The 137,667-nt window shown below is 42.1% G+C and overlaps 4 protein-coding genes and 1 long non-coding RNA gene across 6 annotated transcripts; 3 read left to right on the plus strand and 2 right to left on the minus strand.

Annotated features, from left to right (window-relative positions):
- Positions 1 to 30,908: 30,908 nt before the first annotated feature.
- Positions 30,909 to 49,838, minus strand: LOC145350582 (glycine N-acyltransferase-like protein 3). 2 transcript variants are annotated; one of them, XM_080199784.1, is made up of 5 exons: positions 49,379 to 49,838; positions 46,140 to 46,247; positions 40,745 to 40,865; positions 40,078 to 40,210; positions 30,909 to 31,580 (listed from the first exon to the last, which is right to left on the minus strand). In XM_080199784.1, exons 1-5 carry the CDS (start codon positions 49,595 to 49,597, stop codon positions 31,169 to 31,171), a joined length of 993 nt encoding a protein of 330 aa, XP_080055910.1. In that variant the 5' UTR covers positions 49,598 to 49,838; the 3' UTR covers positions 30,909 to 31,168. The 2 variants fall into 2 exon arrangements, with proteins under 2 accessions (XP_080055910.1, XP_080055911.1); XM_080199785.1 differs by lacking the exon at positions 46,140 to 46,247.
- Positions 49,839 to 58,435: 8,597 nt separating this feature from the next.
- On the plus strand, positions 58,436 to 60,381 carry LOC145350583 (uncharacterized). Its single transcript, XR_013888227.1, has 3 exons — positions 58,436 to 58,471; positions 58,594 to 58,671; positions 60,332 to 60,381. It is a non-coding gene; the product is annotated as an uncharacterized LOC145350583 (long non-coding RNA).
- Positions 60,382 to 60,409: 28 nt separating this feature from the next.
- On the plus strand, positions 60,410 to 71,593 carry LOC145350584 (protein transport protein Sec23A-like). Its single transcript, XM_080199786.1, has 5 exons — positions 60,410 to 60,493; positions 63,971 to 64,057; positions 68,281 to 68,436; positions 69,377 to 69,442; positions 71,499 to 71,593. The coding sequence occupies exons 1-5, from the start codon at positions 60,416 to 60,418 to the stop codon at positions 71,586 to 71,588; spliced, it is 477 nt and encodes a 158-aa protein (XP_080055912.1). The 5' UTR covers positions 60,410 to 60,415; the 3' UTR covers positions 71,589 to 71,593.
- A 17,169-nt stretch (positions 71,594 to 88,762) lies between these two features.
- On the minus strand, positions 88,763 to 106,003 carry LOC145350710 (protein transport protein Sec23A-like). Its single transcript, XM_080199916.1, has 8 exons — positions 105,957 to 106,003; positions 101,832 to 101,985; positions 101,632 to 101,709; positions 99,811 to 99,972; positions 96,206 to 96,292; positions 91,939 to 92,094; positions 90,936 to 91,001; positions 88,763 to 88,879 (listed from the first exon to the last, which is right to left on the minus strand). Exons 1-8 carry the CDS (start codon positions 106,001 to 106,003, stop codon positions 88,790 to 88,792), a joined length of 840 nt encoding a protein of 279 aa, XP_080056042.1. The 3' UTR covers positions 88,763 to 88,789.
- LOC145350910 (glycine N-acyltransferase-like protein 3) lies at positions 105,934 to 129,482 on the plus strand. Its single transcript, XM_080200359.1, has 5 exons — positions 105,934 to 106,393; positions 109,500 to 109,607; positions 116,864 to 116,984; positions 117,517 to 117,649; positions 127,232 to 129,482. Exons 1-5 carry the CDS (start codon positions 106,175 to 106,177, stop codon positions 127,641 to 127,643), a joined length of 993 nt encoding a protein of 330 aa, XP_080056485.1. The 5' UTR covers positions 105,934 to 106,174; the 3' UTR covers positions 127,644 to 129,482.
- Positions 129,483 to 137,667: the final 8,185 nt, after the last annotated feature.

The raw sequence follows: 137,667 nt of genomic DNA on the forward strand, positions 1-137,667 counted from the left end.
GGAGGTTGGTGCATGACCTAAGGGCAGTCAATGACGTAGTGGAAGACAGGCCAGTGGAAGTACCAAACCCTTACACCCTGTTGACTAATATACCACCTGAGAGCAAATGGTTTACTGTGATAGACCTATGTTCAGCATTTTTTAGTGTGCCGTTAGCCCAAGCAAGCCAGTATCTATTTGCATTTACGTTTGAAGGAAAACAACACACATATAATAGGATGCCCCAAAGATTTAAGCATTCACCGCATGTATTCAATCAGGTGTTGAGAGCAGATTTAGAGGGGATACAGTTGGAAGGCGCATTGATACAATATGTGGATGATTTATTATTATGTACAGAAACAAGAGAACAATGCAGGAAGGATAGTCTAAAACTATTAGAAAGACTAGCGGAAAGGGGGCACAAAGTATCCAGGGAAAAGCTGCAGCTGTGTCAAAGAAAGGTAGAATACCTCGGAAGGGAAATATCAGCAGGACAAAAGAGGATAGCCTCACAGCAGATAGAAGCGGTATTGAAAGTTCCAAAACCACAGACGGTGGGGCAAATGATGACATTCTTGGGAATGACAGGATTCAGTTCAGAATGGGTAGAGAGCTACGCAGAAAAGACACAGGCGTTGCGGAAGATAATGAAGGAGGCGGGATGTGAAGAACTAAAAGCAAAACTGATATGGGATAGGGAGGCCTCAGAAGCATTTGAAAACATAAAGAAAGAAATGGCGCAGGCACCTGCGTTGGCTTTGCCCATATATAATAAACCCTTTGACCTTTTGTAAGTAACCGGGAAGCAGGGTTTGCTACAGCAGTACTAATGCAGGAAAGTTGTAAAGGCAGGAGAAGGCAGGCCATAGCTTACTATAGCACCAAGCTAGATGATGTAGCTATGGGATACCCCCCTTGTTATCAAGGCCTGGCAGCGGCCCGGTGGGCATACAAAAAGGCAGCCACGATCACAATAGGGTATCTGATAAACATACATGTACACCACAAAATAGCTGAACTAATTGAACAAGGGAAATTTGTACTCACGCCTACCAGAATTCATTGTTTCCGAATGTTGACCACCTTCCCCGATATTACGATAACGAAATGTAATAAGGTTAACCCAGCCGATTACGTGCCACTGCCCCATGAGGGAGAAAAGCATGAGTGTATAAGGGAAACAAGAACATTTATGAAACTAAGAAAAGACCTGAAGGCAGATAGATTAGACACAGAAGGAAAAAGACGCTATATGTTGGTGTTATTGAGCCATCAGGAGCCGTATTATTTGCGATGAATGTACAGCACCGTCCTCCCAACATTACACACACACCTCCTTTTTCTGCTAATATCATGTCTAATGCCATTTGATTTTTCCCACACCATTCTATTAGTGGCGTCTAGTTGCTCAGCCAATCCCCGGATAGCATCTCTGGTATAATTAATGACCCTCTGTTGGTTATAGTGTATATAATTTATCCAATCCACGTTCTTATTAAGAGTTATCCACCAAAGCAGAGACTCAAATCCAGCTGCAATCTGATTCCTAGCTTTGAATTCATCAGGGACTCCTCTGGGTACTCCTATGGGATCCAGGTATAAAGAACAACACACAGCACGGGAAACAGGCCCTTCGGCCCAACGAGCCCGCACCGCCGTCCTACTATCTCAGTGACCTATTCATGATTTTAGTCTACGCCTAACGTGCGAGGATCAGGGAGGTCCAATTTAGGGACAATTTTAGTACCCAATCAATCAGCCTAAAAGCACATCTTTGGGGGATGTGGGAGGAAACCGGAGCACCCGGAGGAAACCCACGCAACCACGGGGAGAACGTGCAAACTCCCACAGACACAGGCCCAAATCCATGTGTCCGCACAGCAACAGAGATAGTCTCTGAGCTGTCATGTTGCCCTCGAGATGGTCCAGTTTAAGCACACTAACGACATGAAGCAATAGGCAACTCCCGAAGCAACATCCAAGAGCAGCCCACTACAACCTGCCGCCTGCATGCCCCTTGCTGGACTTAAATGCCTGTGGAGACAAAAAAAATTCATTATTAAACAGGCAAAGACTAACATTCCTGAGGCAAAACGTATTCCCAAGCCTACAATGTTCAGTAAGGCCTACTATATCCCCCTATATGTAGCCCGCTCATATGGCTGTCTAAGTGACTCTTAAACAACCCTAGCGTGCCTGCTTCCACCACCTTACTCGGCAGTGCATTCCACACCCCCACTACCCTTTGCGTGAAAAACTGCCCTCTAATATTTGTCTTATACCTAGCCCCCCTCACCCTAAGCCCGTGACCCCTCGTTCTATCCATTTCTTGTAGCGGAAAAAGCTTACCACCATTTACTCTATCTATCCCCTTCATAATCTTATAAACCTCTATTAGATCCCCCCTCAGCCGACGTCTCTCAAGGGAAAACAGCCCAAGTTCATCCAATCTTTCCTCGTAAGACAGCCCTTCCATACCAGGCAACATCCTGGTAAATCTCCTCTGCACTCTCTCCAGGATCTCTACATCCTTCCGGTAGTACGGCGACCAGAACTGGACGCAGTACTCCAAGTGAGGCCTAACCAACGTTCTATACAACTGCAACATCAGACTCCTACTCTTATATTCTATACCTCTTCCTATGAAGGCTAACATACCATACGCTTTCCTCATCACATTCTGCACCTGTACCGACACCTTCAGGGACTTGTGCACTTGCACCCCCAGGTCTCTCTGCGTATCTATACTCCGGATAGTTCTACCTTTTATCGTATAACTCCCCTCCACATTATTCCGGCCAAAGTGCATCACCTCGCATTTCTCCGGATTAAATTCCATTTGCCATCTATCTGCCCAATCTACCAGCCTGTCTATGTCCTGTTGCATTGCCAGGCACTGCTCCTCAGTACCCGCCAATCCAACCATCTTGGTGTCATCAGCAAATTTGCTGATCACACCACCTACCCCCTCTTCCAAGTCATTAATATATACCACAAATAGAAGAGGTCCAAGTACCGAGCCCTGCGGCACACCACTGGTGACAGGCCTCCAATTGGAAAAGGAGCCTTCCACTACTACTCGCTGTCTCCTCCTCCCAAGCCAGTTCTCCACCCATCTACATACCTGGCCTTGTATCCCATGAGCCTTCACCTTTTCTATCAGCCTACCATGAGGGACCTTGTCAAACGCCTTACTGAAATCCATATAGACGACATCAACGGCTTGTCCTTCGTCAACCGTTTTTGTCACCTCTTCAAAAAATTCCACTAGATTCGTAAGGCATGACCTCCCTGTAACGAAGCCATGCTGCGTATCCCTGATCAGATTGCAGCGCTCCAGATGTTCATACATCCTATCCTTGAGGATATATTTTCTCATCAAAAGAGGTTCCCATTACAGACCTCTTGTTTTTTCTAATTGTCTTGGATCTTTCAATTGCCAGGGTAAATGGTATAGCCAATTGGACAATTGCACATGTACCCTTCCACCAAGGGGGCAGAGTTGGTCTCAGTACCCTTCCCCCACAATACCACCATAAATCTGCCCTAGGGACATTTAGTGATGAATAGTTCCCTCCCGTCCCATCTTCCGTGATGCTTCTGGTCTCTGGGCATGATTCTAACTCCCCCACGTTATGAGTTAACCCCGCCCCTTGTCGGTTCACACATGAAGTGTGATTCACAACGGCAGCGAGAAACTGAGGAGGAGTTTTCAAGTTCTTTATTTCCACGGAAGGGAACTTTAGGGATAAAGATGTGCAGTTGGGGTTGCCCCATGCTTCTTTTTCTTGATATAGGGCCAACATACATTCCATACCCCCTCCGTCGTGTCTCCATTCTAGGGGAAAGGGTACTATTTGAGCTATCGGCCTTCCGGATGCACAGGCATAGCAATTGCTTTTATTTAAACTTTTTACAGTGTATTTAACCCATTCTACCCAGGCATTAGTATCCTCATATCCAGTCTCTATTCCCAGGGTTTGTTTCAGATCTTTTACCTCTACTATTTTTACCACCCCCGGGTCGAGGTGAGAAGCCCCTTCCTCTTGGGTGGGTTGTTCCAGATTTTTATCCACATTGATTCGATAACAACACCTCAGTCTACTATTTTTCCCTTCACTCTTTACTCTGATTCCGAATACTGCCTGATGTAATTGTTGGTGAAGGATCCCCCTCCCCCCGCTCCTTCTAATATCCCAGTCTCATTTATCAATTAACTTTTTAATGGTTCGGTCCACTTGATTCCCTTTATCGTTTTATACATATAGGGTTACATTTCTTGTCCAGGCGTCCTGGTCCTGGTTTCATACGTTTCTGATGTAGGGATATTATGGGAGGGAGTTCACCCTTAGGATATTTTCCTTTCACATAATATTGTAGGGATTCGATCGAGTACTGTCGTTGACTTTCCATGTCCCGCAAGGCACCAGGAAACATAGGTCAGTCTCTATTACTTGTGTTGTAGGGAGATCCGGGATCGTAATTGTAAATATAGGGGTACTGCTAGCCTCCATTATTTCATCAGGGGTATCTCCATATAAGCTCGTAAAGGCTCCCTGGATTATGAGGAGAGTTAGAAATACTGACCAATCTCTTCGACCCATTTTAACTTGTCAGTGGAGAACACAGTTACACAGTTATAAACAATTCTCTTTCCCGCGCTCGCGTCGCTACTAATCAGTTAATTACTTAAAGTCTCTTAAACTTCAGCTTCAAAAGTTCTTTAGTAGGCTCAACAGCCCACGTTGTAGGATTGTCCGGGGGTTTTACCGGTACCTTGATTCTCGTGTGGTGTGTCCACTCCTTCTCAGCAGTCCTGATCGCTGTCTCAGTTGTTAGGAGTGCTTGATGTGGTCCTTCCCATTCCGGTTGCAGCTTGGTTTCTTTCCATGACTTTACCAGGACCCAATCTCCTGGTTGGATCGCATGCACTGTGAAGTTGAGGGGTGGAGTTTGTGATAACAGTCCTTGTTTCCTAAGGGAGGATATAGAGGAGGACAGGCCCAGTATATATTTCTTTACAAACTGATCATTCATTTCAGGAATCGGTAATTCCCCAGCTATCCCCATATAAGGTAATCCAAACATCATTTCGTTGGGCGATAAACCCGAATCTTTTCGGGGCGCCGTACGAATGCGCAAGAGCGCTATTGGTAAGCACTTGGTCCAGGGGAGTTTCGTTTCCAATATCAATTTAGACAAGTGTTTCTTAAGGGTTTGGTTTATACGTTCCACACGCCCGGAGGACAGTGGATGCCAGGGTGTGTGAAAATCCCATGATATTCCTAATTCTTTCATTATCCCCTGAGTACCTTTGACGTGAAATGGCTTCCTTGATCAGAATCTACATTCTCTACTAAACCATATCGAGGCACTATCTGCTCAAGTGTAACTTTAGAGACTCCTCCTGAGGTTGCTGACGCCATGGGATATGCCTCCACCCATCCAGTTAAATGGTCAACTAGCCCTAAGACGTATTTTAACCTCCCTATTTTAGGCAGTTCGGTAAAATCTACCTGGATACTCTGGAACGGTCTGAGGCCTGGTTCTCTTCCTCCCAACGGGAGTTTTCGCAATGCTTTTCTATTGATCTTTTTGCATATTATGCACCCCCCCACATACCTGTTTTGCTATAGTATAGATGCCTTTGCAGCCATACTTCCTCAATATTATATCGCACATGGCTTGAGCTCCCCAGTGACTTCCCTGGTGCAGATGAGCCATAATTTCCCTCATTATCTGTTTACCATTTCTCTCCTGTCTGGTAGGAACCATTTTCCTTCCTCAGTTTCCCTAGCTCCCATCTCAGTCAGCTCCTCTTTTTCCTTTTCTGTAAAGATTGGATTCACTCCACGGGGCGTGAGGGGAATAAGGGCCTGCATCCTGATTGGTTGTGGGTTTAGGGCTGCCTCTTTTGCTATTTCATCGGCTAGCCTGTCCACGGGCATTTCCTTGATCCCTTGGGATATTAAATGTCCCAAATATAACACCTGTGTCTTTCCTATTTGGACCTTTTCCAGATTTGCCTTTAACCCTTGACCTTCCAAGTGCTTCAAGATCGAGTATAATGCTGTCTAAAGTGAAGTTCCACTTGAGTTTTAGAGGCTATCAAAATATTGTCTACATACTGTAAGATTGTGCTCCCTTTTGAGAGTTCCAACTGTTCTGGAAGTTACTCATTGCTTGGTGAAATATGGCCAGGCTACTATGGAATCTAGTCCATGTATATTGCTTATCGCCTACTGTGAAGAAAAACTTATCCTGTGACTTAAAGTTCAAGGGGATGGACAAGAACTCGTTAGCTATATCTAATACTGTAAATACTTTGTGGGACAATGATAATACCAAAATTTGGCATTTGAACTCCAGGGCTGGAGTTTTCCCAGTGACACTAGGATCTGATGTCTTTCCCTGGTGTGAAGGATTTAAATTGGTCAATGGATTATTCACTGTTCCTCCCCTCGTTACCAGAGCAAAGTTGCAGACCTTCTCCTCAGTATCAATGTCGCCCCCAGATGCTGTGAGTTTCATTGTCATACTGCCGGGGTAGGGAGGTCATGTCCCCCTGCAGTAGTCCTCTAACACTTGGTTTTGTTTCTCCAGTTCCCATACTCTGAATTCTAATTCCTTAATCTTTTTATCCTCACTCCACTTCTTAGTGGAAGTGACTACTTGTTCAATTAGTCCAGTTAACTGATGTATTAACAATACTGCTATCTTCTTTGTTCTTTCTTTCTTTCTTCGTTCGTAGTAAGAACTTACCTTGTAGAACTGTTTAAATCATTTAAAAGCATTTTTGCGGGCTTTTTGTATCTACCGCTTTAAGAATTCTAAGGGAGTGGATAGCAGGGAGTTGTGGGGGAGCAGGCTTTAAAACAGCGCCAGGTTTAAAAGGAGGCCTGGTGTAGACAGCGGGCAGCGGAGTGAGAGGGAAGCAGAGTGAGCTACTAGGGCTTAGGAGCAAAAGGGCTGGGGAGAAAAAGGGCCAGGTAAGTTCGTGTTGAAATTTTCAATATTACTACAGTAAATAATGGAGGGGCACGTGATGTGTTGTTTCTGTATGATGTGGGAGCTGGTGGACCCCAGGGTGCTTCCCAGTGACCATGTCTGCAGTAAGTGCAGGTTGCTGGAGGAGCTCCAGCTCAAGGTAGATGAGCTGGCCTCTGAGCTACAGACGCTGAGGCTCATCAGGGGGAGGGAGGGAGCCATTGTCAATGGGGTGCAAGTGACATCCCCCCCCCCTAGACTGGCTAACTCTAAGGGTCAGGAACAAGAGGGGGCTGCTGAGCGGAGGAAGGAGGGTGGGGAGCGGAGGAAGGAGGGTGGGGAGCGGATGCCTCAGCCTCTCAATCTGCATAACAGGTTTGAGGTTCTTGCTTCCAGTCTGGACGAGAACGAGAGAGGTGAGGTTGGTGAGCAAACTGCACACAGTACAGTGATGCAGATGCAGGACATAGGCAAAGAGAAGGTGAAAAGGAACGTAGTAGTAATTGGAGATAGTGGGGTGAAGGGTATTGACACTGTCCTTTGTCACAATGACAAAGTGCACAGAAGGGTGTGTTGTCTGCCTGGTGCTCGGGTCCGGGATGTCGCAGCTGGGCTGCAGAGGAACCTGGAGTGGGAGGATGAGAATCCGATCGTTGTGGTACATGTGGGTGCCAATGACGTAGACAAAATGCGAACTGAGGATCTGGGGAGGGAGTATGAAAAGCTGGGAATGGAATTAAAAAGTAGAACCGACAAGGTGGTTATCTCTGGGCTACTGCCTGAACCGAGTGCAGACAGGTGTAAGGTTGATAAGATTAAGGAAGTGAATGGGTGGCTCAGGGATTGGTGTGGGAGGAATGGGTTTGAATTTATGGGGCATTGGCATCAGTATTGGGGTAGGTGGGACCTGTTCAGGTGGGATGGGGTTGGTCTGAACTGTGTTGGGACCAGAGTGCTGGCGAATCGTGTAAATAGGACTGTAGACAGGGCTTTAAACTAATTAGGTGGGGGGAGGGTGCGAGGGTAGGTGACATTTCGGGGTCTAAAGTTAAGGAGAGGGTACAGGTAAGGGAAGAGGCCGAGGATGTCCCAATAATAAAGGGAGTAGGGGGCGTGAGTATGGTTGGTGGCGTTCTGGCAAATAGGGTCCAGGTGAAGGCTGGGATGAAGGCGCTTTATCTGAATGCACGAAGCATTCGGAATAAAGTGGATGAGCTGGTGGTGCAGATCAGCACAAATGGATATGATCCGGTGGCCATTACAGAGACGTGACTGCAAGGTGACAGGGACTGGGAGCTGAATGTCCAGGGGTATCAAGTGTTTAGGAAGGATAGGCGGGAGGAAAAAGGAGGGGGGTGGCGTAGCTCTGCTGATTAAGGATAGCATCAGTGTGGTAGCAAGGGATGATATTGGAGCCAAGGAGCAGAACGTGGAATCGTTGTGGGTGGAGATTAGGAACAGCAAAGGGAGGAAGACGTTGAAGGGCTATAGGCCCCCGAATAATGATCTGGAGGTGGGGCGGGCTGTTAACGCGCAAATAAATGCGGCGTGCAGGAATGGAACGGCGATAATTATGGGGGATTTCAATCTACATATTGATTGGTCGACCCATGTTGGACGCGGTGGGCTCGAGGAGGAGTTCTTGGAATGCTGCCGGGATAGTTTCCTTGAACAGTGTGTGTTGGAGCCAACGAGGGAGCGAGCTATCTTGGATCTGGTGTTATGTAATGAGGCGGGTAGAATTAGGGAACTTGTGGTGAAGGATCCTCTTGGAGAGAGTGATCATTGTATGGTGGAGTTTCTGGTGCAGATGGAGGAGGAGAAAGTGGGTTCCCGGACACGCGTCCTTTGTTTGAACAGAGGGGAGTACGGTAGGATGAGAGAAGAATTGGCGAATGTTGACTGGGGGAGCGCGTTGGAAGGTAGGTCTGCTGAGGAGCAGTGGAGGATCTTTAAGGAGGTCTTTCTTGGTGCTCAGCAGAAATTTATTCCGATGGTTAAAAAGGACCGTAGGAGGAGAGGTGATAAGCCGTGGATAACGAAGGAGGTGAAGGGAAGTGTTAAATTAAAAGCGGAGGCGTTTAGAGTAGCTAAGAGTAGTGGGCGAGAAAAGGATTGGGAGAGGTTTAAATGTCAACAAAGATTGACAAAGAAGTTGATAAAGAAGGGTAGGAGAAACTATGAAGCTGGGCTAGCGCTTAATATAAAAAAGAATGGCAAGAGTTTTTATAAATGTATAAAAAGGAAGAGGCTGGCTAGGGTGAACGTTGGACCCTTAGAGGATGAGAGGGGGGACTTAGTGGTAGGGGATGGGGAAATGGCTGAGGTCTTGAATAACTTTTTTGTTTCGGTCTTCACGGAGGATGACGTGAATAATTTGCCGGGTGTTAGCGACGGGAAGGTGGTAGGACCGGAGGGTCTCAATGACATTATTGTTACTAGAGAGGCGGTGCTCGACAGACTGGAGGGACTGATTGTGGACAAGTCCCCAGGACCGGATGGAATGCATCCGAGGGTTCTGAAAGAAATGGTGGAGGTGATAGTGGATGCCTTGGTGGTTATTTTCCAAACGTCGCCGGATTCCGGGGAAGTGCCGGAAGATTGGAAAACAGCTAATGTTACGCCGTTGTTTAAGAAGGGTGGCAGGCAAAAGGCAGGGAATTATAGGCCGGTTAGTTTAACGTCTGTTGAAGGTAAAATGTTAGAATCCGTCATCAAGGAGGAAATAGCGAGGCATCTTGAGGGGAATTGCTTGATAGAGCAGACGCAGCACGATTTCGTTAAGGGGAAGTCATGTCTGACAAATTTACTGGAGTTCTATGAGGATGTGTCTAGGGCGGTGGATAGAGGAGAGCCGGTGGATGTGGTCTTTCTTGATTTTCAGAAGGCGTTTGACAAGGTACCTCACAAGAGGTTATTGCAGAAGGTAAGGGGGCATGGAGTTGGGGGTAGTGTGTTAGCGTGGATAGAGGATTGGTTGTCAAATAGGAGGCAGAGAGTGGGGGTTAATGGGTGCTATTCGGATTGGCGGTTGGTGACTAGTGGAGTACCCCAGGGGTCGGTGCTGGGGCCTCAGCTATTTACCATTTATATAGATGATCTGGAGGAGGGAACTGAGTGTATGGTGTCGAAATTTGCTGGTGACACCAAGATTGGTGGAACGGCAAATTGTGCGGAGGGTGTGGAGAGTCTGCAGAAGGATCTAGATAGGCTGGGCGAATGGGCCAGGAACTGGCAAATAGAATTTAATGTTGGCAAGTGCGAGGTGGTCCACTTTGGTAGGAATAATGGTAGGAAGGACTATTACTTACGTGGCGAAAAACTGCAGCAGGCGATGATGCAGAGGGACCTCGGGGTCCTTGTGCATGAGTCGCAAAAACCCAGCCTGCAGGTGCAGCAGGTGGTCAGGAAGGCGAATGGGATGCTGGCCTTCATAGCGAGGGGGATTGAATATAAAAGTAGGGAGGTCTTGCTGCAGCTGTATAGGGCATTGGTAAGGCCGCAGCTGGAGTACTGTGTGCAGTTTTGGTCGCCGCACTTACGCAAGGATATTTTGGCCTTGGAGGGAATGCAGAGGAGGTTTACTAGGCTGATGCCGGAGTTGAGGGGGTTGAGCTATGAGGAGAGGCTGAATAAACTAGGCTTGTACTCGTTCGACTTAAGAATGAGGGGAGATCTCATTGAGACATGTAAGATGATGAATGGGATGGATAGGATAGAGGTGGAGAGACTCTTCCCGCTCAGAAAGGGCAGTAGGACTAGGGGGCACAGCCTCAAGATAAAGGGGGGGGCGGTTTCGAACGGAGTTGAGGAGGAACTTCTTCACTCAAAGGGTGGTGAATCTCTGGAATTCTCTGCCCGTTGAAGTGGTGGAGGCTGCCTCGCTAAATATTTTTAAGATGCGGGTTGATGGGTTTTTGATAAGCGAGGGGATTAAGGGTTATGGGGAGAGGGCGAGAATGTGGAACTGAGCAGCGACAGATCAGCCACGATCTTATTGAATGGCGGGGCAGGCTCAAAGGGCTAGATGGCCTACTCCTGCTCCTATTTCTTATGTTCTTATGTTTCTCTTTTCTAACTCTCTAATCTGTGATTCTGATGTTTTGATTCTCTCCTTGTCGTCAGCCCATTTTTTTTACCCAAGACTGAGATGTACAAAAAAACAAAGAACAAAGAACAACACAGCACGGGAAACAGGCCCTTCGGCCCAACGAGCCCGCGCCGCCGTCCCATTGTCTCAGTGACCTATTCATGATTTTAGTCTACGCCTAATGTGCGAGGATCAGGGAGGTCCAATATAGGGACAATTTGTTACCCAATCAATCAGCCTAAAAGCGCATCTTTGGGGATGTGGGAGGAAACCGGAGCACCCGGAGGAAACCCACGCAACCACGGGGAGAACGCGCAAACTCCCACAGACACAGGCCCAAATCCATGTGTCCGCACAGCAACAGAGATAGTCTCTGAGCTGTCATGTTGCCCTCGAGATGGTCCAGTTTAAGCACACTAACGACATGAAGCAATAGGCAACTCCCGAAGCAACGTCCAAGAGCAGCCCACTACAACCTGCCGCATGCATGCCCCTTGCTGGTCAACAAGGTGGACTTAAATGCCTGTAGAGACAAAAAATTCATTATTAAACAGGCAAAGACTGTAACATCCCTGAGGCAAAAACGGAATCCCAAGCCTACAATGTTTAGTAAGGCCTGCTATATCCCCCTATATGTAGACCGCTCATGTGGCTGTCTAAGTGACTCTTAAACAACCCTAGCGTGCCTGCTTCCACCACCTTACTCGGCAGTGCATTCCACACCCCCACTACCCTTTGCGTGAAAAACTGCCCTCTAATATTTGTCTTATACCTAGCCCCCCTCACCCTAAGCCCGTGACCCCTCGTTCTATCCATTTCTAATAGCAGAAAAAGCTTACCACCATTTACTCTATCTATCCCCTTCATAATCTTATAAACCTCTATTAGATCCCCCCTCAGCCGACATCTCTCAAGGGAAAACAGCCCAAGTTCGTTCAATCTTTCCTCGTAAGACAGCCCTTCCATACCAGGCAGCATCCTGGTAAATCTCCTCTGCACTCTCTCCAGGATCTCTACATCCTTCCGGTAGTACGGCGACCAGAACTGGACGCAGTACTCCAAGTGAGGCCTAACCAACGTTCTATACAACTGCAACATCAGACTCCTACTCTTATATTCTATACCTCTTCCTATGAAGGCTAACATACCATACGCTTTCCTCATCACATTCTGCACCTGCACCGACGCCTTCAGGGACTTGTGCACTTGCACCCCCAGGTCTCTCTGCGTATCTATACTCCGGATAGTTCTACCTTTTATCGTATAACTCCCCTCCACATTATTCCGGCCAAAGTGCATCACCTCGCATTTCTCCGGATTAAATTCCATTTGCCATCTATCTGCCCAATCTACCAGCCTGTCTATGTCCTGTTGCATTGCCAGGCACTGCTCCTCAGTACCCGCCAATCCAACCATCTTAGTGTCATTGTAAGGGATGGTAGTGTAATTTTTGAGTCAAGCCACCTGGGGCGGAAACCATGACAGAACCGTTATTGTAACCTAAGGGGTTAAACGCTAAGACCAGCAGATGATGAAACACATAGAAAAAGAAGAAAAAAAAACATGAGACTGGCAGGCGCCCGGGGTCTTCAGAAAAGAGATAGGAAAACAAACTAATTTACACCATATAAAATAAATGTGTTAGCAATTTACAGGACAATGAAAAAGAGTTAGCTGAATTGATGAGAGGTAAAACGATTTAAGCCTTAAAGGGGGTGATTGGATTAGAGTTAATGGGATGTCAACAAGGGAGGAGCTCACTCGGTAAAGGGATTAGGAAGTGGTAACCAATGAAGAAAGGAGGGCTGTCCTATTGTTATCTAGAAAAATGTATATAAACTATGATTGTGTAAAGCAAGGTGTGTGTACCCACGGGACGGCACCCTTTCTTGCAAGATCGAATAAACCGACAGTTAGCTGAACTCATCCGTGTCTTTGATTCAAGGGGGGGATCATAAAAGTGAGTATCGGACCGTTTCTCACATCATCAGCAAATTTGCTGATCACACCACCTACCCCCTCTTCCAAGTCATTAATATATACTACAAATAGAAGAGGTCCTAGTACCGAGCCCTGCGGCACACCACTGGTGACAGAACTCCAGTTGGAAAAGGAGCCTTCCACTACTACCCGCTGTCTCCTCCTCCCAAGCCAGTTCTCCACCCATCTACATACCTGGCCTTGTATCCCATGAGCCTTCACCTTTTCTATCAGCCTACCATGAGGGACCTTGTCAAACGCCTTACTGAAATCCATATAGACGACATCAACGGCTTGTCCTTCGTCAACCGTTTTTGTCACCTCTTCAAAAAATTCAAAAAATTGTGTTCAATTAATCCGGTTTAAACCTGTTTAATTAATTCAAACTCAGAGAATTCCAATTTTCTTAGTTCTGTCCTTTTTTTCCAATCATTTCCATTGTTGATCTAGCGGGTGAAATGGATCCCACACCTAGGTTGCTCTTATCAGAGTCCGGTGATACCTGTCAGGGGTGATCAGTGCCTTCCGTACCACCACTTACACTCGTGAGCTTACACCCTTAAGCTCACACTATTAAGCCGGCTTTTCCTTCTACTCCGGCGATCACTCAGACAGATTCTTTCTCACTCACATCTGAACATCACACCCCAGGCATCCTTCTCTAGCCTTTACACCCACTTCAAACTCCTGACCTTCGCATAGCGGGGCTACCCCTCTTAACAACTGGTCTAAGGCTGGGTGTAAAGACAGATGCCTCCTTGTCTGTACATGTTCAGTTCAGACCTCTCACACACTCTCACACTCTTTCACCACAGATGTGCACCTACTGTACTTTGATTCACTCCCTTAAATTCGGTAATCTATTCCGGAACTCCGGTTGTGGCCATTCAACCAGACCCGTAAACAGATCCCGGGTTTCAGCATCAATTGTTGTAGGTAATGATACCTCTGAGACTAATTGTGAGTCAAAGTACAGCAGTTTATTTAACAAAAGCCTGATTCATAAAATCCAAAATAAGATTTATTTTTATCACCTTTAAATATCCCCACTAAATTAAGACCCTTGTACATTCTTACAATTCTGGTACAATAAAACAAAACATTCCACAAGAGCGCACAACTGGATGTTATCACTTGGAGCACAGATGCACGAAGAAATACTGAAAGCATTCTAATGTGCAATCTACATGATTAATTATTTCTACAGCTCTGCCTTTATAACCAACACAGGCAAGTACAAAATCAAATCTACTGTGTGCCTAAATGGTTAACTCTCCTTACAACTTTAAGATGCAATGTAATGCCACCTTTCCCACTCGGCAGAACTCAAATCTCTGTCCAATCCCTACGTAATTTATTAAACTTGAAGCAATTCACTTTGATTGGCTATACCTATTACATCACATGAGGCTCTCGATTACACAGTTACGCCCTCTCTCTCTCTCTCTCTCTCTGTACCAGACAGAGTCAGCCTGCTTGTCTCTTTTTAACCCTTTGCTGATGGGTGCTCACTAGCCTCTAATAAATTTGACCATGTTTGATTCGGGTGCCTCATGTCATGACAAATCCCTTTCTCCCTCAAACAGTCATATAGTCATGCACAATTCCAAATACATAACTGCTATTAGCGTTCTCCCCGCACCTCAGTAAAAGCCTATGTCAGGATTACCAGTTCCGCCACTTGTGCTGACATACTTCCCTCTACTCTTCCTGCTCGGACCGATTGTAGGTCCACCCCATTCATGGTGATCCATCTATATACTTCGTGACCCATCCACAAACTCCAGTGCCTCTCGGGGCACCTCTCTTATTCTACCTTCCTCTGCTCCCTCATCTTGTACTAGGCGTTGTTGGACCTCCCCCGCAGCCACTAAATTAACATCATTGTCCGGTGGATTCTGGTTATCCGCCAAAGTGGGGTAAGGTGGGGGTAAGTGGTTCAGAACATCTCATGATGGCAGAGGGGCAGTGGGAGGATCCTTTTCTTTTTCCTTGTTTATTATATCCATGGGATATAATCGATATTCTCCTCCTCCTACCCAGCAACTTGTATAGTCAATTTCTTTCTGGGACGCCAGCTGCTTCTGTCTCACATATATGTTAAGGGTTGGGCAGACCCAATCCTCATCCGAGCCATACTTTGGCCAGAAGACGGACAGACTTCGGATTGGTTCCTTTACCCAAACAAAACAACAATATTTAATCATAGTTTTCCTATCTTTATTCCTAGTACTAGTGTTATAATCCCAATCTTTCAACATCCGTCCCAAAGGACTTTCTGGAGGGGTGTTCCCTGGGGCCCCACCCTTCTTCCGCGGATTCCTGGCACCTTTCCCGGGGGACTTCGTCCTACTACCCCCACTTCCCATGGTTTACCTACTATGACCCGGTCGCCAAGGCAATACTTAAAAATCAATTTTCTTACCTTGGTCCGTGCACAGAGTTGCCCGACCACGACGGTGCCCATCGTCTCACCCTTACTCGTTCGGAACGACCTTCCTAGGATTCTCAACAGTCCGCTGGCGGAGGTGCCCACCAACGAGTACTTGGGACCGTTCAATGAGGAACGGGATGCGTCTTCCCAGTCGTCGCCAGCGACCGTCCCACCAGGGATGTTAGGATCCCGGACGAGCCCCCAGTTGTGTGAAACGCAGCTCACAGTCAAACAATTTAGTGGAGTCAAGTTCCGAAGGAGCAAGATATTTTATTTAACGTTCTTGCAAGACCGGGTGTCCAAAAGATAGACACACCTTACATCGAGTTTAAGCAGGCTTTTTATACTATTTCTACGAGCATGTTAATCAATTACACAATACATTGTTCTCCCCTAATTGGTGGTCCCTATCCCATTTATGTGTTGTCATTCCCCTATTGGCTCACGGTGCCCCTAGCCACAGGTTGTGCTGTATGTTGGCTCATGTCCCAAGCCTCTCTGCTTCCCTTCTAACCATATTTTCCTGTTATTGCAAGAGTGCATATTGTAGGGTTGTTTCAATATCCTTACTTGATTAGTTCTCATGAGATTCATCCGTCTTATCAATGTTCCCTGGAGAACTGTTAACAAGTCCAGTTCAGACCGACTGTATCCAGTCTTCTGCTAACTTAATCGCTGATGCCCCTACTATCTCAGTGACCTTCATCCCCCTGTAGTTAGAAAATATACTCAGTTGCAGAAACAACACATCTTGCTTACCATTTGTTTCACAATCTGGACATTTTACATTCCTACAAGATGTGATGTACATGTCTTACTTCACACTGCATGTCTGGTGTTATCCCTACGCAATAGGCAGTTTCTTCACTGTCCTTGACTATAGTTCTGTCTAGCCTCAGCAACTTTCATACCCTGTATTAGTGATTAAAACCACAGTTGTTCCCATAATGTGGGTTGGCAATATGCCGAATCGTAGTTTACTGTCCTGCTTAGTTTGTTCTCATGAGATAACATTCATTCCCCTTCATCCTTGCCCCATCCTGTGTTGTTTAAACTATGTCTGTTTGCTGTTGTATAGTTACAAGATCCTAGTTCTCGTTCTTCAGTCATAATTTTATGTTTACCACATTTTATATTCATCTCTAGCAGAGAGTACAGAGGAGATTTTTGGAGGGTAGGTCTCGTGAGGAAAGGTTGAGGGAGCTGGGGCTTTTCTCTTTAGAGCAGAGGAGGATGAGAGGTGACTTAATAGAAGTTTATAAAATGATGAGGAGGATAGAGTGGACGTTCCATAAGAACATAAGAACATAAGAAATAGGAGCAGGAGTAGGCCATCTAGCCCTTCGAGCCTGCCCCGCCATTCAGTAAGATCATGGCTGATCTGTCGTGGCTCAGTTCCACATTCCCGCCCTCTCCCCATAACCCTTAATCCTATTTCCTTGGGTGGATGTAGCTGTTACTTGGGGGCATAAGTGTAAGGTTCAAGTATAGAAGGGATGTCCAAGGTAGATTCTTTACTCTGAGTGATTTGGGTGTGGAATGCATTGCCTGCTGTGATAGTGGAGTTGGACACTTCAGGAACTTTCAAGCAGTTACTGGATAGGCACATGGAACACACCAGAATGATAGGGAGTGGGATAGCTTGATCTTGGGTTCGGACATAGCTCAGCACAACATCAAGGGCTGAAGGGCCTATACTGTGATGTACTGTTCTATGTTCTAGATTGGAGAAGCTGGGGCTATTGTCCTTAGAAGAGATGATTCAGAGGAGATTTAATAGAGTCAGAAGTGCTCAAAATTATGTGGTGGGTGGTAGACAGAGTGGATAGGTAAAAACTTCTCATTGGTTGAGGTCAAAAATCAGAGGGTACCAATTTAAGATAGTTGGCAAAAGAACCAATAGCGATATGAAGAGAAAAAAACTTTTTTATGCAGTGAGTAGGTAGAGTTGGCGGGGGGGCGGGGGGGGGGGTGGCGGCGGCGCAGCGGGCAGTAGGCTTAGTTGGTTAGGGTATGCTTCAGAGCAACAATTACAGCACAGGTTCGATTTTAGGTTCTAACTGATGAAAATTTGAGATCTGCCCCTGAGAGTGAAAGGCAATGGCACATAACCACTGAGGAAAAACTGCCAAGAAAATTTCACAGGATGTAGCAGCAGCAGACAATAAGGACCTGCCTTCAGACAGAGCTTACGTGCCATCAGTTAGGATTGAGAATACACTCCTGATAGTGTGATGGCAGTGGATACAATTGAGGTTTTCAAAGGGGGATGGGATAAGCACCTGAATGGAGAAAAGAAAATCAACCCCACAGGAAAAGGCAGGGAGTGGAATTAGCTGATTTGCTCTTGCTGAGAGTTGGCATAGACACAATGGATGTGTTTACCGTTCTGGTGATTTTTATGAATCAGCTTTGCACTGTAAAAAACCATTGAAAATGTTAAGCCTTGTTGGATGAGGTGTAATTGAGGTTTTACTGGCATTTGTCGTGGTTCCCCAGGACGACAACTGATTTTAGCCGATTGGAACAGAGAGTCTGAGTCGTAATCCTCCAAGCAGTAGACTTTATTTTCCAGCACGAGACAATAAAGCCGGGATGTCCGGAACAATCCAATGAACCATCTGCTTACAGTCTTTTTATGCACATTACAGCTCCATATCTCAAGATTCTTATCTTACTTTTAAGATTCGACCTTGTTTAGCCACCATTGTTTCTGGGTCGACCCTTTATCTACCTTGCTTGAGATTGGTCACTCATTGTTACATCTCTTTGCTTCTTGAAACCATGGTAGTTATGACCTTTGCCCTTATCTAGACAATTCTGCTTATATAATAATCGTGGTTTAGCTAACTCAGGCCGAATAGTGAAGAAAAACATGCTTACTTTATTCTCTCCGTTTTGCTACAGTCACATATTAAGTTGGACAACTGGACAGTGTCCATTGTCCTCCCGAGTGGCTACTGTTTACATTCATTAATGAGTAATTACTATACTAACTTGGTTGGGTCACATGCATTGATTATATTGGTTACACTTCATCTAGTCATGCTGGTCTGACTACTATACTAATTACATTAAGTAACATACATTAAGCTGATTAATCATACTGGTCTCATCCCATCTCCCATTTTGAATCTACTTCATCACACACATTCTAATACAAGTTTCGGATCAAATTCTCTTACATGTCCCCCCTTTGAGACTACCTTCTAGTCTCATTTTAGTTCCCCAAAATGCTAACTCAGGTAGTCACTTTGTTTTAATCCTTTTCACATACACACATTTCTATCATATTTACAAGTAATGTGGGGGAGCCAATTATTTTGGTCAGGGATCAATGTCCCTATTCTAACTTTATCATGGCCTGTCTATCAAAGTCCTGATTTTTAGGTTGCTCCCCCAGATTACCTGCTACTAACAGTTATCAGCCAAAAACCTTCCCACTCTTGTCTAGGGAAGGGAAAAAGACTGATCACTGTGTACAGACTAAGTTTCCTGGCCTCAATAGGCATCCGCAAGGTGTTACTGTTGTCATAAGGCGATCTTCCACTTAACATTGCTATTTTACAGAATGACAAGTCTCAGTTTCGATCAGGGTCATTGTGAATTCATTCAGCGGGGGCAGTTCAATGTTTCCCCATTCCTTTGTTTCTTCTCCTGAAAGTGGGTTGCTTGTTACTTGTGTCACCATCTGTCGCACTGCCAGTCTAGCAAGGAGGGATCTCAGGACAGGTAAAAAACAGCAAAATATTAATCCCATGATGATTATTGTCATGATCACTATAACTCCAGCTTTAGCGAACCAAGCCCCCCATCTTCCCAACATGCTGTCTAGCCAGCTCCATACTTCGTGTCCAAACCCAGCATTTTCTTGCACTTCCTTCCTAAGGTTTTGTAGTTTGGTCATAGCCTGGGTAAATGACCCCTCTGAATCAGTATTATTGGGGATGAACGTACAGCACTGATCCCCAAACATAACACACACGCCTCCTTTTTCTGCCGATAGCCAGTCTAGTGCCTGTCGGTTTTGCCAGGCCATTCTACTGGTCACATCCAGTTGTTCACCTAGTGCGGCAAGGGTATCATTCATATAATTAATAAACCTTTGCTGATTATAGAAATATAATTAATCCATTCGGTGTTCTTGTTGGGGGTAACCCAAATTAGAATGGATTCAAACCTAGCAGCTATCTCGTTTCTGGCTTTAAACTCACTGGGAATGTCTCGGGGCTGCCCAATCGCGTCTAATTTTTATCCTGTCCTTCCTTGTTATGGGTCAAGAGAGTCCTGGATGGAGATGGTTTCCAAATCCCAGGTGGGGAAAGAGACCCCTGACCTTTCCTCTCCCCACTTTGTGCCTTGACTAACGAGCTCAGGCTGGACATCTGTATCAGCATAGAATCGTTTTCACCATTTTCCCCTCTCTCCTTCCTAGCTTGATTCTGCTCTTGTCTCCTAGGGCCCTCCCCTTGTGGTTCTTCCTCTTCCTCACTGCTATCCCTTTCCTGGTGGTCGGTATTTTCAGTCTCCTCACACTCCCTTATTTCGGGTGCTGTTCTAGTGCAGTGATTTAAATGATACCACAATGTGCTGCCTTCTACTTGCAAAGCTGTGGGAGAAACTTTGGTGACTTCAAACGGTCCTTCTCTTCTTGGTTCGTTCCAACGCCTCCGAAACTTTCTGATGTATACTCGAACTCCAGGTTTGATCTGGCATTCCGCTGCGGGACTCTCCTCCTCCTTGGTTTTTTCCTGTTCAAATATAGTTCTATGTATAACAGTTAATTGTTGTATATACTCTCGTGTCCTGATCTAAGCACTCCAGCGTGGGGCCCCCGATCCCCTAATCTTTGGCACCGGCATTACTCTTCTTGTCAGCATTTCATGTGGGCTTAAATGCGTAATTCTGTTTTCCTGACTCCTGTATTGCATCAGAGCCAATGGCAAAGCATCTATCCAGTTTTTCACTGTTTCACTGCAAATTTTGCTTATCTTAGCCTTAAGGGTCCCGTTTGCTCTCTCCACCATTCCTTGGGACTGACGATGATATACACATCCAAACTTCTGCTTTATTCGGAGTGCCGAGAGTGTTTCTCTCAGTGTCCTTCCGATAAAAGCAGATCCATTATCTGAACTTAATTGCATAGGTATGCCAAATCTTGGGATAATTTCTTTTGACAGGAAGTTAATCACCGTTCCAGATCCTTGATCTTTGGATGGCGTTGCTTCTATCCATCTGCTGAATCTGTCAATAATCACTAACATGTATCTTTTCCCTCTTACCACCTTTCCCATGTCCACATAGTCCATGCATAAATGTTTAAATGGTCCTTCGGGAATGGGTATGTGCCCTATTGGGGCAGTAATGCCCTTTCTGATATTATTCTGAGCACACACCTCGCGCTGACTTAGTATGTAGTCAATTGAGTTTTGCAAGTATGGTGACCAAAATCCTGCTTTTTTGATTTTCCTGGCCACCTCTCCTCTTGCACAGTGGTCAACTCCATGTGCTTCACTGATTAGTACGGTTAGTAGTGGTGTGGGTGCTATAATCAACCCCTCCCCATTCCTCCATAGTTTGTCATGTTGTCCCTGTACTGCTCCCCTATCTTTCCACATTGTCATTTCAGCTATGGGGGCTTCCTCCTGTAACTGTGCCACATCTTCTAGTGTAATTTGGGGTTCGATATTCCCCACACCTGGCCCTGGGTGCGGTCTTGCTATTTCTACTGGGGCTATCGTAGTCTCAATGCATCCTGACGCTTCTTTAGCTGCCTTATCGGCTTTGGCGTTTCCCTGTGTGATGCTATCCGTTCCCTTTTTATGCGCCCGACACTTAATTATCGCTAATTCCCTCGGAGTCATCATGGCCCGTATTAATGTCCTTATTTGACCTTCGTGTTGTATTGGTCCTCCTTCGCTTTTTTGAATCCCCTCTGCCTCCATATTGCTCCAAACAGGTGGCGCACTCCATGTGCGTAAGCTGAATCAGTATAGATCTCTACCGCTTCTCCTTCTGCCAGTTCACATGCTCTGGTCAATGCTTTAAGTTCTGCTAGCTGGGCCAAGCAAGGTTGCTCACACCTTTCTGCCTCTACTACTTCAAATGTTTCCCCTCTTTTCTCAACTATAGCATAGCTCACGTGATTCCCAACATGGTCCCTGTAACATGAGCCATCAACATATAGCGTTCTTTTTCCTTCTGTGTCTAATCTATCTGCCTTCAGGTCTTTTCTTAGTTTCATAAATGTTCTTGTTTCCCTTATACACTCATGCTCTTCTCCCTCATGGGGCAGTGGCACGTAATCGGCTGGGTTAACCTTATTACATTTCGTTATCGTAATATCGGGGAAGGTGGTCAACATTCGGAAACAATGAATTCTGGCAGGCGTGAGTACAAATTTCCCTTGTTCAATTAGTTCAGCTATTTTGTGGTGTACATGTATGTTTATCAGATACCCCATTGTGATCGTGGCTGCCTTTTCGTATGCCCACCGGGCCGCTGCCAGGCCTTGATAACAAGGGGGGTATCCCATAGCTACATCATCTAGCTTGGTGCTATAGTAAGCTATGGCCTGCCTTCTCCTGCCTTTACAACTTTTCTGCATTAGTACTACTGTAGCAAACCCTGCTTCCCGGTTACTTACAAAAGGTCAAAGGGTTTATTATATATGGGCAAAGCCAACGCAGGTGCCTGCGCCATTTCTTTCTTTATGTTTTCAAATGCTTCTGAGGCCTCCCTATCCCATATCAGTTTTGCTTTTAGTTCTTCACATCCCGCCTCCTTCATTATCTTCCGCAACGCCTGTGTCTTTTCTGCGTAGCTCTCTACCCATTCTGAACTGAATCCTGTCATTCCCAAGAATGTCATCATTTGCCCCACCGTCTGTGGTTTTGGAACTTTCAATACCGCTTCTATCTGCTGTGAGGCTATCCTCTTTTGTCCTGCTGATATTTCCCTTCCGAGGTATTCTACCTTTCTTTGACACAGCTGCAGCTTTTCCCTGGATACTTTGTGCCCCCTTTCCGCTAGTCTTTCTAATAGTTTTAGACTATCCTTCCTGCATTGTTCTCTTGTTTCTGTACATAATAATAAATCATCCACATATTGTATCAATGCGCCTTCCAACTGTATCCCCTCTAAATCTGCTCTCAACACCTGATTGAATACATGCGGTGAATGCTTAAATCTTTGGGGCATCCTATTATATGTGTGTTGTTTTCCTTCAAACGTAAATGCAAATAGATACTGGCTTGCTTGGGCTAACGGCACACTAAAAAATGCTGAACATAGGTCTATCACAGTAAACCATTTGCTCTCAGGTGGTATATTAGTCAACAGGGTGTAAGGGTTTGGTACTTCCACTGGCCTGTCTTCCACTACGTCATTGACTGCCCTAAGGTCATGCACCAACCTCCATTTTTCCCCATCAGCCTTCTTAACTGGCAGTGAGGGCGTGTTACAGCTGCTTTGGGTTTCTTTTAGTACCCCTACTTCCATTAATCCTTTGATTGTCTCTTTGATCCCTTCTATTGCTTCTGACTTAATGGGATGCTGCGGTCTGTAAGGTCCTCGGCATCCTGGTTTTAACCTGACTTCCACTGACTTCCAGCTTTTCTGACCCTTCCCACATCAGTATCCTGTTTAGACCACAGTTCCTGTGGGAGGGAGTTTAAATCTCTTTCTAAACTCTCTCTCCACTCCTGTTCCCGTTTCTCATCCTTTACCTCTATTTTAACTTGTTTTGGCTTCCCGATAATCTTAGCGTTCGAGAGTATTTTCACCATTTGTCCATTGGCGGACATCCAAATATCTAATTATCTGTTTGAACAAATTCCAATTCCTGTGCTCTCAGCACCATTGGTCCTAGGTCTTTTGATCTGTATCCCGGATTCACTTTTAATGTAACATGTGGCTCTGCCCCAGATACAGAGAACCATTTGTTAACCCTTTCATCCCTAACGACCGTGAGGGCCGCTCCCTCTGGTCCAATTAAAATACTTCCTGACTTTATTTCCTGTTCTTGTCCTGCCTCCTTTCCCCACTTCTCCTATATTTCGGGTTTCTGTTCTTCATCAAATATCATTGTACTGTGTAATTCTGTTTCCGGCCATTCGGCTTGTGGAATTTGTGCTTCCACAAACATTCCCCAAATTCCCCACACTCGCTCTTTGACTTGGTCTCCTATGTCCCCCAACCAATATACTTTGGCCCATTCCTCCCCTTGTATTCTAAGGGGATACATTCCTGTTAGGTTAATTCCCTGATTTGTACATTCTAACTTTAGCCCTAATCCCAAGACTGCATCTCTCCCTGGTAGGTTTAATGGTCTTCTACTTTCCTACTTTCTTCCTCAACATTCTGTCTCTTCTCTTCCTCCTGTTTTAACCACTCCTCCTTTGTCATTTGTTTTATATCGCACTCTCCCTCGAAATTCACTGTGCCCGTTATGACCGGATATAGCCCCGTAGACCTCTGCTCCTCTGGGTATGGGGGTGGGGCTACATTTGGGTCTTCTAATTCTTTCTTGTCCTGAAATTGGACTGGCATTTGCATCCTATCTTCCCCCCATGTCCTTCTTCTTTCTCTCCCTTCTTCTTCAAACAGCGTTAATATTTCTAGCTCTTTTTCTCGCTTCTCCTCTCTTTTTCTCGATTTATCTTTAATTTTATAATTTTTTAGTATCCCCTTCTGATCTTCGCATCTCTCTATGCCCCATGTGCCCCCTTCTGGCCACTGCGTGTTTGACTTACTCGTCCTCTTATTCCATATTTTGGAAATGTGTGTTATGTCCCCTCTGAGGGCTGGAAATTTATCCCCCAAGATCTCCACCAGTGTTCTTGCCATTATCCGTACCCTTGAGTTACTATCGTGAATTCTGTCATTTAGTTCGTCGGAATTTGGCACTATAGTTATTATCACACAATGTACCAATTTTCCTTGGTCAGTCCCCTGTTTACTTCTCCCTTGCGCTTCCCTTGTTAATGTTTGTACTTCTAACCGAGGTCCTGATATCCACTTTCCCGTTATACCCTTTCCCAGTACTATCTTTCTTTTCCTTGCTAAAGGGTAGTATGCTCTTACTTGTTTGTCTATGTGTATTAGAGCCCTACACGGGCCGGGTTTCTTTATTAATTCTTCTAGCGTGTCTGTCTTTATTTTATTTCTTCTGTTTGTTCTTCCTTCCCAATTTACGTATGGCCATTCGTTTCTTACCTCATCCAAATTAACTATATGCGGAAATCCTCTCAATCTAGTGTCTTTTTTCGTTTTTATACCACTCCCTAACTCCTCCTCCAACTTCCTTTGCGAATCTTCCTTTTAAAATAGTTGTGTTTGCTTTGCTACTCAGGGATTGTGTCAGTGCAGTCTCTCCAAGTTGTTTGTGGTTATTTTGAATATGTCTCGAATCCCTCATTGATCATCACTCCCACCTTACTATCTCACGCTACTCTACTCAGATCGATCTTTTACTGTCTCTTATTACCCTTTAACTACCTCCCTCTCTTCTTCTGCTGATTTGTGCTTCCGTGGTTGTAACTACCGTATTAGGTAGGAGAATAATCTCTCTCATAGACCTCTCCCCCTCTCGGTTGACGTCCTTTACCCGAGGTCCTGGGTAGGTTCGGACTGGCAGGCCTTCCTACGCTTACTCTCCTTGGGCAAGTTGTAACCTGGAATCCAGCTCCAAACCGCTCGACTAACCTAGTTGCATCAATTAGCGTTCGGTTTTTTTTGCGTCTCACTTCTTACCCATTCACAGACAATACAGTATTCGCAGCGCGCTTTGCATGCAAAACTCTACCCTTCAGATCGGACTCAGTCTCTCAAAGTGTTTTACACAATTTAATTTTACCTATGCAGGATGTCTTTTGGGTTGGGGAGATCCAGGACCAGCAGGGAGCTGGGTGTGCCGGGCCTCAAGATCCCTTTCCCGACAACAAGGATTAATATGCAATATAAGTCTGCTTACCTTGCTGTCAGAATGCCGGCTTTGGGATCTCCAGCCCCGGTCGGACCACCGTCCCCGCCGCTCCTTCCAGATGCTATTTTCCGGGTGATCTTGCACCAACCCTGCTCGCAGCGCCAATTTTGACGTGGTTCCCCAGGACGACAACTGATTTTAGCCGATTGGAACAGAGAGTCTGAGTCGTAATCCTCCAAGCAGTAGACTTTATTTTCCAGCACAAGACAATAAAGCCGGGATGTCCGGAACAATCCAATGAACCATCTGCTTGCAGTCTTTTTATGCACATTACAGCTCCATATCTCAAGATTCTTATCTTACTTTTAAGATTCGACCTTGTTTAGCCACCATTGTTTCTGGGTCGACCCTTTATCTACCTTGCTTGAGATTGGTCGCTCATTGTTACATCTCTTTGCTTCTTGAAACCATGGTAGTTATGACCTTTGCCCTTATCTAGACAATTCTGCTTATATAATAATCGTGGCTTAGCTAACTCAGGCCAAATAGTGAAGAAAAACATGCTTACTTTATTCTCTCCTTTTTGCTACAGTCACATATTAAGTTGGACAACTGGACAGTGTCCATTGTCCTCCCGAGTGGCTACTGTTTACATTCATTAATGAGTAATTACTAGACTAACTTGGTTGGGTCACATGCATTGATTATATTGGTTACACTTCATCTAGTCATGCTGGTCTGACTACTATACTAATTACATTAAGTAACATACATTAAGCTGATTAATCATACTGGTCTCATCCCACCTCCCATTTTGAATCTACTTCATCACACACATTCTAATACAAGTTTCGGATCAAATTCTCTTACACACACTAAACCATAATTCCTGCTTAACAACTTCTCTGGAAAAACAAATTTTATATGTTGAATGTTATTCCCCTCAACATTTTGATATTTAACAACTTTGATATTTTTTAAGTTCAAAATATTTCTCTTTCTACCTTAATCCCATGTGTTTGCCCCAATGTTAATGCTCGTTTCTGTAAAAGGATTAAAAAGTGAATTGTAATCCATGCTTTTTACTTCCTGCTTTGCAGTCTGAGAATTTTTCAATCTGATTTCCTCAGTCTGCTTCATAACTGCACAGTTCTTGCACAACACAGATTCACCTCAGGCCTGGGATGGGGTGCCTCCTTCAATGGCCTTTTTCCACATTGGGTAGTTCCATCCAAAGAAGGACCCTCCAGCCCCTCCATCAAGACCTCCACCTGTCTCTTCCCACCCCTTCACAAGGCCACATGTATTTAACCTGGTCCTGGACTCTGGGGCTTTAAATCTGGGGACTGCTTGTAGTCCCGTACTAGCTAATGCCCTTCTCAGACTACAGAGATGCCAGCCAATAAAATTGCCAACAACTTGAGGAGTTCCTCCTGAATGAAGAGTGGAAGCATTCAATGGCTCCAGGGCAACCAGTATTGGTGGGGTTGGATTCCCTATTGATCCTGTCCATAGTTATCTCTAGCACTTTTCATTCTTTGACTTTGGTCTCTCCATTTCTGGGGATGCACTGACAATCAATATCTTCTAAAAGCCTAGTGATTCCCTCAGCTATCTCAATTACCTTTTCTCCCACTGTGGTTACTACAAGGATTCTGTTCCATTCTCTCATGTCCTCCTGCTCTATCACATCTCTTCCAACAGTGATTCCAATATTACCTTCTTAGAGTAAGAGTTTTACAGCACAGAAAGCGGCCCTTTGGCCCACTTTGTTTGTACTGTCCATCAAACACATCTATTCTAATCCTGTTTTCCAGCACTTAGTCCATAGCCAGGCAAGACTGTTCCCTTCCTGTTGGCGAACACTTCAGTGGTCACGGGCATTCAGCCTCTGACCTTCGGGTAAGCATTCTCCAAGGTGGCCTTCACGACACATGACAGCGCAGAGTTGCTGAACAGAGACTGATAGCCAAGTTCCGCACACATGAGGACGGTCTCAACAGGGATCTTGGGTTCATGTCGCACTATCTGTGACCCTCGTGACTTGCCTGGGTTGGCAAAACCTCACTTACTGTACTGTCTGGGGACAATACGCATCTCTTTAACCTGTGTCGGCCACTTTAGGACTTGAACAGCAGGTTAGGTGAAAAGATTTGCATTCTAATCAGTAATCTGTAAACTGTCTGTGCTTTATGTGCTCTGCCTGAAGCCAGAACTCTCCATTCACCTGACGGAGGGACAAACCCCAAAAGCTTGTGAGTTTATTATCAAATAAATCGGTTGGACTTAAACCTGGTGTTGTCAGACTTTTTACTGTGTCCTGCCACTAAGCCAATTTTGGATTCAATTTACCAAATTGCCCTGGATCCCATGATCAAGATTTTGTCGTATTTCGATTGACATAGCCCTTGACCACGTCTGAACCATTTCCTGTACTTTTACTTTCATACCCCTATCAGTTCTTCAAAGCTAGGATTGTATTCCCCTCCTTCTCATCTGCTACCCCTCCCCCACCACCTCCACATTCAACTTATCATTTTCCACAAAGATCATTCCTCTTTTTTTTTCCCCCTTATTCCTCTCCATATTCCTGCCTCTATACTTAGTTAAAACCTATTTTATCTCTCACTTTTTCCAGTTCTGATGGAAGAACTTCAATCTGAAAGGTTAGCGTAGTGGAGATTTTCTTTTAAAATGGTGCCTGATTTCTAAAAAAAACTTAGATTCTATTTGAAAACGCGCAAAATCTAAAGTCTCTGTTCAAAAGACATGACCAAACTTTACTTAAACACAAAAACCATACAAGACAGACGCTACATTAACCTATGGCCGTGGGAGGCCTTCAGAGGGTTGGAGCCCAGGTTTAGCGCTCTGCGACCAGTCCAAAGCTCTGAGGCACTCAGCCAAATTACAGAAAAATTATACTCTTATCTAAGATACATCTCCTCATTTAGTTTCAATTTCATTTAATGTTAACATGCCAATCCAATACAAGACAGGTTATCTCAGTCAATTGCAATATGCCACTTGATATAATATTTCATTTGTCCACTTAATTCCATACATCTTCCCACTGGGCTAAGCCCACTTGCTGGTTGCTATGTAGTTAGGGATGCTTCTATAGCTAAACCTTTCCAATAGGCACATTGCCAAGATAGAGGGATATGCATATCTCTGGACCCTTAGAAAGACAGTTTCACATGCCTAGACATTGGATGCCTTTGTAATATTATAATATGTTTTAATTTGTCCTGGGACTTGAAACTTCGAATGATCATTCTGCTGACTAATGGACTCCAGCTCTGAACTACTGACCTTACCATAATATTTTTACAACATTTGCAATTTTTTGACTAAGACAAACAATACATTTATATTAAAAATACATTTAATACTTCAATACAAATTTTAAAATCATATTCATTTCATCTTAATAGTTATTGCATTTATATATGAGCAAACCGTTAACATGAATTGATTAGATACAATCATTTAATTCCTTCTAGCTATTCTAAATCTAAAAGACTAAATCTGCTTGTGAATCTAACTAGCTGATCTAAAATTCCCTTCCACAGTTAGACTGAATTTTACAGACTCCCTCCTGACTCCCAGGAGTAGAATGACAGGTGAAGAGACCTGTAAAATTAGCCTGCTAGCATAGTGGGGAGGCCTTGTGCAGCCCATCCATGAACTAGTTGAGACCCTTCAAGGGCCTCCTCCCACCAGTACTGAAATTTTACCTGTGGTGGGTGGAGGCCAATTTAACTGTCTAGCTTGCCACATTTCACTGAGTGTGTTCGTGATTGGGCGAGGGAGCATACCTCCTTTTTGGGTCCCCTTGTGGCCACTGGAGCTCTCCCTCTTCCAAAGTTTGTCTCTTCCAACTGCCCAATTAATTGTTGGAAGCTCTGAGACAGGATTTCCTCTCCATTGGGGGCAGAATTCTCACTTTAAGCCAATTAATTTTAAAATGTTAATATTCATGGAGGAGGTGCCGGATGATTGGAGGGTGGCTCATTTTGTTCTGTTGTTTAAAAAAGGTTCCAAAAGAAATCCGGGAAATTACAGGCCAATAAGTTTGATGTCGGCGGTTGGCAAGTTATTGGAGGGTGTGATAAGGGATAGGGTGTACAAATATTTGGATAGACAGGGACTTATTAGGGAGAGTCAACATGGCTTTGTGTGTGGTAGGTCATGTTTGACCAATCTATTAAGAGTTTTTCGAGGAGGTCACCAGGAAAGTAAATGAAGGGAAGGCGGTGGATGTTGTCTACCTGGATTTCATCAAGGCCTTTGACAAGGTCCCTCATGGGAGGTTAGTTAGGAAGGTTCAGTGGCTAGGTATAAATGGGGAGGTTGTAAATTGGATTAGATACTGGCTCAATGGAAGAAGTCTTGGAGGATCGCGTCTCTGAGTGGTGGCCTGTGACTAGTGGAGTGCCGCAGGGATCGGTGTTGGGTCCGTTGTTGTTTGTCATCTATATCAATGATGTGGTAAATTGGATCAGCAAATTTGCTGATGATACAAAGATTGGAGGTGTAGTGGACAGTGAGGAAGGTTTTCAAAGCTTGCAGAGGGACTTGGACCAACTAGAAAAATGGCAAATGGAATTTAACGCAGTCAAGTAGAATGTACAGGGTAAATGGTAGAACTCTGAAGAGTGCAGTTGAACAGAGGGATCTGGGAATACAGATACAGAATTCCCTAAAAGTGACGTCACAGCTGGATAGGGTTGTAAAGAGTGCTTTTGGTACGTTGGCCTTTATAAATCAGAGTATTGAGTATAAAAGTTGGAGTTATGGTAAGGTTATATAAGGCATTGGTGAGGCCGAATTTAGAGTATTGTGTACAGTTTTGGTCACCTCGTTACAGGAAGGATGTAAATGAAGTTGAAAGAGTGCAGCGAAGGTTCGTGAGGATGTTGCCGGGACTTGAGAAGCTGAGTTAGAGAGATTGAATAGGTTAGGACTTTATTCCCTGGAGCGTAGAAGAATGAGGGGAGATTTGATAAAGGTGTATAAGATTTTGATGGGTATAGATAGTGAATGCAAGCAGGCTTTTTCCACTGAGGCTAGGGGAGAAAAAAAACCAGAGGGCATGGGTTAAAGGTGAAAGGAGAAAAGTTTAAAGGGAATATAAGGGGGGGGTGGTGTGGAATGAGCTGCTGGATAAAGTGGTAAATGCGGGGTCACTTTTAACATTTAAGAAAAACTTGGACAGGTTCATGGATGAGAGGGGTGTGGAGGGATATGGTCCAAGTGCAGGTCAGTGGGTCTAGGCAAAAAATGGTTCAGCACAGACAAGAATGGCCAAAAGGCCTGTTTGAGCTGTAATTTTTTATGGTTCTAATGGCCCATTAAATGGCTGTGGGATGAGTGGCCAAATATGGTCAAGCTCACTCTGGACCTTGAAGTAGGAGCAAGGATCCCATCCCTATCTTAAAATCAGCCTATTTCCTTTGTTTCTCTCTCCATAGATGCTACATGTCAAATTGGTTTTTTTCCAGAATTTTGGTGAAATGCCTGAAAACCGGGTACCCGCCACTTGTCAGAAAACATTCAAGCACTGATCAGTCCTTTGAACTGTTGAATATGATAACCAGGTACTTATTAACAGCACAAAATTAGCATCAGAATTTGCAGAAGATTCCATCTTGCTCAATACATTTGGTTTACAAAACTGTATCTCGCACAACGGAAAAGCTTATTGGTTAGTAAATGACACAAAATTGAAGCAAAAATAAGTCCACCAGTTAACCTGATCCAAAGTTTAGTTTTCAAAAGGTCTGCAACATACCCATGAAAAGCGAATGTCAGGGGCTTCTTTAAAACCAAGCTGCTCAAATAATTGGTACGACTTTGTATTGTCCTCTTCAACGAAGCAATAAGTAGGATATCCGATGTTCTGCAGAGCTTTCACCATTTTGGTTACTAGTAGTTTGGCAAAGCCCTTCCTGCGATACTCTGGTTCAGTGTACAGTAATCCCATTGCACCATATTGGTAAGTAAGTAGCCAGGAAACAGGAGTATTAGTTTCATCCAGGATACAGTAGCTGGGGAATTTTGCTATGATATTTTTCACAAATTTAAGTCCACTATCATCCTTTCCAAACTTCCAATTTCTGTTTACTATCTGTGCATGAGAAATGTCTAGATGACTTATTCTTGAGGCAACATCAGCCCTTTAAAAACAAAAAATGAATGGGAATAAGTTTGTATTTCTCGTGATTAACAGACATTAACAAAAATTAACATGCTTAAATTTTAGCAAGCAGTATTATCTACGAGTACTTTCAGATTAGACATGATTCAGGGCAAATCCACAAAGGCTCAAAAACGCAACCCGTGGACACCCATTCATGTATCCAAGCAAAACCTGTACATCTTTGCATCAGTTATCCCTAACAGCCTAATTGTGATTGTTAATTTAGGATGAATTTGTGGTAAAAAATTTTTTTTGGTCAGTATTTGGTTCTTTTTGGTCAGTAGAAAGAAATCAGCATTCAATCAACCTTCATAGTTTCGAATCCAGGTGCTAACAAATGGAAACTTTTGGAAGTGAAAACATACATCTAAAACAAATGTTTCTGTATCTGCCATTGTTACTTTTAACCTCATGTTCTCCTTTAATAAATTTTGGGTATTAAATTACTCTTTCTTGGTTATCTATTTTGAAGTATCCCACTCTGGCCCATGTGAATGTTAGCAGATGTAGCATAAACAGATAGCATTGCTGATTCGAGGTGAGAGCAAGCTGAGGAAAACTACCTATTGCTTTTTCTTCGAGTGGGAATCTGCCTCCAGAATCTACACATCAAAGCTCCCAACGTTGTATAATTGATCACTACTGATTGACCTGCATTTATTTTCAATTGTCTTTACCAAGAACTATGCACTTGAAGGAAAAAAACAAGGTATTGGGAATCATAATGGCTCCTCAGTGCTGTTGATCCTTTTTCCTCTGTCCAATTTCACAAGGTTCAAATAGAAATGTTAATTCTTATGTAATTTTAACAATTAAAATGAAGCAAATGAAAAGTAAACAACAGATTCCCTGTGAACATTTAGAAACATTAACTCAATTAATTGATTTTCACTGATCAAACAGTAGAACTAACTAGCATAGGACAAATAAGATTGGAGAAATGAATGTGCGGCTCAAAGATTGGTGTGGGAGAACTGGGTTCTGGTTTAGGGCATTGGCACCAGTGCTGGGGAAAGTGGGATCTGCACAATTGGGATGGTCTCCACCTGAACCTTGCTGGGGCTGATGTTCCAGTGAGCCAAATAGCTGGCAAGTAGAAAGGTTTTAAACTGAATTAGTAGGGGCAAGTGATCAAATTTAGGAAGTTGTAAGACAAAGCAACAAAGGTACTAATGTGAGAAATGATAGACTGTGATAGAAATGGACAGAGAATACAAATCTCAGAGTAAATAATCAGATCAGGCTCGATGCTACAAAAATCAAACATTTCATGTGTGTATGCATCCTGGGAATACCCTGCTTCAGGTTTCTTTGCTAATTAATGGGAATAAATTCACATCATCACTGACTATACAAAGCAGAAATCATGTTGCGTATAAGAGAAGACTAAAAGATTAAAAAAAACCCCAGATGGGGAATGCCAGCCCTATTGTAATGTTTCCAAGCTGATAAAAGAATGTATGTTAAAAGTTAATTGATTAAAAGCAAGTGATTAAAATTTTCAAGCAGACAGTGAGCTGGCAGTAGGCCTAAATGTGAATATGTCACACTGGTGCAATCATAGAGTTTTACAGCACATAGAGGCCCTTTCGTCCATCATGTCTGCGCCAACCATCAAGCACCTATCTCTTCTAAACCCATTTTCCAGCACATGATCTGTAGTCTTGTACACTGTGGCATTTTTAAGTGCTGATCCAAATGCTGCTTAATGTTGAAAGAGTTCCCATCTCCTCCACCTTTTCAGCAGTGATTTTTCAGATTCCCAGCATCCTCATAAGTGAAAAAGGTTTTCCTCAAATCCCCTCAAAATCTCCTGCTGCTTACCTTAAATCTACGGCCTCTGGTTATTGATCCTACTACTAAGGGGAAACGCTGTTTCCTATCTAATCTATGTCGTTCGCCAGAGAGCAATTAGTTAGAGATCGTGCTCCTATAGCATGTAATGGTAATCTTGCTGTGCTTTTTAATATTGTTGTTCAGCATATGTCACGTTTCACTGGTACATAGTAAAATATAACCACTGTCACCAAAAAGGATTATCACTTTCAATGGGGTAAGGAGATAACTAATTAGTTGAGTCCCTGAGCCATATTTTTCTAATAGGTATCACAGCTGGAAACAAGTTGTGATATGTCAGGTACTGATAAGAGGACAATTCGATCGCGTTGTATGAGCTATTGACCATTGTAGCACAGCACGAGGGCCACTGATCAAGGGGAAGTGATTACAATTTTTGCATAATCCAAAAGCAAGTTTGCATATTAAATAGGTTTGCATGCCTTCGTGGGTGGTTCCTTGGGATCGAGGATGACTTCCAAACCAGCTCAATCAATTCTGAAATGGCTACTAAGTCCAATATGCCCTCTGCAGACTGCTACATTCGGAGCAGGTGGTGCTTGGAGGGTCAGGTTGGGTTAATGGGAGTTGTCTGTTCTCTGCAATGCCTTGACTTTGTGCATTCCATTGAAGTCTCTCACTGTGTTTGATGCCTTCCTGACTGATCTTTCTCCATTTTGGTCAGTCATAAGCCAGGGACTCCCATGAGGTGATAGTGATGTTTGACCTCTTCAGTTCTGCTTTGAGGATATTGCCATAACATTTCCATTGTTCTGCATTTTCATTATACTCCTGTAACTCTTCTGGCATGAAAAAGTTCTGAATAGAGCAGTTGCTTTGAGTCCAGTGTCAGGCATACAAATGACATGTTCTGGTTGCATATAAAGTAAAGGGAACAATGCAAGAAGAGGAGACAGTGGAGTCATAAAACCTGGACCAAGGGGTGATCAAAGGATACAATAGGAAAAGAATATAAACTGGGAGAAAGATAGAACTCATGGTAAGAGAATTAATGGATGAAAATCAGAAAGAGACAAGAATAAAGTGTCTGCACAAAGGAGTGGGTAATATCATAACTACCTTAGATTGTAATAGGAATAGTAATGTCACTTGTTAACTCCAATTACCACAAGTATTATATAGTCATCTCAATATCTTACAAGACATTACTTATCTCTTAGTAATGTAGTAGTAGAATCATAGAATCTTACAGCCCTAAAAGGCCCAGTTGATCCATCGTGCTAGTGCTAGCCTTTGGCAGCCTTCTGGCTAATAGGGGAATAGTTTATGCTTTGGTGGTCAACTCTGTACTAAATATCATGCCATTCTGGCGTGGCAATCCTTGCCATTTTTGTTTCAGATGAAGACAGAACGCTGAGAAGGTACATAATTCAATAACCTTTTTTGTTACTGGGCCCTCTTCTCAGCCAGCTGAACTTTGTTTCTCCTGACTGCTTTCAATCCTCTTTCTGGAGGTTACAGCTGTCAGTGACAGTCTCCCAGTTATCAATGTCAATGTCCACCAACTTCATAGCTTGCTTGGACATTCAGACCTTCGCCTTTGTAGCGAATGTCCAAAAAAATCACAAACCAGTGGCCAGTTCATCCCACAGAAGGTCTTGGGTATACAATGTCACCCATTCAATGAATGTGACTGAGCAATGAGTTTGTTGATGGAATTGGCATGCTCCAAGACCTCTGAGTTGCTGATCTTGTCCCAGTGGAAGATGCTGAGGGTACACCTGAGACAGCAAAGGTAGAAATGGTTCAGCCTATGTTATTCAGGTCTCACTATTGCAGAAGAACACACTGAGGATACAGGCTTGGTAGACTTGCAGACTGGTATTCTCAATCAAATTGCTGTTCCACGCACTCTTAACCAGCCTTGGACATAGCAGCTGCAACTTTTGAAATGCATATGTTAATTTCTTCATCATGTAACAGTGGGAGCTTAGATTTGCAAAGCTATCAACAACCTCCAGCAATATATTGTCTATGTTGATGGATGGTGATATGACAACATCCTAAACCATAATATTTATCTTCCTGATGTTGGTGGTCAAAGTAAACCTTATGGACATGAGAGAATTAATCCATTTGCTGATGAAGGTGGTCCTCAGTTTGAAATGTTGCACACCATCATTGATGTAGAGCAATTCTATGGGGACTGGTGCAATTTTGTCTTGGCTCTCAGGTGAGCAAAGCTGAATGTCTACAAGTTCTGGAATGTAAGCAGTCTGTAGATGAATTGAAGGTAGTAAAAAGTCTGACAACACCAGGTTTAAGTCCAACCTATTTATTTGATAATATACTCGCAAGCTTTCAGGTTAGCCCCTTCGTCAGGTGCTAACCCGAAAGCTTGCGAGTATATTATCAAATAAATAGGTTGGACTAAAACCTGGTGTTGTCAGACTTTTTACTGTGTTTACGCCAGTCCAACGCCGGCATACCCACATGATGAATTGAAGGCACATGGCAGCAGAAAAAGAAAAAGAATATGACAAAACAATGTCAACACCAGAACCCAGTCTCATGCGATCTCACTGCAGATCTCAAAAGGGTTTTGGTGTTATCCTGGCATTCACTCAGCTCGTTGTCATGGGAAGAGGAAATCACAACAAGGAGATTCAGTGGTCAGTCACACCATTTTTCTTGCAGCTGCAGGACTGAAAAGATTATATCAATGATAGACCTTCAAGTTCTAAAACTACTCTGGGGTTCAGAACATATCTATTCAGTCAAGATCTCCAGTGTGGCAAGAACAACACAGGCAAATACTTTTCCCATGATGTTCAGCAAGAGCTGTCTAATTTACTTCCACAACCCACAACAAAAGTGTTCAATTTATTTCCACAGCCCTGAACAAGAGCTGTCCAATTTGGTGCCACAACCCAGCTTTTCCCCCTAACCATCAAATGAGATCATTTAAAATACATGCCCTTTTGCGGTGAAGCACTGCAATTTCTAATGGCTTTGGGATATGTATCCACAACCAGCACAGACTGGAACTTTAATCCAGCCTTAGACGGTTTGATCACTCTATCACAATGATATAATTTCTAGAAAAAGTCCCAGTCTCGTTTGGCATGAGCTTTATTATTTTTAAGGTTACAAATTGGTATCGATTTTCCAAAGAGCTTTCTGATCACACAATACTGGTTAGCAATATTTTATTTGCACCATTTCATTGTGAGGATCAACTTAATTTAAATAATATGGTTATGTTTCCAGTCCATTTTGGACCTGGTTTTGACAGTTCACCAAGGAGAGAACCACCTGAGTGCGTGGGTGAAAAAAAAAATCACTCCAATATTTTCTCTATTGAAGAACATAAAAGAAATGTTGGTTGAAAGTAGGGCCTTTGCAAATACAATAGTATCATCAAAGGAGATCCATTAAAATTACAACTGGCATTGTTTTGATGGACGTTATTCTCATGGCCATTTCCTGGCCCATTCACCCAGCCTATCTAGATCCTTCTGTAGACTCTCCACACCCTCCGCACAATTTGCCTTTCCTCCAATCTTGGTGTCATCAGCAAATTTCGACACCCTACACTCGTTTCCCTCCTCCAGATCATCTATATAAATGGTAAATAGCTGAGGCCCCAGCACCGACCCCTGAGGCACTCCACTAGTCACCATCTGCCAATCCGAATAGCACCCATTGACCCCCACTCTCTGCCTCCTATTTGACAACCAATCCTCTATCCACGCTAACACCCTACCCCCAACTCCCTGTCCCCTGACCTTCTGCAATAACCTCCTGTGAGGTACCTTGTCAAACGCCTTCTGAAAATCCAGAAAGACCACATCCACCGGCTCTCCTCTATCCACCGCCCTAGACACATCCTCATAGAACTCCAGTAAATTTGTCAGACACGACTTCCCTTTAATGAAACCGTGCTGCGTCTGCTCTATCAAGCAATTCCTCTCAAGATCCTCTCATCATAGTTGGGATTGAAAATTCACTGTATATGCAAACAGTCTGTTATTATCTAGTTAGGGACCAGTAATTTTGTTTCAACTCGATTAAGTTGGAATTCCAGTTACCAAAGCCACATGATTCCATGGTTTTAAACAAAAAAAAGCTTACAAATCAGAAAATCTGCAATATCTAGGTTATACACTAATACTCAAAATATACATGAGGTTGTGTATGTGGTGTCTTTCTTTAAGTAGAGCATCAGTGAGTCACCTGACTTGGGGGCCAATTGGAACTGAGACTGATTACACCAGAGAGTGGCCGGAATTTTATCACCCTGCCTGCAATCGGAATAACAGGGGGCAAGGGGCGGACAATGGAAAGCTCCATTGATTTCTGGCGGGATTTTAGGGACGAGTGAGGCCATAAAATTCCGCCCAGAGAGTCCTCTCTCAGGTATTTTATTTCTGGAACCATGTTGTAAGCAAGTAGAACTAGGGGTCTTCATGCTGCATAAGCCTCCTGCACCAAGTTTTGTTTGTCAATAAATATCATTTGTTCCTAACAAAGTCTGAAATCTTGTGACAATACCATACCAGCGAAACATAACATACTGGCGACGAGATGGAATCAATTGAATAGCACAGCCTACCTGTGAGTATCCAGTTTAATTAAAGTTATAAAAGAGGAGTGGGCAAATAGACTCAGCAAAAGTTGTTGTACTGGTGCCAGACCCTGAGAGGCAGTCGAAGGACTGAATCCGGTGTGGACAGAGAAGTAAAGAGATTTGGAAAGATATAAGAAAAATTAAAATGAAGAGATTGGTTTCAGAAGCAAGGAAAGTGAAACTGAATCAAAAGAAAAAGAGGACAGGAATGTTTGAAATAGAAAGGAAGACGTGTTTTAGATTTTAAGATAACCTAGAAATAGAAGGCAAAGATATTGGTTGCAACTAACAGGTTCAGAAGTAAAAAGGGAGACAAATGCCCTAAGAAGCTGCAGTACCTTTCCCAATAGCATGGGAAAATGAAGAGGTCGAGACTCAGAAGAGCCTGTATGGGGTTCCTGGTAGTGGTCCCTGCACTGGGGAACGCAGGCAGTGAAGTTTGGAAGTTTTTGGATGAAGACCCATATTTGTTTGAAAATAAAGGAGCTGACAAAGTTTAAAATAAAACCCACTGGAGCCACTGGTGAAATTGACGAAAAGATTGATGTTAAAACAAGGAGAGAAATATGGATTCTCAAGACAGACAGAAGAAAAAGAGTGGGAAAAATGCAGAAATTGATAAATATTCCACCAGCTTAAACAAGTTTTAAAACTTCTAAAATAAAAGGTTCATAAGTAGGTTTCCGCCAAAATACAGGGAAAGCACAGACAGACAGAAATGGCAACTATGACAGCTGAAAACATTGACAGTCTTAAAACAGTAATGAATTCAAAGTTGTGCAAAATTTAATGCAACAACCTTAAGAGGGAACAAAGGACAAGAGACGTAAAACAATCAGAGAAGATCCCAGTTAAAAGGCAACTCTAAAAACAAGAGGCCAACTTTTTTTAAAAAAAACGGGGGTCTGTAAGCAACACGAGATCTCAAAAGATGAAAAATAAGATCTCAAAGAAGAGGAAACAATGAAGGTTAGAGGAGGTAATACTCCTTCAAGCAAGAGGAAATGCCAGACTGAGTAGGCAGTAAAAGTCACAACATCGGAGGTAATTATGAAATAACAGACAAACTGGTTGAACACTCCAAAGTGCACATTAAGTAACAGTTGTGACTAAGACAGATCCCACAGATTTCTTAGTAATCCACTCTGATGTCAGTGATCACCATGAGTTCAGAAAATCACGTTAAAATTCTCTCCTTCATGAGGGATTTTAATTTTTTCCTTTCACAGATCTGATTTAACCACTCTAACTTGGATTGCCTGAAAGACTGCTCAACTCCTGATGATTCAATCTCTTCTGAGACTGTATTCCATGGGATTCACAAAGCTGCGATCCTACCTCTCACTCCAATACAATTCCAGCTCGTTTGCAGACTGCTAGTTTCACTAAGTTGGCACTAGCCCAAGTTGCTCCAAACTTCAGTCTCCTGGCTGCAGTGAGAAATAAATGGCTACTAGGGCTTCTTTTGAATTCTAGTTGACTGACAAAGAACCAGAGTGTTTGCACCAGCTTCTCACATCTCCAATACTTTTCTGAGCCCTCACTGCATGGGCTTCCCTGTGAGCTACAAACTACATGAGGTCTAAATTGCAACTTACTTTTCTCCCCCAGTAAACTGAAACCAAATAACTTTATTAAGATCCAGTCATCTTCATGATAACAAAGCTTTTCAGAGTTCATTGTAAGCTTTAAACTAATTTGATTCCCAAAAACAAAACATCTCTCTGCACTGCACTTACTTGCAAGCAATGTAGATATCACCTCAGCTACATTAGACCACCTGCTGTTTTATAATTTTACCTTTCTAGCTGTCAATCTCTTAAGTCAACGTGGCCCCAATCTAGTGTAATAGACTCCAAGCTGTTTAGTTGCTCTTATTCCATTTTCTACAGTTAATCTCCCTAGAACTGAAATTTACCTCTAAACTATTAACATGAACCATGTACTAGCTTTTCATTACGTCCCATAATACTTGCAAAAAGAAAGAGACTATTTGAGTGAATAGTACTGTTTGTAAATTGACGTACTACAGAAAGATAGTGCTTACTTTTCTGATGTGATGTCAAGCAGGTCCCCTGGATCTTCGAGTATCATTGCACGTGTACTGGTTAAAAAGTTTACTGTGAATTTTTTGCAAGCTGCAACATCCTTCACCAGTTCAAGAAAACTTGTATCAATCCCTTAAGAAAAACAAATTAGGAGTTTGAGTAATTGCTCTTCAGGTATACAAGAAGTACAGTTCAATCTTGGTGATCAAAGGCATTATAATCATGACAGTCACTGATCCCATCTCTTCTAGAGATCTTCCATCCACTGCCTCAAACCTCATAGTCCAACCTCAAAGGGCCCATTTCTAACTCCTTCTGAAGATCCAAAGACAGGACTGCCCTGTTGGACCTATGTAAGTTAGAATTGCTGAGTCACAGAGCTACGCAGCTGCTTTTGCCTTGGGGCAATATAAAGATTTTACAAAACAGCTATTATCCAATCACTGCTTCAAACTTTCAAATAATGAACCCAATGTGGCAATATTTAAGGTGTCATTATTATGTTTACATATAAAATATAAGTTTAAGTATAAAATTATAAAGGTGTTGGGGAAGGTTAAAGAGAACAGTTTATAGATTGGCAATTATTACAATGGCTATGATTTTTGGATGAAATGTTACACAAAATCAGTTACAGGTACTTTGCTCACTGTGTCGACATCGTACCTCCAAACGTGAAACAGTTTGTCCAGTTGACAACATTGTCATCCATGAGAAGATTGTATAAACTGCTCTGATCTTTGGAAAACACAGTAAATGTACATTCATCTGAAGTGTACATTTCTTCCTACAGAGTAGGGAACAAAAGTAAGACAAAATTATTAATTAAGTTAAAGAAGCTAAATGTGTCCTCATGAATAAAAAGACAACTTGTAAATTTTAGTTTGAATGAACAGTCCTTCAGTCAGCTTTTTGGAAAATATGGCAGTTTAAGAGACAACATAGGCCTGAATTTTTTTAATGGCGGCTTCTTGTTTCCGCCGTTCAAAGAGTGGATGGAACACATCCTCACCAACTCCAATGAGTGTTGATTGGCTGCAGGCAAGACTTCCATCCCTCATGTGGGAAGAAATCCCATTTCAGAGAGTTGCCGGTCAATTTCCAGTGCCTGCAGCGAGAGCTCTGCAGTGGAAAGCAGAGGAGGTTCAAAAAGACATGGACACACAGTCTGCAATAGGAGGCCTAGGTAGGTCCAAGGGATCCCAGGGAGCACGGGCGGGGGCCTGGACTTCGAAATTTTGGTGGGGGGAAGGAAGGCTGGGAGGGAAAACATTAACCAAGTTGAGTTGGGAGGGGAGGAGGAGATAGAGAGGGTAAAGAAGCATGGACGAGCACCTGAAGCCGAATACCTGGTCACGGTGAACGACCCAGACATCAACATCAGCCTTCAACAGACAAGGCATGATTGGGCGGGTCCCTCAGACTGCAGTTGGCCATGCTGCAGAAGAGGATCTTCGCGCGGTGACTTGCCCCTCCGAAGAAGACGCAGCGTTGGTCCGGTTCGCAGAGGTGGCGGATTCCTCGGGCTAGGTGCTCCACGGTCCACCTCTGTGTCTCCCCCCGCCTCTCCCCCATACCCCCGCCCAGCCCCCGGCGGCATCCCCCGTGTGTGCTCCTCCTGCAAGGAGCGACATGGTTGGGGCTGCAGCAGGTGTGGTTGGGTAGGGGGAAAGCGGCCTGGGGGGAGGGGGGCCACTGGACCTTAAGACTCGGGTGTTGCCCATAAAAACATAGAAATTAGAGGCAGAAGTCAATTTTCAGCCCTTTCAGCCTGCTCCACATTTCATTTTGATCATATCTGATCATCAAATTCAATATCCTTATTTCCCCCATATTCCTTGAACCCTTTAGCCCCAAGAGCTAATTTCTTCTTGAAATCCTGCAACATTTTGACCTCAACTACTTTCTGTGGTAGTGAATTTCACAGATTCATCACTCTCTGGGTGAAGAAATTTCTCCTCACCTTGGTCCTAGAACTCCTTGTCCTTAAACTATAATCATTAATTCTGGACCCCACCCCCCCAAATCAGGAACATTCTTTCTGAATCTACCCTGTCCAATCCTGTTAGAATTTTTAAAGTTTCTATAAGATCCCCTCTCACTCTTCTAAACTCCAATGAATATAATTCTACCCAACTTAATCTTTCCTCAAATAACAGACCTGCCATCCCAGTAATCAGCATGATAAATTTTTGCTGTACTCCCTCTATAGCAAGGACATCCTTCCCCAGATAAGCTTACCAGAACTGCACACAGTACTCCAGATGTGGCTTCATCAACATCCTATACAACTGGAGTAAAACATCCCTGTAACACTCAAATCTTCTTGCTATAAAGGCCAACTGCCTGCTGTACTGCGCACTTACTTTCATTGACTAATGCACGAAGAGTTGAATATCCACCTCTCTTAATTTATATGCATTCAAATAATAATCTGCCTTCCTATTATTACTATCAAAGTAGATAATCTCACATTGCATACGCCTGCTCATTCAGCCTTTTAAAATCAGCTGAAGCATCTCTCCATCTTCCTCACAGCTCATCCTCCCACCCAACTTCATATCATCTGCAAATTTTGAGATAATGCATTTAGTTGCCTTTTTCAAATCATTAATCTACGTGAACAGTTGGGGTCCTAGCACAGATCTCTGCAGTAACCCGCTAGTCACTGCTTGCCAATCAGAAAAAGGCCCATTTATGCCAACTCTTTTCTTCCTATCTGCTAAACAACTTTCGATACATCTCAAGATACTACCTGCAATCCCATGTGTTTTAATATTAAGCGAGGCCTTGTCAAAAGCCGTCTGAAGGTCTAAATAAACCTCTTCACCAATTCTTAGGTAACTCTACTAGTTATATCCTCAAGAATTCCAATAGATTTGTCAGGCATGGGCCTTAGCCCCTCCATTATATTTCAGGCTTCCCCCATAGATATTCAATCTTCCCACCCGCCTAAAAATTAAGGCAAATTCTAGCCATAGTAACTATGTGGTTTTATCCAAGGGCACAGCAGGTTGGGCTGCAAATTCTTCCAGGACTGAGTAGGTTGCTAATACTCACTTTCAAAACATGAATAAGAAAGATGGATACTTAAGGAAAGTACAGTTGCCTGTGGAACCACAGCACAAAAGAGAAGTGCACCTTAAATGGAAGAGCTCACAAAAGGATCTAAGTGCTGAACTGGAAAAGCCTGAAGAATAGAGTTAATGAAAAACAAATTGCAGAACACACAGCAAAGTAGACAAAGGAGAAAGAATAACTAGGTTGCATTAGGTCATAATGGCATTATGAATCAGTAACAGATTTCTTGGCAGCTCAACAAATGGATTATGTGTTGACCTATAAAGTGGAAAAGAGATCGCTTTGTGTGTTTTCCCATTTGACATTTGGGAAGATGCATAGCACAAGCATGGAAAAATGCCTCCAATTGCTTGCACACCTCTTATTTGCTCTGTCCAGCTTACTTATGCAGTCTTTCCTGAGGGCACCCATAACATGAAAGTACAGATACAGAGGGAGAAAAATAATAAATTATTTGTTATAAAAATATTTTCAATATGAAAATAATCAAATTTTGCTCTTGGGCCCGTTAAATTAAACTTTGTGAAACGGGGACTGGGTGCCTAAAATGGGAAGAATGTAATTTAATTCTAAGAAACCCACAAGTTTTTGTGGGATCCAGCCTGCATCATACACAAATATATTCTATTACCTGCACTTGTATTTTATATTCATTCATTTATGAGAAGTGGGCATCAATGGAAAGGCCAGCATTTATTTCCATCTCAAACTGCCCTGGAGAATGTAGTGGTGAGCATCCTTCTTTAACTGCTGCAGTGCATAGAGCTATGCAACCCCTGCAGAAGGAGATCATTTGGCCCATCGAGCCTGTATGACTCCAAAAGAGCATCTGTCTCAGGCAAGCACTCTCACCCTAGCCCTGTAACTCTGTGCATTTTACCATAGCTAATCCACCTAACTTGCACATCTTTGCGCTAAGGGGCAATTTACTGTGGCCCATCCAACTAACCTGCACAACTCTGGACTCTGGGAGGAAATCCGAGCACCTGGAGAAAACCCATGCAGGCACAGGAAGCATGAGCAAACCCCACATAGACAAACACCCAGGCCGGATTTGAACCCAGATCCCTGGCGCTGTGAGACAGTAGTGCTAATCATGCTATTCATAGTCTATCAGCTGTATCCAAAATTATGTCTAATTATTTCTGAATTATCTCAATTATATAATGATAAGACACAGAAAGTGACCATTCAACCCATTGTGCCTATGCCAACTCTTTTGGTAGCGCTATCCAATTAATCCCATTTCCCTCCTTTTTTAACTGTATTGTTTCACAGGATGCGGGCATCATTGGCAAGGTCTGCATTTGTTACCTGTCCCTAATTGCCCTTGAACTGAGTGACTTACTGGTTCATTTCAGAGGGTAGTTAAGAACCAAGCTGTGGATCTGGAGCCACATAAAGGCCAGATAAGTCCAGCACATTTCCTTCCCTAAAGGACATAAGTGAATCAGTTGGGTTTTACAACAATCAGTGGTAGTTGCATGGTCACTCTTGCTGTGATTAGCTTTAAATTTCAGTTTTTATTAATGAAATTTAAATTCCACCAGCTGCCATGGTGGAACTTGATCCCATGTCCCTACAGTATTAGCTTGGGTCTCGAGAGCTAGTTAGCACATTACCACTGTGCTACCATCTCTTCTTACCCCTTCACTGTAGCCCTGAAAATGTTTTCCTTTCAAGCACTTCCACAATTCTCTTGAAATCTCCTCCCAACACCTTTTCAGGCACTGTTTTCCAAATCATCATAACTCATTGTTTTAAACAATGGTTCCTCATATGATGTTTGGTTCTCTTACCAATCACCTTAAAACCTTATCCTCTTTCTACTACTAGATCTTTCTACTACTAGATGCTGTTTTTTTTTATTTATCCTGATCAAAACTGTTCTGATTTTGAACACCTCTATCAAAACTCTCCTTAAACCTTTTTGCTCAGAGTTTTCAGATTTCTCTTTTCCTTTCCAGTTTGGGATTTTTCATTTCTCTTTTCTTTCCCTCAAGCTGGAGCTCTCTCTCTAACAGCACTGTTGATGTACTCACACCAAATGGATTGCAATGATTCAAGAAAGCAATTCAGCAGCACTTGCTCGAGGGCTACTCGGGATGAGCAATAAATGCTGCTCTTGTCAGGGTCACTCACATCCCACAAATGAATAAAAAAAGGTCAGTAGATAAGGTATATGATTAAGTAAATAGAGGGAAACAATTTCTTTTGGTGATGAAACCCGAATAAGAGGGCATGACTTTAAAGTTAGACAAAGGCAGTTTAGATGTGATGTCAGAAAGTACTTCTTTACGTGCAGGGCAATGGAAATCAGGAACCTTTTCCCTCAAAAAGCTCTTGAGGCTAAGGAAATACCAAACAGGTTTTTGTTAGACAAAAAGATAATAAAATAGTGCGAAGTTAGGAAGGGAGAATTAAGATTCATATCAGCCATGAACTAACAGAATTGTAGAACACATTGAATGGGCTGAACAGCCTACTCCAGTAAGGAAAGAGTTATTTGAGAAAGAGTAATACTAAAGGGTGTATATGCCTCTTGTAGAGGATACAGAAGTGCAAACTGTCATCTTTTAGCATTGTAACACATGTGGAGAAAGAAATTAAATTTCAATTCAAAGAAGTGGCTTCTTTGTCGTAAGAAAGAAGGATGACATCTGGGCAGCAGCCACTGTTTATTTCACTGAGTTGAAGTCAGTGGGTCGGATGGCCGGTTCATGAGGTGGAGTGATACCAAAAGCGTAGATTCAATTCCTGTTATCACTGAATGCCCTGCCTTCTCAACCTTGCTCCTCGCGTGAGATGTGGAAATTCTCAGGTTAAAATCACCACCAGTCAGGTTTCTCTCTCAAGAAGGAGGAGAACAGCCTATGGTCCTCTGGGACTTTGGTGACTTTCATCTTTTCTTCATATTCTTTAATCTTGTTTTTTTATACTGACAATAAAGTACACAACTTCTTAAAGTACATTTGTATACCTTTATACATGGCCGACATATTACAGTGCTGAAATTAGGCCAAATATCGACAACAACTTCCTGATCAGATATCTTGCCTCTGTTGATGTTTAGAATAGTTCCATAAACCTGGAACAATAAAACAGAACACCTTTTACAACAATAAATCTAGAAAAATTGTGTCACTCTGCATGATAAAGTAACTCAATTAGGACAGTTCCCAATGTGGAGGAATCAAACTAAATTTCTCTATTAGCAAAAGGGAGCAGAAAGTATGATCCTGATCAATTATAAATGACAGAAAAACAGATAAGTCACCTGTTAAATCTGCATAATCTGAACAAGAATGATATAAATATCTATTTCAATTAGTTTTACAATTTCAATGCTCAGCTAAACTAATAAGTAACCTTACTGGGTAAGCTGAGACTTTGATGATGCAATTGATTGATGAGGCATCTAAGAAGTCAAAAATCCCCTACCTGCTTTCCTGTTGTGCTGAGGATGAATGATGAATGAACCTCCCTGTATTTCTTAATGCTTTGGTTTACCTGGAGACGAAAACTACTGTATATACCGCAAACCTTTCTCTGCAGATGATATGTGTGGAGTCAGGAAACACAATCCTGCAAGGTAGCTTTACTTCCTGTCTCCAGAGATAAAGTGACACTGGCAGCATTGATAATCGGATGCTGCTGGCAGCGTTTGCTATATGAGCTGGGTTCTGAGCATACTTCGGTAGCCTAACAGTACAATTTTGCATTCTATTCATGCTGACCGGAAAGGCACGACAATGAACTCTGTGGCAAAATGCCGTGCTTGAAAATAATCTTGAGGTAATGCAAAGGACAGATCAAGGCCTGGATTTTCACAATGATAAAGAGCAAAAATGAAGCCTGAATCCAGATATCCCTCCCTAACGCAGCACTTTTCATTTTCACAGGGACTGAGATTTGTGCATACACATTTTGCAGAGGCAACTGCCCATAGAAATTAACAGCTGCCTCCTCATGTGATTTCATAGTGGTAGCACAGTGGTTAGCACTGTTGCTTCACAGCTCCAGGGACCTGGGTTCGATTCCCGGCTCGGGTCACTGTTTGTGTGGAGTTTGCATGTTCTCCTCGTGTCTGTGTGGGTTTCCTCTGGGTGTTCTGGTTTCCTCCCACTGTCCAAAGATCTGCGGGTTAGTTGATTGGCCATGCTAAAATTGCCCCTTAGTGTCCTAAGATCCTTAGGTTAGAGGGATTAGTGGGTAATAATATGTAGGGATATGGGGGTAGGGCCTAGGTGGGATTGTGGTCGGTGCAGACTCGGTGGGCCGAAGGGCCTCTTTCTGCATTATAGGGTTCTATGATTCTATGATGATTTCAGCGCAAGAAGCATCTGAAACATGTTGTGCATGGATTAGACCTGGTAGGAGCAAGTTTGAACTTTGTGCATCCCTTTAGATAACCAGGATACCCTTTTGGATTTGTCCCTGGGTGCCTTTGTAGAAGATCAGGGGCCTTTTAAGTTTGCTAAATGTAGGAATGAATATGAATATATGTATATATAAGCACAGAAACTCATTGGAACTGTCAGAAGTTTCAAGGTGGATGTCAAAGGGAACTATTAGCTGTCAAGGAATTTAAAACTCCTGTCCTTTAACTCTGAGAGAACCATCCGGAGTGTTGAAAAATAATTGTTGGCTATTTAATTCTATCAGCCTGAGGGACATCATTGCTGGATTAGTGCTGCATGATTAACTTCACAACAGTTTATAATCACAGTAGACTGCCTGTCATTTGATTGACAGCAGCAAGTGATCATGTATTCTTTGAAGTCATAGAGTCATAGAGGTTTACAGCATGGAAACAGGCCTTTTGGCGCAACTTGTCCATGCTGCCCTTTTTTTTGAACCCCTAAGCTAATCCCAACTGCCTGCATTCGGCCCATATCCCTCTATATCCATCTTACCTATGTAACTATCTAAACGCTTTTTAAAAGACAACATGGTACTCGCCTCTACTACTATCTCTGGCAGCTTGTTCCAGATACCCACCATCCTCTGTGTGAAAAAATTGCCCCTCTGGACACTTTTGTATCTCTCCCCTCTCACCTTAAACCTATGCTTTTCAGCTTTAGACTCCCCTACCTTTGGGATAAAATATTGACTATCTAGCTGATCCCTCATTATTTTATAGACCTCTATAAGATTACCCCTCAGCCTCCTACACTCCAGAGAAAAAAAGTGGGACTATAAATTCCAATGCTTGTTTTTATAAGGGATTATGCAATTTGACGAAATGTTTGTTGTTATAAGGGATAATGTAATTTCAGGAATTTAAATTTAGCAAATGGTTTTTGAGAGGTTTTTAAAAATAAAGTCTACAGTGCATATCTAGAACTTTATTTTGTTTAATCTCAGTGTTGACTCAAAGGTCTGCCCATGATGTCTACTGGGCAAGTTGGCCTGGTAAGTCTATGGGCAAAACATGGTGAGCATGGGTTGGCATGAATTGGCACTAACTTGGCATTGGAGTTATAAAGGGCCATAGATGGGTAGGAGACATAGATCATCACGGAGGGTGAAGGGCCATGGTAGGATGCAGGAGTCATGATCAGCCTTGTGGCTCCTCTTTGCACTACCTCCAGAACTTGAATATTTCCTTTGTTTGTCGGCAGCCCAAACTGAACATAACATTGCAGATGTGAGGTGATCAGAGCATTACACTGTTCAATCATACATCTTCCAGTTTTATTTGTTTTTGCCATACAATGCAGCATTTATCATTGCTGCTCTGAACTGATCAGCTGACGTACAAGAAAAAATTGATTTTGAAAGGTGCTGCCAATCAGGTGCTTCTTTACCCAAGTTCCATCTTCAATAGAAGAATGTAGCAAGTATTCAAAAGGTAGCCTTGCAGTACCATCTGTTTCATGTTCTCTTCAAAATATAATTCCCCATGAGGACTATTAGATTTTATTCAGCTTTAGCCTCCATTCTCCTAGCATTTACTGAGTAAATGAGTAATTAACTTTCTCCTTTCTATATCTGGAAGGTGTTAAATTTCACCAGCCACTGTTCTGCATTCTTACGCATGTTTGTAGCTATTGTAATTTTTACTGCTTCCTTTAATTCTATCTACTTTAGTATCTTAAATCCACTCTTTTGTGCAAATGACAATATACCAAATACTGTACATTTACATTTTACTGATAATAGATAAAAGCACAAAGAATCTCCTGCCGTGCTTACCAGTATAAGATACAACCTTACCTTTATTGCAGCTGGCAGATAATTCTGCAAAACTTTTTCTAAAGTCAGTAGCTTCTCTTCATCCTGTATTATAAACATGGTTATAGGAGGCAGAACCAAAATTACTTTCAAACAAAGTGGCAAGGCCCTTGTTGAGATGTGCTGCACAGCACAGAGTATATTGCCTGATGCAGATGTCAGTCCTGTTTGAAGAAGGCATAGAGGAATACAAGTTAACATCACTTAAAGGACATGAATTTCACTAAGTATTTGAGAATTTCCTTTCTGGTAAGGAGGAAGAAGAAACATTTCTTGTGTCACACCAAGGTTGCATAACAGTGACATTGTGCAACTCAAGATTACTTAAATTATCGTATAGTGCTAAAGGTTATGTAAATACATTCAACGTAAATGGCCCAAAGAACAACAAATAAGATTGTGTTTGGAGAAATGGGCAGGTAGACTTTGGGTTGGATAAGAAACTGGTTACATTCTTGTAGACAAAATGTTTAATGTCCCTTTACTGTACATAGCCTATTTCCGGGTCTGCACAGTTCCTTTAAAATTGCCTCAAGTTCATGCATGAATGCATCTTAAAGGGACCATCCCTTGTGCAAAGTCTACTAGCCCCTTATATGACAATTCCTTATTGTTGTGCAGCTATGTACCTTTAGTGCAACATTAGTGGGAACTGGTCATAAGTGGAGTCCCCCAAAGATGAGCATAGGCACTTTTCTCTTCAAAATGCACTATGGTTACCACTTCCTTTGCCTTTTGTTCCATGACATCTTTGTCATTTAGTCTCGCCCTGCCTTCAAATCTATTTCTGACCTCTTTTTGCCTCATTTGTTCCTCTTCCTTTTTCAACAGAGTAAAACCCATCACATTTTCCCTCTTTTCAGTTCTGAACAAGAGTCATATCAGACTTGAAACATTAACTCTGATTCTCTCCACAGTTGCTGCCAGACCTGCTGAGTTTTTCCAGCACTTTCCCCACTTAATCATTTTTACTCCGATTGCTCTTTGTTCTTTTCCATAGCCAGCCTAAACCTTATGATATAATGATATGTAAAAAGTTGTAGATCTATGGGTAAGGGCTGGGGAATGGGACTAACTAAGTTGTTGCGCAGAGCTGCCATGAAGACGACAAGCTAAATGATGTCCTTCTATGTTGTAACCGTTCAATGATTATAATGACCTCGAGCCTGGTATACGTGGCACAGTTTCAAAAGGTGCAGATGATATGAAACTTGGAAGCATCAAGAACTGCAAGGAGGAAAATATAGATTTTCAAAAGGACACAGACAAGTTGGTGGAATGGACAGACAAATGGGAGACAAAATTCAATTTGAAGAAATGTGAAGTGATTCATTTTGGTAGGAAGCACATGGAGAGATAATATAAAGATGGGCAAAACTGTAACAGGGATGCAAAACTGTAACAGGGATGGCTGAGGTCTGGAATGCACTGTCTGCAAGTGTAATGGAGGAAGGTTCAATCTGTTATCGGACAATAAATTTTCTGAAATTGGGTACACAATATGGAAGCAGACTAAAGCTGCACTCAGAACCTCCCCACTAAAGATCACAAGGGAACAGATCCAGACAAGCAGGCAAAAGACATGTTTTTAAAATGCAAACGAGGGCTAGCACACAAAGGGAACCGGGCAGGATGGCACCTACAGAAACTAAATTAAAAGCACACCCCCATCTAATCAGATCAGCACCTCTAATCTAATCAAGCAAACCTCTATGGAGACACCTAAAGACTAACACAACTAAGGAAGCCTCTCTGGCCTTATAGACTTCCTAAAATCAGCCAAACACCCATTGTTCAAACCCTGGAGATTCTAGACCATTGATAAACCCATCAGACAGAAATGATTAACATACACTTAAAAACATCGTTACGATACTTGAAAACATGGTAACAGAATGGTCAGAGTCAAATACTGTAAACAAAACATTAACATTTGAATCATACAATGTGTCAAAGTTTGAACATAACTGTAGCCCATCGCAGCGGGCCTTCAGAGTGCTTTCGGGACATTTCTGTTGTATGTCCTGACTGCACCTCCATCGATGTTAAAATAAAGCTGTACCACTGTTGAACCTTCGCGACACATAACAACGCAGAGTCGCCGGGCAGAGCTTGATAGCCAAGTTCCGCACACATGAGGATGGTCTCAACTGGGATCTTGGGTTCATGTTGCACTATCTGAATCCCCCACAACTTGCCAGGGTTTGCAAAATCTCACTAACTGTCCTGGCTAGAGACAATACACATCTCTTTAACCTGTGCTTAACCCTCTCTCCACTCACATTGCCTGTACCTTTAAGACTTGATTACCTGTAAAGACTCACATTCCAACCATTATTTTGTAAATTGAGTTTGCGTCTTTATATGCCCTGTTTGTGAACAGAACTCCCACTTACCTGATGAAGGAGCAGTGCGCTGAAAACTAATGGCTTTTGCTACTAAATAAAGGTAGTACAGTGGTTAGCACTGCTGCTTCACAGCTCCAGTGACCTGGGTTTGATTCCTGGCTTGGGTCATAAGAACATAAGAAATAGGAGCAGGAGTAGGCCATCTGGCCCTTCGAGCCTGCCCCGCCATTCAATAAGATCATGGCTGATCTGTCGTGGCTCAGTTCCACTTTCCGGCCCTCTCCCCATAACCCTTAGTCCCCTCTCTTATCAAAAACCCATCAACCCGCTTCTTGAAAATATTTAGCGAGGCAGCCTCCACCACTTCAACGGGTAGAGAATTCCAGAGATTCACCACCCTTTGAGTGAAGAAGTTCCTCCTCAACTCCGTTCTAAAACGGCCCCCCTTTATCTTGAGGCTGTGCCCCCTAGTCCTACTGTCTTTTTTGAGCGGGAAGAGTCTCTCCACCTCTATCTTATCCATCCCATTCATCATCTTATACGTCTCAATGAGATCTCCCCTCGTTCTTCTAAACTCCAACGAGTACAAGCCTAGTTTATTCAGCCTCTCCTCATAGCTCAACCCCCTCAACTCCGGTATCAGCCTAGTAAACCTCCTCTGCACTCCCTCCAAGGCCAAAATATCTTTGCGCAGGTGCGGCGCCCAAAACTGCACACAGTACTCCAGCTGCGGCCTCACCAATGCCCTATACAGCTGCAGCAAGACCTCCCTACTTTTATATTCAATCCCCCTCGCTATGAAGGCCAGCATCCCATTCGCCTTCCTGACCACCTGCTGCACCTGAAGGCTGGGTTTTTGCGACTCATGCACAAGGACCCCGAGGTCCCTCTGCACCGTCGCCTGCTGCAGTTTTTCGCCCCGTAAGTAATAGTCCTTCCTACCATTCTTCCTACCAAAGTGGACCACCTCACACTTGCCAACATTAAATTCCATTTGCCATTTCCTGGCCCATTCGCCCAGCCTATCTAGATCCTTCTGCAGACTCTCCACACCCTCCACACAATTTGCCGTTCCCCCAGTCTTGGTGTCATCCGCAAATTTTGACACCCTACACTTGGTTCCCTCCTCCAGATCATCTATATAAATGGTAAATAGCTGAGGCCCCAGCACCGACCCCTGGGGCACTCCACTGGTCACCATCCGCCAATCCGAATAGCACCCGTTGACCCCCACTCTCTGCCTCCTATTTGACAACCAATCCTCTATCCACGCTAACACCCTACCCCCAACTCCATGTCCTCTGACCTTCTGCAATAACCTCTTATGAGGTACTTTGTCAAACGCCTTCTGAAAATCCAGAAAGACCACATCCACCGGCTCTCCTCTATCGACCGCCCTAGACACATCCTCATAGAACTCCAGTAAATTTGTCAGTATCTGTATGAAGTAAACCACCTCTGCACTCCCTGCAAGGCCAAAATATCCTTGCGTCAGTGCGGCGACCAAAACTGCACACAGTACTCCAGCTGCGGCCTCACCAGTGCCCTGTACAGTTGCAGCAAGACCTCCCTACTTTTATATTCAAATATCCCATTCCTCAGATCAACTTTGCATAACTTTCTTTAACGGATTTTTGCTTGTAAGCCAGGAGCTTAATGATGAACATTTTCATCTCATTTTATTATGTATTTAGATAAACACACTTCACAACTCTAAACTGCATAATATTGACACAATCCTAACTTTTCTGTAATACCTCAACCATGCTATGCAGAAAGAGTAGTTTGTTGTGTTTGCTATCCACATGTGAAGCTGTGAAGAAAGGTTCAGTATTTTGTAGCACTTTTTATGTCTTCACATTTTCCCAAAGTGCTTTACTACCAAGTAATGTAACCATATACCATAACCATTCTAGTATTTTAACCAAATAATGTAACCAAGTACTGTAACCAGTGTCCATATTGTTCAGTTTTGGGGCTGATCTGGATTTCCTGTCCTTCACTCTGAGAAGACTGCTGCAGGAAAGGATGTCCCGAGGCACAGGTGGTCAATTTGGAGACTGTCCATGCTAAAATTGCCAAGCAGTTCCTGCATGCCACCTGTGCACCCTTGGAATCCACTTTTTTTACTCTGACCCTGGGTTTTGATGCCCCTTGTAAAAATTCAGCCCAGTGATCAGAAAAGAGGTGATCAGTGAAATTGAACCTGCTGTTAACATGTGCTTTGATTTTTAGCTGGGCAGATGCACAGAGTCAACTGCAGCAGATAGAAGCTGCATTTGATCAGGAAGCATCAGCTGTGCTGATGGCAAGACTCGGAGTTTTCAGGGCTGAATCTGAGGAAGGCCCCGATAGAACATAGAACACTACAACACAAACAGGCCCTTCGGCCCACGAGTTGCGCCGATCACATCAACACCTATCTATAACCCCCAATCCCATAAAACCCCATATACTCATCCAGAAGTCTTTTAAAAGACCCCAGCGAGTTCGCCTCCACCACCACTGACGGCAGCCGATTCCATTCACTCACCACCCTCTGAGTGAAAAACTTACCCCTAACATCACTTCTGTACTTTCCTCCCCGCACCTTAAACCTGTGTCCTCTCGTAGCGACCATTTCAACCCAGGGAAATAGCCTCTGAGAATCCACCCTATCTATTCCTCTCAACATTTTATAAACCTCTATCAGGTCGCCTCTCAACCTACGTCTCTCCAGGGAAAAGAGACCCAGTTCCCTCAACCTAACTTCATAAGGCATGCCTCCCAGTCCAGGCAACATCCTTGTAAATCTCCTCTGTACCCTTTCAATAGCTTCTACGTCTTTCCTATAGTGAGGCGACCAGAACTGCGCACAATACTCCAAATGAGGCCTGACAAGGGTCTTATAAAGTTGCAGCATTACCTCCCGACTCCTAAACTCAATCCCTCGATTTATGAAGGCCAGTACACCATACGCCTTCTTGACCACCTCTTCCACCTGCGAGGCCGATTTAAGAGTCCTGTGGACCCGGACCCCAAGATCCTTCTGCTCCTCAACACTACCAAGACTCCTGCCCTTGATAGTGTACTCGTTCATCCCGTTGGTTCTGCCAAAATGGACGACTACGCATTTATCCGCGTTGAAGTCCATCTGCCACTTCTCCGCCCAGTCCTGCATCCTATTTATGTCCTGCTGCAACTTTTGCCATCCTTCCAGACCATCCACAACACCACCGACCTTCGTGTCATCAGCGAACTTACTTACCCATCCTTCCACTTCCTCATCCAGGTCATTTATGAAAATGACAAACAGCAAGGGTCCTAGAACAGATCCCTGGGGCACTCCACTGGTGACTGACCTTCATTCAGAAAAAGACCCATCCACAACCACTCTCTGCCTTCTGCAGGCAAGCCAGTTCTTGATCCACAAGGCCAAAGGCCCTTGGATCCCATGCCCTCTCACCTTCTCAAGAAGTCTTGCATGGGGGACCTTATCAAATGCCTTGCTGAAGTCCATGTACACCACGTCCACGGCACTTCCTTCGTCAATGTGTTCAGTCACATTATCGAAGAACTCAACTAGGCTCGTAAGGCATGACCTGCCCTTGACAAATCCATGCTGACTATTCCTGATCATGTCAAACCTCTCCAAATGGTCGCAAATCTTGTCCCTCAGAAGCCTTTCCATCAGCTTACCAACCACTGAGGTCAGACTCACCGGTCGGTAATTTCCCGGGCTATCTCTGTTCCCTTTCTTGAAAATAGGGACTACATCCGCAATCCTTCAATCTTCCGGAACCTCTCCTGTCTCCATTGACGACGCAAAGATCATCGCCAGGGGCTCTGCAATCACTTCCCTCGCCTCCCACAGTATCCTGGGGTATATCCCATCTGGTCCCGGCGACTTATCAATCTTGATAGAATTCAAAAGTTCTAATACATCCTCCACCTTAATATCCACAAACTCAATCTTTTCCATCTGCTGCAAATCCGTGGCAAAATCTCCCAGATCAGCTTCCACCGTGAATACTGAGGCAAAGTACTCATTAAGCACCTCTGCCATTTCTTCTGGTTCCACACAGACCTTACCCCCTTCGCCATTTATAGGTCCTGTCCCTTCTCTTCTCATCCTTTTACCTTTCACATATTTATAAAAGGCCTTGGGATTCTCCTTAATCTTACCCGCCAAGGTCTTCTCATGACCCCTTCTGGCTCTCCTAATTTCCCTTTTAAGGTCCTTTCTACAGTCCTTATACTCCTCAAGATCCTTAACCTCTCCGAGTTCCCTGAACCTTTTGTACACCTTCCCTTTCCTCCTGACTAGGTTCAACACAGCCTTCGTGCACCACGGTTCCCTCGACCTACCAAAACCCCCTTGTCTCATCGGAACGTTGTCACGCATAGCTCCAGACAAACATTCCTTGAACATCCGCCACCTTCCTTTGGTACTTTTCCCTAAGAACGCCTCCTTCCAGTTTATTTGTCCAAGTAACTTCCTGACTTCTTCGTATCTCCCCTTACTCCAGACAAACACCTTCCTAGCCTGCCTGATCCTATCTCGTTCCAATGCAATTGTGAAGGAGATAGAATTATGGTCACCATTCCCAAGATGCTCCCCTGCCGAGAGATCCATCACCTGCCCTGGTTCATTCGCCAGTACCAGGTCAAGTACAGCCTCTCCTCTCGTAGGCTTATCCACATACTGTGTCAGGAAACCTTCCTGAACACACCTAACAAACTCCTCCCCATCCAAACCCCTTACCCTAGGGATATTCCAGTCGATGTTTGGGAAATTGAAGTCTCCCATCACGACAACTCTGTTATTAATACATTTCTCCAGAATCTGTTTCCCTATCTGCACTTCAACTTCCCTGTCACTATTGGGCGGCCTATAGAATACACCCAGCAAAGTTTTTGACCCTTTGCTGTTCGTAACTTCCACCCACAGAGACTCAGTAGATAGTCCCTCCACGGCATCCTCTTTCTCTGCAGCCATGACACTGTCCCTGATCAACAGTGCCACTCCACCACCTCTTCTGCCATCCTCCCTGTCCTTCCTGAAGCATCTGAAACCTGGCACCTGAAGTACCCAGTCCTGTCCCTGAGACATCCAAGTCTCCGTAATGGCCACCACATCACAATCCCAAGCAGCAATCCACGCCCTAAGCTCATCTACCTTATTCACTACACTCCTTGCATTAAAATATATACATTTCACCCCCTCAGTCTGGGCATTTCCCTTCTCCACCCCCTGTCTAACCTCCCCCACATACTGCCTGCGGTCCTCCCCTACCTGGGAGCTAACCTCCTCCGTCCCAGTTTCCCCATCACAATTCCCTCCCCCCATCCTTTCTAGTTTAAAGTCCCCCCGGTAGCCTTAGCCAGTCTGCCCGCCAAGATATTAGTCCCCCTGGGATTTAAGTGCCACCCATCCTTACTGTACAGGTCCCACCTACCCCTAAAGAGGTCCCAGTGATCTAGGAACTGAAATCCCTGCCCTCGACACCAGTCCCTCAGCCACGCATTCAGCCTCCACCTCATTTCATTTCTCCCCTCATTCTCCCGTGGCACAGGCAGCAATCCTGGGATTACTACCTTCGCTTTTCTCTTCCTCAGCTGCCTACCCAGTTCCCTATAGTCCCTTTTCACGAGTGCCTCCCTCTTGCCTACGTCAGTAGTACCTATATGTACTACAACCTCTGGTTCCTCACCCTCCCCTTTCAGGATGTCTGGGACACGCCCAGAGACATCCCGAATCCCAGCCCCAGGGAGACAAACCACCATCCGCGACTCCCTTCTACGTCCACAAAAACGCCTGTCCACCCCCCTCACTGTGGAGTCCCCTATTAATACTACCTTTCTGCTCTCTTTTTTGATTTTTCGACTCACTGGCTCAGCTCCAGAGACCTGGCCACCGCTTCCTCCCTCAGATGAGCTGTCCCCCCCAGTAGTACTCAGGCCAGAGTACTTATTTTGAAGGGGGACATCCACCGGTGTGCTCTCCATCACCCGAGGTTTCCCCTTCCTAATAGTTACCCAAGTGCCCTCATCCCGTTGCCCTGGTGTGGCTACTTGCTTATAGCTCCTATCTATAACCTCCTCACTCTCCCGAATGAGCCGAAGGTCCTCGAGCTGCATTTGCAGCTCCTTAACCTGGTTTCGTAGGGTCTGCAGCTCCACACACCGAGCACAGGTGTGGATGCCTGGCAGACCAGGAGCCTCCAAGACCTCCCACATGTTGCATTGGCAACAACATACAGGTCTCACACCCATACTTGCCCCTTATAGCAACCCAGAGGAAAAAGTTAAAAAAGAACTTATAACTTACCTTATCTCTTTGGCCCTGTGAGCCAAAGCCCTGACAGCACACACAAAAACAAAAGCAGTCTTACCTGCTCTCAGACAGAGCCCCTCTCTCTCTCTCTCTCTTTTTTAGGTAAGGGGGGGGAGGGCTGAGATACTCTACCTGTGTAGAGTATCGGGAATCCCCTCCGGTCTAATTTATAGTGGGTGAAAAGAAAACTTGACCCGAGTGCCCTTGCAACCACTTCCGGGGTCAAACCGGGGTCAAACTTAAATCAAGCAAAAAAAAACCCCCACTAAACTCACTAAAAACAAAGTTTTTAAAAGAAAGAAAAAGTCGCTGTACTCACCCACAAGCTCTCCACTCGCCAATCGCAGCCTCTCTTCAGTGCTCCCACGGAACAATGTACTTCGTTGGTTGGACAGGCAATTAATCCGCCTGGTAAGAACATCAAGTACCTGCGTTGAATCTACGTTTTTTATTTTGAGACTAATTGAGGTTAGTTTTAAATTGAAACTATACTATTAAACCTGTCAATTATTTTCTACCCCTCTTTCCATCAGTGTCAGAAGTTTGGCCAGTTCCACAAAGATGATCCTAATTCCTTCAGACTTTCAGAAACATTTTCCCTTTATCCACAGGTAAATATAATAAAATATATAAAATGATAATCCTAAAATGCAAAGATAAGTGATTGATGGAAGAATTTGAGAAAATGGCCTTAAACAAGGAGATATTTGTGGAACACATTACAATTCCTTCACAAAGCCAATTTTTAAAGATTCAGTTGCAGCCATCCTTAAATAGGTGAGGAATGCCTATGAAGGGTACAGTGAATTTCTTCTGACAGTGTTCTTTAAAAATGAAAACTTCCTGTTTTGCATTCTGTGGGCAAATCTGGGACTCGAAGGTCAGATTGAAAAGAGAATCGTTATAAGTATTCAAAATCATGAGGGAACTGGACAGAGTAGATAGCAAGAAACAGTTCCCATTGGGGAAGGTTGAGAACCAGAGGGCACAGATTTTAAGCTAATTGACCAAAGAAGCAAGGGTGAGTTGAGGAAATTTCTTTTTGTGCAGTGGGTGGTTAGGATCTGGAGTGCACTGTCTGAATGAATCTACCTCCAAATCACAACCATGGCATTCAAATTGGATCATTATCTGAAAAGGAGAGAAATTGTAGGGCTTGGGAGAAAAGGCAGGGAAGTGGCTTTTGCAGAGATGCAGCACAAATTCAATGTTTTCCTGTACTATTAATCATCCTATAATTCTATGATGCAGTACTAAGCACTGAAGATTAGAGCTGTCCCCAGACTCATTTCCTGAGCTGTACTGAGTTGGCTGATCTCAATATAACAATTGCAAGGTCTGTATTTTAACTATCAGTCCAAAGATGTGTAGCTTAGGTGGATTGTCCCTTGATATCTGAGGATGTGCACGTTGGGTAGATTGACCATGGTAAATGCTCAGGTGGCAGGGATAGTAAGATGTTCTCTTGGAGAGTCGATACAGGCTCTGTGGGCCGATTGGCCTCCTTCTGCCTGATCTGGATTCTATGATTCTGTCGTGGCTGCAGTAGAATTCTATAGTTACCCTAAGGAAGGGGATAAATCAGTCCGAGGTTTGTTTTTTATTCAACTAATCCTGCAGAGCTTGTGAGCTTGAACATTTGAACGGTAATGTGGTTGTCACATGATTTCACCCTCTTTCAATTTGGCTGAATGGTCTACAAAAATAATCACCTGTAACTGAAGGGAAAGGGACTGAAGTACATAATATGGTTCCCTCCCTCCCCGGTCTACTCTGCCTCTATAGTAGAGTCAATTCTGGCATTAAAGGTTCAGCCGTGATCTATAGAATTGATTAAAAGCTTAAAGTGCCAGTGTAAGGTGCTTATCAGTTCCTTGACTTCCTCCTATAATTCAGAAAGACTCGATGACAAATAGATCTCAAGAAAAGCTTTCTCAACGAAAGAGGTTATTTTGAATGAAGGGTGGTCTTTTAGAAAATAAGCTTCATCCAGGAAGACACTTGATATAAGAAGCAGATGGTAACAAGGGAGATTTCTAGTTATTTCAGTTCAGAAGCTGCTTTGAGGATATCCATCATGTCATGGCTGCTCAATAGAGGGATCTGCTCGTCCAAACAGCTAGGCGAAGATCTTTCTCCTGTTGGAACTAGTTCTGTCAATCAGATGCTTAGCCTAGACAACTTTCTTGTGAGCTATTTTATAGGAGCACAAATGTATTCTGACTTATCCTGTGATGTTTTGACTAACTTTATTTTTTGTTGTCCCTTTAGTTTATGTTCCACCTGAGAAGATCTCCATTTTTTCAAGTTTTCAATAATAGCCCGGGTGAATCGTCATACTATCGCCATCATTTCATGCGACAAGATCTAACACAGTCTTTCATTATGATTCAGCCTATTCTCTATTCTTACTCTTTCTATGGACCACCTGAGGTGAGATTTAGCACATAAACAATGCATAAAAAGTTAATTATCAAGTTTATTCCGTAGTATTCCGTGGGTTAGGTGGATTGGCCATGCTAAATTGCCCCTTAGTGTCAGGGGGACTAGTTAGGGTAAATACATGGGGTTAGGAGGATAGGGCCTGGGTGGGATTGACGTTGGTGCAGATTCGGCCTTGTAGGATTCTATGAAAGATTCTACATAACTGAATTGCATCTGTGGAAACAGTTAAGGTTATTGATCCTAATTGTTACTATCTGCTCATGATAAAACTGCATGTGTATTGATTGGTTCCAACTTAGCTATGAAACCTGTCCCTGTAGTAGAATAACCTGTCGTCATTAATTTTTAGGTGAATACGTGGCATTGTCACTTAGCCAGCATATCTGAGGGGACTAGAAAACTGTAGTCAGGGAAGAAAACCCTTGAAAAAGGAAATTCGAAATGCATGCAAATTGTTACTTGGTGCATATTGCATATAGTATTCTAGTGAAATGTTGCAAATAGCTTTTTTTTCCCCCATCAGTTTATATTTGTGCCCTGTTTTATTCATTCACAGGATGTGGGCATTGCTGGCCAGGCCAGCATTTAATGCCTATTGAAAAGGTAGTGATGAGCTGCTGCCTTGAAACCCTGGATGTCATGTGGTATAGGTACATCAATAGTGCTTTTTGGAAGTGAATTCCAGAATTTTGATCTTGCGATAGTGAAGGAACAGCAATTGTATAAGTTAGGCTGGTGTGCGGCAGACAGTAATATTCCTATGCAATTGCTGCCCTTGTCCTTCTAGGTGGTAGAGGTCACTGGTTTAGAACCATAGAATCTCTACAGTGTAAAAGGAGGCTTCTCAGCCCATTGAGATTGCATCGACTGTCCGAAAGAGTATCTTACCCAGCCTCATCCCCATGATCCTCGTCATTTACCGTGACCAGTCCACTAGCCTGCATATTTGTGGCTGTGGGAGGAAACCGGAGCTCCCAGAGGAAACCCATACAGCCACAGGAATGTGCAAACCCCAAACAGACAGTCAGCTCAGACCGGAATCAAACCCAGGTTCCTGGTCCTGTGATGCAGTAGGGATAACCACTGTGCTACCGGTGCTGTTGAAGAAGCCTTTGTTGCAGTGCAGCTTGTAGGTGGTACACACTGCTTTTGTGGATGGGGTGCTGATCAAGTTGGCTGCTTTGGTGGTGGGTGCTGTTGAGTTTCTTGAATGCGCTCATCCAGGCAAGTGAAAAATATCCTGTTACATTTCTGCTCATGCCTTGTAGATAGGAAGATAAAAATAAGAGCAGGAGTAGGTAATTCGGTCCCTCAAGCCTCGTCCACCATTCAGTTAGATTAGCCATAATCTTCTACCTCTAATGTAATTTTCCAATACTATCCCCATACCTGTTGATATCTTTAATGTCTAGAAATCTATCAATTTCTGTCTTGAAAGACGTGCTGATTTGGTGTCGGAGTGTGGTGACTGAGGAAATTTCACAGTAACTTCACTGCAATGTTAATGTAAGCCTTAGTTGTGACTAATAAACTTTATCTTGAACATACTGTATAATCCCCACAGCCTCCAGCATAGAAGATTCCAAATTGTCGCCGCCCTCTTGAGTGACAAAATTCTTCCTCCTTTTGGTTCCAAATGGTCTACTTCATACTCTTGAGAATTTGTCCCCTGGTTCTAGACTCCCAGCCAAAGGAAACATCCTTCCTGCGTCTACCCTGTCACTGCAACTTTCTCGAGCAATTGCGGATGGGCAATAAATGGTAGCCTAGCCAGCGATGCCCAAGTTCCATGAACAAATTTAAGAAAATAGGCTCAGTTAACAGTAGCACAGTGGTTAGCACTGCTGCTCAGTGCCAGGGACACAGGTTCAATTCTGGCCTCAAGTGACTGGTGTTTGCATGTTCTGTCCGTGTTTGTGTGGGTTAGGTTGATTGGCCATGCAGAATTGATCCTTAGTACAAGTGGGACTAGCAGACTAAATATGTGGCCTAGGTGGGATTGTTACCAGTGCAGACTCAATGGACTGAATGGCCTCTTTTCTGCACTGTAGGTTTTCTATGAACAATGGCGCCACTCTTGGCGGTAGGCATTTAAGCCTCCATCAAGAGTACATTTTGTGCCCTTGCTATCTGTGTTTCTTCCAATTAGTGTTCAACATTAAATACTGATTAATTACTTGAGGGTGATGGTATGTAGTAATGATCAGATTGTTTTTTTTGCTCACCTTTTGACTTGATGTCATGAGCTGTCACGGGACCCTGACTCAATGCTGATGACTTCCAGGGCAACTCCCTCCAATAGTAGCTTGCCAAGTATGGTGATGGTGTTTGGGACATAGTACATAATTCAGTGAATATGACCATGTCAGGCTGTTGACCCTAATTGCTCCTAATTTTAGAACAAGCATCCAGATGCTCGTAAGGAGGACTTTTCAGAGTCAATACAGCTGCGTTTGCCGTTGTCATTTCTGATGTCTAGGTCCAGTTTCATTCCTTTTAGACTTCATAGCAGTTTGATACAGCTGAGTGGCTTGCTAGGCCACTACAAATCAACCACTGCTGTGGGTCTGAACACACATAGGCCAGATCAGGTAAGAAAGGTGGTTTTCCTTCTCTAAAGGACATGGTCACCATGACTGAAATTGGCTTTTAATTCCAGATTTCTTAATTGAATTTGAATTCCTACTGGGCGTCCAATTTACTCATTCGGTGATATTACCTCTGCCTCCTGATCTCCCTTTGGTTTTCTCAGGTTTCACAGACTTCTGTGTTGTTACTCCTGTTGCCAAACGTGCCCCCATCTTTATATTCTCCAATACAGAGTGCTAATATACCCCTCCAATTTATTTCATGCTGCGAAAGCTACAATCTAACAGGATCACATATAAACTAAAAATAACATATAGTAGATGCTGATGACAAAATTAAAAAAGACATTGAGCAAGGCAGGCAGGTTAAGAAAACACAAGTCTCTTGATGTTTCAGAAGTGACTTCTTCAGAAATTATACATATATTTCAGAAAAATAACATTTAAAAAAAGAGGAACAAGTGGGAATAAAACACAACCACATACACATGAAATTACAAAATGACCTGTAAAGTGATGTGGTGGAGGCTGTAAAATGATTACAAGGAATAAAGAGAGGAATAATGAACACTATGAAAGTTATGTACAAGACAATTGGGATGCAGGAAGAGCTAAAGAAGGATAGGTATGTCGAATGGGAGTATGAAACATGGAAAAAGATGGATCAGGCTCCAGCATCCTAGACACACCATCCTGCTTGCAGTGTTCCGGGGGAAGAATTGCAGTGCCAACCCTAATGTTGACATCCATCATCTCCACTGGAGCATGCTTGAGAGCTCATGTATGTTCTGCGGAAATAGCATCCGTATTTGCGCAGCAGAGGTCTTGTTTATTAAGTAATAATGGTGATCATTCATTCATTTATTCTTGTCTTCAGCCAGTGCTTTTGGACAGTAGCAGCATTTTACCAGATCGAATACTCCTCATGGACACTTTCTTCCAGATTGTTATCTATCATGGAGAGGTTAGTATTCAATTAAATTATTTTTAAAAATGTAATTCTGTCTACTAGGTTTCTGGCATTTTCTTCTGCAAACTCCTTCAATTCCCCTGAAGTTGCATCATTTCAGACTAGCTTGATGAGCCAAGTTTCATTAATTTTTGGTGAGGGTCTTATTCCCAAACAGTAATCGGGGCTAATATTTCAAATCGACGTAAGAAAACTCCGTGTCTTTATTTTTAAACAGTGGTCTTTGACCAACACTCTGTTGGATATATAATTCAATTGAAATATATGGAATTGCTTTACAAATATATTGATAGAAATACAAAATTCTCAAATCATGAGCATCTTTCTATTTATCATTAGATGCAGAACATTAAACCTATTTATGGAATCATTGAAATTTACAGCATGGAATGAACCTACTGAATCCCTTGTCCTCACCCGCAGACAAGGAGCCATCCAGCCTAATGCCACTTTGCAAATCTTGATCTGTGACCTTGTCTATCCAAGTACTTTTGGAACAATACCCTTGGCACAACCAAATATTTATGAAACAGTCCGTGTTACTATGCAGCAAGACCTGGACAACTTTCAGGCTTAGGCTGGTGGGTTCAGTTAACAATCAAATAACAAGTGCCAGGCAAAGATCATCTCTAATAGGAAAAAATCTAACCATCTCCCCATGACATTCAATGGTATTACCATTACTGAATCTTTGACTATTAATGTCCTGAACATTGCCATAAACCAGAAATGTAATTGCAGCATTAGCCCTTAACTGGGCAAATATGTTTTGTGGCTACTGGAGCAGGTTAGAGGTTGAGAATTCTGTGGTGAGTAACACATCGCTGCAGAACCATCGAAGTTGTGTCTGCTGGAGTTTAAAAGAGTAAGAGCTGACTTGATTGAAACATCTCAGGTCTTGAGGGGTCTTGACATGGTGGATATGGAGATGATGCTCCCTCTTGTGGGAGAATCTAGAACAGGCGGTCACTGGTCATAAATAAGTACAGTAAAAAGCCTGACAACACCAGGTTTTAGTCCAACCTATTTATTTGATAATATTCTCACAAGCTTTCGAGGGGTTACCCTCTTCATACCCACATCATAAATAAGTAGCCATCCATTTGAAACGGAGGTGAAACAAAAGTTTTTAATTGAGGGAGTGAGTTTTCGGAACTCTCGTCCTGAAAAGATTGTGAAAAGAGTCTTTGTTTTAAAGGCAGAGGTGGATGGACTCAGTTAAGAAAGAGGGTGATAGGTTATCAGGAGTAGGTGGAGATTTGAGGTTGCTATTATGATCTTATTGAATGATGGAGCAGGCTTGAGACTGGGTAAATGGTCCAGTCCTGCTCCTTGTTTATATGTAACCACTTCCATCAGAAGGAGATCTATTCCTCTTTGGTTGTGTATGATGTTCTGAAATTTGGCTGCCCTTGCCCAGCAGTATCATTTGGAAATTCTCTTGGAACTAAGTCTTTGTCATTCTTCCTTTGTATAGTAGCATAGGAAAATCATCAAGCAACTCAGATTCAATTGTTTTCCATAGTAGTTTTCACAACACTATGGACTAAAGAAGTTGGTACTTTGGAGAAATGATTCTGAGAAATCATTTTGAGATGATAACAATTGGTCAGCAAGGCATTGCCATACTAGTTCATCTTCATTTTGAACCATGTAAGAAATTGAACCTGTTTTTGCTAAAACAATGGCTGGCACCCATTTCTCACTTGTGGCATAAGTATATGCTAATACTTGACTTCATTAAAGTAGTGTTGTTTTGCCCTCACTTCTAGTCTAGCAACTTGAGATTGTTGTTGAGGCTCTACTATTTCTGAAATTTCTGGAGGTAATAACAATTCAAATGTAGCTGTCAAGTTTTTCTGAGAGTAGTAATGCAGGTGAACCTTGGATAATTGCATGAGTAGTGTTTCTCTAAGATGCCAAAAATGAACCTTGCTCTTTTGAAGCTTTTAAAGAATGTTTCAAAATTTGTATGAATCTTTCAGCTAATCCATTGGTCAATGGATGAGGTGTGGATTTTATATGATGAATACCATTTGCTTTGAGATAATCCTCAAACTCTAGTGAAGTAAACTATGAACCGTTATCTCTAACAATCTGCTCTAGTTTACCAAATCTCGTCAGGTATTTCAATGGTTTGTTCAGATATTTTAGATCAATTATGACTAAGAATACCTAACCCTCAAATGGACCACCAAAATCTACATGTAGTTGTTGCCATGGCACTTCATACCATTCCCAGGCATGTAAAGTAGACAATGGTAGTGTACTTTTTATTTATGCACAGGATTGACAATGTCCCACTTTTTCTTCATTTTAGCATCCGGACCCAGCCAGTAAAAATAACTGCACGCTAGTTCCTTGATCAGGGCTTTTCCAGGCTATCCTTCATAGGTTAGAGGGATTAGTGGGTAAATATGTAGGGGTATGGGGATAGGGCCTGGGTGGGATTATGGTTGGTGCAGACTCGATGGGCCAAATGGCCTCTCTCTGCACTGTAGGATTCTATAATTCTATGATCAACTGCATTTTCACTTTTCAAACAATGTTAGCTTTTCTCCAGTCCTCTGGCACCAGGATTGGAAAATTGTAGTCAAAACCTCAGCTGTTTCTTCTCTTGCTTCTATTAACATATTAGGATGCATTTTATTTGGGATTTATCAGCTTTCAAAAATAATAAACTCCTTTAATACTCCCTTGCTACGATAATTTAATGTAATGTTGCAAACTTCTCCTCCGAGATTGCAATGTTTTCATTGTGAAAAATAGATGCAAGGTATTCATTAAGATTGACAAAGATCCTTCTCCTCCAATCACGGGTTACCTTTATGATCCCAATAGGCTTTTCTTTAGTTATCCTCTTAATCGTTATGAATTTGTTTAAAAAAAATCTTTGGGTTTTCCTTCAGTTTACTTGCCAATATTATTAAATGCCCTCTGATTGCTTTCCTAAGTTCCTTATTTAATTTCACCTCCACACTTTTAATACACCTCAATGATATTATTGAATGACTTTAACTTTTTTCTCAATTAGGAAAGTCAACATTGTTTTCATAAACTACTTGGTTAAATTTTGATTGGCTTAATCTGATCTACAATGTCATAAATCTGATGTCAAGCACCAAGGTAAAGGATTAACAACCTGGCTTAGAACTGTGCCTCAACTGCATACTCCCAGCATCAAGTGGTTCAGTGGGTTCTGTAAATCAGTCAATCCACATCAATGGCCATTAAATAGTCCCCAGCATTTGATATAGTTTTCTTAAATGTTCAGCTAACAATTTACATCTATGTTCCTTGGAAAAGATTTGGAATGAATCTGCAGCGGAGAAAATGGGGAATGCAGGACTGTCTACAAGTTTGCAATAGATTTACACAAGTTGTATTTGGTCAAAGAGTGATATATCAAATGATGGAAAGGGAAAAATAGAATAAAACTGCTCATCACCTAATGAATTATATTTAAAGAAAAGGGTGTTTTGTGTATGTGAAAGGCATTGATCTTACTGAAAGTTTAAGGTAATAGTTATACTGAAAAACATTTTGTACGATTTCAGCTGAACTCCTGTACTAAAGTGTTGCCTTTAATCCTTATTCTCTGTATAATAACGAATCAGTTTAATAATGAATGCAATCTCTCTGGAGTATTACTTTTATTAAAGTATCTTGGGGATAAGTATTGATAATTCGCTGAAGTTCTTTGGGATTTAAATAACACACAAAAACAATATAAATTGGCACTTTTGCAAACTCCCCTGGATGGTACACAGGAAATCTTTCAAACTTGATTCATGTCTGTGTCTTATTCTTGCACTTTCAAACTGGTTGGATAAGAGTAACTGTCTCTAATGACTGATCTATATTCAGCACAAAATTTTTTGAAGTGTGCAAAGTAATAAAGATTGATCAAAGGTAATGTTATTTTACATAGTTCTCTTAAAACTGGTGCAGATTGCATGTTTATTCATGTAGTAATGAGTTGTAATGAAATACAGCTTAAACCCAGTAAAATGTTTTATTAATGCATCTACCTGTAGTATCTCTAAAAATGTGTAATTATTGAACAGTTATTAGTATTTGGTTGAGCTATTTTTAGTTTGCTCATAATGGAAAATTGTGAAAGTTTGGTATTTATTTGAAATAAATATTAGAAAATAATTAAGAGTACGCAAAAGACAAACTTGCTGTGTATTATGTACTGTTTTTATTCTCTTTAGACTATAGCTCAGTGGCGGCAGGCTGGATATCAAGATATGCAGGAGTATGAGAATTTCAAACAGCTTCTGCAAGCTCCTCTGGATGATGCACAGGAAATTCTTCAGACTCGTTTTCCAATGCCTCGTTATGTTGACACAGAGCATGGTCAGAGTCAGGTACGTGAAATGTATTTAGTAATTATTCATTGAAAAGATACTTTTAAAGGAATGTGGAAACATAAACATAAGAACATAAGAACATAAGAAATAGGAGCAGGAGTAGGCCATCTAGCCCTTCAAGCCTGCCCCGCCATTCAATAAGATCATGACTGATCTGTTGTGGCTCAGTTCCACATTCCCTTAATCCCCCCTCTTATCAAAAACCCATCAACCCGCATCTTAAAAATATTTAGCGAGGCAGCCTCCACCACTTCAACGGGCAGAGAATTCCAGAGATACACCACCCTTTGAGTGAAGAAGTTCCTCCTCAACTCCGTTCTAAACCACCCCCCCTTTATCTTGAGGCTGTGCCCCCTAGTCCTACTATCCTTTCTGAGCGGGAAGAGTCTCTCCACCTCTATCCTATCCATCCCATTCATCATCTTATACAACAAAACTTTGGGACTAGAAAAACAGTTTGATTCTCTTCCAACTGACACCTACGCTCATTTAAAATGATCAAATCCATACATGTTGCTCTTTAGTGATTCCAAATGTAAGCTCTAACAGTAAAACTCCTTGTTTCCATTATGCTAATATTGTAGCTTGAGATTTTTTTTTACGTCGCCGTAGATTATTCATGTAATGATACTTTAGGTAGTTTAAAAAAATCTTTTATCAGTACCTCAAACAGATGTCTGTTGTATTTGCCATTTGGTCAAACCTTGTGATAAGACATGGTAAGTTGATTTGTGAGTTTGTTGGGGGCAACTAAGATTGTAGATGCTTTTGTTTTCACTTTCCATCGATGTTTAAAAAAAACAAGTCACCCTTGACTAACCACTGTTAGTGTTAAGGCAGTTAGAATGGAGGTGTCCCTGGCTCAATACAATGATTTCCAGATTGAAAAAATTTTAAAAAGCTTTTTGAAACTAACCAATATTGTTTTTTCTTTTAGGCTCGATTCCTTCTGTCAGAAGTGAACCCATCACAGACTTATAATAATTTGTATACATGGGGACAGGTTGGTATCTTCTCAGTATGTCAGCTTTTGGTGGTAAATATCTGTCTAAAAAATGTTTTACACAGAGGTTCTGCTCCCCATCTTTGCACAGGCCCACATCACTCATGTCAGAATTATTGGGTAATTTTTTTTGCCACTTCTGGTACTGAGCAATACAGGAAGGAAGAATGTAGGTTGTTATGTTGATATGATCAGTTGACCATACTCAGTATTAGAATGAATGTAAAGCAGCATTACCTAACCTTTTGTACTTATTGGTCCAGATTTTGCAATCAACAACAAAGCAAGTGTACTCAACAAAGACCATGAAAAAAAATTGCGCTAGGAGACTTAGCAGTCTCTGTGCCAAAAGTGTTAATTCTCTTGACGTACAATTAATTGTAGCATAATTTAATAGTGATTCAGACAGTCAATGATACTGTCACGCTAGCTAATCACGTAAAGGAATTCCCAGAGACAACCAAAAGTGTCAGCCTAGGCTCAGTACATAGCATTCATGTCTCCAAGTAAGAAGGTTATGGATTCAAGTCCTACTCTTGAACTTGAACACAAGTCCAGGCTGAGACTCCAGTGTAGTATAAAGTGAGGGCTGCATTATTGGGGATAATGTCATTTGGATGAAATGCTAAACCTGTGCCTTCTCAGATAAAATATCCTATGATACTATTTAGAACAAGAGTAGGGAAATGATTCATGCTGTCCTGGTCAAACTTTATTCCTCGATCAACATCACAAAAATAGATTATTTAATCATTATAAGATTTTATTTCATGGGAGCTTGCTGTGCACAAATTGGCTGCATCCTTTCCTTCGTTGCTCAGTGATTATCTTTCATAATTGACTGTAAAGTGCTTTGAGGTATTCCTGTGGTCATGAAATTGCAATATAAATTCAAGATTGTTTTCAACTAGGAAATGAAAAGCACTAATAATCATACAACACACTATTTTTTTAAAGTGCCAAATAAAAAATGGGATATGTACATGGAGATGCAGTAAAATCAGAATCTCATGAACAAATGTCATTAAAAAATTGTGATTTATTTCTAGTAATCTTCATGAAGACATTTAACAATAAATTACAAATTTTATTTATTTATTTTCCAAACCATATCAATTATTCAGCACTAGTCATTACTCTGATCACTGTTAAAAGCCCAGTTACACATCACTGAATGAGGTTTAACTTTTCATGGGATTGTTAACAGTGATTTGTGAGCAGAAAAGGGCAAATTCTGTTGATTGTTGGCTTTGAAGAAGATCCATAGTGTAGCCTATAGCAGCATAGTAAATGAAGGACTGCAACTTCAGGATTTCTGTATTTATTTCCACTTGCTCTAAATCCTGAAACTGGGGTCAGATTCAGAGGGCTAGTGATGGTGAACCCTGAGATGATCAAAAACCCCTTAAATTCTGGTGATGCAACTGGAATTTTTGACTCTTAACATTTCATATTCTGATTGTATTGTTTTAGATAAGTGTATTGATATTTCTAAGTAATAAGAGATGTAAGGATTAAGATTTTTTAACTGAATCAAATGTTAAGCACAGTCATAACTAGATAAAAATCAGCTCTGAAAATTGATTTGGTAATTTTATTTTGTAGGCAGAATCAATTTCTGCCAAAGAACAGCAAATAATGTAAAATGGTCTATTGTTTTGGCTCATAAAACTAATCTCATTTTAATAAGCCATGATTTGAGTGGCACATTGGTTAACACTGCTGCCTCATAGTGCCAGGGACCTGGGTTCAATTCTGGCCTTGGGTGAGTGTGTGAAATTTGCATTTTCTTCATGTCTGTGTGGGTTTCCTCCCACAATCCAAAGATGTGCAAGTTAGGTTGATCGGTCATGCTAAATTGCCTCTTTGTGGCCCAAGGTATGTAGATTAGGGAGATTAGCAGGTGTAGGGTTGCGGGGATAGGAACTGGGTAACATTCTGTAATGGCGAGTTGGCACAGACTTGATGGGCTGAATAACCTCCATCTGCACTGTAGGGATTTTATGATTACATTATTAGTCGCCTGCTTCTCATGTGGTGTTTTTATATTCTTTAGGAATCTGGAGCCCCTATCTTGACTGATGATGTCAGTCTTCAAGTTTTCATGGACCATCTAATAAAGCTAGCTGTGTCCAGTGCATCATAAATCCACAAGAAAAATGCTGGAAAATTTTGAATGTTACATAGATTATTTTATTCTAGGTTATAACAGTTTAACCACATTTGTGTCTCATCATGCTTATTGTTTGGTTTGCTTGGTACTTGATTGTGTTTAATTATTTGATCTGACTCATTCCTAAAATCACCGCATTCTTAGAGAAACCCTGTTTTTTAGCAACGTTATGTTCCTCTTTAATTTATCATTCCATCAGATGTCTTTTATACAAGTGCAAGAAACTAGTAATAAATAACAAATTTATTGACTAATCTGTCTAAACTACTTTGAAAATACTCTACAGGAGAAATTGTTTTTCGTCTGCTTTGAAATTGTAATTTTAAAGTATCTGTTTGTTAAAAGTAGCTGGAAATTCATGCAGAAAGAATATTAAATTTGAAGAATATTTATGTTGCAGAATTATTCACTGTAAAGTTTTCAATGATTAGGAAGATAATTTGTGGGGATAATTATACATGTAGTAATTTTTGTTATCTTTACAAACTATTTCATTTCCCCTTTTGTTTACACTTCTGCCTATCTGTCTATGTGCTGCTCACAGTGTGAGGGACCCAGGTTCAATTCTGGCTTTTGGTGACTTTCTGTGTGGCGTTTGCACATTCTCCCCATGTCTGCGTGGGTTTCCTATGGTGTACGCTTACAGTTCAAAGATGTGCAAGTTAGGTGGATTGACCGTGCTAAATCTTCCCTTAGTGTTCCCAAGATGTACAAGTTAGGGAAATTAACAGGAAATATGTGGGGTTATGGGGACAGAGCCTGGGTAAAGATGCTCTGCCAGAGACTTGGTGCAGACTTGATGGGCCAAAGGGCCTCCTTCTGCACTGTTAGGGATTCTGTGACATAGGCCTTAAGTTTTTACTTTGAACTTGTGTAAATGGTTTTGAATATGACTTCTTGAACCTGAATGTACTTCCCTTTTGTCAACCTAGCTTTTTTCAGTTATGAGGCAAGATTGACGAAGGGGAATTAGTTTGTTAGCTGAAATGTATAACTGAAATAGTTACTTAAAGTCTTTTTAATTTTCTTAGTATCTTTTTCCCAGAAAGACTGTTCCAAACACTTGCTATTCCTCTCAAAATATTTCTCCTCACCTGTCTTGAGTGATAACCTATTCCGTGGACCACGTCTACGTTTTGTGTCATAGATTGCACTCCCTTTTTGATTTTCTGAAGAACCTTTTATTGATGTTCTGTTTGCATTTCAGTCCCACACTCCTGATCTACGGACACCTGGTGCGGAGAGGGGAGGGTCGGGATGCCGATCTCCTCGTGAACCTGCTCCTGGGCCTGGCGAAACGCGCCATCAACAGGTCCAGGCAGCAGGCGATCGACGGGGCCGTCCATCCCGACTGTCTGCCCCTCTACCGCAGCTATGTTCGCGGCCGGGTGTCCCTGGAAAGGGAGCACGCGGTGTCCGTGGGCACAGTCGAGGCCAGGGGCTGAGGTGCGTTATAGACCCTGACAATCAAATTTTGATTTGACGTCTTAAGTTTCCTTTGTTCTTTTTGTTTCTGTTCGGGCCGTTTCCCCTCCCCCCACCTCTTTTGGGGAGCTGCCCCCTTTTTCTTTGTCCGAATGTAATTTTAAGTTTGTTTACTTGGTTCAACCCGAAAGACCGAGTGATAACCTATTACATCTAAACAGGTGACCCCTAGCTTCAGCTCCTCCCACAAGTGGAAACATCCTCACCACATAGACCCCCTCAGGATCTTTAAAGATTTCAATCAAGTCACCTCTAACTCCTCTAAATTCCAATGGATACAAGTATAAACTGTCCAACCTTTCCTCGTAAGACAACCCATTCATTCCAGGTATTAGTCGAGTAAATCTTCTCAAGACTGCTAACATGCTTAAATCCTTCCTTTTTAAATAGGGAAACCAATACTGTACAGAATACTTCAGATGTAGTCTCACCAGTATCCTATAATATTGAAGCAGAATCTGGCTGTTATATTCAAATCTCCTTGCAGTAAACAAAATCATTGATTAACTTTCCTAAATTACTTTACCTGCATACTAATCTTTTGAGATTCATGCACTAAGACACCCAGGTCACTTTGAATCTGAGCTCTGCAGTCTCCCACCATTTAGCTGATGCGCTTTTTTAAAATTCTTCCTGCCAAGATGGACAATTTCATATTTGCCCACATTGTACTCCATTTGCCAGCTCTTTTCTCATTTTTTTAACCTATTTTTGTCCTTTTGTAAGCTCCTCATGCTGTCTTATAACTAACTGTCCTATTTATCTTTGTGTGATCAGCAAATTTAGCAACCATACTTTCAGTCTCTTCATTCAAGTCATTTAAAGTGTTTTAGAGAATTTGGGGCATGACTGGATATTGCACACTTTGGACTTGCTGTTCAGGTGCTGCATAGTTGTATCCATTCATTATTTTAGCCTGGCGTAATACTGCGGCCAATTTGATATTGTCTAAAATTGCTTCCAGAGAAGCAATACTAGATAGTCCATTATACTACTTTTAGTACTTAAAATAATTAAGACTGGTGGTGGTGACTTGAACAATATTTGAATTTATTTAGAATTTAATCAGGTTTAAAACATTTTAAAGCACTTTACACGCAACAAAATTATTTTGAAGGTGCATTAACTATTTTGGAGTCAAACTTTTGGCCTTCTGATGGCATGTCCTCTGTTTTATGGGTGAACCAAGAATTATCCTGCAAATGATGCATGTTTCAGCTGTGTTAAACTGAGCAGATGATGGTGGCAGCTCATAGGCAGAGTTGTCCTTCCTGTGCTCTTCATACACAATGGGCCTTATTTTACCATTTTGATTCTAAGTGCTGGGTGGCCTTGAAATTGGGAGTGTTTCAAACCTGGCTTTTCGACCCATTTGTATTGAAATAAGGCAAACAAGTAGGGAAGTCGTGGAACCTATTCAGATTAAAGGGGAGGAGGTGCTTGCAGTCTTGAGGCAAATCAGAGTAGATAAATCCCCAGGACCAGACAGGGTATTCCTTTGGACCTTGAAGGAGACTAGTGCTAAAATTACAGGGACCCTGACAGATATATTTAAAATGTCAGTATCCACGGGTGAGGTGCCAGATGATTGGAGGATAGCACATGTTGTTACGTTGTTTTTTAAAAAAAAGGCTCAAAGTAATCTGGGAAATTTATAGGCCGATAAGTTTGACAATCGGTAAATTGTTGGAAGGAGTACTGAGAGATAGGATCTACAAATACTTGGATAGACAGGGACTTATTAGGGAGAGTCAACATGGCTTTGTGAATGGTAGGTCATGTTTAACCAATCTTAGAGTTTTTCAAGGAGGTTACCAGGAAAGTGGATGAAGGGAAGGCAGTGGACATTGTCTACATGGACTTCAGTAAGGCCTTTGACAAGGTCCCACATGGGAGGTTAGTTAGCAATACTCAGTTGCTAGGTATACATGGAGAGGTAGTAAATTGGATTAGAAATTGGCTCAATGGAAGAAGCCAGAGAGTGGTAGTGGAGGATTGCTTCTGAGTGGAGGCCTGTGACTAGTGGTGTGACACAAGGATCAGTGTTGGGTCCATTGTTTGACATCTATATCAATGATCAGGGCAGGCTCGAGGGGCTAGATGGCCTACTCCTCTTTTTTAATGTTGTTATGATAATGTGGTAAATTGGATCAGCAAATTTGCTTATGGTACAAAGATTGGAGGTATAGCGGACAGTGAGGAAGGTTTTCAAAGCTTGCAGAGGGATTTGGACTAGAAAAATGGGCTGAAAAATGGTAGATGGAGTCTAATGCAGACAGGTGTGAGGTATTGCACTTTTGGAAGGACAAACCAATGTAGAACATACAAGGTAAATGGTAGGACACTGAAGGGTGTAGTAGAACAGAGGAATCTGGGAATACAGATACATAATTCCCTAAAAGTGGCATCACAGGTAGACAGGGTCGTAAAGACTGTTTTTGGTACATTGGCCTTTATAAATCAAAGTATTGACTATAAGAGTTGGAATGTTATGGTGAGGTTGTATAAAACATTGGTGAGGCCGAGTTTAGAGTATTGTGTGCAGTTTTGGTCACCTAATTGCAGGAAGGATATTAATAAGGTTGAAAGAGTACAGAGAAGGTTTACAAGGATGTTGCCGAGACTTGAGAAACTGAGTTACAGAGAAAGTTTGAATAGGTTAGGGCTTTATTCCCTGGAGCGTAGAAGAATGAGGGGAGATTTGGTAGGTGTATAAAATTATGATGGGTATAAATAGAGTGAATGCAAGCAGGCTTTTTCCACTGAGGCTAGGGGAGAAAGAAACTTGAGGACATAGGTTAAAGGTGAAGGGGGAAAGTTTAAAGGGGATATTAGGGGGGTCTTCTTCAGAGTGGTGGGAGTGTGGAATGAGCTGCCAGATGAAGTGGTAAATGTGGGCTCACTTTTAACATTTCAGAAAAACTTGGACAGGTACATGGATAAGAGGGGTGTGGAGGGATATGGTCCAGGTGCAGGTCAGTGGGACTAGGCAGAAAAAATGGTTCGGCACAGCCAAGAAGGGCCAAAAGGCCTGTTCCTGTGCTGTGATGTTCTATGGTTCTAAAATGAAAATAAAGGGGTCAAGGTTGGGGTAGAGCTAATCATAAGTTGTTGAATTTGATGTTGAGACCAGAAGGCTGTAATGTGCCCAGCCAGAAGATGAGGTGCTGTTCCTCCAGTTTGCGTTGAGCTTCACTAGAACGTTGCAGCAGGCCAAGGACAAGACCTGTGGGCATTGGAACAGGATCATGTGTTAAAATGGCAAGAAACGGGAAGGTAAGGGTTCTGATTGCACACAGACCAAAGGTGCTCAGCAAAACGATCACCCGGTCTACATTTGGTCTGTCCGTTATAGAGGGGACCACATTAGGAGCAGTGAATGCAATACACCAAATTGAAAGAGGTGCAAGTGAAACACTGTTTAATCTGGAATGAATGTTTTGGGCCATGGGTGGTAAGCATGGAAGTGGTAAAGGGGCAGGTGTCGCACCTGCAATTGCATCGGGTGATGGGAAAAGTTTGGGTATAGTGGAGGAATAGATTAGGATATCCTGGAGGGAACAGCCTGCGTGGAATGCTGATAGAGGGAGTGAAGGGAAGATGTTTGGTGGTGGCATCACGCTGGAGTTGGCAAAATTGCGAAGGATTATGCTTTGCTTGTGGAGACTAGTGTGGTGAAATGTGAGAATAAGGAGGATTCTATCCTTGTTCTAGGAGGGAGGGGAGGGGGTGAGGGTCATGGTGCTGAAAAGTAAACCACTTTGTTAATGACTCATTTTAAATTTTACACATTACTAGCCTTGATGGATTTTCTGTCGTGTTTCTTTGGAGATGATGTTGGCAGTTTCTAGATTTCTGGACAAGGTTATGGCGAGTTTCTGTAAAGGTGAATCTTTGCATGTGAAAATGAATTAATGCCCCTCTCACAGCCTGGGGTGACTAGTTGTTAGGTAGGGTTTTATTTTCTTCTGATTGGAGGAAGAGTCTTCCTTGGCCTGATGGTTTCTAACTTACCTATTTCCATAGATGATGTCAGGTCTGCTGAGATTTTCCAGCATTATCTGTTTTTGTTCCTGAATCCAGGATCCACAATGGTTTGCTTTTATTTTATGGCTGTTTTTGCCTATGTCTTGGGAGTACTAAGTTTTGTTATCTAAAGTCAGCTTCTATCATGTTACCACATGATTAATAAATACGTCTGTTGTCCACAAATGATTTGAAGATGGAAGCCATTGCTTTACAATGGGAGTTTTATGGTGGTTGTTCACACCTGCTTATGGTGAACTGGCTTCTCTGCACCATGTTAAGGGCTAAGCTTGTAGGCACTATCTGGTAGGGCCATTAATTTTGAGTTTTGATAAATACATAAGCAATGCAATTGTAAATTCCTCAAGTGATTTCATTTCTGGCATGCCTATTAAGAACATAAGAAATAGGAGCAGGAATAGGCCATCTAGCCCTTCGAGCCTGCCCCGCCGTTCAATAAAATCATGGCTGATCTGAAGTGGATCAGTTCCACCTTCCCGCTTTCTCCCCATAACCCTTAATTCCCTTGTCTGTCAAAAACCTATCTACCCGTGACTTAAATATATTTAGTGAGGTAGCCTCCACCACTTCAATGGGCAGAGAATTCCAGAGATTCACCACCCTTTGAGTGTTGAAGTTCCTCCTCAACTCCATTCTAAACTGCAGCCCCCCCCCTTATCTTGAGGCTGTGCCCTCTAGTCCTGCTGTCCTTTCTGAGCGGGAAGAATCTCTCTACCTCTACCCTATCCATCCCTTTCATTATCTTATACGTCTCTATAAGATCCCCTCTCATCCTTCTAAACTCCAACGAGTACAGACCCAGTCTATTCAGCCTTTCTTCATAGTCCACACCCCTTATCTCCGGTATCAGCCTAGTGAACCTCCTCTGCACTCCCTCCAAGGCCAAAATATCCTTGGGCAAGTGCAGCGACCAAAACTGCACACAGTACTCCAGCTGCGGCCTCACCAGTGCCCTGTACAGTTGCAGCAAGACCTCCCTGCTTTTATATTCTATCCCCCTTGCTATAAAGGCCAGCATCGCATTCGCCTTCTTGATCACCTGCACCTGCAGACTGGGTTTTTGCGATTCATGCACAAGGACCCCCAGGAGGGCAACCTGCCCATCATCATTTATATGTGGAAACACGTTCAGACATCTTTGAGCAGAAATCACAGAAGGTCATCTGATTTTCCAGCAATAATTTTGAGAGGGTAAAACATTAACTTTTTTAATGGTTACTTTCAAAAAGTCCACATTGAGTAGAGTCTGTTTCTTGAGAGTTAAGAACATAAAACAATAAATCTCTGGTTTGTGAAAGAGGATGTTATATGATGCACACGTACCTTGAAAGAATGTATCTCATACTGCTGCCAACCACTATCATCTCTATGGGACATGATGCATTCGTCCCAAGATTTGTACTCAGCAAATGGAAGAAGTGAGGCATGTTTACTTGGGTCCCCAGTTCAAATTAACATATAAAGAACCAACCCTTGTCCTATTATTGGCATGTTTATCTTGAATATAAAATCTTCTATATAACCTATTCCATCAGTCCACGTCCTCCTTACATACGCCCAGGAAATGTCCAGCTTTTATGAGGCCGCCTACATTGTACCAATGGTGGATGAATTGCACAAATCCTATGAACTCTTATCTATCCATTAGTATGGCTTTCTATTACCTGTAGTAGTAGTAGTAGTTCCATGTTGCAATCTTTGGGTTAAGTAAAGAAGTCTTCTTGGAACACTTTTGGGATATATGCTGTCCTGAATTTGCAGTTATGTCCCTTGTCTCTTCACCTACTGATAAGACAGTGTATGGGGAAACAACATCATTCACAACTAATTGACTGACTATATTTTCAATGGATTTTTAAGTTAATTGTCAGTCAATGCTGATTGTGTTCAGTCTGTGGTGGCCTGTGCTGCCAATAGCAATTTTTAATTTTATTGGCTTGTTTATCTGGCTCAGAAATATTGAGATCTAGAAAACAGCTTTGTTTTGTCAGAACAAAGTAAACTCAGTTAAAAGTTCTGCTGCCTTCCATTTGAGCGTTGGACATTTTGTGATCATCTTAGAAGTCCTGCAAAAAAATTACCTGGAACTTTTGACAACTATTCAGGCTCTGGGCTTTGAGTTGCAGTACCTTTAGTGGCCACTACCTTGGCTTATCATGGGTTATTTATTGCAGTGGTGATGCTTCTTTCATGGTTTTGTGCCAAGCTCTGCCCACAAGTGATTTGGGCGCAAAAAATATATTGCAAACTTCAGATTAAACAGGACACAAAAAAGACTTTTTGCTGGCACGTTTTAGCTGTTAGGCGCTGTCACTGGACAGAATCCTTTTCCCAGCCCAGTCTCCAGTGTTTAACTCTTCGCCTCCATGCCACCCACCCCCCCACCACCCCCTGCTGATGCCAGCTCCATGGGGAAGGTACAGTGCAGAAATTGTGCACTGTCCATTGTGCACAATCCACTGTGTCTGCACTGCATAACAAAGAGAAAAAGGAATGTTCGTTTTAACCACAATTTTAAGCACCTGGTCCATGACCTGCAGGTTACAGCACTTTAAATGTTGATACAAGTACCTTTAAAATAAATTCAGCATTTCAGACTCAACCACTGACTTAGGCAGTGAATTCCTACCGTGAGAATGAGAAGTTTTTCCTCACCTTAAATCTCTGCCCCCTGGCAATTGCCCCACAGCTAGAGGAAACCAGTTTTTCCTGTCTTGGCCCTTCAATTTTGTACGCCACAATTAGGTGTGTGGAAGAAATTAAGTTTGCTGTTGTATCCTAAGGGGTTAAATGTTGAGGGTTAAGGATGTGCTGAAACATGCAGAAAAGAAAATCATGAGACAAGCAGATGCTGAAACATGCAGGAAAGAAAAACATGAGACTGGCAGACACCCAAGGTCTCCAGCCCAGATAGCAAGCTACCTGGCCTTGAGAGATACAAAGCCTGACTCGCAATTCTATCAAGCATAACCATAGTAAATCATTAAGAGGAAGAGATAATAAGATGCTGTTAGATCAAGGACACATAAGATAAGTCCTGGACACATCCATATAACTAATTTAAGGGACATTGATTAAAGAGTTATCTGAGATAATGAGAATAGTGGGGTGTATCGTAGTAAGTACAAAAACTTGTTTGTTTCACTGTATAAATATAGCGTGGGTTTGCTCAAAGTCAGAGTTCAGTCTCGGTGCAGACTGAGGTGGACTCTCCATGATATCACAAAACAATAAACTCTCCTGAAGCTTGAGTCTGAACGTCTCTGCCTGAGTTATTCTGAGTTAAGGGTTTTCTGCGACAGGGTGATTCCCCTTAGCTGCCTCTGTTCTAAGGAAAACTCTAGCCTACCCAATCTCTCCTCTTAACTGCAATCTTCAAGCCCTGGCAACATCCTTGTACATCTCCTCTGCACCATCTCTAGAGCGATTATGTCCTTCCTGTAATGTAGTAACCAGAATTGTGCACAAAATTATAGCTGTGGTCTAACCAGCATGTTATACAATTCAACTATTACATCCCTGCATTTGTTTTCAATACTTTGCCTTTCATATGTTTTCTTGACTATTTATAGGGGCAGCAAACAGCAGTAGAATGGAGTTGTGCTTAAATTTAGACCCTTCAAAGTTAAAGCTCGGTTCCTGTAAAAAGTTTGCAGCACGTTAACTTAATAGTATTTACATTCTCCCAAATTTGAACAATCTTTTGGGACCTGGTGCCTGTTGGCTCTGTAGCAAGGTGCAATCCCAGAACTGAGATACAGTGTGCAAGATCCCTGCACAATTTGTAGGTTTAAATGGGGCGAGTTGACAAATGAGCTATTTTATTTCTATACCTGATTCTTGTATATAAAAGGATTGCGGTATACATACTTTACAGTCACATCTTTAAAAACCTCCTTGTGACTATATGTTGATTGGGAAATCAATCCGGGTTCTTTAATTGACGATAACATATCGTTTAACTAGCAGGCAAACTATACATTTCTCCCATATCCACCCAGAGCATTATTGCCATTGGAAAGTATCAGGAAAGTGTGAACAACAAATGAACCACTGCAAAATTACGCCGCTGTTGTGGCTGAACGTAAACGCAAATATCTGACGTTACTTGCGCATAAAAGTAAAAGTAGCCAATCGCTTAAACAGTATTTTATTGACAACCCTTTCAGCCACACATCCAACCCGTTCAAACTCAGCAAACAGGAATGAGCGTGAAGTATATTCGAACACAGTTAACTGCAGCATTAACCCCGGAACTGTAACTGCTCGTCTCAACAATAAGAACATAAGAAATAGGAGCAGGAGTAGGCCATCTAGCCCTTTGAGCCTGCCCCGCCATTCAATAAGATCATGGCTGATCTGTCGTGGCTCAGTTCCACATTTCCGCCCTCTCCCCATAACCCTTAATCCCCTCTCTTAAAAACCCATCAACCCGCGTCTTAAAAATATTTAGCGAGGTAGTCTCCACCACCTCAACGGGCAGAGAATTCCAGAGATTCACCACCCTTTGAGTGAAGAAGTTCTTCCTCAACTCCGTTCTAAACCGTCCCCCCCATTATCTTGAGGCTGTGCCCCCTAGTCCTACTGTCCTTTCTGAGCGGGAAGAGTCTCTCCACCTCTATCCTATCCATCCCATTCATCATCTTATATGTCTCAATGAGATCTCCCCTCATTCTTCTAAACAATATGACTATATTTATTTCGGATAAGGACAAACACGGGTAGGTTTGTCAGCTTTTGTTAAATTGTGAAACTGATGGTATCAGGTCCTTTTATAACAATTTACGTTAAATTTACATCGAGTCAAAAGAGCATTTAGGGCAGGTGAACAAGAGCTTTGCAGAAGTTTTTTTATAAGAAGTATCTGAAAGTGGAAGAATTGGGGAGAGAGTTTGTCCTAAAGGGCAGAATGAAAGGCCAAAGTTCGAAGAAGTCGACAGTTCCTGGAGTTTACAGTCAGAGGGAAAGGACAAGCTATAATAATTGTCAGTGTTGCAAAGGAGGTCTGTAGTGAGATTCAGTGGTATTTGTCGGAGGTCCATCCCGAGCAGCTCAGTGATGCAGCACTCTGTGCTCTACGGGATGTTTCTGGGGACGCACACCTGAGACAAATATCAACTGCTGCTGGAAGGTCATCAACTCGGTGAAAGACGCACTTTGGTCCGCCTGAAACTTGCTGATCTTCCAGTTGTAAGAACTGTCCTTGACCGAGTGTTGCAGACTGGCATATTCCGAGGTCCAGGACTACGTGCTGAGGGACACGCTGAAGCTTGGGGCAGCCGCCGCAAAGGCACAATGGGGAAAGGCCACACTGTAAGGCCTTTTAATGGAACTGCAGAATACCCTCGACCTGCGTAACTGTGCCAATCTGAGCAATAATGGCACATAGTAATTTTTGAGGCATGTATAGTTTTAAGTTTTGAAATGAAATAACTGTAATTTGTGTAGAATTGTAAAAATGTTTTATTCTGCACTGTTTGCAGTTTATAGACATGCAATGTTTTAATTGAGATTTTTATGAATAAAGTATATTTTTGGAAAAAATTCAATTGTCAGTATTGACAATTGCACAAATAAGTAATGTGATGTGTGAAATTCAGTGCATCGCTTCTCAGCCTTTTGGCTAAGATCAAGTGTAGTATCGACATGCTGTGCTCGACAGACTGGAGGGACTGATAACATAAGAACATAAGAAATAGGAGCAGGAGTAGGCCATCTAGCCCTTCGAGCCTGCCCCGCCATTCAATAAGATCATGGCTGATCTGTCGTGGCTCAGTTCCACAATCCCGCCCTCTCCCCATAACCCTTAATCCCCTCGCTTATCAAAAACCCATCAACCCGCGTCTTAAAAATATTTAGCGAGGCAGCCTCCACCACCTCAACGGGCAGAGAATTCCAGAGGTTCACCACCCTTTGAGTGAAGAAGTTCCTCCTCAACTCTGTTCTAAACCGCCCCCCCTTTATCTTGAGGCTGTGCCCCCTAGTCCTACTGCCCTTTCTGAGCAGGAAGAGTCTCTCCACCTCTATCCTATCCATCCCATTTATCATCTTATACGTCTCAATGAGATCTCCCCTCATTGTTCTAAACTCTAACAAGTACAAGCCTAGTTTATTCAGCCTCTCCTCATAGATCAACCCCCTCAACTCCGGTGTCAGCCTAGTAAACCTCCTCTGCACTCCCTCCAAGGCCAAAATATCTTTGCGCAGGTGCGGCGCCCAAAACTGCACACAGTACTCCAGCTGCGGCCTCACCAATGCCCTATACAGCTGCAGCAAGACCTCCCTACTTTTATATTCAATCCCCCTCGCTATGAAGGCCAGCATCCCATTAGCCTTCCTGACCACCTGCTGCACCTGAAGGCTGGGTTTTTGCGACTCATGCACAAGGACCCCGAGGTCCCTCTGCACCGTCGCCTGCTGAGTTTTTCGCCACGTAAGTAATAGTCCTTCCTACCATTATTCCTACCAAAGTGGACCACCTCGCACTTGCCAACATTAAATTCCATTTGCCAGTTCCTGGCCCATTCGCCCAGCCTATCTAGATCCTTCTGCAGACTCTCCACACCCTCCGCACAATTTGCCTTTCCACCAATCTTGGTGTCATCAGTAAATTTCGACACCCTACACTCGGTTCCCTCCTCCAGATCATCTATATAAATGGTAAATAGCTGAGGCCCCAGCACTGACCCCTGGGGCACTCCACTAGTCACCAACCGCCAATCCAAATAGCACCCATTAACCCCCACTCTCTGCCTCCTATTTGACAACCAATCCCCTATCCACGCTAACACCCTACCCCCAACTCCATGCCTCCTTACCTTCTGCAATAACCTCTTGTGAGGTACCTTGTCAAACGCCTTCTGAAAATCAAGAAAGACCACATCCACCGGCTCTCCTCTATCCACCGCCCTAGACACATCCTCATAGAACTCCAGTAAATTTGTCAGACACGACTTCCCTTTAACGAAAGCGTGCTGCGTCTGCTCTATCAAGCAATTCCCCTCAAGATGCCTCGCTATTTCCTCCTTGATCACGGATTCTAACATTTTTCCTACAACAGACGTTAAACTAACCGGCCTATAATTCCCTGCCTTTTGCCTGCCACCCTTCTGAAACAACGGCGTAACATTAGCTGTTTTCCAATCTTCCGGCACTTCCCCGGAATCCAGCGACATCTGGAAAATAACCACCAAGGCATCCACTATCACCTCCACCATTTCTTTCAGAACCCTCGGATGCATTCCATCCGGTCCTGGGGACTTGTCCACAACTATTTACCATTTATATAGATGATCTGGACGAGGGAACCGAGTGTATGGTGTCGAAATTTGCTGATGACACCGAGATTGGTGGAACGGCAAATTGCCTCAGTGGAAAAAGCCTGCTTGCATTCACTCTATTTATACCCATCATAATTTTATACACCTACCAAATCTCCCCTCATTCTTCTACGCTCCAGGGAATAAAGCCCTAACCTATTCAAACTTTCTCTGTAACTCAGTTTCTCAAGTCTCGGCAACATCCTTGTAAACCTTCTCTGTACTCTTTCAACCTTATTAATATCCTTCCTGCAATTAGGTGACCAAAACTGCACACAATACTCTAAACTCGGCCTCACCAATGTTTTATACAACCTCACCATAACATTCCAACTCTTATAGTCAATACTTTGATTTATAAAGGCCAATGTACCAAAAACAGTCTTTACGACCCTGTCTACCTGTGATGCCACTTTTAGGGAATTATGTATCTGTATTCCCAGATTCCTCTGTTCTACTACACCCTTCAGTGTCCTACCATTTACCTTGTATGTTCTACATTGGTTTGTCCTTCCAAAAGTGCAATACCTCACACCTGTCTGCATTAGACTCCATCTACCATTTTTCAGCCCATTTTTCTAGTCCAAATCCCTCTGCAAGCTTTGAAAACATTCCTCACTGTCTGCTATACCTCCAATCTTTGTACCATAAGCAAATTTGCTGATCCAATTTACCACATTATCATAACAACATAAAAAAGAGTAGGCCATCTAGCCCCTCGACCCTGCCCTGATCATTGATATAGATGTCAAACAATGGACCCAACACTGATCCCTGTGTCACACCACTAGTCACAGGCCTCCACTCAGAAGCAATCCTCCACTACCACTCTCTGGCTTCTTCCATTGAGCCAATTTCTAATCCAATTTACTACCTCTCCATGTATACCTAGCAACTGAGTATTGCTAACTAACCTCCCATGTGGGACCTTGTCAAAGGCCTTACTGAAGTCCATGTATACAACGTCCACTGCCTTCCCTTCATCCACTTTCCTGGTAAACTCCTCGAAAAACTCTAGTAGATTGGTTAAACATGACCTACCATTCACAAAGCCATGTTGACTCTCCCTAATAAGTCCCTGTCTATCCAAGTATTTGTAGATCCTATCTCTCAGTACTCCTTCCAACAATTTACCGATTGTCAAACTTATCAGCCTATAAATTTCCCAGATTACTTTGAGCCTTTTTTTTTAAAAACAACGTAACAACATGTGCTATCCTCCAATCATCCGGCACCTCACCCGTGGATACTGACATTTTAAATATATCTGTCAGGGTCCCTGTAATTTTAGCACTAGTCTCCTTCAAGGTCCAAAGGAATACCCTGTCTGGTCCTGGGGATTTATCTACTCTGATTTGCCTCAAGACTGCAAGCACCTCCTCCCCTTTAATCTGAATAGGTTCCACGACTTCCCTACTTGTTTGCCTTATTTCAATACAAATGGGTCGAAAAGCCAGGTTTGAAACACTCCCAATTTCAAGGCCACCCAGCACTTAGAATCAAAATGGTAAAATAAGGCCCATTGTGTATGAAGAGCACAGGAAGGACAACTCTGCCTATGAGCTGCCACCATCATCTGCTCAGTTTAACACAGCTGAAACATGCATCATTTGCAGGATAATTCTTGGTTCACCCAAAAAACAGAGGACATGCCATCAGAAGGCCAAAAGTTTGACTCCAAAATAGTTAATGCACCTTCAAAATAATTTTGTTGCGTGTAAAGTGCTTTAAAATGTTTTAAACCTGATTAAATTCTAAATAAATTCAAATATTGTTCAAGTCACCACCACCAGTCTTAATTATTTTAAGTACTAAAAGTAGTATAATGGACTATCTAGTATTGCTTCTCTGGAAGCAATTTTAGACAATATCAAATTGGCCGCAGTATTACGCCAGGCTAAAATATTGAATGGATACAACTATGCAGCACCTGAACAGCAAGTCCAAAGTGTGCAATATCCAGTCATGCCCCAAATTCTCTAAAACACTTTAAATGACTTGAATGAAGAGACTGAAAGTATGGTTGCTAAATTTGCTGATCACACAAAGATAAATAGGACAGTTAGTTATAAGACAGCATGAGGAGCTTACAAAAGGACAAAAATAGGTTAAAAAAATGAGAAAAGAGCTGGCAAATGGAGTACAATGTGGGCAAATATGAAATTGTCCATCTTGGCAGGAAGAATTTTAAAAAAGCGCATCAGCTAAATGGTGGGAGACTGCAGAGCTCAGATTCAAAGTGACCTGGGTGTCTTAGTGCATGAATCTCAAAAGATTAGTATGCAGGTAAAGTAATTTAGGAAAGTTAATCAATGATTTTGTTTACTGCAAGGAGATTTGAATATAACAGACAGATTCTGCTTCAATATTATAGGATACTGGTGAGACTACATCTGAAGTATTCTGTACAGTATTGGTTTCCCTATTTAAAAAGGAAGGATTTAAGCATGTTAGCAGTCTTGAGAAGATTTACTCGACTAATACCTGGAATGAATGGGTTGTCTTACGAGGAAAGGTTGGACAGTTTATACTTGTATCCATTGGAATTTAGAGGAGTTAGAGGTGACTTGATTGAAATCTTTAAAGATCCTGAGGGGGTCTATGTGGTGAGGATGTTTCCACTTGTGGGAGGAGCTGAAGCTAGGGGTCACCTGTTTAGATGTAATAGGTTATCACTCGGTCTTTCGGGTTGAACCAAGTAAACAAACTTAAAATTACATTCGGACAAAGAAAAAGGGGGCAGCTCCCCAAAAGAGGTGGGGGGAGGGGAAACGGCCCGAACAGAAACAAAAAGTACAAAGGAAACTTAAGACGTCAAATCAAAATTTGATTGTCAGGGTCTATAACGCACCTCAGCCCCAGGCCTCGACTGTGCCCACGGACACCGCGTGCTCCCTTTCCAGGGACACCCGGCCGCGAACATAGCTGCGGTAGAGGGGCAGGCAGTCGGGATGGACGGCCCCGTCGATCGCCTGCTGCCTGGACCTGTTGATGGCACGTTTTGCTAGGCCCAGGAGCAGGTTCACGAGGAGTTCGGCATCCCGACCCTCCCCTCTCCGCACCAGGTGTCCGTAGATCAGGAGTGTGGGACTGAAATGCAAACAGAACATCAATAAAAGGTTCTTCAGAAAATCAAAAAGGGAGTGCAATCTATGACACAAAACGTAGACGTGGTCCACGGAATAGGTTATCACTCAAGACAGGTGAGGAGAAATATTTTGAGAGGAATAGCAAGTGTTTGGAACAGTCTTTCTGGGAAAAAGATACTAAGAAAATTAAAAAGACTTTAAGTAACTATTTCAGTTATACATTTCAGCTAACAAACTAATTCCCCTTCGTCAATCTTGCCTCATAACTGAAAAAAGCTAGGTTGACAAAAGGGAAGTACATTCAGGTTCAAGAAGTCATATTCAAAACCATTTACACAAGTTCAAAGTAAAAACTTAAGGCCTATATCACAGAATCCCTAACAGTGCAGGGGGAGGCCCTTTGGCCCATCAAGTCTGCACCAAGTCTCTGGCAGAGCATCTTTACCCAGGCTCTGTCCCCATAACCCCACATATTTCCTGCTAATTTCCCTAACTTGTACATCTTGGGAACACTAAGGGAAGATTTAGCACGGTCAATCCACCTACCCGGACATCTTTGAACTGTAAGCGTACACCATAGGAAACCCACGCAGACATGGGGAGAATGTGCAAACGCCACACAGAAAGTCACCAAAAGCCAGAATTGAACCTGGGTCCCTCACACTGTGAGCAGCACATAGACAGATAGGCAGAAGTGTAAACAAAAGGGGAAATGAAATAGTTTGTAAAGATAACAAAAATTACTACATGTATAATTATCCCCACAAATTATCTTCCTAATCATTGAAAACTTTACAGTGAATAATTCTGCAACATAAATATTCTTCAAATTTAATATTCTTTCTGCATGAATTTCCGGCTACTTTTAACAAACAGATACTTTAAAATTACAATTTCAAAGCAGACGAAAAACAATTTCTCCTGTAGAGTATTTTCAAAGTAGTTTAGACAGATTAGTCAATAAATTTGTTATTTATTACTAGTTTCTTGCACTTGTATAAAAGACATCTGATGGAATGATAAATTAAAGAGGAACATAATGTTGCTAAAAAACAGGGTTTCTCTAAGAATGCGGTGATTTTAGGAATGAGTCAGATCAAATAATTAAACACAATCAAGTACCAAGCAAACCAAACAATAAGCATGATGAGACACAAATGTGGTTAAACTGCTATAACCTAGAGTAAAATAATCTACGTAACATTCAAAATTTTCCAGCATTTTTCTTGTGGATTTATGATGCACTGGACACAGCTAGCTTTATTAGATGGTCCATGAAAACTTGAAGACTGACATCATCAGTCAAGATAGGGGCTCCAGATTCCTAAAGAATATAAAAACACCACATGAGAAGCAGGCGACTAATAATGTAATCATAAAATCCCTACAGTGCAGATGGAGGTTATTCAGCCCATCAAGTCTGTGCCAACTCGCCATTACAGAATGTTACCCAGTTCCTATCCCCGCAACCCTACACCTGCTAATCCCCCTAATCTACATACCTTGGGCCACAAAGAGGCAATTTAGCATGACCGATCAACCTAACTTGCACATCTTTGGATTGTGGGAGGAAACCCACACAGACATGAAGAAAATGCAAATTTCACACACTCACCCAAGGCCAGAATTGAACCCAGGTCCCTGGCACTATGAGGCAGCAGTGTTAACCAATGTGCCACTCAAATCATGGTTTATTAAAATGAGATTAGTTTTATGAGCCAAAACAATAGACCATTTTACATTATTTGCTGTTCTTTGGCAGAAATTGATTCTGCCTACAAAATAAAATTACCAAATCAATTTTCAGAGCTGATTTTTATCTAGTTATGACTGTGCTTAACATTTGATTCAGTTAAAAAATCTTAATCCTTACATCTCTTATTACTTAGAAATATCAATACACTTATCTAAAACAATACAATCAGAATATGAAATGTTAAGAGTCAAAAATTCCAGTTGCATCACCAGAATTTAAGGGGTTTTTGATCATCTCAGGGTTCACCATCACTAGCCCTCTGAATCTGACCCCAGTTTCAGGATTTAGAGCAAGTGGAAATAAATACAGAAATCCTGAAGTTGCAGTCCTTCATTTACTATGCTGCTATAGGCTACACTATGGATCTTCTTCAAAGCCAACAATCAACAGAATTTGCCCTTTTCTGCTCACAAATCACTGTTAACAATCCCATGAAAAGTTAAACCTCATTCAGTGATGTGTAACTGGGCTTTTAACAGTGATCAGAGTAATGACTAGTGCTGAATAATTGATATGGTTTGGAAAATAAATAAATAAAATTTGTAATTTATTGTTAAATGTCTTCATGAAGATTACTAGAAATAAATCACAATTTTTTAATGACATTTGTTCATGAGATTCTGATTTTACTGCATCTCCATGTACATATCCCATTTTTTATTTGGCACTTTAAAAAAATAGTGTGTTGTATGATTATTAGTGCTTTTCATTTCCTAGTTGAAAACAATCTTGAATTTATATTGCAATTTCATGACCACAGGAATACCTCAAAGCACTTTACAGTCAATTATGAAAGATAATCACTGAGCAACGAAGGAAAGGATGCAGCCAATTTGTGCACAGCAAGCTCCCATGAAATAAAATCTTATAATGATTAAATAATCTATTTTTGTGATGTTGATCGAGGAATAAAGTTTGACCAGGACAGCATGAATCATTTCCCTACTCTTGTTCTAAATAGTATCATAGGATATTTTATCTGAGAAGGCACAGGTTTAGCATTTCATCCAAATGACATTATCCCCAATAATGCAGCCCTCACTTTATACTACACTGGAGTCTCAGCCTGGACTTGTGTTCAAGTTCAAGAGTAGGACTTGAATCCATAACCTTCTTACTTGGAGACATGAATGCTATGTACTGAGCCTAGGCTGACACTTTTGGTTGTCTCTGGGAATTCCTTTACGCGATTAGCTAGCGTGACAGTATCATTGACTGTCTGAATCACTATTAAATTATGCTACAATTAATTGTACGTCAAGAGAATTAACATTTTTGGCACAGAGACTGCTAAGTCTCCTAGCGCAATTTTTTTTCATGGTCTGTGTTGAGTACACTTGCTTTGTTGTTGATTGCAAAATCTGGACCAATAAGTACAAAAGGTTAGGTAATGCTGCTTTACATTCATTCTAATACTGAGTATGGTCAACTGATCATATCAACATAACAACCTACATTCTTCCTTCCTGTATTGCTCAGTACCAGAAGTGGCAAAAAAAATTACCCAATAATTCTGACATGAGTGATGTGGGCCTGTGCAAAGATGGGGAGCAGAACCTCTGTGTAAAACATTTTTTAGACAGATATTTACCATCAAAAGCTGACATACTGAGAAGATACCAACCTGTCCCCATGTATACAAATTATTATAAGTCTGTGATGGGTTCACTTCTGACAGAAGGAATCGAGCCTAAAAGGAAAAACAATATTGGTTAGTTTCAAAAAGCTTTTTAAAATTTTTTCAATCTGGAAATCATTGTATTGAGCCAGGGACACCTCCATTCTAACTGCCTTAACACTAACAGTGGTTAGTCAAGGGTGACTTGTTTTTTTTAAACATCGATGGAAAGTGAAAACAAAAGCATCTACAATCTTAGTTGCCCCCAACAAACTCACAAATCAACTTACCATGTCTTATCACTAGGTTTGACCAAATGGCAAATACAACAGACATCTGTTTGAGGTACTGATAAAAGATTTTTTTAAACTACCTAAAGTATCATTACATGAATAATCTACGGCGACGTAAAAAAAACTCAAGCTACAATATTAGCATAATGGAAACAAGGAGTTTTACTGTTAGAGCTTACATTTGGAATCACTAAAGAGCAACATGTATGGATTTGATCATTTTAAATGAGCGTAGGTGTCAGTTGGAAGAGAATCAAACTGTTTTTCTAGTCCCAAAGTTTTGTTGTATAAGATGATGAATGGGATGGATAGGATAGAGGTGGAGAGACTCTTCCCGCTCAGAAAGGATAGTAGGACTAGGGGGCACAGCCTCAAGATAAAGGGGGGGTGGTTTAGAAAGGAGTTGAGGAGGAACTTCTTCACTCAAAGGGTGGTGAATCTCTGGAATTCTCTGCCCGTTGAAGTGGTGGAGGCTACCTCACTAAATATTTTTAAGATGCGGGTTGATGGGTTTTTGATAAGGGGGGGATTAAGGGAATGTGGAACTGAGCCACGACAGATCAGCCATGATCTTATTGAATGGCGGGGCAGGCTCGAAGGGCTAGATGGCCTACTCCTGCTCCTATTTCTTATGTTCTTATGTTCTTATGTTTATGTTTCCACATTCCTTTAAAAGTATCTTTTCAATGAATAATTACTAAATACATTTCACGTACCTGACTCTGACCATGCTCTGTGTCAACATAACGAGGCATTGGAAAACGAGTCTGAAGAATTTCCTGTGCATCATCCAGAGGAGCTTGCAGAAGCTGTTTGAAATTCTCATACTCCTGCATATCTTGATATCCAGCCTGCCGCCACTGAGCTATAGTCTAAAGAGAATAAAAACAGTACATAATACACAGCAAGTTTCTCTTTTGCGTACTCTTAATTATTTTCTAATATTTATTTCAAATAAATACCAAACTTTCACAATTTTCCATTATGAGCAAACTAAAAATAGCTCAACCAAATACTAATAACTGTTCAATAATTACACATTTTTAGAGATACTACAGGTAGATGCATTAATAAAACATTTTACTGGGTTTAAGCTGTATTTCATTACAACTCATTACTACATGAACAAACATGCAATCTGCACCCGTTTTAAGAGAACTATGTAAAATAACATTACCTTTGATCAATCTTTATTACTTTGCACACTTCAAAAAATTTTGTGCTGAATATAGATCAGTCATTAGAGACAGTTACTCTTATCCAACCAGTTTGAAAGTGCAAGAATAAGACACAGACATGAATCAAGTTTGAAAGATTTCCTGTGTACCATCCAGGGGAGTTTGCAAAAGTGCCAATTTATATTGTTTTTGTGTGTTATTTAAATCCCAAAGAACTTCAGCGAATTATCAATACTTATCCCCAAGATACTTTAATAAAAGTAATACTCCAGAGAGATTGCATTCATTATTAAACTGATTCGTTATTATACAGAGAATAAGGATTAAAGGCAACACTTTAGTACAGGAGTTCAGCTGAAATCGTACAAAATGTTTTTCAGTATAACTAATACCTTAAACTTTCAGTAAGATCAATGCCTTTCACATACACAAAACACCCTTTTCTTTAAATATAATTCATTAGGTGATGAGCAGTTTTATTCTATTTTTCCCTTTCCATCATTTGTTATATCACTCTTTGACCAAATACAACTTGTGTAAATCTATTGCAAACTTGTAGACAGTCCTGCATTCCCCATTTTCTCCGCTGCAGATTCATTCCAAATCTTTTCCAAGGAACATACATGTAAATTGTTAGCTGAACATTTAAGAAATCTATATCAAATGCTGGGGACTATTTAACGGCCATTGATGTGGATTGACTGATTTACAGAACCCACTGAACCACTTGATGCTGGGAGTATGCAGTTGAGGCACAGTTCTGAGCCAGGTTGTTAATCCTTTACCTTGGTGCTTGACATCAGATTTATGACATTGTAGATCAGATTAAGCCAATCAAAATTTAACCAAGTAGTTTATGAAAACAATGTTGACTTTCCTAATTGAGAAAAAAGTTAAAGTCATTCAATAATATCATTGAGGTGTATTAAAAGTGTGGAGGTGAAATTAAATAAGGAACTTAGGAAAGCAATCAGAGGGCATTTAATAATATTGGCAAGTAAACTGAAGGAAAACCCAAAGATTTTTTTTAAACAAATTCATAACGATTAAGAGGATAACTAAAGAAAAGCCTATTGGGATCATAAAGGTAACCCGTGATTGGAGGAGAAGGATCTTTGTCAATCTTAATGAATACCTTGCATCTATTTTTCACAATGAAAACATTGCAATCTCGGAGGAGAAGTTTGCAACATTACATTAAATTATCGTAGCAAGGGAGTATTAAAGGAGTTTATTATTTTTGAAAGCTGATAAATCCCAAATAAAATGCATCCTAATATGTTAATAGAAGCAAGAGAAGAAACAGCTGAGGTTTTGACTACAATTTTCCAATCCTGGTGCCAGAGGACTGGAGAAAAGCTAACATTGTTTGAAAAGTGAAAATGCAGTTGATCATAGAATTATAGAATCCTACAGTGCAGAGAGAGGCCATTTGGCCCATCGAGTCTGCACCAACCATAATCCCACCCAGGCCCTATCCCCATACCCCTACATATTTACCCACTAATCCCACTAACCTATGAAGGATAGCCTGGAAAAGTCCTGATCAAGGAACTAGCGTGCAGTTATTTTTACTGGCTGGGTCCGGATGCTAAAATGAAGAAAAAGTGGGACATTGTCAATCCTGTGCATAAATAAAAAGTACACTACCATTGTCTACTTTACATGCCTGGGAATGGTATGAAGTGCCATGGCAACAACTACATGTAGATTTTGGTGGCCCATTTGAGGGTTAGGTATTCTTAGTCATAATTGATCTAAAATATCTGAACAAACCATTGAAATACCTGACGAGATTTGGTAAACTAGAGCAGATTGTTAGAGATAACGGTTCATAGTTTACTTCACTAGAGTTTGAGGATTATCTCAAAGCAAATGGTATTCATCATATAAAATCCACACCTCATCCATTGACCAATGGATTAGCTGAAAGATTCATACAAATTTTGAAACATTCTTTAAAAGTTTCAAAAGAGCAAGGTTCATTTTTGGCATCTTAGAGAAACACTACTCATGCAATTATCCAAGGTTCACCTGCATTACTACTCTCAGAAAAACTTGACAGCTACATTTGAATTGTTATTACCTCCAGAAATTTCAGAAATAGTAGAGCCTCAACAACAATCTCAAGTTGCTAGACTAGAAGTGAGGGCAAAACAACACTACTTTAATGAAGTCAAGTATTAGCATATAATTATGCCACAAGTGAGAAATGGGTGCCAGCCATTGTTTTAGCAAAAACAGGTTCAATTTCTTACATGGTTCAAAATGAAGATGAACTAGTATGGCAATGCCTTGCTGACCAATTGTTATCATCTCAAAATGATTTCTCAGAATCATTTCTCCAAAGTACCAACTTCTTTAGTCCATAGTGTTGTGAAAACTACTATGGAAAACAATTGAATCTGAGTTGCTTGATGATTTTCCTATGCTACTATACAAAGGAAGAATGACAAAGACTTAGTTCCAAGAGAATTTCCAAATGATACTGCTGGGCAAGGGCAGCCAAATTTCAGAATATCATACACAACCAAAGAGGAATAGATCTCCTTCTGATGGAAGTGGTTACATATAAACATGGAGCAGGACTGGACCATTTACCCAGTCTCAAGCCTGCTCCATCATTCAATAAGATCATAATAGCAACCTCAAATCTCCACCTACTCCTGATAACCTATCACCCTCTTTCTTAACTGAGTCCATCCACCTCTGCCTTTAAAACAAAGACTCTTTTCACAACCTTTTCAAGACGAGAGTTCCGAAAACTCACTCCCTCAATTAAAAACTTCTGTTTCACCTCCGTTTCAAATGGATGGCTACTTATTTATGACCAGTGACCGCTTGTTCTAGATTCTCCCACAAGAGGGAGCATCATCTCCATATCCACCATGTCAAGACCCCTCAAGACCTGAGATGTTTCAATCAAGTCAGCTCTTTTTTAAACTCCAGCAGACACAACTTCGATGGTTCTGCAGCGATGTGTTACTCACCACAGAATTCCCAACCTCTAGCCTGCTCCAGTAGCCACAAAACATATTTGCCCAGTTAAGGGCTAATGCTGCAATTACATTTCTGGTTCATGGCAATGTTCAGGACATTAATAGTCAAAGATTCAGTGATGGTAATACCATTGAATGTCATGGGGAGATGGTTAGATTTTTTCCTATTAGAGATGATCTTTGCCTGGCACTTGTTATTTGATTGTTAACTGAACCCACCAGCCTAAGCCTGAAAGTTGTCCAGGTCTTGCTGCATAGTAACACAGACTGTTTCATAAATATTTGGTTGTGCCAAGGGTATTGTTCCAAAAGTACTTGGATAGACAAGGTCACAGATCAAGATTTGCAAAGTGGCATTAGGCTGGATGGCTCCTTGTCTGCGGGCGAGGACAAAGGATTCAGTAGGTTCATTCCATGCTGTAAATTTCAATGATTCCATAAATAGGTTTAATGTTCTGCATCTAATGATAAATAGAAAGATGCTCATGATTTGAGAATTTTGTATTTCTATCAATATATTTGTAAAGCAATTCCATATAATTCAATTGAATTATATATCCAACAGAGTGTTGGTCAAAGACCACTGTTTAAAAATAAAGACACGGAGTTTTCTTACGTCGATTTGAAATATTAGCCCCGATTACTGTTTGGGAATAAGACCCTCACCAAAAATTAATGAACCTTGGCTCATCAAGCTAGTCTGAAATGATGCAACTTTAGGGGAATTGAAGGAGTTTCCAGAAGAAAATGCCAGAAACCTCGTAGACAGAATTACATTTTTTAAAATAATTTAATTGAATACTAACCTCTCCATGATAGATAACAATCTGGAAGAAAGTGTCCATGAGGAGTATTCGATCTGGTAAAATGCTGCTACTGTCCAAAAGCACTGGCTGAAGACAAGAATAAATGAATGAATGATCACCATCATTACTTAATAAACAAGACCTCTGCTGCGCAAATACGGATGCTATTTCCGCAGAACATACATGAGCTCTCAAGCATGCTCCAGTGGAGATGATGGATGTCAACATTAGGGTTGGCACTGCAATTCTTCCCCCGGAACACTGCAAGCAGGATGGTGTGTCTAGGATGCTGGAGCCTGATCCATCTTTTTCCATGTTTCATACTTCCCATTCGACATACCTATCCTTCTTTAGCTCTTCCTGCATCCCAATTGTCTTGTACATAACTTTCATAGTGTTCATTATTCCTCTCTTTATTCCTTGTAATCATTTTACAGCCTCCACCACATCACTTTACAGGTCATTTTGTAATTTCATGTGTATGTGGTTGTGTTTTATTCCCACTTGTTCCTCTTTTTTTAAATGTTATTTTTCTGAAATATATGTATAATTTCTGAAGAAGTCACTTCTGAAACATCAAGAGACTTGTGTTTTCTTAACCTGCCTGCCTTGCTCAATGTCTTTTTTAATTTTGTCATCAGCATCTACTATATGTTATTTTTAGTTTATATGTGATCCTGTTAGATTGTAGCTTGCACAGCATGAAATAAATTGGAGGGGTATATTAGCACTCTGTATTGGAGAATATAAAGATGGGGGCACGTTTGGCAACAGGAGTAACAACACAGAAGTCTGTGAAACCTGAGAAAACCAAAGGGAGATCAGGAGGCAGAGGTAATATCACCGAATGAGTAAATTGGACACCCAGTAGGAATTCAAATTCAATTAAGAAATCTGGAATTAAAAGCCAATTTCAGTCATGGTGACCATGAAATCATGATCATTTGTTGTAAAAGCCCATCTATGTCCTTTAGAGAAGGAAAGCCACCTTTCTTACCTGATCTGGCCTATATGTGTGTTCAGACCCACAGCAGTGGTTGATTTGTAGTGGCCTAGCAAGCCACTCAGCTGTATCAAACTGCTATGAAGTCTAAAAGGAATGAAACTGGACCTAGACATCAGAAATGACAACGGCAAACGCAGCTGTATTGACTCTGAAAAGTCCTCCTTACGAGCATCTGGATGCTTGTACTAAAATTAGGAGCAATTAGGGTCAACAGCCTGACATGGTCATATTCACTGAATTATGTACTATGTCCCAAACACCATCACCATACTTGGCAAGCTACTATTGGAGGGAGTTGCCCTGGAAGTCATCAGCATTGAGTCAGGGTCCCGTGACAGCTCATGACATCAAGTCAAAAGGTGAGCAAACAAAAAATCTGATCATTACTACATACCATCACCCTCAAGTAATTAATCAGTATTTAATGTTGAACACTAATTGGAAGAAACACAGATAGCAAGGGCACAAAATGTACTCTTGATGGAGGCTTAAATGCCTACCGCCAAGAGTGGCGCCATTGTTCATAGAAAACCTACAGTGCAGAAAAGAGGCCATTCAGTCCATTGAGTCTGCACTGACAACAATCCCACCTAGGCCACATATTTAGCCTGCTAGTCCCACTTGTACTAAGGATCAATTCTGCATCGCCAATCAACCTAACCCACACAAACACGGAGAGAACATGCAAACACCAGTCACTTGAGGCCAGAATTGAACCTGTGTCCCTGGCACTGAGCGGCAGTGCTAACCACTGCGCTACTGTTAACTGAGCCTATTTTCTTAAATTTGTTCATGGAACTTGGGCATCGCTGGCTAGGCTACCATTTATTGCCCATCCGCAATTGCTCGAGAAAGTTGCAGTGACAGGGTAGACGCAGGAAGGATGTTTCCTTTGGCTGGGAGTCTAGAACCAGGGGACAAATTCTCAAGAGTATGAAGTAGACCATTTGGAACCAAAAGGAGGAAGAATTTTGTCACTCAAGAGGGCGGCGACAATTTGGAATCTTCTATGCTGGAGGCTGTGGGGATTATACAGTATGTTCAAGATAAAGTTTATTTATTAGTCACAAGTAAGGCTTACATTAACATTGCAGTGAAGTTACTGTGAAATTTCCTCAGTCACCACACTCCGACACCAAATCAGCACGTCTTTCAAGACAGAAATTGATAGATTTCTAGACATTAAAGATATCAACAGGTATGGGGATAGTATTGGAAAATTACATTAGAGGTAGAAGATTATGGCTAATCTAACTGAATGGTGGACGAGGCTTGAGGGACCGAATTACCTACTCCTGCTCTTATTTTTATCTTCCTATCTACAAGGCACGAGCAGAAATGTAACAGAATATTTTCCACTTGCCTGGATGAGCGCATTCAAGAAACTCAACAGCACCCACCACCAAAGCAGCCAACTTGATCAGCACCCCATCCACAAAAGCAGTGTGTACCACCTACAAGCTGCACTGCAACAAAGGCTTCTTCAACAGCACCGGTAGCACAGTGGTTATCCCTACTGCATCACAGGACCAGGAACCTGGGTTTGATTCCGGTCTGAGCTGACTGTCTGTTTGGGGTTTGCACATTCCTGTGGCTGTATGGGTTTCCTCTGGGAGCTCCGGTTTCCTCCCACAGCCACAAATATGCAGGCTAGTGGACTGGTCACGGTAAATGACGAGGATCATGGGGATGAGGCTGGGTAAGATACTCTTTCGGACAGTCGATGCAATCTCAATGGGCTGAGAAGCCTCCTTTTACACTGTAGAGATTCTATGGTTCTAAACCAGTGACCTCTACCACCTAGAAGGACAAGGGCAGCAATTGCATAGGAATATTACTGTCTGCCGCACACCAGCCTAACTTATACAATTGCTGTTCCTTCACTATTGCAAGATCAAAATTCTGGAATTCACTTCCAAAAAGCACTATTGATGTACCTATACCACATGGCATCCAGGGTTTCAAGGCAGCAGCTCATCACTACCTTTTCAATAGGCAATAAATGCTGGCCTGGCCAGCAATGCCCACATCCTGTGAATGAATAAAACAGGGCACAAATATAAACTGATGGGGGAAAAAAAAGCTATTTGCAACATTTCACTAGAATACTATATGCAATATGCACCAAGTAACAATTTGCATGCATTTCGAATTTCCTTTTTCAAGGGTTTTCTTCCCTGACTACAGTTTTCTAGTCCCCTCAGATATGCTGGCTAAGTGACAATGCCACGTATTCACCTAAAAATTAATGACGACAGGTTATTCTACTACAGGGACAGGTTTCACAGCTAAGTTGGAACCAATCAATACACATGCAGTTTTATCATGAGCAGATGGTAACAATTAGGATCAATAACCTTAACTGTTTCCACAGATGCAATTCAGTTATGTAGAATCTTTCATAGAATCCTACAAGGCCGAATCTGCACCAACGTCAATCCCACCCAGGCCCTATCCTCCTAACCCCATGTATTTACCCTAACTAGTCCCCCTGACACTAAGGGGCAATTTAGCATGGCCAATCCACCTAACCCACGGAATACTACGGAATAAACTTGATAATTAACTTTTTATGCATTGTTTATGTGCTAAATCTCACCTCAGGTGGTCCATAGAAAGAGTAAGAATAGAGAATAGGCTGAATCATAATGAGAGACTGTGTTAGATCTTGTCGCATGAAATGATGGCGATAGTATGACGATTCATCCGGGCTATTATTGAAAACTTGAAAAAATGGAGATCTTCTCAGGTGGAACATAAACTAAAGGGACAACAAAAAATAAAGTTAGTCAAAACATCACAGGATAAGTCAGAATACATTTGTGCTCCTATAAAATAGCTCACAAGAAAGTTGTCTAGGCTAAGCATCTGATTGACAGAACTAGTTCCAACAGGAGAAAGATCTTCGCCTAGCTGTTTGGACGAGCAGATCCCTCTATCGAGCAGCCATGACATGATGGATATCCTCAAAGCAGCTTCTGAACTGAAATAACTAGAAATCTCCCTTGTTACCATCTGCTTCTTATATCAAGTGTCTTCCTGGATGAAGCTTATTTTCTAAAAGACCACCCTTCATTCAAAATAACCTCTTTCGTTGAGAAAGCTTTTCTTGAGATCTATTTGTCATCGAGTCTTTCTGAATTATAGGAGGAAGTCAAGGAACTGATAAGCACCTTACACTGGCACTTTAAGCTTTTAATCAATTCTATAGATCACGGCTGAACTGTTAATGCCAGAATTGACTCTACTATAGAGGCAGAGTAGACCGGGGAGGGAGGGAACCATATTATGTACTTCAGTCCCTTTCCCTTCAGTTACAGGTGATTATTTTTATAGACCATTCAGCCAAATTGAAAGAGGGTGAAATCATGTGACAACCACATTACCGTTCAAATGTTCAAGCTCACAAGCTCTGCAGGATTAGTTGAATAAAAAACAAACCTCGGACTGATTTATCCCCTTCCTTAGGGTAACTATAGAATTCTACTGCAGCCACGACAGAATCATAGAATCCAGATCAGGCAGAAGGAGGCCAATCGGCCCACAGAGTCTATATCGACTCTCCAACAGAACATCTTACTATCCCTGCCACCTGAGCATTTACCATGGCCAATCTACCCAACGTGCACATCCTCAGATATCAAGGGACAATCCACCTAAGCTACACATCTTTGGACTGATAGTTAAAATACAGACCTTGCAATTGTTATATTGAGATCAGCCAACTCAGTACAGCTCAGGAAATGAGTCTGGGGACAGCTCTAATCTTCAGTGCTTAGTACTGCATCATAGAATTATAGGATGATTAATAGTACAGGAAAACATTGAATTTGTGCTGCATCTCTGCAAAAGCCACTTCCCTGCCTTTTCTCCCAAGCCCTACAATTTCTCTCCTTTTCAGATAATGATCCAATTTGAATGCCATGGTTGTGATTTGGAGGTAGATTCATTCAGACAGTGCACTCCAGATCCTAACCACCCACTGCACAAAAAGAAATTTCCTCAACTCACCCTTGCTTCTTTGGTCAATTAGCTTAAAATCTGTGCCCTCTGGTTCTCAACCTTCCCCAATGGGAACTGTTTCTTGCTATCTACTCTGTCCAGTTCCCTCATGATTTTGAATACTTATAACGATTCTCTTTCAATCTGACCTTCGAGTCCCAGATTCGCCCACAGAATGCAAAACAGGAAGTTTTCATTTTTAAAGAACACTGTCAGAAGAAATTCACTGTACCCTTCATAGGCATTCCTCACCTATTTAAGGATGGCTGCAACTGAATCTTTAAAAATTGGCTTTGTGAAGGAATTGTAATGTGTTCCACAAATATCTCCTTGTTTAAGGCCATTTTCTCAAATTCTTCCATCAATCACTTATCTTTGCATTTTAGGATTATCATTTTATATATTTTATTATATTTACCTGTGGATAAAGGGAAAATGTTTCTGAAAGTCTGAAGGAATTAGGATCATCTTTGTGGAACTGGCCAAACTTCTGACACTGATGGAAAGAGGGGTAGAAAATAATTGACAGGTTTAATAGTATAGTTTCAATTTAAAACTAACCTCAATTAGTCTCAAAATAAAAAACGTAGATTCAACGCAGGTACTTGATGTTCTTACCAGGCGGATTAATTGCCTGTCCAACCAACGAAGTACATCGGGGCCTTCCTCAGATTCAGCCCTGAAAACTCCGAGTCTTGCCATCAGCACAGCTGATGCTTCCTGATCAAATGCAGCTTCTATCTGCTGCAGTTGACTCTGTGCATCTGCCCAGCTAAAAATCAAAGCACATGTTAACAGCAGGTTCAATTTCACTGATCACCTCTTTTCTGATCACTGGGCTGAATTTTTACAAGGGGCATCAAAACCCAGGGTCAGAGTAAAAAAAGTGGATTCCAAGGGTGCACAGGTGGCATGCAGGAACTGCTTGGCAATTTTAGCAGCGACAGTCTCCAAATTGACCACCTGTGCCTCGGGCCATCCTTTCCTGCAGCAGTCTTCTCAGAGTGAAGGACAGGAAATCCAGATCAGCCCCAAAACTGAACAATATGGACACTGGTTACAGTACTTGGTTACATTATTTGGTTAAAATACTAGAATGGTTATGGTATATGGTTACATTACTTGGTAGTAAAGCACTTTGGGAAAATGTGAAGACATAAAAAGTGCTACAAAATACTGAACCTTTCTTCATAGCTTCACATGTGGATAGCATACACAACAAACTACTCTTTCTGCATAGCATGGTTGAGGTATTACAGAAAAGTTAGGATTGTGTCAATATTATGCAGTTTAGAGTTGTGAAGTGTGTTTATCTAAATACATAATAAAATGAGATGAAAATGTTCATCATTAAGCTCCTGGCTTACAAGCAAAAATCCGTTAAAGAAAGTTATGCAAAGTTGATCTGAGGAATGGGATATTTGAATATAAAAGTAGGGAGGTCTTGCTGCAACTGTACAGGGCACTGGTGAGGCCGCAGCTGGAGTACTGTGTGCAGTTTTGGTCGCCGCACTTACGCAAGGATATCTTGGCCTTGCAGGGAGTGCAGAGGTGGTTTACTAGGCTGATACTGGAGTTGAGGGGGTTGAACTATGAGGAGAGGCTGAATAAACTAGGCTTGTACTCGTTAGAGTTTAGAAGAATGAGGGGAGATCTCATTGAGACATATAAGATGATGAATGGGATGGATAGGATAGAGGTGGAGAGGCTCTTCCTGCTCAGAAAGGACAGTAGGACTAGAGGGCACAGCCTCAAGATAAAGGGGGGGCAGTTTAGAACGGAGTTGAGGAGGAACTTCTTCACTCATAGGGTGGTGAATCTCTGGAATTCTCTGCCCGTTGAAGTGGTGGAGGCTGCCTCGCTAAATATATTTAAGACGCGAGTTGATAGGTTTTTGATAGGCAAGGGAATTAAGGGTTATGGGGAGAGGTCGGGAATGTGGAACTGAGCCACTTCAGATCAGCCATGGTCTTACTGAATGGCGGGGCAGGCTCGAAGGGCTAGATGGCCTACTCCTGCTCCTATTTCTTATGTTCTTATGACTGTAAAACAGTCATGGCAAATCACTGGTAATATCAATGAATAACTTGGAACTTACCAATAATGTATATTTGTCTGCTAATTATCCGGTAGAGCTGGACTATTAACAGAAACATACAGACTCTGGATGTTTTAAGAATTTAGATAACCTTGCGGGCAATTCTCCCATCCAGCACAGCAGGCTGGGAGATTTTAGCACAGCTGGATAAATTCGATCTTCACTGGACATCCAGCCCGGAACACCTCTCCCAGCCCCACATTTCTGGTGCTGTCAGCTCCACGCTGGAAATAGGCCTGGAGCTACAGTAAAAAGTCTCATAACACCAGGTTAAAGTCCAACAGATTTCATAGAATCCCTACAGTATAGAAAGAGGCCATTTGGCCCATCGAGTCTGCACCGACCACAAACTCACTCAGGCCCTACCCCCGTATCCCTACATATTTACCCAATAATCCCTCTAATCTACACATCTCAGGATACTAAGGGCAATTTTTAGCATGGCCAATCAACCTAACACACACATCTTTGGACTGTGGGAGGAAACCGGAGCACCCGGAAGAAACCTACACGGACACAAGGAGAACGTGCAAACTTCATACAGATACTGACCCAAGCCAGGAATCAAACCCAGGTCACTGGAGCTGTGAAGCAGCAGTGCTAACCACTGTGCTACCTTTATTTAGTAGCAAAAGCCATTAGTTTTCAGAGCACTGCTCCTTCATCAGGTAAGTGGGAGTTCTGTTCACAAACAGGGCATATAAAGACGCAAACTCAATTTACAAAATAATGGTTGGAATGTGAGTCTTTACAGGTAATCAAGTCTTAAAGGTACAGGCAATGTGAGTGGAGAGAGGGTTAAGCACAGGTTAAAGAGATGTGTATTGTCTCTAGCCAGGACAGTTAGTGAGATTTTGCAAACCCTGGCAAGTTGTGGGGGATTCAGATAGTGCAACATGAACCCAAGATCCCAGTTGAGACCATCCTCATGTGTGCGGAACTTGGCTATCAAGCTCTGCCCGGCGACTCTGCGTTGTTATGTGTCGCGAAGGTTCAACAGTGGTACAGCTTTATTTTAACATCGATGGAGGTGCAGTCAGGACATACAACAGAAATGTCCTGAAAGCACTCTGAAGGCCCGCTGCGATGGGCTACAGTTATGTTCAAACTTTGACACATTGTATGATTCAAATGTTAATGTTTTGTTTACAGTATTTGACTCTGACCATTCTGTTTCCATGTTTTCAAGTATCGTAACGATGTTTTTAAGTGTATGTTAATCATTTCTGTCTGATGGGTTTATCAATGGTCTAGAATCTCCAGGGTTTGAACAATGGGTGTTTGGCTGATTTTAGGAAGTCTATAAGGCCAGAGAGGCTTCCTTAGTTGTGTTAGTCTTTAGGTGTCTCCATAGAGGTTTGCTTGATTAGATTAGAGGTGCTGATCTGATTAGATGGGGGTGTGCTTTTAATTTAGTTTCTGTAGGTGCCATCCTGCCCGGTTCCCTTTGTGTGCTAGCCCTCGTTTGCATTTTAAAAACATGTCTTTTGCCTGCTTGTCTGGATCTGTTCCCTTGTGATCTTTAGTGGGGAGGTTCTGAGTGCAGCTTTAGTCTGCTTCCATATTGTGTACCCAATTTCAGAAAATTTATTGTCCGATAACAGATTGAACCTTCCTCCATTACACTTGCAGACAGTGCATTCCAGACCTCAGCCATCCCTGTTACAGTTTTGCATCCCTGTTACAGTTTTGCCCATCTTTATATTATCTCTCCATGTGCTTCCTACCAAAATGAATCACTTCACATTTCTTCAAATTGAATTTTGTCTCCCATTTGTCTGTCCATTCCACCAACTTGTCTGTGTCCTTTTGAAAATCTATATTTTCCTCCTTGCAGTTCTTGATGCTTCCAAGTTTCATATCATCTGCACCTTTTGAAACTGTGCCACGTATACCAGGCTCGAGGTCATTATAATCATTGAACGGTTACAACATAGAAGGACATCATTTAGCTTGTCGTCTTCATGGCAGCTCTGCGCAACAACTTAGTTAGTCCCATTCCCCAGCCCTTACCCATAGATCTACAACTTTTTACGTATCATTATATCATAAGGTTTAGGCTGGCTATGGAAAAGAACAAAGAGCAATCGGAGTAAAAATGATTAAGTGGGGAAAGTGCTGGAAAAACTCAGCAGGTCTGGCAGCAACTGTGGAGAGAATCAGAGTTAATGTTTCAAGTCTGATATGACTCTTGTTCAGAACTGAAAAGAGGGAAAATGTGATGGGTTTTACTCTGTTGAAAAAGGAAGAGGAACAAATGAGGCAAAAAGAGGTCAGGAATAGACTTGAAGGCAGGGAGAGATTAAATGACAAAGATGTCATGGAACAAAAGGCAAAGGAAATGGTAACCATAGTGCATTTTGAAGAGAAAAGTGCCTATGCTCATCTTTGGGGGACTCCACTTATGACCAGTTCCCACTAATGTTGCACTAAAGGTACATAGCTGCACAACAATAAGGAATTGTCATATAAGGGGCTAGTAGACTTTGCACAAGGGATGGTCCCTTTAAGATGCATTCATGCATGAACTTGAGGCAATTTTAAAGGAACTGTGCAGACCCGGAAATAGGCTATGTACAGTAAAGGGACATTAAACATTTTGTCTACAAGAATGTAACCAGTTTCTTATCCAACCCAAAGTCTACCTGCCCATTTCTCCAAACACAATCTTATTTGTTGTTCTTTGGGCCATTTACGTTGAATGTATTTACATAACCTTTAGCACTATACGATAATTTAAGTAATCTTGAGTTGCACAATGTCACTGTTATGCAACCTTGGTGTGACACAAGAAATGTTTCTTCTTCCTCCTTACCAGAAAGGAAATTCTCAAATACTTAGTGAAATTCATGTCCTTTAAGTGATGTTAACTTGTATTCCTCTATGCCTTCTTCAAACAGGACTGACATCTGCATCAGGCAATATACTCTGTGCTGTGCAGCACATCTCAACAAGGGCCTTGCCACTTTGTTTGAAAGTAATTTTGGTTCTGCCTCCTATAACCATGTTTATAATACAGGATGAAGAGAAGCTACTGACTTTAGAAAAAGTTTTGCAGAATTATCTGCCAGCTGCAATAAAGGTAAGGTTGTATCTTATACTGGTAAGCACGGCAGGAGATTCTTTGTGCTTTTATCTATTATCAGTAAAATGTAAATATACAGTATTTGGTATATTGTCATTTGCACAAAAGAGTGGATTTAAGATACTAAAGTAGATAGAATTAAAGGAAGCAGTAAAAATTACAATAGCTACAAACATGCGGAAGAATGCAGAACAGTGGCTGGTGAAATTCAACACCTTCCAGATATAGAAAGGAGAAAGTTAATTACTCATTTACTCAGTAAATGCTAGGACAATGGAGGCTAAAGTTGAATAAAATCGAATAGTCCTCATGGGGAATTATATTTTGAAGAGAACATGAAACAGATGGTACTGCAAGGCTACCTTTTGAATACTTGCTACATTCTTCTATTGAAGATGGAACTTGGGTAAAGAAGCACCTGATTGGCAGCACCTTTCAAAATCAATTTTTTCTTGTACGTCAGCTGATCAGTTCAGAGCAGCAATGATAAATGCTGCATTGTATGGCAAAAACAAATAAAACTGGAAGATGTATGATTGAACAGTGTAATGCTCTGATCACCTCACATCTGCAATGTTATGTTCAGTTTGGGCTGCCGACAAACAAAGGAAATATTCAAGTTCTGGAGTTAGTGCAAAGAGGAGCCACAAGGCTGATCATGACTCCTGCATCCTACCATGGCCCTTCACCCTCCGTGATGATCTATGTCTCCTACCCATCTATGGCCCTTTATAACTCCAATGCCAAGTTAGTGCCAATTCATGCCAACCCATGCCCACCATGTTTTGCCCATAGACATCATGGGCAGACCTTTGAGTCAACACTGAGATAAAACAAAATAAAGTTCTAGATATGCACTGTAGACTTTATTTTTAAAAAACTCTCAAAAACCATTTGCTAAATTTAAATTCCTGAAATTACATTATCCCTTATAACAACAAACATTTCGTCAAATTGCATAATCCCTTATAAAAACAAGCATTGGAATTTATAGTCCCACTTTTTTTCTCTGGAGTGTAGGAGGCTGAGGGGTAATCTTATAGAGGTTTATAAAATAATGAGGGATCAGCTAGATAGTCAATATTTTATCCCAAAGGTAGGGGAGTCTAAAGCTGAAAAGCATAGGTTTAAGGTGAGAGGGGAGAGATACAAAAGTGTCCAGAGGGGCAATTTTTTCACACAGAGGATGGTGGGTATCTGGAACAAGCTGCCAGAGATAGTAGTAGAGGCGAGTACCATGTTGTCTTTTAAAAAGCGTTTAGATAGTTACATAGGTAAGATGGATATAGAGGGATATGGGCCAAATGCAGGCAGTTGGGATTAGCTTAGGGGTTCAAAAAAAAAGGGCAGCATGGACAAGTTGTGCCAAAAGGCCTGTTTCCATGCTGTAAACCTCTATGACTCTATGACTTCAAAGAATACATGATCACTTGCTGCTGTCAATCAAATGACAGGCAGTCTACTGTGATTATAAACTGTTGTGAAGTTAATCATGCAGCACTAATCCAGCAATGATGTCCCTCAGGCTGATAGAATTAAATAGCCAACAATTATTTTTCAACACTCCGGATGGTTCTCTCAGAGTTAAAGGACAGGAGTTTTAAATTCCTTGACAGCTAATTGTTCCCTTTGACATCCACCTTGAAACTTCTGACAGTTCCAATGAGTTTCTGTGCTTATATATACATATATTCATATTCATTCCTACATTTAGCAAACTTAAAAGGCACCTGATCTTCTACAAAAACACCCAGGGACAAATCCAAAAGGGTATCCTGGTTATCTAAAGGGATGCACAAAGTTCAAACTTGCTCCTACCAGGTCTAATCCATGCACAACATGTTTCAGATGCTTCTTGCACTGAAATCATCATAGAATCATAGAACCCTATAATGCAGAAAGAGGCCCTTCGGCCCACCAAGTCTGCACCGACCACAATCCCACCCAGGCCCTACCCCCATATCCCTACATATTATTACCCACTAATCCCTCTAACCTAAGGATCTTAAGACACTAAGGGGCAATTTTAGCATGGCCAATCAACTAACCCGCAGATCTTTGGACTGTGGGAGGAAACCGGAACACCCAGAGGAAACCCACACAGACACGAGGAGAACATGCAAACTCCACACAGACAGTGACCCGAGTCGGGAATCGAACCCAGGTCCCTGGAGCTGTGAAGCAACAGTGCTAACCACTGTGCTACCACTATGAAATCACATGAGGAGGCAGCTGTTAATTTCTATGGGCAGTTGCCTCTGCAAAATGTGTATGCACAAATCTCAGTCCCTGTGAAAATGAAAAGTGCTGCGTTAGGGAGGGATATCTGGATTCAGGCTTCATTTTTGCTCTTTATCATTGTGAAAATCCAGGCCTTGATCTGTCCTTTGCATTACCTCAAGATTATTTTCAAGCACGGCATTTTGCCACAGAGTTCATTGTTGTGCCTTTCCAGTCAGCATGAATAGAATGCAAAATTGTACTGTTAGGCTACCGAAGTATGCTCAGAACCCAGCTCATATAGCAAACGCTGCCAGCAGCATCCGATTATCAATGCTGCCAGTGTCACTTTATCTCTGGAGACAGGAAGTAAAGCTACCTTGCAGGATTGTGTTTCCTGACTCCACACATATCATCTGCAGAGAACGGTTTGCGGTATATACAGTAGTTTTCGTCTCCAGGTAAACCAAAGCATTAAGAAATACAGACAGGTTCATTCATCATTCATCCTCAGCACAACAGGAAAGCAGGTAGGGGATTTTTGACTTCTTAGATGCCTCATCAATCAATTGCATCATCAAAGTCTCAGCTTACCCAGTAAGGTTACTTATTAGTTTAGTTGAGCATTGAAATTGTAAAACTAATTGAAATAGATATTTATATCATTCTTGTTCAGATTATGCAGATTTAACAGGTGACTCATCTGTTTTTCTGTCATTTATAATTGATCAGGATCATACTTTCTGCTCCCTTTTGCTAATAGAGAAATTTAGTTTGATTCCTCCACATTGGGAACTGTCCTAATTGAGTTACTTTATCATGCAGAGTGACACAATTTTTCTAGATTTATTGTTGTAAAAGGTGTTCTGTTTTATTGTTCCAGGTTTATGGAACTATTCTAAACATCAACAGAGGCAAGATATCTGATCAGGAAGTTGTTGTCGATATTTGGCCTAATTTCAGCACTGTAATATGTCGGCCATGTATAAAGGTATACAAATGTACTTTAAGAAGTTGTGTACTTTATTGTCAGTATAAAAAAACAAGATTAAAGAATATGAAGAAAAGATGAAAGTCACCAAAGTCCCAGAGGACCATAGGCTGTTCTCCTCCTTCTTGAGAGAGAAACCTGACTGGTGGTGATTTTAACCTGAGAATTTCCACATCTCACACGAGGAGCAAGGTTGAGAAGGCAGGGCATTCAGTGATAACAGGAATTGAATCTACGCTTTTGGTATCACTCCACCTCATGAACCGGCCATCCGACCCACTGACTTCAACTCAGTGAAATAAACAGTGGCTGCTGCCCAGATGTCATCCTTCTTTCTTACGACAAAGAAGCCACTTCTTTGAATTGAAATTTAATTTCTTTCTCCACATGTGTTACAATGCTAAAAGATGACAGTTTGCACTTCTGTATCCTCTACAAGAGGCATATACACCCTTTAGTATTACTCTTTCTCAAATAACTCTTTCCTTACTGGAGTAGGCTGTTCAGCCCATTCAATGTGTTCTACAATTCTGTTAGTTCATGGCTGATATGAATCTTAATTCTCCCTTCCTAACTTCGCACTATTTTATTATCTTTTTGTCTAACAAAAACCTGTTTGGTATTTCCTTAGCCTCAAGAGCTTTTTGAGGGAAAAGGTTCCTGATTTCCATTGCCCTGCACGTAAAGAAGTACTTTCTGACATCACATCTAAACTGCCTTTGTCTAACTTTAAAGTCATGCCCTCTTATTCGGGTTCCATCACCAAAAGAAATTGTTTCCCTCTATTTACTTAATCATATACCTTATCTACTGACCTTTTTTAATTCATTTGTGGGATGTGAGTGACCCTGACAAGAGCAGCATTTATTGCTCATCCCGAGTAGCCCTCGAGCAAGTGCTGCTGAATTGCTTTCTTGAATCATTGCAATCCATTTGGTGTGAGTACATCAACAGTGCTGTTAGAGAGAGAGCTCCAGCTTGAGGGAAAGAAAAGAGAAATGAAAAATCCCAAACTGGAAAGGAAAAGAGAAATCTGAAAACTCTGAGCAAAAAGGTTTAAGGAGAGTTTTGATAGAGGTGTTCAAAATCAGAACAGTTTTGATCAGGATAAATAAAAAAAAACAGCATCTAGTAGTAGAAAGATCTAGTAGTAGAAAGAGGATAAGGTTTTAAGGTGATTGGTAAGAGAACCAAACATCATATGAGGAACCATTGTTTAAAACAATGAGTTATGATGATTTGGAAAACAGTGCCTGAAAAGGTGTTGGGAGGAGATTTCAAGAGAATTGTGGAAGTGCTTGAAAGGAAAACATTTTCAGGGCTACAGTGAAGGGGTAAGAAGAGATGGTAGCACAGTGGTAATGTGCTAACTAGCTCTCGAGACCCAAGCTAATACTGTAGGGACATGGGATCAAGTTCCACCATGGCAGCTGGTGGAATTTAAATTTCATTAATAAAAACTGAAATTTAAAGCTAATCACAGCAAGAGTGACCATGCAACTACCACTGATTGTTGTAAAACCCATCTGATTCATTTATGTCCTTTAGGGAAGGAAATGTGCTGGCCTTATCTGGCCTTTATGTGGCTCCAGATCCACAGCTTGGTTCTTAACTACCCTCTGAAATGAACCAGTAAGTCACTCAGTTCAAGGGCAATTAGGGACAGGTAACAAATGCAGACCTTGCCAATGATGCCCGCATCCTGTGAAACAATACAGTTAAAAAAGGAGGGAAATGGGATTAATTGGATAGCGCTACCAAAAGAGTTGGCATAGGCACAATGGGTTGAATGGTCACTTTCTGTGGCTTATCATTATATAATTGAGATAATTCAGAAATAATTAGACATAATTTTGGATACAGCTGATAGACTATGAATAGCATGATTAGCACTACTGTCTCACAGCGCCAGGGATCTGGGTTCAAATCTGGCCTGGGTGTTTGCCTATGTGGGGTTTGCTCATGCTTCCTGTGCCTGCGTGGGTTTTCTCCAGGTGCTCGGGTTTCCTCCCAGAGTCCAGAGTTGTGCAGGTTTGTTGGATGGGCCACAGTAAATTGCCCCTTAGCGCAAAGATGTGCAAGTTAGGTGGATTAGCTATGGTAAAATGCACAGAGTTACAGGGCTAGGGTGAGAGTGCTTGCCTGAGACAGATGCTCTTTTGGAGTCATACAGGCTCAATGGGCCAAATGATCTCCTTCTGCAGGGGTTGCATAGCTCTATGCACTGCAGCAGTTAAAGAAGGATGCTCACCACTACATTCTCCAGGGCAGTTTGAGATGGACAATAAATGCTGGCCTTTCCATTGATGCCCACTTCTCATAAATGAATGAATATAAAATACAAGTGCAGGTAATAGAATATATTTGCGTATGATGCAGGCTGGATCCCACAAAAACTTGTGGGTTTCTTAGAATTAAATTACATTCTTCCCATTTTAGGCACCCAGTCCCCGTTTCACAAAGTTTAATTTAACAGGCCCAAGAGCAAAATTTGATTATTTTCATATTGAAAATATTTTTATAACAAATAATTTATTATTTTTCTCCCTCTGTATCTGTACTTTCATGTTATGGGTGCCCTCAGGAAAGACTGCATAAGTAAGCTGGACAGAGCAAATAAGAGGTGTGCAAGCAATTGGAGGCATTTTTCCATGCTTGTGCTATGCATCTTCCCAAATGTCAAATGGGAAAACACACAAAGCGATCTCTTTTCCACTTTATAGGTCAACACATAATCCATTTGTTGAGCTGTCAAGAAATCTGTTACTGATTCATAATGCCATTATGACCTAATGCAACCTAGTTATTCTTTCTCCTTTGTCTACTTTGCTGTGTGTTCTGCAATTTGTTTTTCATTAACTCTATTCTTCAGGCTTTTCCAGTTCAGCACTTAGATCCTTTTGTGAGCTCTTCCATTTAAGGTGCACTTCTCTTTTGTGCTGTAGTTCCACAGGCAACTGTACTTTCCTGAAGTATCCATCTTTCTTATTCATGTTTTGAAAGTGAGTATTAGTAACCTACTCATAGAACATAGAACATAGAACACTACAGCACAAACAGGCCCTTCGGCCCACGAGTTGCGCCGATCACATCAACACCTATCTATAACCCCCAATCCCATAAAACCCCATATACTCATCCAGAAGTCTTTTAAAAGACCTCAGCGAGTTCGCCTCCACCACCACTGACGGCAGCCGATTCCATTCACTCACCACCCTCTGAGTGAAAAACTTACCCCTAACATCACTTCTGTACTTTCCTCCCCGCACCTTAAACCTGTGTCCTCTCGTAGCGACCATTTCAACCCGGGGAAATATCCTCTGAGAATCCACCCTATCCATTCCTCTCAACATTTTATAAACCTCTATCAGGTCGCCTCTCAACCTACGTCTCTCCAGGGAAAAGAGACCCAGTTCCCTCAACCTAACTTCATAAGGTATGCCTCCCAGTCCAGGCAACATCCTTGTAAATCTCCTCTGTACCCTTTCAATAGCTTCTACGTCTTTCCTATAGTGAGGCGACCAGAACTGCGCACAATACTCCAAATGAGGCCTGACAAGGGTCTTATAAAGTTGCAGCATTACCTCCCGACTCCTAAACTCAATCCCTCGATTTATGAAGGCCAGTACACCATACGCCTTCTTGACCACCTCTTCCACCTGCGAGGCCGATTTAAGAGTCCTGTGGACCCGGACCCCAAGATCCTTCTGCTCCTCAAAACTACCAAGACTCCTGCCCTTGATAGTGTACTCGTTCATCCCGTTGGTTCTGCCAAAATGGACGACTACGCATTTATCCGCGTTGAAGTCCATCTGCCACTTCTCCGCCCAGTCCTGCATCCTATTTATGTCCTGCTGCAACTTTTGCCATCCTTCCAGACCATCCACAACACCACCGACCTTCGTGTCATCAGCGAACTTACTTACCCATCCTTCCACTTCCTCATCCAGGTCATTTATGAAAATGACAAACAGCAAGGGTCCTAGAACAGATCCCTGGGGCACTCCACTGGTGACTGACCTCCATTCAGAAAAAGACCCATCCACAACCATTCTCTGCCTTCTGCAGGCAAGCCAGTTCTTGATCCACAAGGCCAAAGGCCCTCGGATCCCATGCCCTCTCACCTTCACAAGAAGTCTTGCATGGGGGACCTTATCAAACGCCTTGCTGAAGTCCATGTACACCACGTCCACGGCACTTCCTTCGTCAATGTGTTCAGTCACATTATCGAAGAACTCAACTAGGCTCATAAGGCACGACCTGCCCTTGACAAATCCATGCTGACTATTCCTGATCATGTCAAACCTCTCCAAATGGTCGTAAATCTTGTCCCTCAGAAGCCTTTCCATCAGCTTACCAACCACTGAGGTCAGACTCACCGGTCGGTAATTTCCCGGGCTATCTCTGTTCCCTTTCTTGAAAATAGGGACTACATCCGCAATCCTCCAATCTTCCGGAACCTCTCCCGTCTCCATTGACGATGCAAAGATCATCGCCAGGGGCTCTGCAATCACTTCCCTTGCCTCCCACAGTATCCTGGGGTATATCCCATCTGGTCCCGGCGACTTATCAACCTTGATAGAATTCAAAAGTTCTAACACATTCTCAGTTCTGGAAGAATTTGCAGCCCAACCTGCTGTGCCCTTGGATAAAACCACATAGTTACTATGGCTAGAATTTGCCTTAATTTTTAGGCGGGTGGGAAGATTGAATATCTATGGGGGAAGCCTGAAATATAATGGAGGGGCTAAGGCCCATGCCTGACAAATCTATTGGAATTCTTGAGGATATAACTAGTAGAGTTACCTAAGAATTGGTGAAGAGGTTTATTTAGACTTTCAGACGGCTTTTGACAAGGCCTCGCTTAATATTAAAACACATGGGATTGCAGGTAGTATCTTGAGATGTATCGAAAGTTGTTTAGCAGATAGGAAGAAAAGAGTTGGCATAAATGGGCCTTTTTCTGACTGGCAAGCAGTGACTAGCGGGTTACTGCAGAGATCTGTGCTAGGACCCCAACTGTTCACGTAGATTAATGATTTGAAAAAGGAAACTAAATGCATTATCTCAAAATTTGCAGATGATATGAAGTTGGGTGGGAGGATGAGCTGTGAGGAAGATGGAGAGATGCTTCAGCTGATTTTAAAAGGCTGAATGAGCAGGCGTATGCAATGTGAGATTATCTACTTTGATAGTAATAATAGGAAGGCAGATTATTATTTGAATGCATATAAATTAAGAGAGGTGGACATTCAACTCTTGGTGCATTAGTCAATGAAAGTAAGTGTGCAGTACAGCAGGCAGTTGGCCTTTATAGCAAGAAGATTTGAGTGTTACAGGGATGTTTTACTCCAGTTGTATAGGATGTTGATGAAGCCACATCTGGAGTACTGTGTGCAGTTCTGGTAAGCTTATCTGGGGAAGGATGTCCTTGCTACAGAGGGAGTACAGCAAAAATTTATCATGCTGATTACTGGGATGGCAGGTCTGTTATTTGAGGAAAGATTAAGTTGGGTAGAATTATATTCATTGGAGTTTAGAAGAGTGAGAGGGGATCTTATAGAAACTTTAAAAATTCTAACAGGATTGGACAGGGTAGATTCAGAAAGAATGTTCCTGATTTGGGGGGGTGGGGTCCAGAATTAATGATTATAGTTTAAGGACAAGGAGTTCTAGGACCAAGGTGAGGAGAAATTTCTTCACCCAGAGAGTGATGAATCTGTGAAATTCACTACCACAGAAAGTAGTTGAGGTCAAAATGTTGCAGGATTTCAAGAAGAAATTAGCTCTTGGGGCTAAAGGGTTCAAGGAATATGGGGGAAATAAGGATATTGAATTTGATGATCAGATATGATCAAAATGAAATGTGGAGCAGGCTGAAAGGGCTGAAAATTGACTTCTGCCTCTAATTTCTATGTTTTTATGGGCAACACCCTAGTCTTAAGGTCCAGTGGCCCCCCTCCCCCCAGGCCGCTTTCCCCCTACCCAACCACACCTGCTGCAGCCCCAACCATGTCGCTCCTTGCAGGAGGAGTACACACGGGGGATGCCGCCGGGGGCTGGGCGGGGGTATGGGGGAGAGGCGGGGGGAGACACAGAGGTGGACCGTGGAGCACCTAGCCCGAGGAATCCGCCACCTCTGCGAACCGGACCAACGCTGCGTCTTCTTCGGAGGGGCAAGTCACCGCGCGAAGATCCTCTTCTGCAGCATGGCCAACTGCAGTCTGAGGGACCCGCCCAATCATGCCTTGTCTGTTGAAGGCTGATGTTGATGTCTGGGTCGTTCACCGTCATGATGTGGGTATGCCGGTGTTGGACTGGTGTAAACACAGTAAAAAGTCTGACAACACCAGGTTTTAGTCCAACCTATTTATTTGATAATATACTCACAAACTTTCGGGGTTGGGGCTGCAGCAGGTGTGGTTGGGTAGGGGGAAAGCGGCCTGGGGGGAGGGGGGCCACTGGACCTTAAGACTCGGGTGTTGCCCATAAAAACATAGAAATTAGAGGCAGAAGTCAATTTTCAGCCCTTTCAGCCTGCTCCACATTTCATTTTGATCATATCTGATCATCAAATTCAATATCCTTATTTTTTGAAGGGGCTAACCCTGAAAGCTTGTGAGTATATTATCAAATAAATAGGTTGGACTAAAACCTGGTGTTGTCAGACTTTTTACTCATTCACCGTGACCAGGTATTCGGCTTCAGGCGCTCGTCCATGCTTCTTTACCCTCTCTATCTCCTCCTCCCCTCCCAACTCAACTTGGTTAATGTTTTCCCTCCCAGCCTTCCTTCCCCCCACCAAAATTTTGAAGTCCAGGCCCCCGCCCGTGCTCCCTGGGATCCCTTGGACCTACCTAGGCCTCCTATTGCAGACTGTGTGTCCATGTCTTTTTGAACCTCCTCTGCTTTCCACTGCAGAGCTCTCGCTGCAGGCACTGGAAATTGACCGGCAACTCTCTGAAATGGGATTTCTTCCCACATGAGGGATGGAAGTCTTGCCTGCAGCCAATCAACACTCATTGGAGTTGGTGAGGATGTGTTCCATCCACTCTTTGAACAGCGGAAACAAGAAGCCGCCATTAAAAAAATTCAGGCCTATGTTGTCTCTTAAACTGCCATATTTTCCAAAAAGCTGACTGAAGGACTATTCATTCAAATTAAAATTTACAAATTGTCTTTTTATTCATGAGGACACATTTAGCTTCTTTAAGTTAATTAATAATTTTGACTTACTTTTGTTCCCTACTCTGTAGGAAGAAATGTACACTTCAGATGAATGTACATTTACTGTGTTTTCCAAAGATCAGAGCAGTTTATACAATCTTCTCATGGATGACAATGTTGTCAACTGGACAAACCGTTTCATGTTTGGAGGTACGATGTCGACACAGTGAGCAAAGTACCTGTAACTGATTTTGTGTAACACTTCATCCAAAAATCATAGCCATTGTAATAATTGCCAATCTATAAACTGTTCTCTTTAACCTTCCCCAACACCTTTAATTTTATACGTAAACTTATATTTTATATGTAAACATAATAATGACACCTTAAATATTGCCACATTGGGTTCATTATTTGAAAGTTTGAAGCAGTGATTGGATAATAGCTGTTTTGTAAAATCTTTATATTGCCCCAAGGCAAAAGCAGCTGCGTAGCTCTGTGACTCAGCAATTCTAACTTACATAGGTCCAACAGGGCAGTCCTGTCTTTGGATCTTCAGAAGGAGTTAGAAATGGGCCCTTTGAGGTTGGACTATGAGGTTTGAAGCAGTGGATGGAAGATCTCTAGAAGAGATGGGATCAGTGACTGTCATGATTATGATGCCTTTGATCGCCAAGATTGAACTGTACTTCTTGTATACCTGAAGAGCAATTACTCAAACTCCTAATTTGTTTTTCTTAAGGGATTGATACAAGTTTTCTTGAACTGGTGAAGGATGTTGCAGCTTGCAAAAAATTCACAGTAAACTTTTCAACCAGTACATGTGCAATGATACTCAAAGATCCAGGGGACCTGCTTGACATCACATCAGAAAAGTAAGCACTATCTTTCTGTAGTACGTCAATTTACAAACAGTACCATTCACTCAAATACTCTCTTTTATTATTATGGGATGTAATGAAAATCTAGTACATGGTTCATGTTAATAGTTTAGAGGTAAATTTCAGTTCTAGGAAGATTAACTGTAGAAAATGGAATAAGAGCACCTAAACAGCTTGGAGTCTATTACACTAGATTGGGGCCATGTTGACTTAAGAGATTGACAGCTAGAAAGGTAAAATTATAAAACAGCAGGTGGTCTAATGTAGCTGAGGTGATATCTACATTGCTTGCAAATAAGTGCAGTGCAGAGAGATGTTTTGTTTTTGGGAATCAAATTAGTTTAAAGCTTACAATGAGCTCTGAAAAGCTTTGTTATCATGAAGATGACTGGATCTTAATAAAGTTGTTTGGTTTCAGTTTACTGGGGGAGAAAAGTAAGTTGCAATTTAGACCTCATGTAGTTTGTAGCTCACAGGGAAGCCCATGCAGTGAGGGCTCAGAAAAGTATTGGAGATGTGAGAAGCTGGTGCAAACACACTGGTTCTTTGTCAGTCAAATAGAATTCAAAAGAAGCCCTAGTAGCCATTTATTTCTCACTGCAGCCAGGAGACTGAAGTTTGGAGCAACTTGGGGCAGTGCCAGCTTAGTGAAACTAGCAGTCTGCAAACGAGCTGGAATTGTATTGGAATGAGAGGTAGGATCGCAGCTTTGTGAATCCCATGGAATACAGTCTCAGAAGAGATTGAATCATCAGGAGTTGAGCAGTCTTTCAGGCAATCCAAGTTAGAGTGGTTAAATCAGATCTGTGAAAGGAAAAAGTTAAAATCCCTCATGAAGGAGAGAATTTTAACGTGATTTTCTGAACTCATGGTGATCACTGACATCAGAGTGGATTACTAAGAAATCTGTGGGATCTGTCTTAGTCACAACTGTTACTTAATGTGCACTTTGGAGTGTTCAACCAGTTTGTCTGTTATTTCATAATTACCTCCTATGTTGTGACTTTTACTGCCTACTCAGTCTGGCATTTCCTCTTGCTTGAAGGAGTATTACCTCCTCTAACCTTCATTGTTTCCTCTTCTTTGAGATCTTATTTTTCATCTTTTGAGATCTCGTGTTGCTTACAGACCCCCGTTTTTTTAAAAAAAAGTTGGCCTCTTGTTTTTAGAGTTGCCTTTTAACTGGGATCTTCTCTGATTGTTTTACGTCTCTTGTCCTTTGTTCCCTCTTAAGGTTGTTGCATTAAATTTTGCACAACTTTGAATTCATTACTGTTTTAAGGCTGTCAATGTTTTCAGCTGTCATAGTTGCCATTTCTGTCTGTCTGTGCTTTCCCTGTATTTTGGTGGAAACCTACTTATGAACCTTTTATTTTAGAAGTTTTAAAACTTGTTTAAGCTGGTGGAATATTTATCAATTTCTGCATTTTTCCCACTCTTTTTCTTCTGTCTGTCTTGAGAATCCATATTTCTCTCCTTGTTTTAACATCAATCTTTTCGTCAATTTCACCAGTGGCTCCAGTGGGTTTTATTTTAAACTTTGTCAGCTCCTTTATTTTCAAACAAATATGGGTCTTCTTCCAAAAACTTCCAAACTTCACTGCCTGCGTTCCCCAGTGCAGGGACCACTACCAGGAACCCCATACAGGCTCTTCTGAGTCTCGACCTCTTCATTTTCCCATGCTATTGGGAAAGGTACTGCAGCTTCTTAGGGCATTTGTCTCCCTTTTTACTTCTGAACCTGTTAGTTGCAACCAATATCTTTGCCTTCTATTTCTAGGTTATCTTAAAATCTAAAACACGTCTTCCTTTCTATTTCAAACATTCCTGTCCTCTTTTTCTTTTGATTCAGTTTCACTTTCCTTGCTTCTGAAACCAATCTCTTCATTTTAATTTTTCTTATATCTTTCCAAATCTCTTTACTTCTCTGTCCACACCGGATTCAGTCCTTCAACTGCCTCTCAGGGTCTGGCACCAGTACAACAACTTTTGCTGAGTCTATTTGCCCACTCCTCTTTTATAACTTTAATTAAACTGGATACTCACAGGTAGGCTGTGCTATTCAATTGATTCCATCTCGTCGCCAGTATGTTATGTTTCGCTGGTATGGTATTGTCACAAGATTTCAGACTTTGTTAGGAACAAATGATATTTATTGACAAACAAAACTTGGTGCAGGAGGCTTACGCAGCATGAAGACCCCTAGTTCTACTTGCTTACAACATGGTTCCAGAAATAAAATACCTGAGAGAGGACTCTCTGGGCGGAATTTTATGGCCTCACTCGTCCCTAAAATCCCGCCAGAAATCAATGGAGCTTTCCATTGTCCGCCCCTTGCCCCCTGTTATTCCGATTGCAGGCAGGGTGATAAAATTCCGGCCACTCTCTGGTGTAATCAGTCTCAGTTCCAATTGGCCCCCAAGTCAGGTGACTCACTGATGCTCTACTTAAAGAAAGACACCACATACACAACCTCATGTATATTTTGAGTATTAGTGTATAACCTAGATATTGCAGATTTTCTGATTTGTAAGCTTTTTTTTGTTTAAAACCATGGAATCATGTGGCTTTGGTAACTGGAATTCCAACTTAATCGAGTTGAAACAAAATTACTGGTCCCTAACTAGATAATAACAGACTGTTTGCATATACAGTGAATTTTCAATCCCAACTATGATGAGAGGATCTTGAGAGGAATTGCTTGATAGAGCAGACGCAGCACAGATTCAATAAAGGGAAGTCGTGTCTGACAAATTTACTGGAGTTCTATGAGGATGTGTCTAGGGCGGTGGATACAGGAGAGCCGGTGGATGTGGTCTTTCTGGATTTTCAGAAGGTGTTTGACAAGGTACCTCACAGGAGGTTATTGCAGAAGGTCAGGGGACAGGGAGTTGGGGGTAGTGTGTTAGCGTGGATAGAGGATTGGTTGTCAAATAGGAGGCAGAGAGTGGAGGTCAATGGGTGCTATTCGGATTGGCAGATGGTGACTAGTGGAGTGCCTCAGGGGTCGGTGCTGGGGCCTCAGCTATTTACCATTTATATAGATGATCTGGAGGAGGGAACCGAGTGTAGGGTGTCGAAATTTGCTGATGACACCAAGATTGGGAAAGGCAAATTGTGCGGAGGGTGTGGAGAGTCTACAGAAGGATCTAGATAGGCTGGGCGAATGGGCCAGGAAACGGCAAATGGAATTTAATGTTGGCAAGTGCGAGGTGGTCCACTTTGGTAGGAATAATGTTAGGAAGGATTATCACTTACGTGGCGAAAAACTGCAGCAGGCGACGGTGCAGAGGGACCTTGGAGTCCTTGTGCATGAGTCGCAAAAACCCAGCTTGCAGGTGCAGCAGGTGGTCAGGAAGGCAAATGGGATGCTGGCCTTCATAGCGAGGGGGATTGAATATAAAAGTAGGGAGGTCTTGCTGCGGCTGTATAGGGCATTGGTGAGGCCGCAGCTGGAGTACTGTGTGCAGTTTTGGGCGCCGTACTTACGCAAGGATATTTTGGCCTTGGAGGGAGTGCAGAGGAGGTTTACTAGGCTGATGCCGGAGTTGAGGGGGTTGAGCTATGAGGAGAGGCTGAATAAACTAGGCTTGTATTCGTTAGAGTTTAGAAGAATGAGGGGAGATCTCATTGAGACGTATAAGATGATGAATGGGATGGATAGGATAGAAGTGGAGAGACTCTTCCCGCTCAGAAAGGATAATAGGACTAGGGGGCACAGCCTCAAGATAAAGGGGGGGCGGTTTAGAACGGAGTTGAGGAGGAACTTCTTCACTCAAAGGGTGGTGAATCTCTGGAATTCTCTGCCCGTTGAAGTGGTGGAGGCTACCTAGCTAAATATTTTTAAGACGCGGGTTGATGGGTTTTTGATAAGAGAGGGGATTAAGGGTTATGGGGAGAGGGCGGGAATGTGGAACTGAGCCATGACAGATCAGCCATGATCTTATTGAATGGCGGGGCAGGCTCGAAGGGCTAGATGGCCTGCTCCTGCTCCTGCTCCTATTTCTTATGTTCTTATGTTCTTATGAGAGTTTTCAGAGGAGAGAGGGGAGAAAGAGGGAAGAATTGAATGTAAATAGCAAACCATCCTCCAACATTCATGTATTCCTACTAACAGCAGGGTAAAAAATATCACCGGAGAGAACTCTAATTCCCAAAATAAAACATTTCTCTGGACTGCACCTCTTTGCAGGCAGTGTCAACATCATATCTGCAGCTAAGACAGCCTGTTATTTTAGGGTTTTACCGTTCTAGCTGTTAATCCCTTAAGTTAATGTGGCCCCAACCGTTTTAATTCTGGATGGAATGCGTGTGATATGACAGAGGAAGCAGAACAGGAATTTCAATACTCAGGGAGCTAATGTTTACGTTTCTCACTTCTCTTACTGAGTCAGTAATGCTTCATAGGGGCTCTTATTCTGAAGCAGTGATTCAAAGAAGATCCATCACCCTCCCAAACAAAAGCAGGGGCATCATATTAGCTTGCAGTGATATCCCAGTAACCATACTGCATGAGAATAACGTCCATTAAAACAATGCCAGTTGTAATTTTAATGGATCTCCTTTGATGATACTATTGTATTTGCAAAGGCCCTACTTTCAACCAACATTTCTTTTATGTTCTTCAATAGAGAAAATATTGGAGTGATTTTTTTTTCACCCAAGCACTCAGGTGGTTCTCTCCTTGGTGAACTGTCAAAACCAGATCCAAAATGGACTGGAAACATAACCATATTATTTAAGTTGATCCTCACAATGAAACGGTGCAAATAAAATATTGCTAACCAGTATTGTGTGATCAGAAAGCTCTTTGGAAAATCAATACCAATTTGTAACCTTAAAAATAATAAAGCTCATGCCAAAAGAGACTGGGACTTTTTCTAGAAATTATATCATTGTGATAGAGTGATCAAACCGTCTAAGGCTGGATTAAAGTTCCAGTCTGTGCTGGTTGTGGATACATATCCCAAAGCCATTAGAAATTGCAGTGCTTCACCGCAAAAGGGCATGTATTTTAAATGATCTAATTTGATGGTTAGGGGGAAAAGCTGGGTTGTGGCACCAAATTGGACAGCTCTTGTTCAGGGCTGTGGAAATAAATTGAACACTTTTGTTGTGGGTTGTGGAAGTAAATTAGACAGCTCTTGCTGAACATCATGGGAAAAGTATTTGCCTGTGTTGTTCTTGCCACACTGGAGATCTTGACTGAATAGATATGTTCTGAACCCCAGAGTAGTTTTAGAACTTGAAGGTCTACCATTGATATAATCTTTTCAGTCCTGCAGCTGCAAGAAAAATGGTGTGACTGACCACTGAATCTCCTTGTTGTGATTTCCTCTTCCCATGACAACGAGCTGAGTGAATGCCAGGATAACACCAAAACCCTTTTGAGATCTGCAGTGAGATCGCATGAGACTGGGTTCTGGTGTTGACATTGTTTTGTCATATTCTTTTTCTTTTTCTGCTGCCATGTGCCTTCAATTCATCTACAGACTGCTTACATTCCAGAACTTGTAGACATTCAGCTTTGCTCACCTGAGAGCCAAGACAAAATTGCACCAGTCCCCATAGAATTGCTCTACATCAATGATGGTGTGCAACATTTCAAACTGAGGACCACCTTCATCAGCAAATGGATTAATTCTCTCATGTCCATAAGGTTTACTTTGACCACCAACATCAGGAAGATAAATATTATTGTTTAGGATGTTGTAATATCACCATCCATCAACATAGACAATATATTGCTGGAGGTTATTGATAGCTTTGCAAATCTAAGCTCCCACTGTTACATGATGAAGAAATTAACATATGCATTTCAAAAGTTGCAGCTGCTATGTCCAAGGCTGGTTAAGAGTGTGTGGAACAGCAATTTGATTGAGAATACCAGTCTGCAAGTCTACCAAGCCTGTATCCTCAGTGTGTTCTTCTGCAATAGTGAGACCTGAATAACATAGGCTGAACCATTTCTACCTTTGCTGTCTCAGGTGTACCCTCAGCATCTTCCACTGGGACAAGATCAGCAACTCAGAGGTCTTGGAGCATGCCAATTCCATCAACAAACTCATTGCTCAGTCACATTCATTGAATGGGTGACATTGTATACCCAAGACCTTCTGTGGGATGAACTGGCCACTGGTTTGTGATTTTTTTGGACATTCGCTACAAAGGCGAAGGTCTGAATGTCCAAGCAAGCTATGAAGTTGGTGGACATTGACATTGATAACTGGGAGACTGTCACTGACAGCTGTAACCTCCAGAAAGGGGATTGAAAGCAGTCAGGAGAAACAAAGTTCAGCTGGCTGAGAAGAGGGCCCAGTAACAAAAAAGGTTATTGAATTATGTACCTTCTCAGAGTTCTGTCATCATCTGAAACAAAAATGGCAAGGATTGCCACGCCAGAATGGCATGATATTTAGTACAGAGTTGACCACCAAAGCATAAACTATTCCCCTATTAGCCAGAAGGCTGCCAAAGGCTAGCACTAGCACGATGGATCAACTGGGCCTTTTAGGGCTGTAAGATTCTATGATTCTACTACTACATTACTAAGAGATAAATAATGTCTTGTAAGATATTGAGATGACTATATAATACTTGTGGTAATTGGAGTTAACAAGTGATATTACTATTCCTATTACAATCTAAGGTAGTTATGATATTACCCACTCCTTTGTGCAGACACTTTATTCTTGTCTCTTTCTGATATTCATCCATTAATTCTCTTACCATGAGTTCTAGCTTTCTCCCAGTTTATATTCTTTTCCTATTGTATCCTTTGATCACCCCTTGGTCCAGGTTTTATGACTCCACTGTCTCCTCTTCTTGCATTGTTCCCTTTACTTTATATGCAACCAGAACATGTCATTTATATGCCTGACACTGGACTCAAAGCAACTGCTCTATTCAGAACTTCTTCATGCCAGAAGAGTTACAGGAGTATAATGAAAATGCAGAACAATGGAAATGTTATGGCAATATCCTCAAAGCAGGACTGAAGAGGTCAAACATCACTATCACCTCATGGGAGTCCCTGGCTTATGACTGACCAAAATGGAGAAAGATCAGTCAGGAAGGCATCAAACACAGAGAAAGACTTCAATGGAATGCACAAAGTCAAGGCATTGCAGAGAACAGACAACTCCCATTAACCCAACCTGACCCTCCAAGCACCACCTGCTCCGAATGTAGCAGTCTGCAGAGGGCATATTGGACTTAGTAGCCATTTCAGAATTGATTGAGCTGGTTTGGAAGTCATCCTCGATCCCAAGGAACCACCCACGAAGGCATGCAAACCTATTTAATATGCAAACTTGCTTTTGGATTATGCAAAGATTGTAATCACTTCCCCTTCATCAGTGGCCCTCGTGCTGTGCTACAATGGTCAATAGCTCATACAACACGATCGAATTGTCCTCTTATCAGTATCTGACATATCACAACTTGTTTCCAGCTGTGATACCTATTAGAAAAATATGGCTCAGGGACTCAACTAACTAGTTATCTCCTTACCCCATTGAAAGTGATAATCCTTTTTGGTGACAGTGGTTATATTTTACTATGTACCAGTGAAACGTGACATATGCTGAACAACAATATTAAAAAGCACAGCAAGATTACCATTACATGCTATAGGAGCGCGATCTCTAACTAATTGCTCTCTGGCGAAGGACATAGATTAGATAGGAAACAGCGTTTCCCCTTAGTAGTAGGATCAATAACCAGAGGCCATAGATTTAAGGTAAGCAGCAGGAGATTTTGAGGGGATTTGAGGAAAACCTTTTTCACTTATGAGGATGCTGGGAATCTGAAAAATCACTGCTGAAAAGGTGGAGGAGATGGGAACTCTTTCAACATTAAGCAGCATTTAGATCAGCACTTAAAAATGCCACAGTGTACAAGACTACAGATCATGTGCTGGAAAATGGGTTTAGAAGAGATAGGTGCTTGATGGTTGGCGCAGACATGATGGACGAAAGGGCCTCTATGTGCTGTAAAACTCTATGATTGCACCAGTGTGACATATTCACATTTAGGCCTACTGCCAGCTCACTGTCTGCTTGAAAATTTTAATCACTTGCTTTTAATCAATTAACTTTTAACATACATTCTTTTATCAGCTTGGAAACATTACAGTAGGGCTGGCATTCCCCATCTGGGGGTTTTTTTAATCTTTTAGTCTTCTCTTATACTCTACATGATTTCTGCTTTGTATAGTCAGTGATGATGTGAATTTATTTCCATTAATTAGCGAAGAAACTTGAAGCAGGGTATTCCCAGGATGCATACACACATGAAATGTTTGATTTTTGTAGCATCGAGCCTGATCTGATGATTTACTCTGAGATTTGTATTCTCTGTCCATTTCTATCACAGTCTATCATTTCTCACATTAGTACCTTTGTTGCCTTGTCTTACAACTTCCTAAATTTGATCACTTGCCCCTACTAATTCAGTTTAAAACCTTTCTACTTGCCAGCTATTTGGGTCACTGGAGCATCAGCCCCAGCAAGGTTCAGGTGGAGACCATCCCAATTGTGCAGATCCCACTTTCCCCAGCACTGGTGCCAATGCCCTAAACCAGAACCCAGTTCTCCCACACCAATCTTTGAGCCGCACATTCATTTCTCCAATCTTATTTGTCCTATGCTAGTTAGTTCTACTGTTTGATCAGTGAAAATCAATTAATTGAGTTAATGTTTCTAAATGTTCACAGGGAATCTGTTGTTTACTTTTCATTTGCTTCATTTTAATTGTTAAAATTACATAAGAATTAACATTTCTATTTGAACCTTGTGAAATTGGACAGAGGAAAAAGGATCAACAGCACTGAGGAGCCATTATGATTCCCAATACCTTGTTTTTTTCCTTCAAGTGCATAGTTCTTGGTAAAGACAATTGAAAATAAATGCAGGTCAATCAGTAGTGATCAATTATACAACGTTGGGAGCTTTGATGTGTAGATTCTGGAGGCAGATTCCCACTCGAAGAAAAAGCAATAGGTAGTTTTCCTCAGCTTGCTCTCACCTCGAATCAGCAATGCTATCTGTTTATGCTACATCTGCTAACATTCACATGGGTCAGAGTGGGATACTTCAAAATAGATAACCAAGAAAGAGTAATTTAATACCCAAAATTTATTAAAGGAGAACATGAGGTTAAAAGTAACAGTGGCAGATACAGAAACATTTGTTTTAGATGTGTGTTTTCACTTCCAAAAGTTTCCATTTGTTAGCACCTGGATTCAAAACTATGAAGGTTGATTGAATGCTGATTTCTTTCTACTGACCAAAAAGAACCAAAAAAAATTTTCACCACAAATTCATCCTAAATTAACAATCACAATTAGGCTGTTAGGGATAACTGATGCAAAGATGTACAGGTTTTGCTTGGATACATGAATGGGTGTCCACGGGTTGCGTTTTTGAGCCTTTGTGGATTTGCCCTGAATCATGTCTAATCTGAAAGTACTCGTAGATAATATTGCTTGCTAAAATTTAAGCATGTTAATTTTTGTTAATGTCTGTTAATCACGAGAAATACAAACTTATTCCCATTCATTTTTTGTTTTTAAAGGGCTGATGTTGCCTCAAGAATAAGTCATCGAGACATTTCTCATGCACAGATAGTAAACAGAAATTGGAAGTATGGAAAGGGTGATGATGAGCTTAAATTTGTGAAAAATATCATAGCAAAATTCCCCAGCTACTGTATCCTGGATGAAACTAATACTCCTGTTTCCTGGCTACTTACTTACCAATATGGTGCAATGGGATTACTGTACACTGAACCAGAATATCGCAGGAAGGGCTTTGCCAAACTACTAGTAACCAAAATGGTGAAAGCTCTGCAGAACATCGGATATCCTATTTATTGCTTCGTTGACGAGGACAATACAAAGTCGTACCAATTACTTGAGCAGCTTGGTTTTAAAGAAGCCCCTGACATTCGCTTTTCATGGGTATGTTGCAGACCTTTTGAAAACTAAACTTTGGAGCAGGTTAACTGGTGGACTTATTTTTGCTTCAATTTTGTGTCATTTACTAACCAATAAGCTTTTCCGTTGTGCGAGATACAGTTTTGTAAACCAAATGTATTGAGCAAGATGGAATCTTCTGCAAATTCTGATGCTAATTTTGTGCTGTTAATAAGTACCTGGTTATCATATTCAACAGTTCAAAGGACTGATCAGTGCTTGAATGTTTTCTGACAAGTGGCGGGTACCCGGTTTTCAGGCATTTCACCAGAATTCTGAAAAAAAACAATTTGGCATGTAGCATCTATGGAGAGAGAAACAAAGGAAATAGGCTGATTTTAAGATAGGGATGGGATCCTCGCTCCTACCTCAAGGTCCAGAGTGAGCTTGACCATATTTGGCCACTCATCCCACAGCCATTTAATGAGCCATTAGAACCATAAAAAATTACAGCTCAAACAGGCCTTTTGGCCATTCTTGTCTGTGCTGAACCATTTTTTGCCTAGACCCACTGACCTGCACTTGGACCATATCCCTCCACACCCCTCTCATCCATGAACCTGTCCAAGTTTTTCTTAAATGTTAAAAGTGACCCCGCATTTACCACTTTATCCAGCAGCTCATTCCACACCACCCCCCCCTTATATTCCCTTTAAACTTTTCTCCTTTCACCTTTAACCCATGCTCTCTGGTTTTTTTTTCTCCCCTGGCCTCAGTGGAAAAAGCCTGCTTGCATTCACTATCTATACCCATCAAAATCTTATACACCTTTATCAAATCTCCCCTCATTCTTCTACGCTCCAGGGAATAAAGTCCTAACCTATTCAATCTCTCTAACTCAGCTTCTCAAGTCCCGGCAACATCCTCACGAACCTTCGCTGCACTCTTTCAACTTCATTTACATCCTTCCTGTAACTAGGTGACCAAAACTGTACACAATACTCTAAATTCAGCCTCACCAATGCCTTATATAACCTTACCATAACTCCAACTTTTATACTCAATACTCTGATTTATAAAGGCCAACGTACCAAAAGCACTCTTTACAACCCTATCCAGCTGTGACGTCACTTTTAGGGAATTCTGTACCTGTATTCCCAGATCCCTCTGTTCAACTGCACTCTTCAGAGTCCTACCATTTACCCTGTACATTCTACTTGACTGCATTAAATTCCATTTGCCATTTTTCTAGTTGGTCCAAGTCCCTCTGCAAGCTTTGAAAACCTTCCTCACTGTCCACTACACCTCCAATCTTTGTATCATCAGCAAATTTGCTGATCCAATTTACCACATCATTGATATAGATGACAAACAACAACGGACCCAACACCGATCCCTGTGGCACTCCACTAGTCACAGGCCACCACTCAGAGAAGCGATCCTCCAAGGCTTCTTCCATTGAGCCAGTGTCTAATCCAATTTACAACCTCCCCATTTATACCTAGCCACTGAACCTTCCTAACTAACCTCCCATGAGGGACCTTGTCAAAGGCCTTGATGAAATCCAGGTAGACAACATCCACCGCCTTCCCTTCATTTATTTTCCTGGTGACCTCCTCAAAAAACTCTTAATAGATTGGTCAAACATGACCTACCACACACAAAGCCATGTTGACTCTCCCTAATAAGTCCCTGTCTATCCAAATATTTGTACACCCTATCCCTTATCACACCTTCCAATAACTTGCCAACTGCCGACATCAAACTTATTGGCCTGTAATTTCCCGGATTTCTTTTGGAACCTTTTTTAAACAACAGAACAAAATGAGCCACCCTCCAATCATCCGGCACCTCCTCCATGAATATTAACATTTTAAAATTAATTGGCTTAAAGTGAGAATTCTGCCCCCAATGGAGAGAAAATCCTGTCTCAGAGCTTCCAACAATTAAATGGGCAGTTGGAAGAGACAAACTTTGGAAGAGGGAGGGCTCCAGTGGCCACAAGGGGACCCAAAAAGGAGGTATGCTCCCTCGCCCAATCACGAACACACTCAGTGAAATGTGGCAAGCTAGACAGTTAAATTGGCCTCCACCCACCACAGGGTCTCAACTAGTTCATGGATGGGCTGCACAAGGCCTCCCCACTATGCTAGCAGGCTAATTTTACAGGTCTCTTCACCTGTCATTCTACTCCTGGGAGTCAGGAGGGAGTCTGTAAAATTCAGTCTAACTGTGGAAGGGAATTTTAGATCAGCTAGTTAGATTCACAAGCAGATTTAGTCTTTTAGATTTAGAATAGCTAGAAGGAATTAAATGATTGTATCTAATCAATTCATGTTAACGGTTTGCTCATATATAAATGCAATAACTATTAAGATGAAATGAATATGATTTTAAAATTTGTATTGAAGTATTAAATGTATTTTTAATATAAATGTATTGTTTGTCTTAGTCAAAAAATTGCAAATGTTGTAAAAATATTATGGTAAGGTCAGTAGTTCAGAGCTGAAGTCCATTAGTCAGCAGAATAAGCATTCGAAGTTTCAAGTCCCAGGACAAATTAAAACATATTATAATATTACAAAGGCATCCAATGTCTAGGCATGTGAAACTGTCTTTCTAAGGGTCCAGAGAGATGCATATCCCTCTATCTTGGCAATGTGCCTATTGGAAAGGTTTAGCTATAGAAGCATCCCTAACTACTTAGCAACCAGCAAGTGGGCTTAGCCCAGTGGGAAGATGTCTGGAATTAAGTGGACAAATGAAATATTATACCAAGTGGCATATTGCAATTGACTGAGATAACCTGTCTTGTATTGGATTGGCATGTTAACATTAAATGAAATTGAAACTAATTGCGGAGATGTATCTTAGATAAGAGTATAATTTTTCTGTAATTTGGCTGAGTGCCTCAGAGCTTTGGACTGGTCGCAGAGCGCTAAACCTGGGCTCCGACCCTCTGAAGGCCTCCCACGGCCATAGGTTAATGTAGCGTCTGTCTTGTATGGTTTTTGTGTTTAAGTAAAGTTTGGTTATGTCTTTTGAACAGAGACTTTATATTTTGCGCGTTTTCAAATAGAATCTAAGTTTTTTTTAGAAATCAGGCACCATTTTAAAAGAAAATCTCCACTACACTAACCTTTCAGATTGAAGTTCTTCCATCAGAACTGGAAAAAGTGAGAGATAAAATAGGTTTTAACTAAGTATAGAGGCAGGAATATGGAGAGGAATAAGGGGAAAAAAAAAGAGGAATGATCTTTGTGGAAAATGATAAGTTGAATGTGGAGGTGGTGGGGGAGGGGTAGCAGATGAGAAGGAGGGGAATACAATCCTAGCTTTGAAGAACTGATAGGGGTATGAAAGTAAAAGTACAGGAAATGGTTCAGACGTGGTCAAGGGCTATGTCAATCGAAATACGACAAAATCTTGATCATGGGATCCAGGGCAATTTGGTAAATTGAATCCAAAATTGGCTTAGTGGCAGGACACAGTAAAAAGTCTGACAACACCAGGCTTAAGTCCAACCGATTTATTTGATAATAAACTCACAAGCTTTTGGGGTTTGTCCCTCCGTCAGGTGAATGGAGAGTTCTGGCCTCAGGCAGAGCACATAAAGCACAGACAGTTTACAGATTACTGATCAGAATGCAAATCTTTTCACCTAACCTGCTGTTCAAGTCCTAAGGTGGCCGACACAGGTTAAAGAGATGTGTATTGTCCCCAGACAGTACAGTAAGTGAGGTTTTGCAAACCCAGGCAAGTCACGGGGGTTACAGATAGTGCGACATGAACACAAGATCCCTGTTGAGACCGTCCTCATGTGTACGGAACTTGGCTATCAGTCTCTGCTCAGCAACTCTGCGCTGTCATGTGTCGTGAAGACCACCTTGAAGAATGCTTACCCGAAGGTCAGAGGCTGAATGCCCGTGACCACTGAAGTGTTCGCCAACAGGAAGGGAACAGTCTTGCCTGGCTATGGACTAAGTGCTGGAAAACAGGATTAGAATAGATGTGTTTGATGGACAGTACAAACAAAGTGGGCCAAAGGGCCGCTTTCTGTGCTGTAAAACTCTTACTCTAAGAAGGTAATATTGGAATCACTGTTGGAAGAGATGTGATAGAGCAGGAGGACATGAGAGAATGGAACAGAATCCTTGTAGTAACCACAGTGGGAGAAAAGGTAATTGAGATAGCTGAGGGAATCACTAGGCTTTTAGAAGATATTGATTGTCAGTGCATCCCCAGAAATGGAGAGACCAAAGTCAAAGAATGAAAAGTGCTAGAGATAACTATGGACAGGATCAATAGGGAATCCAACCCCACCAATACTGGTTGCCCTGGAGCCATTGAACGCTTCCACTCTTCATTCAGGAGGAACTCCTCAAGTTGTTGGCAATTTTATTGGCTGGCATCTCTGTAGTCTGAGAAGGGCATTAGCTAGTACGGGACTACAAGCAGTCCCCAGATTTAAAGCCCCAGAGTCCAGGACCAGGTTAAATACATGTGGCCTTGTGAAGGGGTGGGAAGAGACAGGTGGAGGTCTTGATGGAGGGGCTGGAGGGTCCTTCTTTGGATGGAACTACCCAATGTGGAAAAAGGCCATTGAAGGAGGCACCCCATCCCAGGCCTGAGGTGAATCTGTGTTGTGCAAGAACTGTGCAGTTATGAAGCAGACTGAGGAAATCAGATTGAAAAATTCTCAGACTGCAAAGCAGGAAGTAAAAAGCATGGATTACAATTCACTTTTTAATCCTTTTACAGAAACCAGCATTAACATTGGGGCAAACACATGGGATTAAGGTAGAAAGAGAAATATTTTGAACTTAAAAAATATCAAAGTTATTAAATATCAAAATGTTGAGGGGAATAACATTCAACATATAAAATTTGTTTTTCCAGAGAAGTTGTTAAGCAGGAATTATGGTTTAGTATGTGTAAGAGAATTTGATCCGAAACTTGTATTAGAATGTGTGTGATGAAGTAGATTCAAAATGGGAGATGGGATGAGACCAGTATGATTAATCAGCTTAATGTATGTTACTTAATGTAATTAGTATAGTAGTCAGACCAGCATGACTAGATGAAGTGTAACCAATATAATCAATGCATGTGACCCAACCAAGTTAGTATAGTAATTACTCATTAATGAATGTAAACAGTAGCCACTCGGGAGGACAATGGACACTGTCCGGTTGTCCAACTTAATATGTGACTTTAGCAAAAAGGAGAGAATAAAGTAAGCATGTTTTTCTTCACTATTCGGCCTTAGTTAGCTAAACCACGATTATTATATAAGCAGAATTGTCTAGATAAGGGCAAAGGTCATAACTACCATGGTTTCAAGAAGCAAAGAGATGTAACAATGAGTGACCAATCTCAAGCAAGGTAGATAAAGGGTCGACCCAGAAACAATGGTGGCTAAACAAGGTCGAATCTTAAAAGTAAGATAAGAATCTTGAGATATGGAGCTGTAATGTGCATAAAAAGACTGTAAGCAGATGGTTCATTGGATTGTTCCGGACATCCCGGCTTTATTGTCTCATGCTGGAAAATAAAGTCTACTGCTTGGAGGATTACGACTCAGACGCTCTGCTCCAATCGGCTAAAATCAGTTGTCGTCCTGGGGAACCACGACATATGCCAGTAAAACCTCAATTACACCTCATCCAACAAGGCTTAACATTTTCAATGGTTTTTTACAGTGCAAAGCTGATTCATAAAAATCACCAGAACGGTAAACACATCCATTGTGTCTATGCCAACTCTCAGCAAGAGCAAATCAGCTAATTCCACTCCCTGCCTTTTCCTGTGGGGTTGATTTTCTTTTCTCCATTCAGGTGCTTATCCCATCCCCCTTTGAAAACCTCAATTGTATCCACTGCCATCACACTATCAGGAGTGTATTCTCAATCCTAACTGATGGCACGTAAGCTCTGTCTGAAGGCAGGTCCTTATTGTCTGCTGCTGCTACATCCTGTGAAATTTTCTTGGCAGTTTTTCCTCAGTGGTTATGTGCCATTGCCTTTCACTCTCAGGGGCAGATCTCAAATTTTCATCAGTTAGAACCTAAAATCGAACCTGTGCTGTAATTGTTGCTCTGAAGCATACCCTAACCAACTAAGCCTACTGCCCGCTGCACCGCCGCCCCCGCCCCCCCCACCCCCCCTCCCCGCCCCCCCGCCCCCCCCGCCCCACCACCCCCCCGCCCCCCCCGCCCCCCCCACCACCCCCCCTCCCCGCCCCCCCCCGCCCCGCCCCGCCAACTCTACCTACTCACTGCATAAAAAAGTTTTTTTCTCTTCATATCGCTATTGGTTCTTTTGTCAACTATCTTAAATTGGTACCCTCTGATTTTTGACCTCAACCAATGAGAAGTTTTTACCTATCCACTCTGTCTACCACCCACCACATAATTTTGAGCACTTCTGACTCTATTAAATCTCCTCTGAATCATCTCTTCTAAGGACAATAGCCCCAGCTTCTCCAATCTAGAACATAGAACAGTACATCACAGTATAGGCCCTTCAGCCCTTGATGTTGTGCTGAGCTATGTCCGAACCCAAGATCAAGCTATCCCACTCCCTATCATTCTGGTGTGTTCCATGTGCCTATCCAGTAACTGCTTGAAAGTTCCTGAAGTGTCCAACTCCACTATCACAGCAGGCAATGCATTCCACACCCAAATCACTCAGAGTAAAGGATCTACCTTGGACATCCTATACTTGAACCTTACACTTATGCCCCCAAGTAACAGCTACATCCACCCAAGGAAATAGGATTAAGGGTTATGGGGAGAGGGCGGGAATGTGGAACTGAGCCACGACAGATCAGCCATGGTCTTACTGAATGGCCGGGCAGGCTCGAAGGGCTAGATGGCCTACTCCTGCTCCTGTTTCTTATGTTCTAATGGAACGTCCACTCTATCCTCATCATTTTATAAACTTCTATTAAGTCACCTCTCATCCTCCTCCGCTCTAAAGAGAAAAGCCCCAGCTCCCTCAACTTTTCCTCACGAGACCTACCCTCCAAAAATCTCCTCTGCACTCTCTGCTAGAGATGAATATAAAATGTGGTAAACATAAAATTATGACTGAAGAACGAGAACTAGGATCTTGTAACTATACAACAGCAAACAGACATAGTTTAAACAACACAGGATGGGGCAAGGATGAGGGGGAATGAATGTTATCTCATGAGAACAAACTAAGCAGGACAGTAAACTACGATTCGGCATATTGCCAACCCACATTATGGGAACAACTGTGGTTTTAATCACTAATACAGGGTATGAAAGTTGCTGAGGCTAGACAGAACTATAGTCAAGGACAGTGAAGAAACTGCCTATTGCGTAGGGATAACACCAGACATGCAGTGTGAAGTAAGACATGTACATCACATCTTGTAGGAATGTAAAATGTCCAGATTGTGAAACAAATGGTAAGCAAGATGTGTTGTTTCTGCAACTGAGTATATTTTCTAACTACAGGGGGATGAAGGTCACTGAGATAGTAGGGGCCTCAGCGATTAAGTTAGCAGAAGACTGGATACAGTCGGTCTGAACTGGACTTGTTAACAGTTCTCCAGGGAACATTGATAAGACGGATGAATCTCACGAGAACTAATCAAGCAAGGATATTGAAACAACCCTACAATATGCACTCTTGCAATAACAGGAAAATATGGTTAGAAGGGAAGCAGAGGGGCTTGGGACATGAGCCAACATACAGCACAACCTGTGGCTAGGGGCACCGTGAGCCAATAGGGGAATGACAACACATAAATGGGATAGGGACCACCAATTAGGGGAGAACAATGTATTGTGTAATTGATTAACATGCTCGTAGAGATAGTATTAAAAGCCTGCTTAAACTCGATGTAAGGTGTGTCTATCTTTTGGACACCCGGTCTTGCAAGAACGTTAAATAAAATATCTTGCTCCTTCGGAACTTGACTCGACTAAATTGTTTGACTGTGAGCTGTGTTTCTCACACTCTCCAATGCTTCCAACATCCTTCTATAATGAGCTAACCAGAACTGCATCTATCCTCATAACTGAAATTCCTAATTTCTAGAACTATTCCCATAAATTTCTTCTACAACTTTCACATTCTTTCGAAAGTCCCGTGACCAGAATTAGACACAATCCTTCAATACAGGCAAAACCAGAACTTTCTAAAATAGTTCATAACTTATTTGCTTCAAATTCAAAGTCCAGGATCCCATGTAACCTTTTCACTATTTTCTCAATCTGACCTGGTACTTTCATCAGTTTCAACATATATATTCCCAGCTATCTCCGTTCCCCATTAAAATCGTGCCGTTTATTTTAGGCACCTTAACTTCTTCCTACCGAAATGTGAATGGCAGAACAGAGTTCAGATGGTTAAGGCAGTTGGCTGGGGGAAGGGGAAATGATGTGGATGTGCCGGCGTTGGACTGGGGTAAACACAGTAAAAAGTCTGACAACACCAGGTTTTAGTCCAACCAATTTATTTGATAGTAAACGCACAAGCTTTCGAGGTTTCCCTCTTCGTCAGGTGAATGGAGAGTTCTGGTCAGTTCAGGCCGGTTAGTTTAACGTCTGTGGTAGGTAAAATGTTAGAATCCGTCATTAAGGAGGAAATTGCGAGGCATCTTGAAGGGAATTGCTTGATAGGGCAGACGCAACACGGTTTCATTAAAGGGAAGTCGTGTCTGACAAATTTACTGGAGTTCTATGAGGATGTGTCTAGGGCAGTGGATAGAGGAGAGCCGGTGGATGTGGTCTTTCTGGATTTTCAGAAGGCGTTTGACAAGGTACCTCACAAGAGGTTATTGCAGAAGGTCAGGGGACATGGAGTTGGGGGTAGGGTATTAGCGTGGATAGAGGATTGGTTGTCAAATAGGAGGCAGAGAGTGGGGGTCAATGGGTGCTATTCGGATTGGCGGTTGGTGACTAGTGGGGTGCCCCAGGGGTCAGTGCTGGGGCCTCAGCTATTTACCATTTATATAGATGATCCGGAGGAGGGAACCGAGTGCAGGGTGTCGAAATTTGCTGATGACACCAAGATTGGGGGAAAGGCAAATTGTGTGGAGGGTGTGGAGAGTCTGCAGAAGGATCTAGATAGGCTGGGCGAATGGGCCAGGAAATGGCAAATGGAATTTAATGTTGGCAAGTGTGAGGTGGTCGACTTTGGTAGGAAGGACTATTACTTACGTGGCGAAAAACTGCAGCAGGCGACGGTGCAGAGGGACCTCGGGGTCCTTGTGCATGAGTCACAAAAACCCAGCTTGCAGGTGCAGCAGGTGGTCAGGAAGGCGAATGGGATGCTGGCCTTCATAGCGAGGGGGATTGAATATAAAAGTAGGGAGGTCTTGCTGCAGCTGTATAGGGCATTGGTGAGGCCGCAGCTGGAGTACTGTGTGCAGTTTTGGGCACCGCACCTGCGCAAGGATATTTTGGCCCTGGAGGGAGTGCAGAGGAGGTTTACTAGGCTGATACCGGAGTTGAGGGGTTTGAGCTATGAGGAGAGGCTGAATAAACTAGGCTTGTACTCGTTAGAGTTTAAAAGAATGAGGGGAGATCTCATTGAGACGTATAAGATGATGAATGGGATGGATAGGATAGAGGTGGAGAGACTCTTCCCGCTCAAAAAAGACAGTAGGACTAGGGGGCACAGCCTCAAGATAAAGGGGAGGCGGTTTAGAACAGAGTTGAGGAGGAACTTCTTCACTCAAAGGGTGGTGAATCTCTGGAATTCTCTGCCCGTTGAAGTGGTGGAGGCTGCCTCGCTAAATATTTTTAAGAAGTGGGTTGATGGGTTCTTGATAAGAGAGGGGATTAAGGGTTATGGGGAGAGGGCGGGAAAGTGGAACTGAGCCACGACAGATCAGCCATGATCTTACTGAATGGCCGGGCAGGCTCGAAGGGCTAGATGGCCTACTCCTGCTCCTATTTCTTATGTTCTTATGTCAGACTTTTTACTGGGAGGGGAAATGGCAGAGAGAAAGGGTGAAGAAAATGGATAAATTAGACAAAAAGATGAAATAAAATGGAAATGGAGTGAATGGCCCTCCTTCAGGCCAAGTGCCTTATCTATCTGAACCTCTGTTCTGC

This window comes from Carcharhinus amblyrhynchos, chromosome 12 (genome assembly GCF_965287045.1).
Source record: "Carcharhinus amblyrhynchos chromosome 12, sCarAmb.v2.hapA, whole genome shotgun sequence".
Classification (NCBI taxonomy): domain Eukaryota; kingdom Metazoa; phylum Chordata; class Chondrichthyes; order Carcharhiniformes; family Carcharhinidae; genus Carcharhinus; species Carcharhinus amblyrhynchos.

Bases quoted from the DNA above. Each gene is read 5' to 3' on its own strand.
- LOC145350582 (XM_080199784.1), bottom strand. From the start codon at position 49,597: ATGTTAACTTGTATTCCTCTATGCCTTCTTCAAACAGGACTGACATCT. The intron at 40,866-46,139 runs GTATACAAATGT...CCTACTCTGTAG, and splicing joins TATGTCGGCCATGTATAAAG to GAAGAAATGTACACTTCAGA. The intron at 31,581-40,077 runs GTAAGCACTATC...TTGTTTTTAAAG, and splicing joins CTTGACATCACATCAGAAAA to GGCTGATGTTGCCTCAAGAA.
- LOC145350584 (XM_080199786.1), top strand. From the start codon at position 60,416: ATGCGACAAGATCTAACACAGTCTTTCATTATGATTCAGCCTATTCTC. The intron at 64,058-68,280 runs GTTAGTATTCAA...TATTCTCTTTAG, and splicing joins TTGTTATCTATCATGGAGAG to ACTATAGCTCAGTGGCGGCA. The intron at 68,437-69,376 runs GTACGTGAAATG...TTTTTCTTTTAG, and splicing joins CAGAGCATGGTCAGAGTCAG to GCTCGATTCCTTCTGTCAGA.
- LOC145350710 (XM_080199916.1), bottom strand. From the start codon at position 106,003: ATGGCCCAAAGAACAACAAATAAGATTGTGTTTGGAGAAATGGGCAG. The intron at 101,986-105,956 runs GTAGACTTTGGG...TTTGATTTTTAG, and splicing joins GTGTTTGGAGAAATGGGCAG to CTGGGCAGATGCACAGAGTC. The intron at 99,973-101,631 runs GTAAATATAATA...TTGTCCCTTTAG, and splicing joins CATTTTCCCTTTATCCACAG to TTTATGTTCCACCTGAGAAG.
- LOC145350910 (XM_080200359.1), top strand. From the start codon at position 106,175: ATGTTAACTTGTATTCCTCTATGCCTTCTTCAAACAGGACTGACATCT. The intron at 106,394-109,499 runs GTAAGGTTGTAT...TTATTGTTCCAG, and splicing joins ATCTGCCAGCTGCAATAAAG to GTTTATGGAACTATTCTAAA. The intron at 109,608-116,863 runs GTATACAAATGT...CCTACTCTGTAG, and splicing joins TATGTCGGCCATGTATAAAG to GAAGAAATGTACACTTCAGA.